At 42.5% G+C, this 144179-nt stretch overlaps 5 protein-coding genes and 1 long non-coding RNA gene across 9 annotated transcripts; 1 reads left to right on the top strand and 5 right to left on the bottom strand.

Annotated features, from left to right (window-relative positions):
- Positions 1-1003: 1003 nt before the first annotated feature.
- LOC146492571 (uncharacterized) lies at positions 1004-3737 on the bottom strand. The gene is made up of 4 exons (XM_085148498.1): positions 3605-3737; positions 3488-3531; positions 1214-3405; positions 1004-1115 (listed from the first exon to the last, which is right to left on the bottom strand). The coding sequence occupies exons 1-3, from the start codon at positions 3625-3627 to the stop codon at positions 1220-1222; spliced, it is 2253 nt and encodes a 750-aa protein (XP_085004624.1). The 5' UTR covers positions 3628-3737; the 3' UTR covers positions 1004-1115; positions 1214-1219.
- Positions 3738-3832: 95 nt separating this feature from the next.
- Positions 3833-11598, bottom strand: LOC146492570 (secretagogin-like). The gene is made up of 11 exons (XM_085148499.1): positions 11457-11598; positions 10771-10841; positions 10458-10553; positions 10251-10340; positions 8527-8583; positions 8248-8325; positions 8111-8166; positions 7634-7679; positions 7445-7504; positions 7164-7232; positions 3833-6470 (listed from the first exon to the last, which is right to left on the bottom strand). Exons 1-11 carry the CDS (start codon positions 11524-11526, stop codon positions 6345-6347), a joined length of 819 nt encoding a protein of 272 aa, XP_085004625.1. The 5' UTR covers positions 11527-11598; the 3' UTR covers positions 3833-6344.
- Positions 11599-12440: 842 nt separating this feature from the next.
- LOC146492569 (uncharacterized) lies at positions 12441-14333 on the top strand. Its single transcript, XR_014871924.1, has 2 exons — positions 12441-12480; positions 12545-14333. It is a non-coding gene; the product is annotated as an uncharacterized LOC146492569 (long non-coding RNA).
- A 167-nt stretch (positions 14334-14500) lies between these two features.
- On the bottom strand, positions 14501-54299 carry carmil1 (capping protein regulator and myosin 1 linker 1). 3 transcript variants are annotated; one of them, XM_085148496.1, is made up of 38 exons: positions 53859-54299; positions 44155-44252; positions 39614-39664; positions 34394-34453; positions 33947-34068; positions 32601-32698; positions 32440-32510; positions 32078-32151; positions 30777-30852; positions 30524-30612; positions 30263-30357; positions 29657-29743; positions 29464-29567; positions 29290-29367; positions 29126-29202; positions 28903-29007; positions 27418-27487; positions 27215-27296; positions 27029-27128; positions 26889-26943; positions 26620-26792; positions 26349-26417; positions 26162-26255; positions 25991-26089; positions 23927-24055; positions 23699-23821; positions 23432-23607; positions 23220-23307; positions 22975-23127; positions 22421-22487; positions 21705-21949; positions 21480-21595; positions 18947-19466; positions 18692-18734; positions 18150-18335; positions 17881-18018; positions 15270-15425; positions 14501-14894 (listed from the first exon to the last, which is right to left on the bottom strand). In XM_085148496.1, the coding sequence occupies exons 1-38, from the start codon at positions 54097-54099 to the stop codon at positions 14791-14793; spliced, it is 4512 nt and encodes a 1503-aa protein (XP_085004622.1). In that variant the 5' UTR covers positions 54100-54299; the 3' UTR covers positions 14501-14790. The 3 variants fall into 3 exon arrangements, with proteins under 3 accessions (XP_085004622.1, XP_085004620.1, XP_085004623.1); XM_085148494.1 differs by having other exon boundaries at positions 15270-15428; positions 53859-54298; XM_085148497.1 differs by lacking the exons at positions 34394-34453; positions 39614-39664; positions 44155-44252; positions 53859-54299 and having other exon boundaries at positions 15270-15428; positions 32601-32702; positions 33947-34062.
- Positions 54300-73624: 19325 nt separating this feature from the next.
- Positions 73625-78196, bottom strand: tnfrsf11b (tumor necrosis factor receptor superfamily, member 11b). 2 transcript variants are annotated; one of them, XM_085149226.1, is made up of 4 exons: positions 78083-78196; positions 77374-77758; positions 76501-76677; positions 73625-76125 (listed from the first exon to the last, which is right to left on the bottom strand). In XM_085149226.1, exons 1-4 carry the CDS (start codon positions 78083-78085, stop codon positions 75791-75793), a joined length of 900 nt encoding a protein of 299 aa, XP_085005352.1. In that variant the 5' UTR covers positions 78086-78196; the 3' UTR covers positions 73625-75790. The 2 variants fall into 2 exon arrangements, with proteins under 2 accessions (XP_085005352.1, XP_085005353.1); XM_085149227.1 differs by lacking the exon at positions 78083-78196 and adding an exon at positions 77888-78062.
- Positions 78197-83703: 5507 nt separating this feature from the next.
- LOC146492566 (venom phosphodiesterase CdcPDE) lies at positions 83704-142081 on the bottom strand. The gene is made up of 25 exons (XM_085149195.1): positions 139000-142081; positions 138050-138137; positions 133147-133281; positions 132934-133059; positions 132352-132412; positions 131017-131111; positions 130558-130637; positions 128081-128200; positions 127451-127560; positions 122899-122964; positions 122734-122806; positions 120691-120799; positions 120178-120300; positions 119424-119455; positions 115915-116042; positions 115497-115566; positions 115312-115399; positions 112510-112682; positions 110906-110951; positions 110335-110489; positions 107468-107603; positions 100260-100337; positions 98453-98585; positions 90969-91125; positions 83704-88411 (listed from the first exon to the last, which is right to left on the bottom strand). Exons 1-25 carry the CDS (start codon positions 139042-139044, stop codon positions 88238-88240), a joined length of 2601 nt encoding a protein of 866 aa, XP_085005321.1. The 5' UTR covers positions 139045-142081; the 3' UTR covers positions 83704-88237.
- Positions 142082-144179: the final 2098 nt, after the last annotated feature.

Here is a 144179-nt window from a genome sequence, read left to right as displayed (position 1 = left end):
TACTGTAAACGGTGTGCTACAAAATATCTATAAAAAGTTTTACAATAAATGATATATGTATATATATATATAAGTAAAGGAAAGGATGGTAAAACCCCCAAACAAGCGACAGACACTACGAAAGCTGGAAATGGAAAACCAACAGTGAGTTTATTGGAGCTGGGATCGGATGGTGAAGCGTCTCCTGCAGTCAAAGCTGTGTCATTTTGGCCACACAGACTCGCTGCTTAATGACAGGGAGAAACACCACACACAGGAAGTCAGTGTCCAAAAAAACAGCACTGTCATTATCTCCCCAAACTGGAGATGACTAAGCTAATAACAGCTATCAGAGAGGAGGAGGGTGGGACGGTGTTTGGGCAAGAAGCAGCAGAAAAGTGAAAAGACAAGAAAGTAGCATTTGATGATACATCGATGAGATTAATACTCAAGACCTTTTGTCCAAAGACAAAGCAATAGTGAATATTCTTTAAAGAATAAAAACACTTTAATCTGAGCCTGTTAAGACAGTTTACTTTTAAGGCACAAAAAGAGAACACCTGATACCGATGGTCAAGGAATGACATCCACACCTTTCAAAGCTTTAATCGCTGCTTGTGCTTTGAACTGTCTTAGTTTATGCTAATCCCCAATAGTGACCACCTGCTTGGCAGACTACCACCATTTTCCGTTTAGCATCTGGTTGGTTGTAGTCCTGAGTGGACTGTAATTTTTGCCATTGATAGAAGGCATTAAACTGCCATGTTTCCACCCCTTGTTCCTGAAGTGAAAATTGTGGTTGTGAACCCTGAACACTTGAAACATTAAAGCTAAGCAGGTTTGCTTTGCTAAGCTACACAACTGTAAGATAATTACAGTCTTTGGGGCTTGAGAGGAATTTTAGGTTTAACTATTTCAGGGAAAAAGAAACAAAGAGTGCCTTTTGTGCATCAGTTTGTATACTGCAACATTATGGTAGCAACAGTACAAACCTAGATCTACTGAGCAGCTCAGTTTATCATGAGTGCATGCATAAAACTGAACAAACAACAGCCAGGGACTGCAGCTCTGTGCACTTTATTAATTTTAGAAAATCTGATGCCATGCCAGAACGAGCTGCAGGTGAGGCCAGAAACCTGAGGAGAGGAAAAAAAAAAACAAAACAAATAATGGAGTTTTTATAGCTTCTTAGAAACAAAACAAATACAAATAAAAGACAACCATTCAGAAATACCTATCGCTAATATCTGTTGTAGATGGGTGCCTGTTGCTGTGGCCACCTGTAGAGATTTCTTGATGAAACTGGAATGGGTCTAAAACTTCTTGGATCAGCCAAGTCCCACATGCCAGATTTGGTTTGCAGCACACCTCCACTTGGAGAGTTGGCTTCACTGCCCTGAGGCCTGCTGACTTCGTAGTGGGGCTGCTGGGGGAAAGGCCGAGGCTGAAACTTACTGGACCCGTCGCCCAACTGTTCACGCTCGGGTTGTGCCTGGGCATGGGGCTCGCGGGCCTCGTAGCGTGGCTGCTGGGGGAAAGGCTGGGCCTGGGCATGGAGCTTGCGGGCCTCGTAGCGTGGCTGCTGGGGGAAAGGCTGGGCCTGGGGCTTGCTGGCCTCGTAGAGTGGCTGCTGGGGGAAAGGCTGAGGCTTGCTGGCTTCGTAGCGTGGCTGCTGTGGGAAAGGCTGAGGCTGGGGCTTGCTGGCTTCGTAGCGTGGCTGCTGGGGGAAAGGCTGAGGCTGGGCCTGGAGCTTGCTGGCCTCGTAGCGTGGCTGCTGTGGGAAAGGCTGAGGCTGGGCCTGGAGCTTGCTGGCCTCATAGCGTGGCTGCTGGGGGAAAGGCTGGGCCTGGGGCTTGCTGGCCTCATAGCGTGGCTGCTGGGGGAAAGGCTGGGCCTGGGGCTTGCTGGCCTCGTAGCGTGGCTGCTGGGGGAAAGGCTGGGCCTGGGGCTTGCTGGCCTCGTAGCGTGGCTGCTGGGGGAAAGGCTGGGCCTGGGGCTTGCTGGCCTCGTAGCGTGGCTGCTGGGGGAAAGGCTGGGCCTGGGGCTTGCTGGCCTCGTAGCGTGGCTGCTGGGGGAAAGGCTGGGCCTGGGCCTGGGGCTTGCTGGCCTCGTAGCGTGGCTGCTGGGGGAAAGGCTGGGCCTGGGCCTGGGGCTTGCTGGCCTCGTAGCGTGGCTGCTGGGGGAAAGGCTGGGCCTGGGCCTGGGGCTTGCTGGCCTCGTAGCGTGGCTGCTGGGGGAAAGGCTGGGCCTGGGGCTTGCTGGCCTCGTAGCGTGGCTGCTGGGGGAAAGGCTGGGCCTGGGGCTTGCTGGCCTCGTAGCGTGGCTGCTGGGGGAAAGGCTGGGCCTGGGGCTTGCTGGCCTCGTAGCGTGGCTGCTGGGGGAAAGGCTGGGCCTGGGGCTTGCTGGCCTCGTAGCGCGGCTGCTGGGGGAAAGGCTGGGCCTGGGGCTTGCTGGCCTCGTAGCGCGGCTGCTGGGGGAAAGGCTGGGCCTGGGGCTTGCTGGCCTCGTAGCGCGGCTGCTGGGGGAAAGGCTGGGCCTGGGGCTTGCTGGCCTCGTAGCGCGGCTGCTGGGGGAAAGGCTGGGCCTGGGGCTTGCTGGCCTCGTAGCGCGGCTGCTGGGGGAAAGGCTGGGCCTGGGGCTTGCTGGCCTCGTAGCGTGGCTGCTGGGGGAAAGGCTGGGCCTGGGGCTTGCTGGCCTCGTAGCGTGGCTGCTGGGGGAAAGGCTGGGCCTGGGGCTTGCTGGCCTCGTAGCGTGGCTGCTGGGGGAAAGGCTGGGCCTGGGGCTTGCTGGCCTCGTAGCGTGGCTGCTGGGGGAAAGGCTGGGCCTGGGGCTTGCTGGCCTCGTAGCGTGGCTGCTGGGGGAAAGGCTGGGCCTGGGGCTTGCTGGCCTCGTAGCGTGGCTGCTGGGGCAGCGGGCGAGGCTGGGGCCGAGACTGAAACATACTGGACTCATCGCTAAACTGTTCTTGCTTGTCGTGTGGCTGGGTCTGGTTCTCATTACTTGGCCGCTGGGGCACAGAATGCATCTCAATTGCATAACTTGAGACGATTCCTGCGTCAATCCGGTTTCTTTTCTGGGATGGTGCCAAACCCCACGTGGCATCCTTGGACTGGAGGACACCATCAGTATCACCCTGGTAATATGATGGTTTGTGGGGTTGTGATGAGCCAGATCTGTAGCTAGACATGCTTTCTTGTTGAAGGTAACCATTTAATGGCCTACCAGAGGAAGCACCACCACCACCACCACCAGGCAAACCTGCAGCAGTGGGGTAAGAACTCTCAGGTGACCCATAAACACCCAGAGAACTTCGGGGCTGTGCATAGCTATTATGTCTGGAGACAGGAGTCTGATTGTGTGGAAAATCCTCAGCCATCCCAAAATAAGGCTTAATGACACTGGAGTAGCTACTCCTGTAAGTAAGAGCTAGAAAGAGAAAATTAAACCGACAGTGCTCTAACAGGTTAGTGATTGCATAATGTAGTGTGTAGCACACATCAATACTTACCCTCAGCATGCTTGCTGAAGGCCAACAGTGACACCAACAACAACCTGGAAATACAATGTGTGTTAAACAAAGTCAGTATATCAACAGATTTGCCAAAATGGAACAAAACAATTTTACCTCACACAAGGTCCAGAGGCCATCTTTCACAAAGCACAACCCAACAGCCTGCAGAGCATGCACAACAGGTTGAGAACCAATCATATAGCACTAATTTGAATCAGGTGGGCGAGATTAGCAGATGCTCTTCCATCCACCTCAGCAGCTGTTTGGAATTAAACTAATTAGCCAGCGTAGTTTGTAGACTACTTACAGGATCAGCTGACCAAAGTGATGACAGAACTTTAACCCCTGTCTCTAATTGTTGAAGCACCCAACCATGAGTTTTTGGATGCCACCTACATACAGTAGAGTTGACATTCAAATTTGTGGTGGACAAGACATGTCTTCACACCAAGGTACCCCATTCCTTATTGGTCTATTATCTTAAAATGGGTGTTAAATGATGAAATATACTAAAATAAACCTAGTGATGAAAATTCAAGACTTTGGTTTCTAGAGGCTTTATGATATTTTAACATAAAAAACACATGCTGTCCTTTTTTCCACTATATGGTTGTAGAAATGCTTTTAGCATTTTATTTTTGTTTGGTCTTACCGATAAAATGTAGATAGGAAGGAGTTTTCTGCAGGTTCACATTTGAAAGGAGACTCCACTCAGGCAAGTCTCCTGGACCAGACGGAGTGAGTCCCCACGTCCACAAGGCCTCTGCCCCCCAGCTTTGTGGAGTCGTCCATAAAGTGCTCATGCTGAGTCTGAGTCTGCAGAGGGTCCCGGTGCTGTGGAAGACATCATGCCTCATCCCTGCACCAAAGACGCCACGTCCCAGTGGCCCCCAGGATAACAGACCTGTCGCACTGACCTCCCACATCATGACGACCCTGGAAAGGCCCATCCTGGACCAGCCGGCAAGCGCTGTGAGGGTCATGTTTTTTGACTTTTCCACTGCTTTCAACACCATCAGGCCGACCCTCCTTGGTGATAAGTTAGCAGCGATGCAGGTGGATGCTTCTCTGGTGTCCTGGATTGTCGATTACCTGACAGGAAGACCACAATATGTGCATCTTCCACAGTGTGTGTCTGACAAGGTAATCAGCAACACAGGGGCACCACAGGGGACTGTCCTCTCCCCCTTCCTCTTCACCCTCTACACCACAGACTTGTGGACCACTGCACAGAGACCTCCATCTTCAGAAGTTTCCTGATGACTGGGTGGTTGGATGCATCAGCAGGGATGATGAGACAGAGTACGGGCTGTGGTCGACTCCTTTGTCACGTGGTGTGAGCAGAATCATCTGCAGCTCAACGTGGCAAAGACCAAGGAAATGATCGTGGACTTCAGGAAGACCAGGAAACACTTGACCCCTGTTTCAGGGGGTCAGTGTTGACATTGATGAGGACTATAAATACCTCGGAGTTCACATTGACAATAAACTGGACTGGGCTACAAACACATCTGCACTTTACAGGAAGGGCCAGAGGCAACGCTATTTTTTGAGGCGACTGAGGTCCTTCAACACCTGCTGGACAATGCTGAGGATTTTCTACGAGTCTGTTGTGGTCAGTGTGACCCTCTATGCTGCTGCATGCTGGGGGACTCAAAAAACTGATCCGCAAGGCCAGTAATGTTGTGGGGATGGAGCAGGACTCTCCTAAGGTGGTGTCAGAGAGGCGGATGTTGTCCAAAATAAAGACGATGTTGGATAATTCTTCCTACCAACTCCATGACATGCTGGTCAGTCACAGGAGCACGTTCAGTGAGAGACTGAGATTACCCATAATGCACCACTGAACGACACAGGAAGTCATTCCTGCCTGTGGCTCCCTGTGCAACTCCTCCACTTAACACACTGTTTACTGCAACAGCTACACCCTTCTTGCACATGCTCTTCTTTCTTATTCAGTTTCTGATGGGTGCAGAGGGATTTATTATAAATAAATAAACCTTAAACCTGTCTGGGGTAAAGCAGACACAACACGGCATCATGGTTCACTGAGCTCATTTTATGTGAACAAGTTCTGGTAGATTTAGAGATTTGTTAGGGCAAATCAAGCCAAATATAACAGGAGAAAAGATGTCCTGGGTATGTAGAGGTTTTTTAAATTTAAAAGACTTTATAGTAACTCAGCGTAAGAGGCACATCCTCTGATTAGTTTCAGGATAAAAGGCTTTAATATAAACTTAAATCTTGTTCTAGAGCATCCGTTTGGAGGGACAGCATATGAACGGTATATTTTCAAAGTAATAAACTGTTTCCTGTTACATGATATTTAATAATCTAAGGTGGTCCTTGTTGCCAGATTGATGTTTTTCAGTAAAAAGACTTCAGGAGTCCTGCCGGGCGTCTGTGACTCCTGTGGTTTATGTTCAGAAAGACACTGCTGACAAAACGTAAATCATTTTTATTAAATCTCTTCTATCTTTGCTACTTTCACAGTAATGTCATGCAAACAGTGATTTAGTCACATTACGCAGAATCAGCATGCGTTGGAAAAAGCAACATTATAACAATTCAAAGCAGATAGAGATGTTTTACTATCTACAGAGTAATGCCATTATGGCACGATCCACATTTAATGCAAAATATTTTCAAATAAAGATATTTACAGTTATGGAAATATGACCCAGTTAATAGGAACACAACACCATTAATCAACATGCCTGCAAAACTGGGATAAGACGAGAAACCACAGGTGAAGAAAGAAAAGGGACGAGTTAAGACAATCAGCAGACGGCAAGTAAAAGAGATCAGCAGAGGAAGGAAGAATATACACGTCTTTGAAGGTTTCCAGGGTCAGTTAGCTGAGCTTAAGGCCGAGGCAGAGAGCCAGCTCATTCTTTTGGATCTTTCCGTCTCCGTTGATGTCGCAGTGACCCATCAGGGCTTTCCTGAACTTATCCAGGTCTGTCCCACTGATGCTGGGCTGCAGAGAGAATTTATAGCTGTGAAAGTCTTAGTGGATTTAAATGCTTCAAATAAAAGTCTCTACAGGTTATTAAAACAAAGAAAGGTTTATTTATCTGGACATTGTTTTCACTTCATCACTTAAATCACTTTAAGCATATTTGCACTGCACAAGACACTAAATAATGTGGATTGCACAACACTGGACATTATATTCCTCATTTCCAGTTAATACTTGTACAGCTGCTGTTATTGTGTATATATATATTTATATTTCTTCATACATTCTTATATATTTCTGTACTGTGTATTGTGTATTTTGTTGTACAGTTATTTTATTTTCAACTTTAATTTATATATTTTTATCTTATTCTTTCCCAGTTAAATTTACCCTTCATTCTAATTTGTGTTGTACAGTTATTTCATTTTTAACTTTAATTTTTATATTTTATTTTTATTTTATTCCTTCCAAGTTAAATTTACCCTTTTTAATTTTCATATTTATTTCCTATCTTATTCATAGCCTTTTCTTTTTTTCTTTAGGTCACGAGCAGTTGTCTAAGCATTTCACTGCATATCGTACTGTGTATGACTGTGTATGTGACAAATAAAATTTGAATTTGATTTGATTTAAAGAAAGTACCAACCCTTCTCTGTAAGGTTTGTTTTTGTTACAGAATAACTGCATTTTTGTGAGTTGTAAGAGTTATACCTTCACCAGCTCCATCATATCTTTGACAAATCCATCCACCTCAGGGCCCTCCAGTGCACCCGTCTTACTCTACACACACACACACATGTGGCATTAATGTTATTTTATCATCAAGAATAACTGCGTGTCAGAACTTCAAAGGTTTTCTTTCTCTGTTCACATGAAAAATGTGCTTTGCGTGAACCAGTCCTGCTCTCTGGTTGCACTATTAACAAAACAACAAAAGAATTCAAGCCCACTGAGAAAGAGATGATTATTAAAGTGGGTAAAATTCCACTTACAACATCATAGTGAGCGAATATCTTCTCAAAGTCCCTCTTTCTGTCTTCCTGACTGCAAGCCTGAGAGCAGAATGAATATGAATAAATGAATATCCAAACTGAGTATGAAAGGATAAATGTGATTCAGTCACAGTGGCTTTGTTGTTAGGTGCAGTTTATCCACTTTACACTACAAGTCTTCACACTTACATCCATCTTAAACTTCAGCAGGAAATTTTCTTTTAAGGCCAAAATTCTGGTGAAAAAAAACAGATTTTTGTCAAATAGAAATATGATGGAATCCAATAAATATTTTCAATCCCTCAAAGGGTTTTGTGAGTGATTCTATCAGGATGCACGGACAAAAAAGAAAATATTTTAAAGCAGAACAATAGAAAATAAAAACAAAATAGAAAAACATCATAAAGAGACTCAAAAACAAAAGAACACAGAGAGGCTGATCGATCAAAACAAAGAAAATGACCAATAAAGTGACAGGGGTGCCCCCCCAAAATGTGCTGGCCCCCTCAGTGCTGCTTATACAATTTTTGTCATTTAGTGTGTCCCTCATCGTCACCCCCTCCCCTGTGTCACCCCCATGAAAAAGTACTGCAGGCGTTGCTGCAAAAAGGTGTAAAAACACTCGTAGGTGCCAGACAGCGATGGATGAAACCATTCGAACAGTACCTGGCCAGGTCATTGAGATCCAGTCTGCCATCTTTGTTTTTGTCAAACATTTTCATCTAGAGGGGAAAAAAAAACATGTCAGAGTGAAGATGAGCCAAACTTGTTGCCCCCCCCAATCCCAACCTCACTGCCGTTACCATGGTGTCAGTGTACTCCTCCAACTTTTTGGGGGTGATGGTCTTCCCATGTTGGAGGAACAAGTCTTGAAGAAACCCCTGAAGAAAGACAGAAGAAAGACGAGTCTGCCACAGAGAAACTCAACAAATGTGCTTTTTCATTTTAATTAAGCCCCAATAACGATCTAATCTGGGTTGACACAATAAACAAAACGATGATTTTTGGGGATCTGAAATCATTTCACCACCTCCGAAAGCTGTGTCTGTTTTTCAGATACTTTCTCAGATTTGAACAGTCACCTTGAGTTCAATAGCTGAGATGTAGCCACTGCTGTCTGTGTCATAGTTTCTCCAAATCTGCAAAAAGAAAAAAAGTACAAATCCTAAAAACAAACCATTAACATGAAATTACAGTTCGTCTTTGTGCCGAAGGTTGAGCCACACCAGCAACAGTCTAAAACCTACAGGTCTCCCCTTCAAGGTCCTTTCCTTGTTCACCTTTGGACCTCTTCCAGCATGTTGCACTTTTTATTGTTTCAAATATCTTTTATTATTAGGAGCAAGTATCATGGTTGTTACAAATTGATAGATCTTATGCCCCTTTTTTTCTCTAAGCTAACAAAACAAACAAATAAACAACATCAAAAGAAAGAAAGAAAAAAACAAAACAAAACAAAACAAAAAAAACACCCACTATGGGCCCCAATCCCCCGACTGCCAGAAAAAAAGAAAGTTTATATTTTCCCAAGGTATGTAGGTAAAGGATGCCAGATTAATTCAAAGTCTTTTACATTATCATTCATGGTATATCTTGTTTTTTCAAGATGAAGAGTATTTGTAAGTTCTGTAAGCCACGTCTTTAATACAGGAGTCTCTTTGCCTTTCCAAAGCTGCAGGATCAGTTTCTTTGCAATAATCAATGCATATGACATAAACCTTTTTTGAGAGTGTTGTAAATTTTGTGTTTCTTTGGAGATCCCAAAGATAATTACTATCAGATTTGGCTCAATCTTACTCTTAAAAATATTAGACAAGTAGGTAAAAATGTCAAAAACCCTGAAGCCTTGGACAAAGTGCAAAACAATGTAACAGATTTCCATAATGTATCATACATGTTGCACTTTTTAGATCACTCAGTGGACGCACAGTGGATCTCTACTAGTGTGTGAAGCTTCACGTAAATGTGGAAGATTGCAAAGTCAAATGTGAACAGTAGGGCAGATGGTGAGCAAACGTCATGCTGGTTTGCCCAGAACTTTCGCACGATGTGGTTCACGTGGTTTCCAACTCTCTTGGTGAGGAAGTTTCCTCATTTTCCTCATTAAGGAAAGATGGTTAGCTGGAGGTGAAGCAGAGAATGGGGTGAGGATGGTGTCAGCGAGAAGCCTGCTGAAACTAAGTTTAAAGTAACTGAAGTGTCCAAGGAGGAAACCAGAGAAGGTGGAGCTTCCCGACGTGTTTTTACCAAAGTAAAATAAAGAAAGAAATCCAGGTTCTCCTCTGTTACGACTCAAAAGCTGCAACATAAATATGGAGACTAATACCAGAATTTCACAAAGAAGAGGTTTTAATTTAAATTACATAATAACTTAGCTGAAAAAAAGCTGGGGCGCCTCCCCGAAATAAAGGTGTGCCTTTATCCACACCTCACCAGGTGTGATCAGCTGCCAACAGCTGAACACTTTCGCCCTGCAAAGAGATTAGGGTCTGCAGAGCGGTGTCATTCGTAATGATTGATAAGACAGGGAATATTGATTATCTATTAAATTAAAAGGTTAACGCCTTTACAGTTTCATATATTTTGTTTTATTTGCATGCATTATTTATGTAATTATAATTCTGAGCATTTTGTGACTCATGGTGTTTCAGAAATGTGCACATAAATACCAAAAGGAAACAAAACTGTCGATATTGATTAATCTCTGATTTGTGAAATGTTCTTCCACACTGTTACTCATTAAATACCCATCCTCCTCCTCCTCCATTCCTCATCGCTCCATTATTTGTTGACCTTTGACCCTCACCCTCATAAACTCCACACTGTTGTCCAGCGGCGTCTCTCTGCGGAACAGAAGTAGGAAGTTCTCCTCCTCTGGCAGCATCAGTGTGGCCAGCTGAAAACATACAGAAGAATCTGTTGTTGAGTTTATTTCTTCTTCTTTTTTGTAATGTGTGTTTTATTTGTACAGGAGTTGGTTGCTGACAGAACGCATCTAAGGCTGACCTCGTACCTCTTGGATCTGCAGACGTCCGTCAGCCCCGATGTCACACGCAGGCATGAACTTCTCTTTCAGCCTCCTGATTTTGTCCTCAGTTATCTCCTCCTTCTGAAAACAGCATGGACATCAGTCTGCAGCTAATGAGGTTTGGGCATTTCTGGGTCCTGTTTACTTATTATTTTTTAACCTCTGGGAGTTACAGTGAAGTTTTCGAGGCCTTTAAATGTGACAGCTGAACCAGAAAAATACAAACTGTAGTTCAGAACCTCGTTTGGCCAACAGGAAACGATTCACTCATCGTTAACTGTTCTCACACATCTCTTACCTTCATCCCGAGTTTGTGCAACGTGTGTTTAAAGAAGGCCTCCAGCTCACGGGCTTCGATGTAGCCGTCGTCTAAGACAGAAACAAAATGGTTTTTTCTGTCACTTACTCTCGAGTAGAACTGCTTATGTGTCACTGATACAGTTTCACTTCTTTCTTCCAGCTAAATTGGTTCAGTTCTTCTGCACGAGCCGTTTCCAGAGAGCTGAATCATAACAGGATTTACTGCGACGGTTACAATCTTTCCAAACAATGTAGTTTGTTTAAAATTTATTTTTATAATTCAGATAAATACTGAGTTTCCTCTTAAAGTCACAAAGTTTATTTTTGTATTTGATTATAGTTTAGCTTTACTTTGATTTGAATTCCATCATTATTTTCTGCTTAAGGACTTTTACATTTCTTCCGTGTCCTGCTCCATTTTATTGATTACTCTACATTATTAAGCTATTATTTTATTTAATTATTGGTCTGTTTGTTAAGCTGCTGTAACATGATCGTCCCAAAAATCTTTTTAAATCTCACTGGTTTCATATCACGTCAAGTTTTGCACTTTGTATTTAGAAGTAGTAGCAAATTCAAATCAATTTATAGTTTGTATGCCAGATATCTTTTTAATACATTCATATATCTATATATCTATATAAATTAGTAATTTAAGGTCCATTAAAAAGCTCGCCTTCTTACCATTTATGTCAAAATGTTGCCAGATCTGTAAGAATCCTGCAGCGTCCAGTCTGTCCAGTGCGCTGTCCATGGTGCTTTAGACCAGTCTACAGGCAGAGACTGGGGCAAGAAAAGAAAAGGCAGGAAACAAACGTGCCTGACGTCCTCACAGAGAGACAAAGACGGTCTGTCCCCCTGAAATAAAATCTGCTCAGGCGTCCCCTGAAATCAGCCAAATGAGCATGAAGACTTGGTGGTCTGTATATACGAAGGGAGGGGTGAGCGAGAGTGCCCAACAGACATGCGTGTAAAGAGAGCGAGAGAGAGACACAAGTAAAATAATATTTATTGGTATGAACATTCAAATACAGAAATATCTGACCGTGCGCTGTCACATTTACAGCAAATCTATAAAAACAGATAAAAAAGAAAAGAAACCCATCACCAAGGATTTTAAATGAAAATCAAAAATCACGTTTCTGCTCAGAGTTAAATCACATGACGCAAACCCCTCTTAGTCTGTAATCAGTGTCGGCTCATATTTACAGGATACGTCGGCGAGGGCAGCAGGACACGATGAACAGAAATCACTTTGTTTGTTTAAACACTGAACTTTATGGACTCGTGATAGCGGAAGAGTAACAGATGGTGACATTTACCAAAGGCAGTTTGATGTTTCGGATACACGCACTGCTTATTTTCATTTAGATATAACCAATTAAATATTACAGGACAGTTCACCTCCAAATCAAATGTACTATTTTTTCCTCTGACCTGTGGTTCTGCTTTTTTTCCCACTTGACTCCCTACTGTTTCCTGTGGTGGTAGCTTAGCATTGGGCTAGCTTAGCATTAGAATTTTTCCTAACTTTTCTGATGTGCTTCCTGAAGTAAAGGGAAGTGACTCCCTACTGTTTCCTGTGGTGGTAGCTTAGCATTGGGCTAGCTTAGCATTAGAATTTTTGCTAACTTTTCTGACATGTTTTGTGAAGTCAAAGGAAGTGACTTCCACTTGTTTTCCCTAGTGTTTAGTTATGTTTTCTTAGGTTTTCCCACTCGTTTCCCCTAGTGTTATGGTTAGGGCTTGCCACTTGTTTCCCCTAGTGTCAGGGTTTGCCACTTGTTTCCCCTAGTGTTTCCCACTTGACTCCCTACTGTTTCCTGTGGTGGTAGCTTAGCATTGGGCTAGCTTAGCATTAGCATTTTTGCTAACTTTTCTGACATGTTTTGTGAAGTCAAAGGAAGTGACTTCCACTTGTTTTCCCTAGTGTTTCCCACTTGTTTTCCCTAGTGTTTGGTGATGTTTTCTTAGGTTTTCCCACTCGTTTCCCCTATTTTTATGGTTAGGGCTTGCCACTTGTTTCCCCTAGTGTTTCCCACTTGACTCCCTACTGTTTCCTGTGGTGGTAGCTTAGCATTGGGCTAGCTTAGCATTAGCAGGGTTAGGATTAGGGGTTAGGGGTGTTAGGGAGTGCTTTTACAACTATATTATTTCTTTTTAGAGAGATCAGCTGCAGAGATGTGAACTCACCTCGGGGTGCTCTAAAGGCCAAACAGTACAATTGAATAGCGCAGCAGTGATGCGTCTTTCCAGACATCATGACCGGCTCGTTATAAAAAACCCTCCACGAGCCGCGGAAAGAGCAGCTTCACATGGGAACTGTTATTCCTACCATAGCTCTACCAGCCCAGAGAAGCATGCAGACAGGCAACATTACAGCTCTGCTCAAGAGGACTCGTCAGTGTTTACATCCTGTAACAGGAATCAGGTCCCAACATGGGTACGTGCTCGTTTGCCCGAGCAGACGGTTGGATGGTTGTAGTTTGGTAGAAAGAAAATAGTTTCCACATGAAACTGCTCACAGCAAAGTTTGTGGACTTCATGAGAAACAGGGTCGTGACTTCAGCAAAGATGTTTTCAGGTGTATTTTCAGGTGCTTCAAGAACTACTGTGCACTTCATGATCAAGAGAAACAAAATAACTAAAAGCGGGGAACCCACACCAACACAATCCAGAAATACAGGGTGGGGGAAAACATGCAAACGTGAGTTTGGGGTGAACTGTTCCTTTAAATTTTGGATCTCAAATCTTAATATTACCATCCTCCGTGTTAGCTTACTTTTGCCTGACTTTGAGCAAATACATAAAAGGAGCATGAGCTGCTCTCTGTCTCCACCTGCTGAGGTTTTTTTGCTGTGTTCATATCACGTAAAACGAGCGTAGCAGCTGTTTTTTCTGGGTTCAAACCCACTGTTCAACTGGGCTGAAGGCCAAGCTGTGGATGAAATGAGGCGTCTGTATCATTTCCCGCGGTGACTGGAAGGCTCTAATTGGAGGTTTGCAGTCGGAAGTGAACGTGGATGAAAGCAGCATTTACAGTCCACTCGACATAAACGCAGCATCGTCTCACTGTTCCTCTGACGCTCTGTTTATGTCGCTAAAATTTTACATCTCGAGCTTGATTAAAAAATAAAAATAAATAATGATAATCTGATGGTGCTCTAATTAAATACACCGCATTGTTTCTGGTTTAACAATCGTTCCCTTAGTCTGTGTTTTGTCCTGGGAACAGTCGGAATCATCTCGTGGACATTAACCCTTATTTTTAATTCTGTTTTACGACATTAGAGCTGGAGTCTAGGACTTTACACATAAATCAATATCTGTTACATTTGGCACAAGCTAATACGTTGCTTCTATAAAGCATCCCCAACCTCCAGTCACTGCTTTTAATGTTCCCGGCCGGAGTCCAGTTTGTTCCTGCTGCCTGTCTTACTCCAACATCCCAAAGTCCATGGAGTGGACTCGCTCTCAAACACACGTGTCTTTGAGGAAACATCACTGTCACAATGTGCAGATTGATTTATGATTTATCTCGCTGTCAGAACGGAGCAACAGTTTGTTGATCTTCTAATGAGTTTGAGAATTTTCCAGCTGCTTTGAATTTGCTGATTTAAAGATAATAAAGAAAGATTTGGAGGAAAAAATTATTATTTTTTTGTCTTTTTAGACTTTGACCTTCTTACAGTCGCACAAAAACAACAAGTCAGACTCATTTTCCTCAGTGCTTTGGACTAAGTGAGCTTTTTATTGCTGAGTATGTTTATCTAAGCAGCCACAGATAAAACCCATCCTCCTGCTCTTTATGGTCCTATTAGAGCTTCGGACAGAAACAGTGGTGGGGTTGTTTTGATGTGCACGTTGTTTTGATACTGATAACAGCATGACAAAGTGCAGCATCCACTGCACGCACAAAGAAAAGTATTTACATGTGTGTCTTTGTCCGTATGAATGAGATCGGCCTCCTTAAAGGTGGCCGAGCAGGATTTAGGTGACTGCAAACACCTTACAGGTGTCAGACTGACGTAGTGTCATCACTGGACTCGTCCTCTGATTTGCTGTTGGACTTGAGATCGGCCTCTTCATCAGCTGGTGCGTCAGACAGAGATGGAGGCCTCACTGCAGAGAGTGATAAAGATAATGATTACTTAAATTAAGCCTGTGGAATACAGTCTGTACACTTTACTATGAGGTTTGTTTGTTTTTCTACAAAGAGGATGTGATTATTATTCATACAGTACTAGACCCAATCAGCAGGGAGGACGCCACGAGCTGCTGTGACCTAAAGTTTTGCAGATTACTCGTGATGCTCTGGGCATTCAAAACATCTTTGCACTCTGAACTAAAAGCATAAATGTTTCAGCTCATCTCTGATTGGTAATCTCTGTTTTAAGGTTCCTCTGTCTGATGGGAGAGACAGAACACAGCAGATCATCCTCCCGACTGATCCATCGAGCACCAACATACAGAGATTGTAAGCGTGACTGGTTGTACCGTAGGCAGGGAGGGATTTGGTGCGCTCTCGGTTGTCCTCGCTTGCAGCTGAAAGGTTGACCGTCCTCTTCAGAGATGACGACCGCTGGCTGCCCGCGCCAGACGCCGCGCCTACGACGGATCCATCAAACACATCGCCGTCTGTGGGACTCTCACCTGCTGGAAGAGAAGGACGCACTGTCCGTAAAGACCGACACTGAAGCTGAAAACTCTCAGCGGCTTCATTTAATTTCCCAGCGTGGACTTGGACAGCAGATATGAACTACCGATGACCAGGGCTGGAGTGGGACAAAAAAATCGGCCCGGGCATTTTGACTAGAGACCGGCCCACCAAAAATGTGACGTCATTCAGGAACAAAACCGCAAAGGATTCTGGGAACTTGTGGCAAGAGGTACTAGCGCACGCAGGCTTTCAATTGAACTCAGTTACACAGCGATAAAAAGAAACACAAAAAATGGCAAGAAGCTGTTGTATTATTAACTGCAATAGCCTCCTCTTGCCTCCCCTTTCCCTTATCCACCTGCTGGCCTCCACCACTTGCTGATGTTGCTAAATCTGTGGAAGCTATGCCATAGCTACCACCAAACAATTCAGTTATTTTTACACATTTGGCAGCGTCTGTCTGAAGGACTTGTTTCTTTTTGGCCCTAACTTTTTCTGCACCTCCTTTCCTTTTTTTGTTCTCCATTTTCTTTAGTTCGTCTATAAGATTGCTAAACAAGGGGGCGGGTGCATCCGACCTCCTCGGCTGTAATTGGTCCAGCCCAGAGTCGATCATGACCAATCCAACACCTTTCATTATTTATACCCTTCCAAAAAAAACAAAAAAACAAAATCGATCGGCCCATAAAAACAAAAAATCGCCATCGGGCAAATGCCCGGTATGCTCGATGGCCAGTCCAGCTATGCCGATGACTGATTAGGAAGCGGTTTGAATGCAAAGGTAAGTGTTGGAAGTCAGAAAGGTACTATCCTACAGGATGAAGACGGAATCAAAGAAAGGAAATAAATAAACTGCAGTTCCTCTAATGGCCACTTGAAGGTGCCCACTAAAGCCTCTTATGTTAAAATGCAAAGTTTGTTTACAGCTTGAAGCAAAAAGTGTCTCAATAATCTTTCCAATATAACTTCATAGTGGATAATTTAAAAAAAAGCTTTTTTTATTATTGAGTAAATTTTAAAGCAGTTTAGCATAACTGACGCAGGCCGTTTGATTGACAGGTGTCCCGACCTCCACTGGACCTCTGCTCTGTGTTTGCTGGTGTCGCTGCCTTTTAAGACATCTTCTGAGAATAATATTGGACAAATTACGTCTTATTGTACGAACAGATCAGTCTTTCCTTAAGTTTTGGTGAATATATAATTGGTATAATATTTGTCTGCTAATGTGCAGGCTTGCATGCATCTACACCCATTAAACACGTGGATGCAAACTGATGATCAAACTTTTTAGCATTAGCTGATGAGCTCTGATAGTTTAGCTTCCAAAGAAGAGGATGGTGGTGATCCTAAAGCTAGTGGGTGTAACCATGACGATGACACTGACTTTTTATATACAGTTTGCTTTAAAAATAAAATATTGAACGAGGTTAAAACAACAACTCTGCGGTTCACACTGAGATATTCTCAAACACACTCACTCTGAAGACTGCAATAAACTGTCCTCGAAACGTGCAAATTACCTTCTCTTCTCGTCTCTTTGACTTTAAAATCACATCTTTTTACACAACAATTAAAAAAAGAGAAAAGAGAAGTCGTCTTTTTTTCTTATCGCGCAGCTGAGTCGCTGTTTTAAGGAAAAACACCGAGTCCCTGTGAGCGTTAATTACACAACTAAAGCATTAAACTACCAAATCCCCCGCACAGTGACATTTGGACGTGTCAAGTACAGGCTGGGATTGAACGCATCTGCGACAAGTGTGACAGACCATCGCTTCAGACGTAACGTGTGTGTGGCGTGTGGAGGCGTCAAATACGGCCCTGGAAGCCTCCATTAAATTAAGTGTTGTGCGTTTAGCTTTGCCAGAGCGGCGAGTCGTGCAGCCTTCATCGCATCTCAGCAGCCGTGGCTGTCTGACATCGTCTGAGTGACCATCTGTGCCGAATTTAAACCACCTTATCAATAAAAAACAAGTAATAAATAAATAATACCTGAACTATAATGTTTATAGACTGAGATTGATGCCTTTTAATAAAGAATTAGATGATCTTAAATTGTTTATTGAAAGTTTTTACATGAGTCTTGTGTCACGCCTCATTTCTTTACATTTTACCAGGATAATGAAAAATAAGTGCTGCGATTTATTGAAACATCTGAAAACATGCAAAGGAAACCAAGATCATGCTCTGGGGAGGCCGATCCATGACCCGTAGTGTTTTTACTGAACTGGTATCGTATGTGGGATCATTGTTCTGCTGAAAAATGTACGGTACTGCACGGTGGACCAAAGTGACAAGATCATCCAGGACTGGACCGAAAATGAGTGAAAAAGCAGACGGTGTCCAATGACAAACAATGAAAACAAGTATAAGGAGGTCCGGTCGCTTGAAAGCAAAATATAAAGAAATCAGAGTGACTCAAGACTTTTGCACAGTGCTGTAGATACTAACCCTTCTGAGGAGAGAGAGCTTCTGCAGGGTTGCTGCTGCTACTCGCTCGCTCCTGTTCTGATGGTGCCCTCTTCAGGCGAGGAGCAGGAAGTGGCGCTTTGGGAGACAAGCTGCCCGTTGGAGCACTGCCGCTTTCATCTGACACACAGAGAAATCAACCAGTCAGACTCTTGGTTTGAAATGGGAACTGCAAATATTTTCATCTTTGATGCCCAACAGAGAGAGAGAGCTTCAAAGTGGTGGCCTTGCTTCGCCCTCTCCCTGCTTACCAGAGACGTAGGTGCTGCTTGGTCGGCGGCTAGTTGGGCTGAGGGGCCCAGAGCTGCAGGCTACCAGGGGTGCTTTGGTAGCCTGGGGTGGTTTTGGGGTGACACCGGATGGCTTAGCCCTGGGTGAAGGCTCTGGTTTAGATTCATCAGTGTCTGCTGGCACGGCGGGATGGACTTCTGACTTGGCTGCAGGAAGACAATTCAATGCAATTTATTTATATAGCGCCAAATCACAACAAAAGTCGCCTCAAGGCGCTTCATAGATACAGAGAAAAACCCAACAATCATATGACCCCCTATGAGCAGCACTTTGGCGACAGTGGGAAGGAAAAACTCCCTTTTAACAGGAAGAAACCTCCAGCAGAACCAGGCTCAGGGAGGGGCGGGGCCATCTGCTGTGATTGGTTGGGGTGAGAGAAGGAAGACAGGATAAAGAATGGTTGACAGCGCCGTCAGCACAGAGCGAGCACGCTTGAAACATCACAGCCCCGCCTTTGATATTCAGCCTCATCTGAAGGTAAGATGATGTTAAAGACACAAACCTTTGTCACCGTCCACCTTGTCCTGTGCGTGAGCCGACTCCGTCTGAAACCAGAGAAAGACATCTTTATATTCAGCCACTGAGTGCGCTCCTACTGCATCGTTCTGATGAGTTCTGACGATAAATCTACTTCACTCCTGTAGCTGCACTCTGCAGTAACATGGTACTGGTCTGTTCCTATTATTTTGTCCACCCCATGAACATTCATGTCTTATATTTTGGCTGATGATGCATCCAAACCTTAAACTCCACCTACTTTCTTCCCAGCCCTTCTCTCCTGCCTGGCCTTCATCTCAGCCATCAGGTCCATTCCCATCATGGGAACTCCGATGTGACGGGGTTTATGAGGGTTTCCCTTCTTCTCCACTTTCTCCACATGCTCCGTCTTCTCCAGGTTCTCCTTACTCTCCAGGTTCTTCTTTTCTTTCTCCTCCTCTGCAGGTTCGGTGGCAGCTGGAGACGCCTCAATCTCCGAATCTGTGTGGTTTGAAGAGTGAGGCCTGTGGGGTTCCTGCTCGGGCTCCGGCACAACAGGACAGATTTTCACAGGTGATGTGGGAGATGCCGGTGTCGTCTCCCAAGTCACCGGACACGGGGAAAGGGGCGCAGCTGTGGCAGAAGAGGCAGGTTGAGGTGGGGTGATGGCGGCAGATCCGTGGCTCTTCTCTGTACGGGACGTTCGTTTGATGAGATTAAAGAAACCACTCTTCCTGGATTCACGTTTTTTATCTGCTCCTTCCTGAGTGCTGGTGGACGAACCTTTCCCAGAGGGAATTCTGGAGATGATCAAAATGAGAAAAGTGAATTTGATGCCAAACATGTTCAAATTATAGGAAAACTTTAACCAACATGACCAACTGAATTTGGGAAATAATCACTTTAATGTCACTAAAAACAGTGAAAACCATGTTTACGTCTCTTTGACTTCTCGGCATGGAGCTGAAAAGCTGTAGGACTGGAAAATATCCAATCCTACAGCTGTTTAGCACCAGATAAGGACGAGGTGGAGGAAATCCAACCAATACATGCATCTGCCACTATCCAAAACTCAAGAGGACAAAACCCAGCTGGTCACATGCAGGTCTCTAACATCCCCAAATCGTCCTCCAGCATGTATTTAGCCTACAGTCAAAGGTAAATGCACGCAGTGTTGCCAACTCCTCAGTAAGGAAAATCGCTATTGGCTGTCCTAAAAGTTGCTAGAAGTCGCTAAATGACATCATCACCTAATTTGCATAATTGGTCATGCTAATGTAATTGTAACCTACGTTGTTGGAGAGAGAAATAACATCGTGGAAGAGATATAAAGTGAGTAAAAAACGTCCTAAATGCATTTGGAGTTTATTTAGAACTACAAATTAAATTTATTTTAGCAATTATTGTTTTTTTAATGTCACAATTCCAACCCTGCTCCTTTACCCGGGCTGGGACCGGCAAAAGTGACCCGAAATAGGCACTCTGGTGGAGTTACTTTGTGTGTGTGTGTGTGTGTGTGTGTAAGTAGTTTTAAACCTTGTGATCCACAAAACAGCATAAGAGTAAAAGAGTAAAAGAAGAACTGACTGCGTTACAGCACCCGCTGCTTGTTGAGAGTCTTTTTTTAACGACTTTTTTTAGAAAAAAAGTCGCTAGGGGGTCTGAAAACTCGCTAAATATAGCGACAGAGTCGCTAAGTTGGCAACACTGAATGCACGGTAGGCTTTACACCATCTCACTAATAATAATAATAATAATAATAATAATAATTAGGGATGCACCGATACCAATACTGGTATTGGGTATCGGGGCTGATACTGTAAAATGTGTGTGTACTCATACTCGTAAAAGTTAACCGATACCAACTTATTTCATTAATCAGAGGGTGGCTTGTCATTTCTGTTGTAGTTTTTTAGATTGGCCACTAGGGGGCCAATTATTATTTTATTTATTATTTATTTAATAATAATTATTTTGTGTGTTTGTTTACAATATGGACACTCTGCAATAATTCAAAAGTTTATTTTATTCCAAACAGAAGTGTTTATTTATTAACTGAAAGCTCGAGACAGTGCCAATAGTTCAGTGATATTTTGTTAAATTACAATGTGGAGATTCTGCAATAATTTAACAGAAGTGCTTATTTTTCACTTGAAATTTTTTTGTGGTCATTTTTATTAAGATTTTATTTTTTATCGACAGAGAATAAAATAAAATCTGTCTTCTAATTCATTGTATTTGTGTGTGTGTGTGTGTGTGGTAGAAGTATCGTTTTTTGTACTCTGTATCGGCAAGTACTCAGATCCAAGTATCGGTATCGTATCGGTTTGAAAAAATTGGTATCGTTGCATCCCTAATAATAATAATAATAATAATAATAATAATAATAATGGATTGCATTTATATAGCGCTTTTTAAGGCCCTCAAAACGCTTTACAATTCAACTATTCATTCACTCTCAAATCCACTGGTGGAGGCAGCTGCAGTTGTAGCCACAGCTGCCCTGGAGCAGACTGACAGAAGCGAGGCTGCTAAATCGCGCCATCAACCAGTGAAGTGTCTTGCTCAAGGACACAACGACCAGGACAGACAGAGCTGGGGATCGAACCGGCAACCTTCTGGTTACAAGACGAGCTTCCCAACCCCCTGAACCACGGTCGCCAAGCTAAATACAAAGATGTGCATATTTGTACTTTAGCAAACTGCTGTTTTCAGGTAACGTGATGAACTGTTACTATTGTAACAAGTTACTTTTAAAAGTAAGATTACTTAAAGACTGAAAATATGTAAAACAGTTTTGGCACGATGCTCACTTGAAGCCGAGTTTAATGACTTTCTTGGAGAAGAAGTCATCCAAGCCCTCGTCCAGCTTTCCCATGATGCTGTTCGGCTCCGCTTCCTGTGGCGCTGAGCCGCCCGTGGACTCCCGCTGAAAGAGACAAACAGATCAATTATTTGATGAGGAGTTTACACTAAAAGCACAAAACAAATCCCAAACATCCATCCCGGCGGTGGATTTGGGGATGTTAGAGACCTACGTGTGGCCGAGCGGGTTTTGTCCTCTTGGGTTTTGGCCGGGATTTGGTGTGATGTTCCAGAGTTTTGTGCTCCATGGGCGGCAGCTCGGCCAGCGGGGCAGATTTTGCGTCCTGTGGAGTCGGGGGAGGGGGGAGGTCTTCATAGTACGCTGACGTTCTGTCCAGCTGTGAAGGAGAAGGAAGAGGAGGGTCCTCGACGTGGATCGGTACCTCTTCCAGAGCTTTGTCGAGGTCAAACTCCAACTCTGACAGACAAAGACAGAAGGAAGCAAAGCCTCATGGGAATTTCAAAAAGACAAGTCAAGATCGAACAAGTCAAATACCACCGCTGCAGGTCCTCACGCTAAGATGTTGTGTTATATTTTATGATAATGGATACACAAGGAAACAACTAGAAAACAGATTGTAAACGTAGGAAAATACAGTTAAAATCTGTGTCCTTCTTCTCTTCTGTCAGGCTGATTCTGGTCCCCGAGCCTGATGTTTGACACCCCTGGTCTAAAGCCTTATAAGGAGCTGTATTATATTTTATTTTGAAGAGTTTCCACATGCTTAGACGTCAGTGTCATCAGTGACTAATAGTAACGAGTAGATTTGTTTATCTAGTTCACTTTTCCCCGTCTGGATGAAATGCTTCCAACTGTCTCCGTACTGTTTATTTTCCACCTCCTTCAGGGTCAAAGGGTCACCGGCGCCTGACTCAACATGTTACTTACCGAACGCCACAGACACGGGCCTCAGCATCCTGACCAGAATGCTCTTCCTCTTGGACTTGGGTATCATCTAAACAGCAAAGCATTTTTGTTAATCATTATTTGTTTTTATTGTCACACAAATACGTGAAACTCTCATGAGTACAGCTATAAAAACAAACACAGCAGATTTGGGCTGTTAACCCATCAAGGTGACCTCCTAGCGCAGCGCTAACACACAGATCTGTGGAAGTCTCACTCTTCGAGGTGAATTCTCCTCCTCCGTGTTGTTTGTACGTTTGAAATTCAATTCAGTTTTATTTATAAAGCTCCAAATCACAACAACAGTTGCTTCAAGGTGCTTTATATTGTAAGGTAGACCTTAAAATAATGGATACAGAGAAAAGACCCCCTGTGAACAAGCACTTTGGCGACAGTGGGAAGGAAAAACTCCCTTTTAACAGGAAGAAGCCCAAGGAGATCACTTTGAACGTCCTGCTTCATGTGGCAAGCTTGTGCTCTGTTACTGATGACTTTGAAACATTCGTAGCGCGTCATTCATACTAGTATTTTCCTACCATGGAGTCCATATCGTCCAGGTCATTTCCCCGATCTTGGTTCTGATCCTGGTCGTAGCTCTCCGGCTGCAGAACTGTCTCATCTAAGACTTCCATCTCCAAATGGGGCTTGTGATGCACCAGAGGTTGGTTCTTTCTGATCAGATGGTCGGCCTGAAAACAGCCAGAGAAAGATAACGAGGGATAACCAGGAAGACCTCGACGAGGAGAAAAGGAAAGATGGTGAAGGTGGAGAGGACACCAACCAGAGTGTGCTGTGATCTGGACAGAGACTCCAGGATCTCATCCACGATGCGATCAGAGAGAAACGAAGCAACGGCGAGTTTCACTTCACTGTCACACACGGGCGACATAAGACACGTGTCACACATGTGTCCAGGATATTAAGATCAAGTGTGTGTGCTGAGGATCAGAAGCTCTTCAAGTATTTTTAAGGAGCTTCGTTTGCATTTCAGACCTGATCTTATTGATGATGTCGACCCCGGACTGCTCCAGCAGCGTGGTGGTGACGAAGCTGCGAGGAATGGTCATCCTCCCCGCGCTGGCCTTCAGCAGCTCCTGGCGAAGGCTGCTCTTCTTCATCACATTAGGACACAGGGCCTCTGCAGCATCCACCATGGACCTCAGCATCGTCTGAGGCGAGTTAGTGAGTTTAAGGCTCGAAGTGCTTTCCCCTCAGCCGAGATCAGAGCCACGTTTCAGGGGTAAAAATGGCCGTTCTTACCTGCAGCTGGTCGTCCATCACTGCAGATATCTCTCCAGCCATCGACTGCAGTTTATCCTGAATAGCTCCGACACACGTACCCGTGGAGCCTGCGCTCTTCAGGTGGTACAGGTTGGGAAGCAGCTGCGATAAAAAGTAAAGGATATGAGTGAGGAGCACCTGGGTTGGTCTCCACGCCGCACACAGGCTGTGCTGTCAGTGTTGGTGGGTTTGAGGCGAGCTTCTTACGGTTTTGGAGTTTCTGGCATCCCTCATCAGGTTCTCGGCCACCTTCATGTCCTCCTGAACGGCGCTGGTCTCTGTGAACCTCAGAGAGTTCAGATGATCCTGCACCCTCACACACATCATGTCCATCATCTGCATCACAGAGGTCAAAGGTCAGACGATATTTTGAATACTTTGATTAATTATTTAAAGTCCCTTTGATCTGTAACCTACAATTAAATAAAAGTCAGTACAGAGTAGAGATGGCACGATACACATAGTGCCTTCTCTTAGAGCCATTGGGGGGTTTTTTACGGTGGGAGGTGCTTGTGTTGTGTATTGTAACTATCATGGGAATAAATAGCTGCGAGGATTTGGTCTAGAGACAGGTGCTGAGCATTAAGCTCCACCCCCTGGTTCTGACCAAAGCTTCCCTCGTTAGCGAGTTAAAGATGTTCTGTTATGTCTCGTGTTCTTCATGAGGAATAAGTCTCTAAACTAGCGGGGCCTGTGGGAACACAGAGTCAACAAAAACTGTTTTGATAAATATCTTGCTGCATTTTGTGTAAGTTCATACTCAAGTTTTAAAAAGCAAGCTACTGAAGCTATTCTGTTAAACCTGTATGCAAGAAATACACCCAAAACATTTCATAGTTCAGCAACACTGATCAATCTAATAAATTTAAACCAACACCATCCTTCCTATTCTGTATTTTAAAGAGTACTTGCCTACCTCACTAATAGTGTTGCCAACTCCCAGCAAAAATATTAGGGAACCCCCCCCACCCTTAATCGATATAATCAACTTTAATTTAATGCAAGTGTAAAACAAAGGCACAGAAATCAATTATTTTTCTACAATAATTAAATAGATTCAACATCTTTCTTCAACAGAACTGCAGACTGCACAGATAGAAGTACTGTAGCTTACTAGGGTATATCAGACTTATTAGTTACTATATAACTAATAAGGCCATTTATATGGATACACTGTAACAACATGGGAATGGTTGGTGATATTAAAGTCCTGTTTGTGGCACATTAGTATATGTGAGGGGGCAAACTCCCCAAGATGGGTGGTGACCATGGTGGCCATTTAGAAGTCGGCCATCTTGGATACAACTTTTGTTTTTTCAATAGGAAGAGGGTCATGTGACACATCAAACTTATTGGTAATGTCACAAGAAAAACAACAATCAACTCATCCATGTCACCTAAAAGGTAAACCTGTTTCTCCATCAGCTGTTCAGCTCTGATGATTCAGTAAGGACATCTCATGGTTTCATCTTCATGTTTCCCTCTCACCACATATCCAAACCCACATCATGACCAGCAGCTCTACAGCTGTGGCTCCAGCAAACATCAGCTGATACTAGAAATTAATATTAAATAAATTCTAACAGCAGCTGATCAAGCTTAAACGTGCTGCTGTTGTTTATCCGCTGGATTCCTCTTTCTAGCGCAAAGTGGGCGATAAACAAACAAGAAAGGAAAGCCAATCAGCTGATCATTGATCAGTTTCATGTTTGAAGTAATAACAGGAGAGGGAGGGGGAGAGAATGAGAGAAGTAGATGCAACTGTGCAGCAAAGACAGAATAACTCCAGCTTTGTGTCTATTTTTAATTCTAGCTGAAGTCAAGACAAGTCACTTCCTTTTCACCTCAACATGGCGCCCCGATGGCCAGTCCAGCTGTGGCTCCAGTATCAGTTGTTAAGCTTAACGTGGAAACACTCTGCAAACATTCAGGGATGAACTCACACACTTGCTTTACTTCTCTGGGAGAGTTTTCCCCGAGATGAAACGCTGCGGTTAGGAAGCATGTAGCGAGGCTCCAAACGCTCCAACAGACGCCGACAAGTCTCGCAGACAACAGCCGCTCTGTCACGTGACACATACTGCTCCGATGAGCCGGGTTACGCCAAGTAGCGCATTTTGTGATACTTTTGATCGGATTACACTTTTTATTTCTCTCCGATATCCGATCCAGTAATTTAGGTCAGTATGGGACCGATACCGATACGTAATATCAGACCGGTCCAGCTCTAGCACAGATCTCAATAAACACACAACAGTTGTTGCAAAAGACCTGCTGTGTGGTGGTGGTGACGATTCCCTGCTGCAGCCTGTACGCCTGCTCCTGCAGGTATTTACGTGTCTCGTGGTTCCTCAGCAGGTACTGCTCCATCTGCACGAGAAAACACGATGTGAGATCACACAGAAATTATCTTTATAAGACCAAAAAAGAGGAAAACAAAACCTTGAGCAAGGCGTCCTCCGTCTTCTCTGGATTCGCCTTCAGCGCCTGAGCAGCATCCATGATGGGAACAGGCATGAAACGGATGGTGTAGTTCCTGATGGGGAAAAACCACATTTGATTCACTCACACAACAGCAAAGCCGGCGCTGGGCTTTAAAGCTGGCAGCTGCGCCTTCCTGGAAACTCACTTCTCCAAAGCGGCAGCGACATCCTGCAGCCCCTGCGGGCTCAGGTTGTTCCTGTCCCACACCAACGTCCTGCAGATACAAACAAATATAAAAACGAATCAGCTAAAAAAGCAAAATAACTCTGCTTCCTTTTAGTATCCTCGACGAGAAACTTTTAGAAATGAAAAGATTTCCAGGATGTTTTTGAGATTCCCACGCTCATCGCTGTAGGACATTAAAATCCTCTCCAGCTTCTTGACTTTTACCACAACACGAGTTAAAGATGAAACACCTGAGCTTAGTGTTGATCTGCAGGGCTTTGGCCAGAATCTTAGCCCCCATGTCCCCCATGGAGTTTCCGCTGATGTCCAGTTTGGTCAGCGAGGTGTTGCTGCCCAGAGCGTTGAGGACGATGGAGAGGTCGGCCTTGAGTTTGGAATCAGCCAGGGACAGCGAGGTCAGCGGCTGCAAACGGGGACGTAACGGACACATTTGAGTGTTTAAAATCAAAACAGGATGAATTTAAATATGATGTTTCATGAATCCTGAAAACGTTCTTACGGATTCCTCTTCTTGAATCATATGAACCAGATTGTCCAGGACCTGAGCCACATTCCTGTGGGAAACGTTACCAGGTGAGTAATTGTGCCGCAGTGAAACAAAGAGTGCAAACCCACGTTTGTGGCTTGTCTGTCACCCACTTGGACTTGATGTTGTTAAAGTTTTTGCCCAGTGAAAGATGTCTGATGGAGCGGTTCTTGGCCAGCCACACGAGCAGGGTGGTCAGATCCGTATCCAGGCCTGCGTGACGCAAACACGAATGAACCAAGATCACACTCAAAGCAAGCACAGGAGCAGCTTTAATACTAAAAGTTAAATTTCCACACCATTGTCAGAAATATCCAGACTGGTAATGTTGGGAATCTCAGCAATACAACCCTCCAGGATCTGGGAGCCTCCAGAACGCAGCTGGAGCAGAAGACAGTCGCTGGTGAACACTTTTCCAAAACTTCCAGTTTACTTTTATCTGTGTGGAACAAATCACAACAACATATAGTCTCCACGCTCGCACAGCGCGCTGCAGTCTTACCTCACAGCAGCTGAGGTCCAGAGACACGTCGCTGAGGTTCGGGTTGCAGCCGAGTCCCAACAGCAAAGATCTGCAGAGACACAAACGAGTGTGACTTACAGACATCAGCGTCACTTTTTCCAGGTTATCCTTCCTTTTATTAACATCCGTCTCTGTGTGAACCAGGGTTTTAATAGTTTTGCAATTTTCATTAGTTTTTATTTTTATCTAGTTTTGACTTCAGATTTTCAATTTTATATCACTTTTAATTAGTTTTTACCAATTGTTTGCTAGTTTAGTTTAGTTTTTATTTTTTTGAAAATCCTTAGTTTCAGTTTAGTTTTGATTAGTTTCAGTTATAGTTTTAGTTGTGTTTGCAATAATTAAGTGTAACAAAATCCCAGTTTCATCATATCAGTCATTCTGCTCATCCTTGGGTATGTTGCTATTCCAGCTACCATACTGCACCCTGGACAAGTCGCCTGTCTGTCGCAGGGCTAACACGCAGAGACAGACAACTCACATTCCCACCTATGGGTTCTTTAAATAAATAAATAAAGGCAGATGAACAACCATTGATACCAGGCAACTATAAAATGTATATCTTGGCCCCAATGAGACTATTAACTCTCGCAGCACCGGGTGTTCGTAATTTTGGTTCAAGTGAATTGATAAACTTTTTGAAGGTAATTGACTCACAGTTGTGTAGATATCCCCGTCCTGTTGTATCGGGATGCATCACGCTGCCTTGCCTGGGGTTAGCTTCTGTTTCTGGGGATGAGGGTTGAGTGTGCTCCCTTACCTTCTCAAGCTAAGCTAGGTTAGCCTTCTTGTGTGAGCTTTTCAAGTGCACTTTAAGGTTTGTGGGATTTTTTCCCTTTAGAAATGTCCCTCATAATTTGTCTGTTTCCACTACAAGACACTTGCTTTATCCAAAACACAGTCATATTCAAAGTAATCCCAAATTGGACTCTGGCTCCCGACTTTTCCTGACATGATTCTGCGCGTGGTCGGAGCAGCGACACAGACGACTCGACTAACGTGCTGCCACCTGCTGGCATAATGAGACACAGCAAGAAAAAAATCTGGAAACTAAACTTCATTTTCACCCTTGACTCTTGTATGACACGCACACATCAATGAAAACTAAACACATTTTTGCTTTAAATTCAGTTAATTTGAGTTAGTTTTGTGAACACTCATTATAGTTTTAGTTAGTTTTCCTTTTTGTGTTTTTATTTTTATTTCCGTTAACGAAAATGTTTTTTCACTTCTAGTTTTCGTTAGTTTTCGTTAATGATAATAACCTTGGTGTGAACAGCAACACACCTCTGAGGTTTCCAGAAATCAGCTAAACGTGATATTGAAAACACTAACAGGGGACCTGTCACGCTCAAACACGACCAAAGCGACTGAAGCACTTACTTCAGCGTCAAACCGCGTCAGAGACGAATTTCCTTTCATGTGAAACGTGTACAGAAAATGTTGTTTAAATGACAGTCTTACTTCAGAGCCTCCAGAGGCAGCTTGGTTCCTGACAGACTGACGGACGTCAGAGCCTGAGCAGAGCTGAAGAACTGCTTAAAGGACGGAGGGATGTCTTTACACTTCCTGTGAGGACACGTGCATCAACACATCGATAAATGTCACGTGACAAAACAACTGTTGGATAAGATTTGCTGAAGAAGAAATCAAAAGAGAAACGAATGCATCATTATTAACCTCTGACCTGTGAGAAAAGACTGTTTTTGACATGTTGAGGACAGAAAGGTGCTTCACAGATCCTCTGAGCAGGGACGAACACACCTAATCACGATAACAAACGATGAAGAAAAACAGAATAAACACGATGGAACCACAGAGCTCGACTTTTAGCTTTAAAGTTGTTCCGACCTGCTCCAGACAGCAGTCGCTATTGGACAGATCGAGGGTTTCCAGGACGTTTGAGTGACTCAGGAAGCTGTGAAGGTTCTGTGAAGAAAAAAGACACGCAAACCGTGACTGTAGCTCGAGTGTTGCCCAGCCTGGCGTTTGATACGAGATACGGTGGCGAGGGCGACTGCATACCGGGAGGTCGTCCCCTCGGAGGGAGTTTCCCGACAGATCGAGGTGTGTGAGGGTGGAGGCCACAATCGGGTTGGCGCAGAGAGCCTGACAGAGGCTGTTTACGCCTGAAAATGACGACAACAACGCACACTTAAAAAAAAAAGTAAGAATTCACAAAATAGGACGTCTTCTCAGTGTCCCCGTGTTTGTTCACCTTTAGGAGACATGGACGTCCTGGAGAGGTTCACGTGCTTCAGACCCATGGGCAGTTTGGCAAACTGAGCGCTCAGAGCTGCAACACCTGCAGGAAACAAACATCAGTATTTGAAGTCGTTAGACCAGGGGTGTCGAACTCCAGGCCTCGAGGGCCGGTGTCCTGCAGGTATTAGATCTCACCCTGGGTCAACACACCTGGATCACATGATCAGTTCATTACAGGCTTCTGGAGAACTTTAAGACATGTTGAAGAGGTCATTTAGTCACTAAAATCAGCTGTGTTGGATCAAGGACACATCTAACACCTGCAGGACACCGGCCCTCGAGGCCTGGAGTTCGACACCTGTGCTTTAGACTTTAAAGTGCTAAAGAAATGGCCACCAGAGGGCGCCTGACTGCAGCTGGAAGCCTCGTAGGGAGACGGATAACAGAACAAATGATTAACAGATGAAAAATAAATAAAGAGAAGTTCTCATCCAGGACAATAATAAATGAAGTAATGCTCTACGAGAACTTTCTTTTGTATTCCTGGGACGTTTAAGGCCGTGCTGATACGTCATGGCCTGTAGTGTGTGTGTGTGTGTGTCTGTGCACATTTTTTAACCTTTGTCCTCCAGCGAGTTGTTGCTCAGATTGAGTGTTTGAAGTGTGGAGGCGGGGTTGTGTGCCAGAGCGCCGGCCAGTTTCTGAGCGAAATCACTGCAGGAGAAGAAGACCAAGCGGGCTTAGCAAAGTCTCAACACGAGCAACAACAATGCAGATCGGTCAGTCGGCGTCTCCTTTTTACTGACAAATGTGGAGAATATGGAAGTACAGAAAACGAGCACAAATCACATGTGCCTGGCTCTCTTATTTGACCTCTGACCTTTTGAGCCCAGCATTGTCCAGCACCAGCTCCTCCAGCCGGCTCGATCGAGCCACCACTCTCAGAATCTGGTCGCACACATCTGTGGGCTGAAACAGACAAAACAGACTCGGCTCTTAAACTGAATCCCAGTCACATAAAAACAAATAAAGAATTTTTATTATAAAGCGAATGATTTTTAACATTATGATAAAAACACAGGAGGATGTGTGGATGTTTTATGTCACAGGTAAAGATTTGTGCAGGATGTTACCAGTTTGTAGTCTTTGGTGGAGAGCTTAGTGAACCACTGGTTGTACTCCAGAACTGTAATGATTGGAATCAAATCCCTGAAAGGACAAAATAAATGTGCCTTTATTACCTTCACTTATTCCACACAGTGACACAGAAAAAAGGACAAGAGGTCCTTTTGAAGCGTCAACAACAAAACAGCTGAATCTGTAACTAAAAGCGTTGATGCTGCACATAAAAAATGAAGATCAAACTGGTCCCCCCATATTCAAAGTCACTCTCGATCAGAGATTGGCAGTAACGCGTTACTGTAATCCGATTACTTTTTTCAAGTTACGAGTAAAGTAAGGGATTACTATTGCAAAAACGGTAATTAGATTACCGTTACTTTCCCGTAGGAACGCTGCGTTACTGCGTTACTAAAACCGTGATTTTTTTGCGAGAATGTCTCATGACAGTGACGTAAGCGAGTGCGACGTTCGTGACAACAGCTGTGTGCAGATCAACAATGGATCATATATCGAGTGCAGAGAGAGTATGAGCGTGCAGCGTTTAAAGCGTGGAAGTACTGACCTTACTTTGAGTTTGATTCCATAAAAAGTGACAAAAACATTAGTGTCCGTTGTGCGTGGGAAGAAAACTTCTTTTTACAGCGAAAAAAACCCTAAACTTCCGAGCAAGCACCGAGTAGCTACGACGTAATGGGAAACTCACAGAGAAACTCGCGGATTCTTCCACTGACCGCTGCACACCTGCACCAGGGTAAACCTCCGCCTACCCCACTCCTGCTTTACAGGTGAAAATAGAGCAACAGGACCGCTAGTCTTTGACTTTATTTATTTTCTGCTGTGTTTTACTTGCATCTATTTGAAAGACTGAGTGTAAACACACAAAAATATTTTATTTTATGTGCTGGAATGTGCAGAAAATAGGTTTAAATGTTAAACTAATTTCTTCCAGTCAGAGAATGTTGCAGATAATTAAATTTTTGCTTGATGCATAAAGTTAAAAGATTAAAACTAATAAAACAAGTTTTAAAAAGAGACTTTTCCATTTGATTACATTTTGTATGATGATTATGTAGAAAAAGTAGAATTGGGCTGAAAGATCTATCACTTTATCACCTATTCAGGTTGTAAATCGTGTTTTTAAAAAGTAACTAAGTAACTAAGTAATTAATTACTTTTGAAAATAAATAATCAGTAAAGTAACAGGATTACTTTTTTGGGGAAGTAATCAGTAATTAGTTACTGATTACTTTTTTCAAGTAACTTGACCAACACTGCTCTCGATACATAATGAGGTGTTGAGTGGTTTCAGTACTTGTTGTCCAGATGAACAAAGTCCTGCAGGTTGAGCTCTTTGGTGTCCTGAGTGAGATAGATGGTGTCCACATCCTGGTGACAGCAAGAAAACACGTGAGGCTGAGAGGAAAGAAACCAAACACTTAAAAAAGAGCAGAAATACGCAGCTCCAGCAGATGTGACAAGAATCTGACTTATTGCTTCAACATGGCTGTGACATCACAGTAAAAACATCTGGAGAGAAGCAGGCGAAGAAAAAAAGATGGAAAAGGTATCAGAGATAAACAGAAAGAAGCTGATGACTACAGACGAAAGAAGGAAAGAGAGGAGACAAAGTTCATCGGATTAAAAAGAGTGATGATTCCAGCGAGCAGCACCGACCCACTGGACTTCCTCTCTGTGCGGCTGGCGGAGGTAATCGCACACACACCAGTACTGATGGGAGAAGCCGCCTGCAAAGAGTCACATGACAGCAACGAATAAGCACAGACACTTTAAACATGTGACTTGGCGTGTCTGGGAAGTGAGTGATGATGACGTACCGCACGGTCCCAGGTCAGCTGACGCCTGCTCGTCCCAGATGGCCTGCAGGGCTGCCAGCCTGTCCGGGGGCTTCAAGTTTAACTTCCTCATCATCTTCCTTCCTTACAGAGAGAGGGAGGGACAAGAGGAGAGAGGAGGACGACAAAACAATCATTTCAGATTCATTTCCACACTTTTTAAAATTATTTCAAAAGCTTCACAAAAAGCAACAAGTGAAACTAAAGACAGGAAACAAGAAACCAAAATACAAGCTCGACTTTATTAGCTAATAAAACGAAACGAGGACTAAACTCACATTTTCATAACTAATGACGAGATTTTAGTTTGTTTAGCAGTCGGCTAGACTGATTGTCTGATTTCTATGAACTGCTGAATGACTGTGAACATGAACTGGTCACCATGGACGAGACCATCATCACAGAGACTTTCTGCAACATCCTGAAAATGAAACCACGTTGAAGGATTGTTGTAGAGCAGCGGTCCCCAACCCCCGGGCCTCGGACCGGTACCGGGCCGCGAGCGTTGAGGCTCAGGTGTGAAATGTATAGTTTTCAGGGTTTTTATCATTTTTCAGCGTTATTTTGTTATCGTTTTTATCGTTTACTCGGTTTTCCTGGTCTTTTCACGTGTGTTATGAATAAATCTTCTTTTTTTCGGTACTGTTACTAGTTTTATTTTGTTGTATTTATCCGCGACACCTTAAAGGCCGGTCCGTGAAAATATTGTCGGGCATAAACCGGTCCGTGGCGCAAAAAAGGTTGGAGACCGCTGCTGTAGAGGATTTGCACACACTGCAAAGATCCACGGGAAACACGGCGGGAATTCCACTGTGGGATCTAAAACTAACAGCTGTGCTAAAAATGCTTCAGAAGTGCACAAGAAGATGACCTTAAACTTAAGATCTGCACAATTTGGATCTGCTAAGGCTCTTGATTCTCACACACGTTCAGATTAAACATTCATCAGTCATGACAGTGATCTGAAAGCGTCAGACTGCGTCAAACGTGCAGCCGATTACAGCAACGACACTCTAGCAGAGTCCAGAAAAGTCTCCTGAAGATTTGTTTTATACTTATATTTTAATTCCTCTGCATCAGCAAACACAATGACATCCAACAGACGTCAAACCCTTAAAGGTGCCGTGCTGTTAAAGCTCCTGTTAAATGAGCTTTTTCCTATCTTAAGTATCACATGGAAACTAATTGTTCATCATCGTTCTAAACTTTACTGAATAAACTGAACACTGAAAACTTTATTTCACACTTAAAGGGTTTCTCCAACCCTCTGTCAGGTTCTGTGTTATCAGCCTAACAGTGCCAGCGGCTGCTGGCTGTGTGGTACCTACACCGGTACGCCTGCCGGGCAGATCCGCTGCAGACAGCTGCCGATGTGAGCGATCACCTTGTCCACTTCCTCTGCAGAGCCCAGCCGGAGGCTCCACGAGCCGTGCTCATGCTCCAACACCAGCTGCAGGGGGCGACACACACAAAGGAATCGGACATGAAGGAAACACGGATGTGAAGAAACGCAGACACCCCGTGATGATGATGGTTGGTTTTCCCCTGAAAGCCTGAGGAGGCTGATTCAGGTGAGTTAATGCAGAGCTGGAGTCCTTTCTCACTTCTCCAGTTTAAAAGACCAACGTGATGCAGAAGGACACACGGTGGAAAAGACGAGTCAAACCTGCTTTAGCTTCATGAGGAAAAGCTGTTTTACATGAGACACATGTGCATGTGGATGTAGTCCAGATGTTGTCATGTGTGCTGCGATGTAATGAATAAAAAGTTTGTACCTGTGTGGGCTTGTTGCTCTGGATTCCCTGGATTTCCAGATAGCTGAAGGACTGTTCAACCTGAAAGGGTTCAGAAGACACGCGTGTTGAAATCCACGCTAAACACATCAACTTAACCTTGTGTTTCCACATCTGATCAAAGAGCCACTGAAAGGGCAGCAGGCAGAGAAAAAACAGCCAGAAGTGTTTTTCTACTTTTCATCAATCCCAAAGGAGCTTTTTCTTCCCACAATGTGAACGTTTACAACGGAAAACAAAGTGAAGTGATTACAGTTACTCCTCCTTCAGCATGAGGAACTCTGGCTCTTCCCAGGAAACGTTTACTCCTCACACAGTGAAAACACAATCTGCCATTAGCTGGATGAAGGATTTCAGGTGCTGCACACGGACGTACACACAACATTCGATCTACATTTTTGAGCCAACATCTGTATGTCTGAACAACTGAACTGGGCAGATGTGAAGGTAACAGGATGTACAGAGAGGTTTGGTTTGAGCTGCCCAGTTTTTTCCTTTGGATATTTGCTGCAGGGATCCTTGAACTCGCCTCAAAGCATCAAAACATACTGAAAAACTCAGCAGCAAAGTTTCATCCAGAAATCATGACCTTTATACTTTTATTTTTTACCTTATGTCTAAATGTTATTTATTTATTTATTCATATTTTTATTGAGAGACAAGTGTACATTAGTTTACAATGACAATACAATCGGTTCCCCTCACATATTTTTTAGTTTTTCTTACATGAACAGATACGATAATACCCACACACACACACGCTAAAATAAAATTGAAAAAACAAACAAACAAACAAACAAAACAAAACCTAAGAAGAAACTCAAAACAAACACAAAAAAAAAGAAAAAAAAGGGGGGGGGATATGATATCAATCAGCTGGTAGAGCGTTTAATGACTTGCAATAGTCTACGAAGGGGCCCCAGATACGATAAAATTCTCTGTATTTGCCCTTCGCCACAAATATCTTTTGCAATTTAAGAAATGACATCACATCTCTAAACCAAAAAGAAACTGAAGGTGGCTTTGAAGATTTCCAAAGGAGTAAAAGATGCGACGTCTAGCCAAAAGTGATGTAAAGGCTAATATTTTGAAGTGTGTAGGCTAAATTTTATTTTGCCATGTTTATTATATTTTATTGCTGCTATTGTTCTCGTGTTATTGTAATGAGACCTTGAGGGTCTGAAAGGCGCCTATAAATAAAATGTGTTATTATTACCTAACAAATTCAGACAGAAAACTATTTTCTTTCTCCTGAACTGCACCAGGAAACAGGAGGCGTGCATCGACTGGTGATGAGAGGCTCACTCTCACGGCAGGATGTGGACATGACGGCAGCCAGAGGTGGACATCTCTACAGCTCTAAGACTTGTGCTCAGTGTTTGAACCTGAGCTTCACATTTAGGACTGAAGGCCGACTGTGAGGCAGATCTTATCAGCCGACTTCACTGTTAGCAACGCTGATGTGAGCCAAGCGAGGCAACATCTGGTGGAAAGAATGAAACCTGGCTGTTAGAGCAGCTGATCATCGTTAAACTATCACACGTGGCTGAAATCTTGAGGGTCCACGTGCTTCCAGTCGTGGAGCAGAACAAGTGTTACCTCGATGAGTGCATATCTGTTTTTAGATGGACTGAGAATAACTTCTCAAGCGCCGACTTGTTTCGTGGTTGAGCAACAGAGAGTTCGCTGTGCCGCAAGAACGTTCAAGGAGGCTTTCCCAATCGTCTGGACGATATTTAATTTACACTATCAACTATTCTCCAGTGAGGAATTTCTTAAATGCTTTTCCATGATGGACAGAGCGTGCAGTGAACAAACCCTGAAGAGAGGAGCAAGAAGAAGAACAATCAGCGAGACTACAGGAATGTAAAAAACACAGGCTACAAATAGTCTGCAGAACAAATGTCTGGAGCAGAGCCTCGCACTCGTTTCCCTTTGAATCCAGAGAGAGAGTAAAAATAATGTGCGGTTGCTGCCAAAAAGAACAAGTGTGACTGAGGAAAAGAGGGAGAAGCACAACAACGATGGCGGGAGCGAAGGGGGGAGGCGGAAAAAGAAAGCGAAAGAGATGGAGAGACCGGAGAGCTGTCGGACGATGAAGAGGCGCGATGAAGAGCGAGAGGGGGAGGGTGGAAAATGAAAGGAGGATGGACGAGAGGACGAGTAGAAGAAATCAATAAGAAACGAAGTGAAAAGCAGAGCGAGAGGGCGAGCCGTGCCCCCTCCCTGCCCTCCTCACCAGCTGTTAAATTCCTCCATTGTCTCCCCCCCCTCCCCGCTGCCTCTCTGGGCTGGGACAGTACACACCGAGGAACAAACCGCCCTCTGTTCCACTCTCTTCACACACAGTTAGAAAAACCGCTGGCCCACTGTGGAACAACAGATCAGGGGTCAGCTGGCGGAGCTGAAACACGTTGCAGCCTCTAAGGTTCACTCGTGCCCGCTGGTGTTTTTCAACATCGCAACTCATCATCCTAACGTTTTTAAAACAAGAGGAGAAATTCGCTTCTATGGAAGGTTTTAAATGTCTCGCGAAAAGACGACAACTTTGATCTGAGGATCTCCGTTCAGTCTAGGGCTGCCACAAACGATTAATTTTGATAGTCGACTAATCAGATCATCATCCACTGGACGTAAAACTACAGCTTATAGCACCAGCAGCATCTGCTCTTATATAACTATCATTAGCTTACAGCTTTAAGTGTTTAAGGTCTGTGCTAACTAAAAATAAAGACAAGATGATAGTTTATTAAATTTTAATGAAATTTGCAGATTGTTTCAGTGAAGTTTAATAAACTCCTTGCTATCTAAAATATAACAGGACACCGGAGTAAATTCTCCAGCATCTCACACTTCTGATAATCAGCTGTCTGCTTGATGTTTATTCAGCTGTGTAAAAACTATAACTTTAATCTCAGCCAAACCGATTTACTCAGGAACAAATAAAACACTGAAAAAAGCCAAACAATAACATTTTAAAGTTATCTAAGTGACTTATATATCATGTTTAACCTGAGTAGCGAAAGACGGCGGTGGGATTGAAAACGATTTGCCTCACGGCTCTAGTTAGCCTAGCCCCCGGCTAGCTATCGAGCTAGTGGCTAACAAACATCTCCGAAAACGTCGGAGCGCTTTTGAAAATATGTGGTGTCTTGATAAACTGAGCAGACATTTGAGGTTTACACAGCTACATTCTCGCCTGAAAATATGTTAAACGTTTATTTTGTGACCCAGAAAGAATAATAAGAGTAATATTAAAACTAACTAGCTGCCGCCATTGTTGTAAACTGAGCTGGGCTGCGCTATGAATTCTGGGACACAGCTTCTTCTTCTTCGGGGTTTAACGGCAGCTGGCATCCTTGTACATGCAGTGCTGCCATCTTCTGTTTCAGTCCGTTATTACACTCTTAAATCCTACTACTTATTCCTGCGTCCTTTGGGATCTTACAAAGCTTCAAACGACGCGTCGACTATTAAATCAGTCGTCCGTGATTTTAATAGTCGACGTAATCGCGACTAGTCGACTAATCGTGGCAGCTCTAGTTCAGTCGGGTAACTGGATTAACCCGGACAAACAAAAGTACAGTCGGTTCTCCACAGGTCCAAACTTTGATTAAAGAAACTTCAAATAAGTTAAACTCTGCTCTGCTTTTCACATTTTATGGATTTTTACAGGCGTGATACGTAATTTCAGTCATAATTTACTCATTAAGTGCCAACATGGGGCCTCTACTGTGGCTTTCAATAAAGTCGCTCGGCTAACAAAGTGCCTGCTTTAAACTCATTGAACTACAAAGTCTTATTTCAGTCATTTGATAATCAAAGACAACATTTGCTTAGACAAAACAATTATCCCGTCATAAGGGAATCCCTGACCGCAACGATTAGCAGGGCTCTGTTTCTCTGTGGTGTCTGTGTTCATCGGCTCTATACACCGTATATGACTGAGATTTCCATGATTATGTGCCATATTTCCAACATATACATCGTTTCTGGGGTCACGATTCTGTGTTTGACATTTTGGAGTCAAACAGACATTTAGTTTTAGTTTGAGCAAAGTCCCAGGACTCAGTTTCACTTTGAATCAGACTTTATGTCTCTGTCTGGCCTGATTCACACACTCATTGCTAAGAAGCCCCCAAAAAAGAAAAAAAAAACCCCTCGAGAGTCACCAGGGAGCAATGAAAATAGATGCTACCAAAAAGGAAGCATCGTGGAAACTGTGTTTAACCGCAGAGCTACTTCTCTTTTTTAATTATACAGAACTGTGATGAGCTGCAAGTTCTAAAAGCAGTTTATTAAACTTAAAACGAGGAAACAAAGAATCAGGATTCAGCTGAAAATGGGTTTTGGGATCATGTACGGGGTTTTCCTTTCCGTATTGTGCCCAAGCACCCTAAAAATAAAGCAGCATAAACTTTTCACGATCCCTCGTATCTTTCTCAGTCTGAAGACTTCAAGAAAATAGTTCATCTTTACTTTTCTGCTCTTTCCAGAATGTTTTTCCCTCTCCTATTCCTGCCTCTCGCCCTCTAGGTCGAACTTTTCTTCCTGTCACTGTTTTTCTTTCCCACAGGCTGATTTCTCACAGCTGCATTGTGGGTAAAACTATCAAATGTCTCCATATGGTGCTGAGACCTGCTCAACTGTGTAGAGGCACATGCAGGAAACAGCGAGAGAGAAGAGACGCGACAATTCAGATGTACGGAGAAATCAAGCAAAAATGTGGGTTTGTAACGTTCAATATGACCAATAAAAACCACGAGCACATGCATGAAAGGTAATGTGTTTTATCAGGGAACCATACTGTTTATGCAGGGGAATTTTCTGAATGTTAACCTCAACCTGTGCTGGAGCTGTCCGGGATGAAAAGGCAAATCATGTGATCAAAACACCCCAGAGTATAATAGTTAAACAGATCCTGTTAATACACAGCCAAGTGCCCAAAAGCAAAGGTGTGTTTGGAGGTAATGTGTGACTAATAAGAAACATAGCTGTACTTTGTGATGAAATACAGATTAATACAGTCTATAGTCACGCTCGGGGCGAGGCTGCCCTCCAGTCAAAACGCTCTCTGTGACAGCGGCCGATCGAACGGGCTGATATTCAGCTGGTAGAAGCGTGTTAAAGACTGCGACTTAGCACAAAACACAAAGACAAAGATTGAAATAAATAAGTGTGGAGATGAACGGGGTCACTAACCTTAGAGGGGACTCGTGCTGTGAGCAGAAAGGCTCGATGTGAAGCCAAAGCCTGAGGACAAAGACAGACAACGGTCAACAGATGAGGATGAAGAAACTGAGTTTTTGCTTTCTGACATGAATGAAAACATGTGGAAGTACTTAGTCAGTACTTATCTTTACAACTTCCTTTAAGACTTTTCTTTTTAAATTAATGAACACTAGGGCTGCCACAAACGATTATTTTGATAGTCGACTAGTCACTGATTATTTTTGTGATTAGTCGACTAATCAGATCATCATCCATTGGACGTAAAACGTACAGCTTATTGCACCAGCAGCATCTGCTCTTATATAACTATCATTAGCTTACAGCTTTAAGTGTTTAAGGTATGTGCTAACTAAAAATAAAGACATGATAGTTTATTAAATTTTAATGAAATTTGCAGATTGTTTCAGTGAAGTTTAATAAACTCCTTGCTATCTAAAATATAACAGGACACCGGAGTAAATTCTCGATCATCTCACACTTCTGATAATCAGTTGTCTGCTTGATGTTTATTCAGCTGTGTAAAAACTATAACTTTAATCTCAGCCAAACCGATTTACTCAGGAACAAATAAAATACTAAAAAAAGCCAAACAATAACATTTTTAAGTTATCTAAGTGACTTATATATCATGTTTAACCTGAGTAGCGAAAGACGGCGGTGGGTTTGAAAACGATTTGCCGGGAGTCCGGTGTTCTCACGGCTCTAGTTAGCCTAGCCCCCGGCTAGCTATCGAGCTAGCGGGTAACAGACGTCTCCGAAAACGTCGGAGCGCTTTTGAAAATATGTGGTGTCTTGATAAACTGAGCAGATATTTGAGGTTTACACAGCTACATTCTCGCCTGAAAATATGTTAAACGTTTATTTTGTGACCCAGAAAGAATAATAAGAGTAATATTAAAACTAACTAGCTGCCGCCATTGTTGGAAACTGAGCAGGGCTGCGCTATGAATTCTGGGACAGAGCTTCTTCTTCTTCTTCGGGGTTTAACGGCAGCTGGCATCCTTGTACATGCAGTGCTGCCATCTTCTGTTTCAGTCCGTTATTACACTCTTAAATCCTGCTACTGATTCCTGCGTCTTTTGTGATCTTACAAAGCTTCAAACAACGCGTCGACTATTAAATCAGTCGTCGACGATTTTGATAGTCGACGTAATCGTGGCAGATCTAATGAACACTCAGTGCTTTGGACTACACACATTTAACCACACATCCATACGGTTATTCTACACGCTCTACGTTCATCTGCCACACAGCCAGCAACTGTTCAACCTAAATCCTCGGGTCTGACTGTGGACAGCGAGGACATCTGTGTGCCCGCCTGCTTCAGTGACCACGTGGACTCATCTGCACTACAGTGTAGCATCCACCCAAAGAACAGCTTGGCCACTGAGCTTCCAGCTTTCTGTAACTGAGTACAATCAGTGCCCAACAAGAAATCACCCTTAAACAAAACAGGCAAAAAAGTGGTTTTATGTATCAATGATGATAATAATAACAATGATAATAATGACAAGAAGGAAAAATGAAAAAGAATTCAAATTGGTTGGAAGAGCAATTTAGAAACTGTAATTGTGGCGTTGATGATGTTACACATGAAAAACTAAATAAACAGAATAAAGGAAATTTTGTCATTTTCAGTGTAAATGTGAGCAGCCATCCCTCTGGGCCTTTTTTCCCTCGCAGAGAAGCTGGCAGCAGTGCCGGCTTCTGCAGAGGGTTTTTAGCCGAGTGGGATAATAACACACATTATCTTTCACCACGTGTTGAACCTCAATCCTGGCGGGGAGCAAGTGCGCATTATGGCTGCTCGCTCGGCCTTAACCAGACTCCTACAGACAAAATTAGTGACTTATTTTTGAGACGTTTGATGAATTATGGTGTGAAATGGTGGGAATGTAAATGGTCCTTGTAATCACACTTTCACTGCAATGATTTTATAGGAAACAAAATGGGGCAGCGAAAGCGAGCTGCACGCCACGGGAGGCCGAGCCAGCTGTGGCGCCTACAGTAACCCAGTTTAGTGAGGTCACTCCAGGTCACATCTGCTAATGCCAGAGGCGAGCCAAGAAGATACGACTGTCTCAGACAATGGACCGAGGGGCGGGGCTGCAGGAAAGTCAGAACGACCTGACTTTCCCCGTTCAGGTGTTCTGCAGACGAGCTGCAGCGAGCAGGCGAGTAAGTCCACGTAAGCAGACTAGGAAGAGAAATCAGATGCAAAGCGTCTGAACCAGAGTGCATCAAAGTGCTGCAGAAGCCTGCAGGTTCATCCTGAGCTCGCTTTTATCTTTAATCGTCTTTAAGATATTCATGTTCAAACGCTGCCTTTTGTGCGAAAGGCACAAAAAACATTTTAAAAATCGATTAATTGAGATGAAATGATCAATTTCTAGTTGTAACAAATAAAATAATCTGCACACAAACTGGCAGATAGATAATATTATAATCTGTAGCTTCTGTGTGTCGGCTCAGACACGTTTACTTCATAGTTCGGAGTCGGTGACGATTGAAGTGGGTGCAAACAGTGTGAACGTTCAGCTGTAGTGGTTTCACAAAGGTAAACTGGTGTTGAATGTGTGTCTGTGTGCTGCATGTCATGTTCACTGGGTTGGAGTTCAGCAGAAAAATGTGTTTTTTACTTTAATTTCCACAAATGAAAAGAAACCCAGCCGGACGCTTTATCGTGAAACGCTGAGCACGCCGGCTCATTTCAAGAAGTTATAGCTATAGGGCAGAGCTGCTGATATACAGCTGTGGAATGTGGTGTGTGTGTCCCAACACCCTGTGGCTGTGAGTGGGCTGCTTCAGTCAAGTCCTGACAGGAGCTGCAGAGCTGTGGTATGTGGCCGAAGGAAAACACAAGTGTGTTAAAGACGTAAAAAAACGAGCTTGAATGCACTTCCTGAGCTGAGTGGTGATACTCATTTGTCTGTTCTTATTCCCACACTCACACAAACCTGCAGTTAGGTGAAACCAGACACCCGGTAACACCCACCTCTCCCTGCGCTGCGTCTTCGAACACTTCATAAGAGTTTTACTTTTGCTGCATCATATTTGCAGCAACATCACCAAACAAAAAATTCCAACAATCACTCCTCATTTCTGCACCACTTCCTCATTTCAGGACTTCCCCAGCATGTGTGGAAATTCTTCCATGATTCCTACACAAAAGAACACAAAGAAAAGGAAAAAGCACTCGTACAAATGAGGCTTGCAGTTAAAAACCCCTGAGTGGTTAAACTGTAGATATCAGCAGCTTGTTCAATCAAAACAAAGTTAATCATAACGAGATTTTGCTTTCAACTTGGTGCCAAACGTTTGAGGTATTTCCTTTCCCGTTTCAGCCGCGTCCATAAGGAGGTGCTTTCCAGCCTGGCATGAAACAGCAGCCACAGAGCTCTGATATCAAGCTCTACCAACACCTCTTCAACTTCGACCATGAGGCCCATTTCACAACACGTCCACCCTGCAATTAAGCAAATTAAGCAACAATCCTTCTTTTGTTTGCTCCGACATCACTAATCAAAACAAACGTTTCAGAATGGCTGCTCATTTTGAAAACAGTGCATCGTTTTTTACACTTTTTAAAGATTGCAGAGCTGCAGAGAAGCCGAACCCAAACAAGGAAGCACTCCCAACGTGACTCAGAGCAGCAGCAGCTCCCGTCGGACGAAAATATTTAACAACCACACACGAGCTGACGAGAAAACTCACAATATCAGAACCAAGACTGCTGATAGAAGTTTTATTTTAAAGGTGTGGATCGCTCTGTGGTATATAAACACTCAAACATTCAAAAAATGGCACCGATCATAAGACATCCTTCCTCGCTGGTCTTCATCAGTCACTGCTAATCTACGCTCGTGTCGAGGCAACTAAAAAACCAAAACGACCACAAAAACAGTGCCTGTGCAGCGCTCCTCGCACGACATCTGGAGTATTTGAGACCCTTTTGTATTTTGCTTATTCAAATAAACGCTGAGTCATTGAGAAGAAGAAGAATTCCTACAGACATACAAACTGCTGCGTGTGGTGATATCTGTTATTAACCTCTGTCTCTCTTCCACAGCATGTCTTTATCCTGTCTTCCTTCTCTCACCCCAACCAATCACAGCAGATGGCCCCGCCCCTCCCTGAGCCTGGTTCTGCTGGAGGTTTCTTCCTGTTAAAAGGGAGTTTTTCCTTCCCACTGTCGCCAAAGTGCTGCTCATAGGGGGTCATATGATTGTTGGGTTTTTCTCTGTATCTATGAAGCGCCTTGAGGCGACTTTTGTTGTGATTTGGCGCTATATAAATAAAATTGAATTGAATTGAATTGAATTGAATTGATAAACCTTCAGCCTGCACTTCCTGCTCCAGCAACATGCCCCCACACACTCAGGGTTAAGAGCAGTGACACTTCCAGCTTCCCACCTATCATATGTAACATCCCTGATGCCAAAAAGTTCACAAAAACAAAAGTTTAACAACAACTGTGAGACACATGGTTACAGTAAACAGCCGTCACTTACCAGCACTCGGTTTTCCACCTTGTCACCTTTGACCTCCAGCTGGACTTTCTGCCTCAGGGTCAGTTTCACCCCGCGCCCCACCGCCTCCCGCACACTCTCTACAAACACACAAAAACTCATGACAATCGACACCAGAACAGCTGGAGGCATCACATTACAGCGTGTTACACAACAATAGGAGCAGGACGGGAGATTTGTTGGCCTGCAGATGCTTTCAGATTAACTCGTTTACTAATGAAGAATTGTGTTCTGAGACGGTCTTAAAACACAAATAAATAATTAAAAGGAAAAAACGTATAAAGTAAAATAAATAAATAAAAATAAAACAAAACAACAACAGAAACAACATAATAATAGAAACAAAAACAAAGCAAACCATAACAGAAGGGAAGGACAGATATACAAATCGAGTTAGAGTTTCAGGTCCACAGTGTGCACGCTGCAGTTCTCCAGAAAGTTGCAGAATTTTGACCATAGAGCCCAAAACGTGTCCAGTTTATTTCTTAATGTATAAGTTATTTTCTCCATAGATCGTATAGATGTCAGTCCACATATTCTTTGATTTTTCTAACACATAGCACATATAGCGCTTGGCTTCCAAAAGTCCAGTCGTTAACAGAGCTCTATTGTTTGCAGCAGGTACAAAATTATTCGGGTATATATTTAAAATATTTTAGGATGAAGTGGAATCACATCACCAATAATTTGACTCAACAGATTTATTACCTTTTCCCAAAAGATTTGCACACGTGGACACTCCCATATACAGTGAAATAAAGTGTCCACTCCACACTTAACACAGGAGTCTGGGATGTTTGAGTTAAAATGATGCATTTTAGTAAGATATTGTCTTGTTAACCATTTATATTGAAGTAGTCGAGATTGCACATTAATTGTCTGACTCTGGGCCACGTAGCATGATTTATACCCCTCATCATCAGGTAGATCCATTTGCCTCTAAAATAAATGTGTTGATTCTTTGGAATTTTCCATAAATAATTTGTACAATGCAGAAACTTGGCCTCTACATTTAGATGCTTTATACCTGTGCTCTCTAGAGAGGAGTAGGCGGGGTTTCTAAGCTGTTGTGTGGTTAAGATAAAATTTCTTAATTGAAGAAATTTAAAAAAAAATGTTTGACAGGAATAGAAAAAGTACTTCTAAGTTGTTCAAAAGACATAAGAGTATTACTCCTAAATATATCAGACACTTTTCTTATATCGAACCAAAATTTAAAACCTGCATCCGCCCCACTAGGAGGAAAGCTGTTATTTCCAAATATCGGAGTAAACCTAGACAGTTGTATAGTTTCTCCCAAGTAGTTATGTGTCTCAAACCAGATCATTATAGTGTTTTTTTTAAAAAGGGGTCTTAGTTTGTTTATTTTGTTTTTTGTTTTTTTGCTCACGGTGCACCATGTAAAACCGGTTAAAACCAATAAATAAATGTTTTTAAAAAAACGTCCTTCTGCTACAAACTGAGTTGTGGTTTGCAATCATTAAAACACAAATTATGTGTCAACCTGCATCTTGTTGTCTCTACAGCAGAGAGCAGACAAAAGTTAACGAGCTGCAGAGGGAAACATGAGTGATGGAGGGCTGCACCGCGAACACAACACCAAACATTTAACAGCCTGTAGCTGTAATTTTTTTATGCACGCAGAAAAAATAATCAATCATTCAGAACATGTTTTTATTTACGAGGGTTTAGTGTCGACAGGCTGAGTGTAAATGCAGAGTGTCCGTTTCTTTAAGAGAAACTCATCTTTCACTGAACTGGAATCACGTCCAGATTATCATGCAAATGATTTCATTTGTTTAAGAAGCTGCGTGATGCTCGTGATGAACATCGAGTTTCTCCACAGTACAAAGAGTGAGAATAGAAACGTTAGAAATGAACAGTGTTAGGAAGGTTACTTTTAAAATGTATTCCATTACTACAGAACACATGCCCCAAAATGTATTCTGTAACGTATTCCGTTACGTTACTCAATGAGAGTAACGTATTCTGAATACTTTGGATTACTTAATATATTATCATGCTGTTTGTCTGTGAAGGTTCTCAGTCATCCAGGTCATCGTAGTCAAAGGAGCTTGCAAAGAAAAGCGTCTGGACTTCTTTAAGTTACTTGAAGACGTTTCACCTTCATCCGAGAAGCTTCTTCAGTTCTAAGGTCAAATGGTGGAGAGTCCCAGATATAACCCTAGTGGGAGTTTCCCCCACAGAGGGACAAAAGGACCCCCTGATGATCCTCTAATCGCCTGAGCCAAGGTGTGGAACTGGGTGTGGGTCCCAATCAGCCAGAGTTTCGGGTGAGTTCATTGTGAAACCTGGCCCCACCTTATCATGCGAATTCCTGAGGTCAGATGGCTCAGGATGTGAGTGGGCGTTAAGGCGTCTGGGAAGGGATCTCAAAACTGGATTATAGATGGCAGAGAGTTGGTGTCGTAAACCACCGCCTCTGTTCAAAGATGGTCGCTCACAGTGGACATAGATGCTTCTTTCACTCCTCTTTCAAACCATCTGTCCTCTCTGTCAAAATGTGAACATTGGCATCCTCGAAAGAGTGACCTTTGACCTTAAGATGCAGATGAACTGCTGAGTCTTCTCCTGTGGAGGTGGCTCTTCTGTGTTGTGCCATGCGCTTGTGAAGTGGCTGTTTGGTCTCTCCAATGTAGAGGTCTGGGCATTCCTCGCTGCACTGTACGGCATACACCACATTGTTAAGTCTGTGTTTTGGTGTTTTGTCTTTCGGGTGAACCAGTTTTTGTCTGAGTGTGTTGCTGGGTCTGAAGTACACCGGGATGTCATGCTTGGAGAAAACCCTCCTGAGTTTCTCTGATACACCGGCTACATAGGGGATGACAGTGTTGTTGCGTCTGTCCTTCTTATCCTCCCTCGCTGGTGTCTGATCTTCTTTTCTGTGCCTCTTTGCTGACTTTAAGAACGCCCATTTAGGATAGCCGCACGTTTTGAGTGCTTCCTTTACATGTGTGTGTTCCTTCTTTTCCCTTCAGGCTTAGAGGGAACATGTTCTGCCCGGTGGTGTAGGGTCCTAATTACTCCAAGTTTGTGTTCCAGAGGGTGATGGGAGTCAAACAGGAGGTACTGGTCCGTGTGTGGGGGCTTCCGGTAAACTTCGATGTTGAGGTTGCCATTCTCTTCAATGTGCACAGCGCAGTCCAGGAAAGGCAAACAGTCGTCCTTTGTGTCTTCCCTGGTGAACTTGATGTTTTTATCCACAGCGTTGATGTGCGCAGTGAAGGATTCCACTTATAACATTGCAAAACACCTTGCTACCATCCTTGCTCCTCTCGTGGGGAACACCCCACACCACATCAAGAACTCCACCGACTTCACTGACAAGGTCCAGAAACTTACCCTGGATCCAGATGAAACCATGGTGTCCTTTGATGTAGTCTCTCTCTTCACGTGCATACCCACCACGGAGGCAGTGGAGACGGTCAGAAAACGACTACAAGAAGACAACTCCTTGGAGGACAGGACCAACTTCACCCCGATCAGATTTGCACACTGTTAGACCTCTGCCTCACCACTACATATTTCAAATACAACGAAGGCTATTACAGACAAAAACATGGCTGTGCCATGGGCTCCCCTGTGTCACCTATTGTAGCCAACCTTTACATGGAGGAAGTGGAAAGGAAGGCTCTTGGCTCTTTCAAAGGAAGAGTACCCAGCCACTGGTACAGATATGTAGACGACACCTGGGTCAAAATCAAGACACAAGAAGTGGAATCCTTCACTGCGCACATCAACGCTGTGGATAAAAACATCAAGTTCACCAGGGAAGACACGAAGGACGACTGTTTGCCTTTCCTGGACTGCGCTGTGCACATTGAAGAGAATGGCAACCTCAACATCGAAGTTTACAGGAAGCCCACACACACGGACCAGTACCTCCTGTTTGACTCCCATCACCCTCTGGAACACAAACTTGGAGTGATCAGGACCCTACACCACCGGGCAGAACATGTTCCCTCTAAGCCTGAAGGGAAAAAGAAGGAACACACACATGTAAAGGAAGCACTCAAAACGTGCGGCTATCCTAAATGGGCGTTCTTAAAGTCAGCAAAGAGGCACAGAAAAGAAGATCAGACACCAGCGAGGGAGGATAAGAAGGACAGGCGCAACAACATTGTCATCCCCTATGTAGCCGGTGTATCAGAGAAACTCAGGAGGGTTTTCTCCAAGCATGACATCCCGGTGTACTTCAGACCCAGCAACACGCTCAGACAAAAACTGGTTCACCCGAAAGACAAAACACCAAAACACAGACTTAACAATGTGGTGTATGCTGTACAGCAGCGAGGAATGCCCAGACCTCTACATCGGAGAGACCAAACAGCCACTTCACAAGCGCATGGCACAACACAGAAGAGCCACCTCCACAGGACAAGATTCAGCTGTCCATCTGCATCTAAAGGTCAAAGGTCACTCTTTCGAGGACGCCAATGTTCACATTTTGACAGAGAGGACAGATGGTTTGAAAGAGGAGTGAAAGAAGCATCTATGTCCACTGTGAGCGACCATCTTTGAACAGAGGCGGTGGTTTACGACACCAACTCTCTGCCATCTATAATCCAGTTTTGAGATCCCTTCCCAGACGCCTTAACGCCCACTCACACCCTGGGCCATCTGACCTCAGGAATTCACATGATAAGGTGAGGCCAGGTTTCACAATGAGCTCACCCAAAACTCTGGCTGATTGGGACCCACACCCAGTTCCACACCTTGGCTCAGGCGATTAGAGGATCATCAGGGGGTCCTTTTGTCCCTCTGTGGGGGGGAAACTCCCACTAGGGTTATATCTGGGACTCTCCACCATTTGACCTTAGAACTGAAGAAGCCTCTCGGATGAGAGGTGAAACGTCTTCAAGTAACTTAAAGAAGTCCAGACGCTTTTCTTTGCAAGCTCCTTTGAGTATCATGCTGTTTACAACTACATGAATGTACTATTGCTGTGATTTATTACTGTTACTGAAGGCCCACGGCTCCGAACCGTAGTAAAGGGACCTCTGGCTAATACGGTGGGTTCTGTGTCGGCTGGTAGCTGAAAACTAGCTTTACTTTGTTGTCTGGGTCAACTTTGCTAGCAGAGACAGAGAGAGGCGTTGAAAGGTTGCTCCAACGGAACTTATTGTTTTTGGAGGAAAACACGAACACGGTGTACAGTCGAGTCTTAATAGCTTACTTACAACTGGGCTCGTCAGGCTCTCTTCTTGGCTGCAGTGGTTATTATTATATTTACATGCTTCCAGCTCCCGTTTCTGCTCGATGACAGCTCGTACTTTTTCTCCTCCCTCGCTCACAGACACATAACGTGTATGGCAGTCCATTCTCCCTGCAGCACGGACTACACTGCCCATGATGCTACATTCTTTAGAGCTATACCTGTAGCATTCTGCCTGTTAGCTTAGCACAACAACAACAACAGGCGCTCTCTCACCCAGGAAACACGCAGAGAGAGAGCGTCACCCTGTAACCATGGCAACCGTAACGCTGCCACCTGGAACAACAGAACGTAGCTGTCAAACAAAACCCAAACAGTCCTGACCCGCCACAATATGAAACAGGGAAGTACCGCCGTGTAATCCATTTATTTCAACAAAGTAACTGTATTCTAAATACCACCTTTTTAAACGGTAACTGTAACGGAATACAGTTACTCATATTTTGTATTTTAAATACGTAACGGCGGTACATGTATTCCGTTACTCCCCAACACTGGAAATGAAGCTCTCTGTTAAACAACTATACGTCTACATAAAGGAATCACATAGGAAGCTTTCACCTTTGCTTCCTATTATGAACACTGAACGACGAGGTCGCCAGCGCAGCTGTGCTGGAGCAGGACGGCTCCCTGAGCATCTCTTGCTTTGTCAGCATCGACAGAGACGGACGGGCCATGCGCACCAAGAGAAGGACAAATCACACCAAATGATATTTTGTATGGCCGGCTCAAACCAGGTCACTAATACATATGTAAGACCGATGAATGCCTTCTATAATTTAGACCGGCATTACAAGATGTATTCTAGAGGTTTGTGTTGAGAAAGGATGGATTTAAGTCAGGCGAGCGTGGGGGCCAGTCAGCAGGTCCTGTCTGCATACACATGAGGCCGGGCACTGTCGAGGACCAGGAGGAACCCAGGACCCAGTGTGCCAGTGTAGGGTCTGACATCCCAGTACTGAAGGCAATCAGGCTGCTGTTGGCTAGCCTGAAAGGGGCTATGTGTCCCTGTGAGAAGCACAGAGCACCACTGGTGGACCTGCCAAATCTGGTCTTGTATTCTAAATGCCAACTGCGCTCTATGGTGCCAGATAGTGAGCATAGGGTCCCCAATAGGCCCTCAGGCCACCCCGATTGTTTGGTGAGAAACATTCACACCAGCAGCCTGATGGAGGTCAGTTTGTAGCTCTGGCAGCGCTCAGACTGTCCCTGCATGCTCACTCATAAGTCCTCCTGATGGGCTGAGGATCTTCTACAGCCTTGTTCAGCTCTCTGGAGTAACTGCATGTCTCCTGGAATTTCCTCCAGGCTCTTGAGATGTGCCGAGAGAAACAGCAAAACTTCTCCTTCAGGATGGAGCATCGGGACTGCAACATTGTAGGGTCCAGGTATCGGCTCATGCTACCTGTAGTGACACTGACTAACCAAATGCAACACTACAGGAAAAACAGTCTGAAAAAATAAGTAGGGAAAACCGTCAGTGGCATCCAGCTGTGATAATATGAATGTGTTTGGGGATGTCTCATCTGTTGTTCATTTCATTAACAACCTCCTCTGCTCTTTAACTGAGCAGATCCATCTCCGAGAAGTTTGACTGACTAATGCTGATCAAAAACATTTATGTGCATGTTGGTTGGTGGCACTTCTGTGGAGAAAAATCCAGTCAAAGCTTTTCCACATTTCCATTATAACTTGGAGCTTCCTGTAATCAGAACATACAAGAAATTGAAGGACTTGCTTTTCAGTTATTCCCTCTCAGCGCTGTTTTACTGAGTGTGACTGCCGTACATCTTATCTGCTCACAGCATGTACCACATCTGATCTCCCTGATGGAACCAGTAGTGGTTTGTTAATGGTTTAAGTCTGCATGTTGTTTTAGTACTGGTGGGGAAATCCAGGGACACGAAGAAAGAACGAGGGTGAAGAAGCTGGAACGCAGAGAGAGTGAAGCATCGGGTAAAAGACGAAGGTGAGACGAGGAGAAAAGAGCGACGCTGTGCTGCGTGCAGGAGTCTTAATAAGTAAAAAAGTGCGGGTCCGCCTTCATGCCGTCCTCCACCCAGACGCGCAATGAGGTCATGAGGAGGATCAAAACATTAGAGCATGAAGCAGCGTGGAGGCTGATCAGAAACACATGTCCAACCCGCTCCTATAAAAACACGTTCCACTTCCCAGCAGACTGATTAGTACAGAGTAACAACCTGCGACATGCTGGATCTAAACAAACGTCTCCAGTTACAGTTCACACGGGCAGAAATTCAGCCTTTACTATTTTCTGAAAGTCCATTAATTACTGTGCAGACGGCTTCATCCTTTATGCAATTAATTCTTCCAGATTCTCATTTATGATTTGAGAGGCTTGAGACTCGTTTTGACTTAAATCACAGTTCCTGCTTTGAACCTGAACTGTTGGTTGTGACTTCTTTACACAGCCAGAAGTTAAAAGACAGCACAAGCTCACATTTACAGACATCGAAGCTATGGACACAGGTGGCGGCTCTGCACGTCACACCTACAGGAGGCTGGGCTATAGAAGCTCCCAGTGCACAGTTTTTGTGCTGATGTTAATGCTGATGAGTCCTGGTGACGTCTATGCACCTCAGCGACCTCGCTCTGTAACTTTACATGACCTTTGTGGCTCCTAAACCCTTCTATTTTGCAATAATGCCAGCTGATTATAGAATATCCAGCAGTGAAGAGATTCCACAAGCTGACTTGTTGCCACTTTAACAGGACTTGTACTGTAACGTGTCCTAGTACAGCTCTTTAAAATAACCCACATGGAAAAGATATATATAAATCTTATAAAGTTTGTATCTGTCTTGTGTGAAACTTGTATGAAAAGCATACAAGAGTGAAAACAGATATAAGATCAGATAAAGTAATGAGAAAGTGGCCACTTTCATGAGTAAATCATGTAAGTTTTTACTATTTCTTTTCCATGTGGGAACCTGTGGAAATGGGATTAAACAACACCTGAATATAAAGATAAAGCTGCCTAACCTGATACTTTTTGGTGTATTTCTGTCCACTTCTTAAGTCTGGCCGTCTCTCTTTGTCAGCAATGCTTTTAATCTCTACCAACTTCTGAGGGAAATCTGTGGCTCTGAAATGCTGAACTACTGGTATTTTGGGGTATTAGATGGACTGTGTCTACTTTCAGGGTTCTAGTTATTTATTTTTAAAATTGACTGCTTAAAAATTAGACGAGAAATGAATGGGTGTCCGTATATTTGCTGAACTTTCTCACACAGCTTTCGGCCTGTAATCACCCAGCATCTGACCCTCCTCACTTTTCATTAGTCCGGTCTCTGTGCACACAGAGGTCAGGCCTAACGAGCTCTGCTAATAAGCTTTTTTCCCTCCTAGTTTTAAATGACGACGAGCAGCATCAGGTCAGCCCGTCCCGTTAAAACCAACAGCAGGGCTGCCAACAAAAAGTCCCATTCATCAGTCTGCAGAGACATACAGTGTGAGACTGGTCTGCAGACGCCGTAACAGAGAGCACGGGGTCGTGAGTCAGCTCCATCACGCAGTACACGAGTCTGCTAATGGTGAGCTAATAACTAGAAAGACCTCATGGGTTTTCAAGCTTCTCCTTAATCAGCCCACTGCTGTCTGTAAAACTGACAGGAAGTAAGACACTGGTTCTAAAATAGGTTGCAGGTGGCGTCAGTCCAACATCAGCCTGTAGAAGTCAACGTAGGTCAAACACATGGACCTGCAGCTGTATCAGCAAGGTGTTTTATTCCAGTTCAGGCTCCTCTCTCCAGCTAAATGCAGTGATTTACACTTCTTCTTTGACACTCAGTCATCCAGGCAGTCTGTTGATAATATCCCACAATCCAAAGGAATTTCACAGACACACCCCTCTCCCACAGCTCTCCCCCACTTCAGATAAGGAAGTGGCAGCAGAGGAGAGACTCTCAGGTAGCCAGCCAAAGCCTCAGGGCATGAAAATTACTGTTTTATTTTTACAGAAATGGACAAACGGAAACCAGAGATTATTTCACCTGTTAATAAAAGAGCCAATCAGCATTGATCCTGTATAGCAGGACAGTGTAGCTGTTGTTTACTGAAGTTAGTGTTTTAATATGAGCAGCGTGTTGCCTTCAGTTGAATCACATTATTATTTCCAAAACACTGACCCAGAGTTGCAGTAAACACTCGCATATTTAGAAAACTTCAACTTCTATGTAACTTCTGAGAGTCTCAAAGTGACCGCAGTGATTTTAAAAGCGAGTAAAAACAACGTCACCGCTATGAGATCAATGCGTTAAGTTTGGAAGAGTTTTACATGGTTCCCTTTAAATCAGTGCAGCTAAAAGACGTCTGAGCCCCGTTAAAACAGTTTGACGAACTCCAAACTTTTTATTTATTTTTATTTTGAGGGCAATAACAGCGCAGTGCATGCGTCAGCTGGCGTAAATCCCCGCTATCGTAACCTTACCGAACAGTTCGTTGTGAAAGTCCGCCGTTTCCTCAGACATGATTGTGCCGGAGTAAACACCCAAGAGGAATCCGCTGGAGAGTTCAGGAGAAGCGGGCAGACCCGAGAAGAAAGGCGGCTGCTGTGCGGAACTTCTACCGATGGAAGCGGCGAGTACTGCGGTAAAGGTGTAGTCCCGTTGTCTTCCCTTATCTTTGGCTACCTGTCGCCACCCTGCTTTCCTAATTGCAACTGTCTTCATCCATTCCTACATGCCTACACACTCTGACTTCACGTCTGCATTACTGCGGCTGAAGGAAACCCGGAGTAGTTTAAAAATGGATTAAAAGTAGTTTCAGTTTGAAAAGTAGCCGAAAGTGGCGCGTGTGTGAAAACAACTCACGGACGCACTTCTTCACACTCAGCCCTTCTTTCCTTCACTTTTCCAGCAGGATTCCTCTTGCTGCGAAAAATGGGAGACTGGTGACACCTGGTGTCCAGTTGCTGCTGCACAGTCGCTTTCTTTAACTTCACCAGTCTAAACGGTACTGGTGTACCAGTATATGCACTGACTGGTACACCAGTTCCAGTCTGAGCAGTGAAGAGGCACCAGTCCATACTAAGATGTTAAATGGACTGATGTTATAAAACACTTGCCTCATTCACCTGTGCACACAAATAGTTTTTCAGAGCTTTTTCGACACAGGTGCTTTCTACCTTCACAGTCATTCATACGCCGATGATACCGAGCAGCTCTGCAGGGTTAGTATCAGGCTGGACACCTGCTCTACCTCCTGAGATACAACCACCCTAAGAGAAGATTGTGTTGAAGGCCTTCAATCCTTCAAGGCAACACGCACACGCACACACAAAACAAATTTTCTGCAAAAAATAGCAGGGCTTCAAAATCCCAAGAGCAGCAGTCGGATCATTTTAGACGGTTTTAATTCAGACAGAGATTTTGCAAATGCCTTGAATATGTTCTTCTGATTTTAGCAAGAATCTTTTGGAACAGAAACAGAAAGATACTCAGCACTTTATCATTAAACTCAGAGATATCCAAAAGGCCTTTCATGCATTTAACGTGAAGACGAGCCAGGGTCCTGATAACACGAGTGGCTGATTAAATCTTGTTCTAAAGAACTCAGTCGAATATTTCAGGTTATTTTTAATCAATCCGTTCCTCACTTTGGAAAGAACTGTCATATACTGATGCTTCACAGAGGTTTTATTGGAAAGGTTTTTATTGAAACATTCAGTGAAGACACCGTAAGAGCTAGGAGCAAATCAAAACCAGCAATATTAATACCATAACATCAAAGGAAACACATTTCTCCTGCTCACATATAGCATATACATCAAATTTACATCACTCAATTCATTATATCACCTCACTAACTTACAACTACACATAAAGGTCAAGGTTAACAACATAAACTCTATTAAACGACATTTTGATTGCACGTAACTTATTCCGTTAAAGGAAACATTAACAAACTTTGTGCCACTGTCAGCCAGGTACTAATTGGCAAAGGAAACGTACATATTTTTCACTTTAAGGCACACTATTTACCATATCCTAAAAGAAACGTTACTAACAAGCGCCAGTTTCCTGTTTCAAAATAAAAGCATGGATTCCAAAATAAAAACGAAGTACCTTTCAAACAAATGTAAAAATATTTACCAAATTTAAAGATCATTTACAGTTTGTTAGGTTTATATGGTTGATTGTCATTTATGCTTAGAAATATTTACTCATATATGCTTAGTTTTATAATCAATTGCATATTGATAGAGGTTTGATCCAGTCTGTAAAGACTCTGTGTGCCTCCCAGAGTGTTCTGGCATTCACACTCAGACTCTGGGGTCACGAGAAGAGGTCGTACCTGCTCTTATTGCTTCATGGTAGGAGAAACATCTATATCTGCTTTAGTCTAAGTGCCTTTTGTTTAGATGAACTGCTGGACTTCCAGCAGGTTTAGGGAAGTCTTTACGGGGTCGTCATACGTTAATGACCCTATGTATATTCATGTAACCTCAATAAAGAGCAGTGTTACGAGGGAGAGGATGAGAGCGACTGGGGTCGAGCGAAGGGACGGCGTTTGTCCAGTTCTGTCCCGTGCACGAGAAACATGAAGAACTTTGCCTGCTTGGTGCTTTTTGCTGTGTGGTTGATTGTCTTGAATGTTCCAGCGAATAGGTTTATGCTACAAACCCATCATGGTTTGTAGCATGTAGCATTTTTAGTTTGTTGCTAAATCTAAAAATAAAAAATCATCAGAAATGTGATTATGAAACAGATCGAACATGAGCTGGATACAATGTAATTTGCATATCGGCCCAATAGAGGAGTGGACGCACTTTTGACTCTACTGAACCTGATTCATGTAGAGAGTGAAGGGACTTCTGCTCATCGATTTTCCTTCTGTCTGTCAGCTGTAAATAGATGTGTGTGTTTCGTGAAGGGAAGCTGAATGCTATCATTGTGTAAAGCAAATTTACACGGGGCGATCGTGGCTCAAGAGTTGGCAGTTTGCCTTGTAATTGGAAGGTTGCTGGTTTGATTCCCGGCTTGGACAGTCTCAGTCGTTGTGTCCTTGGGCAAGACACTTCACCCGTTACCTACTGGTGGTGGTCAGAGGGCCCGGTGGCGCCAGTGTCCGGCAGCCTCCCTAAGGACGCTGGACTAGTAAAGTCCCTAAGTAAACGCTTTACTAGTCCTTAGGGACTAGTAAAGCGCTATATGTTATTCTCTGTATAAAAAAAAAAAAATGGCCATTTACCATTTACCTACAGGTATAAATAAACTAACCTTAACCTTGAACCTTAACCCTAACTATTACCCTGACACTAAAACCACATTTCAGTCTCAAAAATGCTCATGAGGACAGCCACTTTAGTCCTCACCAGTGAGCAGTATAATAACGTTCCTAATTCTTTTCCCCGCAAAGATGTCTAAACACACACACACACACACACACACACACACACACACACACACACACACACACACACACACACACACACACTCTGCTCCTCACACTGACTTTGTCCCCTGATTCCCTGAACTAAAGGCAAAGTTCTCCCACTTTGTCACAGACATGTGGCAATAATTAAGACGTTGCAGCAACAACACACCCATCATAATGCTAGCAAAAAAAGACGAGTATCAGTGGTTAAATGGATGCAGACGTTGGAACAAGAACAAAATAAAGTACAATATAATTTAATCTAAGGTCTAAATATCAAAATCTCTGAAGCAGGAAAAGCATCATTCTGTTTGTAACACTGATCAGACATCAGGCTGCTGCAGTTGAGGTGAACGAGACTGATTATCTCTTCACAGCTTTTGTTAGTGGGTGGGACGTATTACAGGAATTGTATTATACAAACAACAACAAAAATAAGGAGAAAAATGACACTTTTGAAAAAAAAGTTAAACTAACTGAAATAATTCTGTGAACTTTGTAATCTAAAGTTTGTTAAAACTTTTCTTACAGCTGCGTGATGAGGCACTGATGGATGCCTGCGAGTGAGTGCTTTTAAAAACCATCTGTTTATTTTCTAAACTAAGTTGTAATCTTTGCATTTATTATACTTTCTGCAGCGGCGTCTCATATCGTTGTCAAGCCGTCGTCGCTGTGTCAGGAGTATCTTTGTTACGTTGTTTCCTGTTTATTTCAGTCGTTCATCTCGTAGCTTGTGCTTAATTTGACTTCTCTTGTCTCCTTTGTGTCAGCTGTTCCTCATCACCCGAGCTGGGCCTCAGTGTGAGTATTTAAGTCCTGCTTTTCTTTATTCAGGTGTCCGTTAAGAGAACAATGAGAGAAGAATTGTGATACAGCTTTCACTTTATTTCTCTGCCTAACAGAGGTTGTTTTTTGTTGTTTACTTTGTTTCCTAACTTGGGATTTGGGTTGCTTTTGTCCTTATGAACTCATTTTATCATCTGTTTGCACATAAGTATGGTTTCCAGTGTTTTATGGCCTCTGGAGTCGTAGCAGACAGCCCCCACCTCCTGCTTTGGAGTGATTATATTCAACCTAAATTCAACAAAATGATTTGTTAATTTGTTGTGTGCATTTGAATCAGCCACTAGATGGCAGCAAACAGCCATTAAACTGTTCTTCTTGCTATATCATAAGTGCATTAAATCAAGTCCTGACCAAAAAGCGCCTGGTCAAGTCTGAGCTGTGATTCAGTCATTTTAAAAATAAGATCTGACCCAGTTGATCCACTGTGAGTTATCACATATCAGAGCTGTCGTTATTGGCAGTGACCTCTGGTAGTGCTGCTGTTATTAACTGTAAAACAGTTAGCACTGTGTGTTAGCGAGATTAACTAAACTAAACAAAACTGCTTCATTTTAGTAGGTTTTGAAATATGCCAGTAAAACTATTGTTTTGTTAAATATCTAGACATTGCAGTGCAGAAAAGATGAAAAGAAGATGACAATACAGACATTTATTGAAACGGTTTAAAATGCTGAATCACCAGGAGGCCACATCCTGTCCTGTGTAACTGCGTTGGTTGGTTTGTAAGAATAAATGACGTGAATCAGTGATGAGATCAAATGTTTTTAAGGTGACTAAACAAAAGATGATTTCAGGGGCGAAAACTGGGCTTGATCTGTCCAAGGTCCTGAAACAAAGAAAGTAAGTATGACTTCTCATGACTGAGACGTGTGTGGGATCCACATCATTTCCTCAAAACGTCGTTTGTTGGGGCATTAATGACACATAAACCCCACAGATATTTACTTGACCTTGTGTGAACATTTTCTTTCCTTGATGGTCTGATTCATGTGGAAACAGAAACGTCACACAGACACAATGAAGAGAGGCTGACATATCTTTTCCAACGCAAGCTACTTGTAAGGTAAGGGATTAGGTTAAATGAAGCCAAAGCAGCCTTCCCTGTGACACACGAGGACTGCACACAATAGATTCACACAATTATTTTCTTCTTGCAGCTGCAAGAAACCACAAACTAATTGGGATGAGGTTTACACAACATTCAGAGGAAAGATGTCTCTACAAATTCTACAAAAACATCCCAGACACTCTGGGAAGTTTTTTCATTTTGCTTAAAGTTGATTTATGTTCTATGTCAGTGTAAAAAGCACCAGAGCTCCTGGTGCTCTGCTTCTAGTCAAAACAATGCTTACGTTTTCTTTTTCTTCTTTATGTGGTTAGGTTGCAATGTTTTTGTTTCGTTGGCTACGTCAGCCGAGATGTACTCAGGTCACAAGTATTTGAACGATGGTTTTCTGCACTCTGTGTTTGGCACAGGTTTCGGGATCATAGTAAAACTGCAGATGCACATTTTTAGGGTAGCTATGGGAGAGTTGGTGGGAAGGATACTGAACCTCGAGTTGCCCCTGAGATGCATCCATCAGCATTTGAGTGTGTGAATGTAAAAGAAAGAAAAAAGGTGTGTGTATGACTTAGCCTTATTTGGAGATTATGTATCGGAATTTCAGGAGCGGGACCGCGCCTCCAAACAGGCTCCTTCCGACTGTCATCTATATAGGTTCCCCCAGTTCTGCAAGCTGATCATTCTCGTTTACGTGCCCCTCCCTCCCTACTTGTTTTCCATTGTTCAACTTCTTCGCTTCTATTTAGTACACGGGGATCTACCAGGCCCGGGAGCCATCACCAGTCCCCTTCGAGGCCTTTCCTAAGCCGCAGCTCAGTTCATGTCAAAGCATCACCTTTACCTACTAAAACGCTGTCAAACCTAAAATGAGGACGTGGGCCCAGCGAGTGAAAGTAAGAAAGGCCCAAACTGAGTAGAAAAGCTATTCAAAGCACCAGAGTCTGTCACCATTTACATGTGCAAATGGTGAGAAAGAGACTTCCTGGGAACAGCCTGAAAATAGCAGCTGCAGATAACCAGGTGAAGCGGAAGCTGGCATTCAAATTAGGAGTTCACAATAGGTGAGAACATTATTATTTATTACCTCGTATAAGAACAGTGGACTTCTGTGCATTTTCAGGTCAGCCGTTAACTGCATTTATTTACTGTTTATTTTTTTCATTTGGTTTTTGGTCATTGTTGCTGAAAACCAGCAGAGAACTGTTTCTTGAACTTCTGTAGTGGTGGCCCAGTATAAAAGACCAGTATAGCTACCATGCTGTCATCCACTGCTTTGCGTAGTCCCACTATGTTGCCATGTTGGAATTTTTTTTTTAGTTGGGTGGTCTTCAACTCTCAAGGTGACTTGAAAAGGGTCCCAAATAAGGCAGAATCATTGCTAATGCATAAAACACTTGCTTCACCCATCATGGATCCTGCCTTCAGCATCTGACAAGGATGTCAGTTGGATGACTTCAAGGTCAACTTGGAGGTCAGGCCGAATTATATTATTCTAATCTAATCTAATCTAATCTAATCTAATCTAATGTTAGACTTTATTGATCCCTCTGCATTAAACCCATTCACTCAGTGAAGCACTGGGCAGTCACTGGGGAGCACTGCGTAGGGAAGGTACCTTGCTCAGGGGCACCTCAGGGTAGCCGTTTAGTGGATTCGGACCTCCAACCTTCCGATCATGGGGCCCCCACTCTACATACTGGGCTATCCCCTGCCCCTATGCTCAGGATAAAATCATAATTTCTTTGTATATGTCATAGTAAGTCATCGCCTGGAAATTAATTGTAAAACACTGTAAAAGGAAGGGACAAATAAACCTGATAAACTAAACTCAGATTTCCCACGATCATCCAAAAAGTCATTAGACAATCCAGAGAAAGGATTATGGTTACTGAAGATGAGCTCATACACATGGGGACAAATGTATCCTTATTATTCAATTTCAGAGAAAGAATTGTGGTTTAACTTCAAAGATTTTCCCGATAGGCACAATGAGTCGTGCAAAAGGTAACATTTTAGCTTAGATGATGAAAGCACACTTGTGGTTAGAACACACACTCGTCATGGGCATGAAGGTTATGGGAATCTTAACAATTAACCTTTCAACTGAGCTTTAGTTTACATCAGTATTCCCTCCATAATACCATAACAGTCATTCAAGTTTATGTAAATGTTTGACCACAACTATATTAGTAATCATGCCAAAAATTCTGGTATTTCTAAAGAATTCACAGACTTTAACCAAATATTTGTATTTGAGCGTTTGTTGTCTGATTCAACCCTCTATCAGGAGCAAAGCTGCTCATTATTTTAGTGAAATTATCTTCTGTAGTCAACGGAGAGTCATCTCATCAGACAGCACCTGAATAAATTGAGTCATCCTGCATCATCCTGAGTTGCCTTCACACGAGAGGCATAGATGTGCTTACTGATTACGCAACGGAAGATACAAATTTACATTCCTCACCAGCAAGAAAATCTGTGCTTCAAATTGGATTGCAAACTAACCGAAGGTCTGAGTGTTTAATTTGTGGTTTCTCTATGAGTCTTTCCACCATTTGCGTCAGAGAGCAACATGGGGTTCAGTATGTCAACTAACAATATTTTGGCAAGTAGCCGGGGGTCGAATTACCAACCGTCCAATTAGTAGATGACCTGCTCTACCTCCTTTGCTACAGCTACCCTGATATGTTCCAATATACTGAACTCTGTGTTAAGTACAACAGTAAAAGTGCAGGTCATCCATTCCTCCACCATGCATTCATTTTTCCTGATATTCATATTTATGGAATGCTAGAGCCCATCCCAGCTGGAGGTTCTGGGACACACATAGAGACAAACAACCCAGTGTACGTGTTTTGCACTGTATAAGGTAACCAGAGCTGTAGAGAACCCACACACTGGGAGCCTTGGTAACAGGCGGATTCAAGCGCAGGACCACCACGCTATCCTAGCGAGCCAGCTCACAAAGCTCCCCTTGATTCATTTTAAATTGTGGTTGCGTTGGTAAATGCTCGCATTGGTAAATGTGGCCACTGGCTGTTCGGTAAGCTTCTTCCCTGCTAATCTGAATGTCTCCAGTTTGTTTGCAGTGGAGCACTTTTAATATCTCTGTCTGACACATAGCAGGGCTTACTGTGCTTCAGCTTTAATGAGTGAGATTTTATCCTTGTTACTTGGCATCTGTGTCTGAGAGTATCCATCCAGCTTGCTGACCAAGTTTGTGACAAATAAGTTAATAAGTTAAAAATTCCAACAGTTGTGGGGGTAGTGCGGGCTTGGGCATCTGGAGATTCCCTAGAGACGTTTTCCCTGGAGGGCACCGCCCGGGGCTTGTGGTCATATCCTGGTTGGGCCTCTTGGGCAGCATTTTCCTGGTGTAGGCGTGCAGCAGGGCTGGGGGAGGGTTTGTGCTGACGTGGGTCACTGGCATGGTAACCTAGCTGCTCCTGGGTGGTCTGGGGCAGGCTTTGGGTTCTGGGGGCACTCTGCCCTCGGGCTGGGGTTCTGGCTGGGCCCCGGGGGCTTGGGTCCTGGTTGGTGTGTCACCGGGGTTGTGGGTGGGTGGGTGCGTGCACGAGTGCCCAGCCCTGGCGCAGGGGGCCTCTGGTGCACCGGTGGTAATGGAGGCCTCTTCAACTGGCTGGGAGGTTGTCACATCCTTGCAGGAGGTCTCTGCTCTCCAGGAGTCCACCCTGCAGCTGAGGGAGAGGTACAGGACAGGTGGAGAATAAACTCAACCTGGGTGTCTGGTCTTATGTAGTCTGGTAGCTGACTGGATGATGGGGTGGGTATAGTTTCTTCTGTGGCAGCGTTAGGTGGGTTTCCTCGGGTTCTTCAGGGCTGCTGCTGTAGGCCCTGGTCCGGATGGGCCTGAGCCCCCTGGCCTTGGTGGATTCCGGGCAGCGGAGGTGCGCACTCCGCCCTCTAATTTCTGCAACTCCCCTGATTATCACAGAGGTGGTCGTTAGTAACATGCGAAACTGTGGCAAACTCAAACACTCTAACATATGGTATGCTGGTAATCTCCCAGTGATCTAATGTCTCAGCCACTCTTTTAAGTAGCTCCCCAGACGCAGATGTCGCTGGCCTCACGGCGGGAAACACTCTCCGGTCCTGGCATTCCAGGTAAACCAGAACATCGCCACACACAAGTAACAAGGAACCTGGCAGGTCCACCTGCTAGGACTGCCAGCCCAATATACACAAAATATAAACAACTCCAGAAAAACAGCCCTGGGCCCATGAGAAAAGATCCCAGTGTGTCTCCCTCCTGGAGTCATAAGACGTAAATGAATATGGCACTGGGTTAACTGGTTCAAAGGTGACTGTAGGTGTGAATGTGTGCATCCGTGGTTGTCTTTCACCCCATGACAGCTGACGATAAATGGAAAGATGAATGACTGATACATCCTGTATTGTTACCTCGTTCTACCAGGTTGCATTTAATGAAAGGCTGTCAGTATGAAACTGGGCCACCTTTGGTCTGCATGTGAGTGTCACACAGTGAATCACTCAGTGCCCGTCATGTGTCTAGTGTATCTGGCTCTGTCATTTAGGTCAGCGTTGACTTTTACTTTTGAGTCATACTTGTTTGGACTGCTTGCCAGACCTGCTGCTCTGGTAATGTTCTCACATATCTAAATAAAATGGAAACAAAAAGATGTGTGCAGAGAGGCAAATGAGAGCTTGCTCTGCTGGAAAGATTTAAATGAGCTGTAAACAAGCTCAGGCTATAAATTCCCAGATTTGTATATTTTCTCAGTAAGAGTACACAGTGATAAGCCACTTATTATAAAAGCTGTTAAACTTTAATTATGTTCTGTTTGAGTCAAATGAAACTGACTTTGCTTATGTGGAAATTTCACATTCATATTGACTGTGCAGCAGAAACCCATTTGGATATCTAATCATGGAGATAATGCCGGCACAGCAGAAGCTCTTCAACCAAACACTGTCAGTATTAAAATATACTTCCTGGTTTTATCTCGAGAGGCTTTTTTTTTTCCATATTTGCAGCAAGTTGAAAAGTTTAGGCTGTGGTCAGGACACGAGCACGAAGCCCGTCTCTGCCCTTCACAGACGGAGCTAATCATGAAAAATCTTTAGTTGTGCCAGTTGGCTATTATTATTATTATTATTATTATTAATAATATTATTGAATGACATCATTTCCATCATTATCGTCACTTGATTTTGATATTGAGGTCTAAAAACAGCCCAGCAGCTGAAATAAAGGCAGTTTACGCTTAAGTAAATGTAGCCAGCCGGCCCGTGTTGTTGGAGAACCTCTCTGGAGAACTGCAGAACAAGAGAATTGGCACTTTTTATAAAGCAACGATTGGGTTTCTGCTTGTTTAGTATGAAGCTCTGTGTGGCCTTTCTCTGATTTATACTGCTGACCTGCTTCAGCCCTACGAGCTAGAATGTAACCTCGGGCCCTCAGACTCAAGTTAAAGGTTACTGGGCTCCCAAAGTTTTGCATCTTTTGATGAATATTTGAATCTTTTTAAATATATTATATACTATAAACAAATATAAACTAAGTGTTTACGGTCATCCATTTTTTAAAAATGCTGCTGCAAATTGAAATGTTTTGAAACGAGTGTTCTGTGGAAGAGAGGAAACCCTTAAGAATGGAGCTGGACAAGCTGCAGCTAAATGTGTGCGTCACAAACACTATTAGATTAGATTCCACTCATTACTGACAGAGCACAATCACAGACTGTGGGATTAGTAAGTGCATAGGCTGCGTCACTCATGCTCAGCTACGACTGACTTACTTATTCATGGCTGTTGGGAATCATTTACTGCTAATTACAATGGAATCAGTGCGAGCACCGCCAAAGCATTCCAGTTACTACAAAACCCTGCTCGTACATACAAGGTCTGATTTAAAAGCTCTGGCACTGGGCCTATGAAAATGAGATGTCATATCTGATTTCAATTTCATATCAGGACGGTCCAATCAGGTGTGCCCATGTGAATTCCGGCTTTTACTTCACTCTCTAAAACGTCCGTTTCGAGCACTTGCAGTGCGTGCTCCGCCGTTTTGTGATTTCGCTCAGAGAGCAAACATCTGCTGAGGGATGAACCAAATCAAAACATGCTCTCCTGGTTTCTTTTTGAAATTTGACTCTTTTATACAGCAAAATAATTTAAGCAAGGGGAATCTGTCTTTGTGGAGTTCGATTTGTCCCGTGGCGTCTGAGAGAGGATATTGAAAAAACTGTGGCGCATACCTGCATGTCAGCGTGGGCACTTTGAAAGAAGGGGAGGTTTTTGGCCACACAAACACATTTTTCACTTACCACCGGGACAACTACCTACCACCAACCTTGCCTTACTGCAACTGTTCACCTGATTAGGAAAAAAATGACACACTAGAGGAGAACTGGAGGGTGATGGCGCCAGTTCAAAATACCATCGTGAGGTGATCTTGAATACAAAATGGACCATATTCAAATCAGGTAGAAGTTCGTTTGTTTTTTTTTCTTGAACAGTTTCTGGATTGTTTTGCTCACCTCTCATGCATTAGTGTAAAAGTCATACTTTGCTTCTAAGGCGCTCGCCTTTGTTTTAATGTTTTAAATTGGTTTTCCAGGCAGGCCTTTCAAAGTCTTTCTTTTGCCTTTCACTCATTTTCAGTCCAGTCCTTCAACATTTCGGTGGTTAGCACTGTTGCTGCACAGCAAGAAGGTCCTGAGTTCAATTCCACCATCAGGTCTTTCTGTGTGGAGTTTGCATGTTCTCCCCGTGTTTGCGTGGGTTCCCTCCGGGTACTCCGGCTTCCTCCCACCGTCCAAAGACATGCATCTTGTGGGGATAGGTTAATTGGATAATCCAAATTGTCACTAGGTGTGAATGTGAGTGCGAATGGTTGTCTGTCCCTGTGTGTTGGCCCTGCGACAGACTGGCGACCTGTCCAGGGTGTACCCCGCCTCTCGCCCTATGACAGCTGGGATAGGCTCCAGCGCCCCCCGCGACCCTGAAAAGGATAAGAGGAAGTGAATGAATGGAAAAAAATAAAATTAAATAAATGGTCTGTGTTTGTATAGCGCTTTACTTTTGCTTAGTGTTAAGTAATTTTATTAAAAGGTGATTTCCAAAGAGCGATGAGCTGAAAACATGATCTGCAAGCTATCTTCAAAAACTGAGAGGAAACTGGACAAATGGAGGATAATTCAAATTTGAAATGAAGGTGGAGGTAACTGGAGTAAGAGTCTACAGCCATCTGAAAACCACGGTGGTTAGGGGGGTCTGCATTTCAGCCAACGGGGTTAGAAATCTGGTCAAAACTGATGGTATTTGATTGTCAGTGGTTTCATTTTACAGCAGAGCGATCGTCCCACTTTCAGTTCAGTAGAAACATACCTGGACACTATCACTATCACTTTCCCCGAGCTGACAGAACATGGAAGGAAAGGCATTGAAAGAAGGGCTTTATGACAGCTTCAGCAGTGTTGGTGAGGACTACGCAAAGAAATGACGATGACAGTTCAGTTGAAGAATAAAGCTGGTTGTACCAACTTGTCAGAACTGTTGAAGCTCTGTTTCTGTTTTGTGTATTAGATGTCCATGTGTGTTTGCACGTTTCAGTAAATTGCTTCTCCTATTTCCCATTTTTCTAACAATATACAGATGTAACATCACCATTTTGGGTTTTTCTTTCTTTCCACTCTCAGTCTGAATCTAGGTATAAAAATCTGGGATTCCCAAGTCCTCTGGGAAATAACTGCATGTTCATCTGGAGGAAAATAAGGAAACTAACTGTTCATGTGGCCTGTTGCTGTTTTGTTGTTTCAGAATGTCTTGTGATAAACATCCAGGGTATATTCCACCTCTCGGTATATTCCCATGTTATGTGTCTCAAAACAAAAGCATTACATTGGACTATAAAGAGGTATAATTATAAACATGCCAGGTATTGTTTCAGAAGCAGCTACTGTATTTACAAGAAGTCATCACTCAACATTTTCAGCTTGTGGTTATTTAATGAGTGGACTGAGGTATCCCTGAGTAGGAAGATGAAGGAAACAGCCAGACCCAACATGCATTGGATTTAATATGGAGAGCAAGTGTGAGCAAGCGTAAACTAGCCAGGATGAGAGGATTTCTTCAGCTTAGAGGTTGAGCTGCTGGATTAAATAAATATTTTGGGTTAAATGAAGTGTGAAATACTTGGATGGACTGATGGGCATCAGCCTTCACATGGGAAAGATAAAGCTTAGCTGAAAGGCAAATCAGCTACGATCTCCAACCTTCAGCTATCTTGATGAGATTTGGATCCACAAACCAAAATGAATTAAATTTGCATAAGTTTCATCCGCAGTGTTGCTGATCTTAAATCAGACTGGAGACACTGACTCTTTATGTCACAGGTGTCGAACTCCAGGCCTCGAGAGCCGGTATCCTGCAGGTTTTAGATGTGTCCTTGATCCAACGCAGCTGATTTAAATGAATAAATTACCTCCTCAACATGTCTTGAAGGGTCGTGTCCAAATTCATGGGCTGCTTCCTCCTGAGGACGCATTTGTAGACCGATTACGTCACAGCGACGCGCCGAAGGCTGTCCAAATTCGTAGACTCCTCCGAATGCAGCCGACAAATGCGTCCTCCTTTTCCCCGAATTTGAAGGATGGGTTGGGTGTGTCCTTCTTGGCCCACCATATCCCAGAATTCATAGCGCGGCCCAGCCAAACTCCAGTTTCCAACAATGGCGGCCGCTACTAAGTTTTAAAATTACTCTTACTAATCTTTCTGGGTCACAAAATAAACTTTAAACATATTTTCAGGCGAGAATGTGGGTTAGCTCGTTGATAATTACAAATGAACACAAAAACGGAGAAAGATTTCGGGTCCATTTTCGATTTTCGTGCCGTGGCGCTGACAACCGGAAATACTCTGAATTAAGGGTGGGAGTAGATCGAGAAGGCTGGACCGTCCAATTCCACAGCCGTTTACTTCCGGCCTACCTGACCTCCTGAGGACCCGGCCCACGTAGACCGCGAAGGCCGGGTCCTCAGGAGGATGCAGCCCATGAATTTGGACACGACCAAGTTCTCCAGAAGCCTGGTAATGAACTGATCATGTGATTCAGGAGTGTTGACCCAGGGTTAGATCTAAAACCTGCAGGACACCGGCCCTCGAGGCCTGGAGTTCGACACCCCTGCGTTATGTGGATCAGGATGCCTCCAGGGAGCTTTTCCTTTGGAGGTTTTCAGGGTACATCTAGCTGAGTGATGGACGGTCATTCTCTCAGAACTTGCTGGGGAGATGATATGTCTCATGTGGGCTGGTAGTCCATGAAGCTTCAGGAAGAACTGGAGATTTAGTCTATCCTGCTGGTCTTTGTGCTGTACAGACCAAACATCTGCCATCACACAGGCTCATCCACACCGACACACTTTACTAGAATAGTTAACAATTGATTCATTTTGACACATTAAGAGTGTATCTTGTGTTATTAGACAGTTTTAAGTGAAGATGAGACAGGAAAGCAAGGGATCATGGGTCAGAACCAAACCAAGGCTGCTGCACTTTGTGGCGCGTCGGCACCATCGCCCATTTTGTTGGAGATAACCAAACACGCTGCTTGGTAATGAGACGTGTTTAAACCACTGACTGTAGCTTTGAATTCCCCTGTCGGAGTTTTATTAAAACTTTTCCCGCTGCCAACCATAGCTTGAAGTTTTGATTCTGTACGTTTTACTGTAAATGCTTCTGTTTTCTGCTAAATAAAAAATGTGTATTTTTATCATGGACATAGTGCTGCTTTCATGCAGTCTGAAGAAGGCTGTCATCTGACGATGTACCATAACCAACGCCTTTTTTAAGGATGGTTGGAGATGTATCGTGTAACCTCTCACCCAGCTACGAGAGGTTCAGTAAAAGATCTCCACCCACACTTCAAATTAAGGTTGGAATGTTCATCCGGTTTCCCCACATAGGTGGAGCTCTTAAGCTCATGTCAAGAATAGCTGGTAAAGCAGCTCATTTAAAACAATTCCAGTAACAGTGACATTTTCCTTCATACCAAAAAACAGCTCATGTGTAGATTTACAAGAATAACCTGCAGCAGCACTTTGTTTACAAGGCAACATCGGAAATGTCATTCACAATTTGGAAGTAGGAAACGACTCTTAATGGTTACTGTTAGCCAGCTAAACGTTGATTTATACATCTATACATATACACCACAATTAGGCTTATGGGCCATGCTGCTGAATGCTTAGCATCGTAGCATCATCTGCTGCCTCTTCAGCACTGAACTGAGCAGCAGGTAGAAACCAAGGCAGAGACGCTCTCGACGTCTAGAATAAATCCAAATAGAGGTGTTGCTCTGCCTTTTTGCTAAATAAATAAAATAATAAGACAGAGCCACTTTTGCAGTTTCAGACAAAAACAATCAGACGACACTAATGACCTGTTAATAACAGCTTTAGGAGCCTTGCTCTCATGCAATGATAAATCACACACAGTCGAGAGCGGAAACACTCAGTAAGCTTCTGTTTCTACAAGCTGGCCCGAGTCCGTCGTTCCAGTTAAAGACGTGAGGCTGTTTTTCTGAAGAAAGGCTGGTCGCCGCGAACGCTGATAACAGCAGCATTCACAGGAACTTTTCTAAAAACCAGGATGTTCTTCTTTCCGCAGGGACACAAAGCATTCACAAGTGGCGGGAAGACGGGGCTGTTGCTTATGTCCCCGTGCTGGAAAGATCATAACAAGAGCGCAGCGTGCAGCGTGAATATGAATGGCTTTAACGGGGAGAACGCCATAAAGGAAGTCATACTGCTGCATGCCTCGAGTTGTGTGAGCCCATTCTCTGGACACAGCAGGCTTTACAAGAGGATTTCAGGTCAGGGGCCAAGAAGAGTCAACTAAGAGTCAGCTGAGGCAACAAGACAACGTCAGAAAGCACACAACTAACAACAGTGTTTAAAAAATAGTCAACTGACATCCAGGAGAAATTCTTGTGATTTCTTGTGCCCCATCGACAGCTTCAGCTCTCGTCTAAATGACAAGTTACTCAATTCAGGAGGTTTTTTTATCAATATGTAAATAAAGACCAAATAAAATCCATAAATAAATTCAAAGATCCTGGATAAATTTGCAACCACATGTCAGTGTTTCCTCAGGCTTTACAGTAAAGTCGTGGTTAGTGATATTCATTTGCTGGTTTCATGATTAGATTTTGTGTTCACAGTTTATTATTAAAGGCGGATGAACTGAAGGAATTCGGGTGATTCAGTTTGTTTGGGTTGTTGATTATTGTAAGGCTTCAGTCTGAAGTTCCTGACTGGAAGCGTAAAATAAACTGATTATTAAAACAGCAGAAGGTGCTTTGTCATTATGAAACCGGCCAATGACTGAGCTCCTTTGTTGGAAGTGTCACAGTGCAGAGGCAGTTCTTCTCATCAGGAAGCAGCTGTGATGCTGTCCCTGGTTTCCCCCGTGGATTTCCTTATACAAGCAAGCAGACCCTTTCCCATGAAAGAAGCAGTTGTCTGTCTGTTTTTAACAGACCTTGTGAAATGCAAAACATTTCCAATGACCACACAGTGTCTACGAAAACAGGTGTTTCTAAGAGTTGTCCACACTTTCTTTATTTGCACTGTTCGTGTGTGTCATGAACTGGCTGTGTGGAGGCGGATGAACCCAAACGCAAAACTCACGGAGACAAAAAGCTGAACTCAAAATCACTGCGTTATCACAGGCTTCACAAAGAAACAGAACTGAACTGGGAATGCTAACTGAGGACCGAGGGACACAGAAAAGCACACAGGTTCAGGGAGGAGACGTTGACGCAGTGGGACGGAAATGGGACGGTCTAGCCTCCGTTGCGCTGCCCAGGTTGCCTAGCAACCATGATACTAACAGCTGGAAACGTTTCATACAGCTTTGTTTGACAGAAATGAAGGAGAAAATCTTTTGTTCATTTGTTTGTTTCTACATGAGCTTTGATCATTCTCTGATTAAGCTCAGCTATTGAACGGCGTATATTTTAAAGTAAAGGCTTTAAAACCAAGTTAGTACAAACGTCACTAATGTCACATGACTTTGCCGACATGTGGCCAACAGGAATGTTTTAATGTTCTTCGTTATTAAACATTTGCACATAAATAAGTGACATAATATTCAGGACTTACTTAAAGTTTACTCTTCGGGCGCCCCTCATCCGCTGTTTTTTTCGGCAAAATTATCCACACCCACCGCCGCGCTGTGCATTCTGGGATATGTTGGGCCACGAAGTCTACACCGCCACGTCCTTAAAATTCAGGGAAATGAAGGACGCATTTGAGGGCCACATTTTGAGCAGCCTTCGAATTGGGACAGCCTTCGTCGCGTCGCTGTGACGTAATCGGCCTTAAAATGCGGCCTTTAAGGCTGCAGACCCTGAGTTGGGATACAGCCGTGCACATAAACACACAGAGGGTTAACGAGGGAAGTGGGAGCACACGGGGAACACAGCTGACACAGGTAATCGTAACGAGACACGGCAGGAGAAACATGACACTGACGGGAGACTGTCAAAGTAAAACAGGAAGTACAGAGGTGCAGACAGGAGGAGAGAGAGCACGGGCATAGCGGGCTGGGGAAACGTGGAATAAAACACAAGGAGGGGAGACGAGGGCTCACAGATACACAGAGGGGCACACAGGGGGTAAAAGTCACAAGGGGGAATCAAATAAGGAACAAAATACAAACATGCATGAATACTAAGACTGCTGGGCCAACATGGTCCAGGATCGTGCTGTTGTGACTGTCGAGAACGTTTCTTCTTCATACTGTGTTATTATATTATATTAGTGACACGGCGGTTAGGTGGCTGGGATCGGCCCTGAACTGGAAGCATGAATAAGAAAATGGGTGGAGTGGGTGGAATTTTCTTTATGTAAAAAATGAAAACCTTGTAATTATATGCTGTGTGCGCTGACGGAAAATCATAAATGGAATAAGGAAATGGAAATTTCTGTCAGCTAGTTCCAAGCTAACCTTTGTTACCCATCTTGCACCATCGAATACCTTTTAAAGAAAAAACATCACTGTGGCTGATTACAACATGATCTTCTCCAGGATGTGAATCCTGATCTCAGCGCGTTCTTTCAACCAGTGGAAATCTCATTAACCAGAGTTTGTAGTCACGCTGCCTTTTGGAGTCGACTGAATACGACAAATATGTTGTTTGTTTGATTTGAGTGGTTACTTTCACTGAAAGCATGTCCACTAATTTGTGTTGTTACCAAAGGAAACACAAAGCGAAACAAATGTGGCCACAGCGGTAAAAGGTGAGATTCTAGAGATTATTTCAACAACTATGCAAACTTAACCCGGACTGTATTTGTTTTGGTAAAAGAAAAGTATATTAAAAACAAGATAAAGTGACAAATGTTCCCATTTTGTTGCTCGTTGTGTTTCACGACTGATGTGAGATTTTATCATATGTGTGTGCGTCTGTTTTGTTTTTTAATGACTTGAACGTATGAGGAACTTAAGTGTCAGTTTTTTCTCTCCAATGGAATAAAAATGACATTTATAATGTCATTACACAGTGAAAGGTTTCCAGGAAGTAATAACAAGGAATAACTCAGCAGTAAATGTTTCCTAGAAGCTCGCATGAACTGTAAACTTTGATCTTTAAAAGTTGGAAGTACATGTTTGCTTTGGAAACATGTCATGACATGTAGGAGAGCACCAACTTTATTCCACATCATTTGACCTGGAAGAAGACGTCAGAATCCTAAAGTAACGTTATATTTAAAATCCCTATATATCATTCCTAATATGCTTATATCAATGCAAACAATAGCGCTTCTATTGGCCTTGAGGGAGAGGTGCCTTTGGGGCATGTCAGCCACACTCGAATGGATTGTTACCATGACCCCACTCTGCACCCCTACAACGATTTTATCAGCATCCCCTCGAAACTTTTCGAGCTACATGTTTACAGACAGAATGAGCGCAAAAATGGACCCTCCTCGGCAAAGGTAAAAACATTCTTGGCTTTATATATCTCTGTCTCCAAAGTTACGCCAACACCGATTCAACACTGACGCTATAATCAGTTTGTCTGTCAGTCAAGTGTCCGTTCAGAAGAATTTCCCTCGAGGCTCATTACTGTAACCAATAACCTTTCAATGGGACGAGGAAAAAAAAACATTTATGGGAATCTTCTTGTCTCGATTACTCACAGGGTTGAGCACCACATTCTGCTGTTTTGCTCATGCATCACAGAGTCAAGGTTAGTGAACGTGATGCACCTGGAACAGAATTGCAAACGTGCTTTCCTGGAATTTGCAAGGTCACGACACAAAGTAACTGAGGACATCAAAGAAAAACAAGAGTGCTATTAAAGCCTCTGCAGTCGTATTGTAGATAATAAATAGAAGTCTCAGATAAGTCTTGAAACACATGGATGATTATGAGAAGATAAATTACAATGTTGGTCTTCCTGCCAGGAACATATTTGAATTTTTTACTGGCACAATTATTATTCACCCAAAAGGACTTCCTTTATTACGTTTCTTTGACGGGGAATTCAACCGAGGAGTTTTGGCTCCGGTTCGCGGTGCAATATAAGCTAATAACAGTAAGGAGAAAAGAAATGACTAGAAATCACACTTACTGGAAGAATAAAGCATGTTGGTTCAACCAGTTTTATAGTTGCAGTTCTCCAGTGTGTGTCGAACTCCAGGCCTCGAGGGCCGGTGTCCTGCAGGTTTTAGATGTGTCCTTGATCCAACACAGCTGATTTAAATGACTAAATTACCTCCTCAACATGTCCTGAAGTTCTCCAGAAGCCTGTTAATGAACTGATCATGTGATTCAGGTGTGTTGACCCAGGGTTAGATCTAAAACCTGCAGGACGCCGGCCCTCGAGGCCTGGAGTTCCCCACCCCTGCACACCAACCACCTCCTTTGGCACTACTTACACTCCTTTGCTCCTTCACACAGGGCTCTGTCATAATCTGAACCTTTTAGCCATCGTAGCTTTTATCTCAGCAAACGAGTCCATGCACAGACAGACACAGGCTATGGAGCTCACCAGCATTCATGCTCACTTGCTAATGGAGAGCCCATTCTGCAGTGACCCACATAAAAAAGAAAGACAGAACAAAATAAACCTTTCCTTTCAAAATAATCTGAACAGCAGAACACACAGTCACTGTGGCTGACCGAACGTAAGCATGTTAGTTAACCACACTGTGTGTGTTTGGATTAGTGGAGAAATCTCCTCAGTGGAACTTAAGCTTCAGTTGTGATCCATGACTAAAAAAAACCCCAGTGAGCATGAGTGGACTCTTATGATGGACATGCTGTGGCACACTGGGTGGCAGTTTTAGTGTGTGTTTAGTTAAACTGCTGTAAAGCTGTCAGAAAAAAGGAAGCTGGAAGCAGAAATGGGAAGTACGTTTAAAGGTCACAAGAGAATAATGTTACTGGCTGACAAACATGTGACACTGGCTGACCATTAATGCATGTGTATCCCTCTGTGGGTTGCTCAGACCATCTGACAACATCCCGTCTTTGCTGTGGTTTGGAGACTTGGAGGGCTTTCCCAGTCATTTATCTTCTTAATTGTAATAAGGTCGTGTGCAGCAACGCTCCGTGGCCCTCTGTGAAGACGTGATAAACCCTAATAACTGCTTGTGCCACACTGGGCAGCAGGAGTTGCAATCAAGTGTCTTGTAATAACTGTCAGGGAGTCTTTATTCTATTTGGGGGGATTTTTGCAGACTGAATATCCCATTCAAGGTTATTCCAAAGGAGCCCGATCGGATTAACATCTAAAACCTCTTTTGCTTTTGAAAGCTTTCACAGGCAGGCTTGCTGGTGTGTTTTGACTCACACATAACACAACTGTGTTTGAGCTTCAGGCCACAAACTGATGGACGGACAGTCTGCTTCACTTTTCCCGGCCTTTTGTTTGAATCATGAATTCTAACCTAAACTGAGACGAGTGAGGGCTCCAGTTCTCCAGCCTTCTCCCAACTTTAGATAAACAAAGTGTGGAGCAGACAGGAAAGTGGGGGCAGAGAGAGATGTGACAAAGGGCCGTGGGGCCGGCCGCGAGCTGTATGACATGTGGTCGCCCATGCAACGCACCGAGCTAAACTGGCACCCACCTCGGTTACATTTTTAAGTGACACTTTCACTTATTTTTTTGCATAACTGGCACTGCAGATGGATCTGTAAATGTTGAAGCGATGGGCTCAGTTTTTCTTCTTACAGTCTCTGAAGCCAGGCTTGCAACAAAAATGACTCTCGGTACTGGAGAGACCTTAAAAACTAACTAAAAAAACAAATTGCCACTTTTTATGTTTGATATATTAATTTTATTTCGCATTACACAAAGCTTCAGGTAGACTAGCATAGCCAAAACAGCTCAAAATAAACTGAACTCATTCTTTACATATAAAAATAAAGATGGCTAACAGGCTATACCATCTTCTCTTTCTACTCGTCTCAGGCTTATAAATAGCAAAATAAATTACAAAGTTCACATTTCAAGCTGTTACACATTGTTAAAACTTTAAAACCCTTGAAATGATCAGAACCGTTGCAACAAAGAAAGAGGTAGGTCCATTTTTTTCTCCTGTGAAGGTTAATACCAGCATCTCTTTATTAAGTCTGGAGCAGATTTCTGTTTTCACTTCCAGAAATAAAAATGGGAGTTTTTAAATTCAGCGCTTGTTAATTTAGACACACAGGTGAAACATCGTCACTTTGCTGGGAACCTATAAAGTGATAACAAGTAGATCCTAGAAGTAACAAATAAGTCATAAATGTACTATTAGTAGCACATCATCGACAAAGGATTTAAAAAATGTAACATTTTGTAACTAAAGTGAGGTTACTGTTTTTAATTGGTCCAAAAAAAAAAAAAGACAAAACAATCTTAATGTTCAAATGAAACCAATGTTTATGGTAACAAAAAGTGCCAAAGCCTGTCTTCAGTGCATTTAAACTAACGAAGCAACTTTCTAATACAAAAAGATTTTAATACGAACAATACACAAGGAAGATTCTTTGGTGCCTGTGCATGAGATATTTATTTATTTTCTCTTAATCTCAACCTACTTTGGCACATCAACCATCTCCACCTCATTCCCTCTACACTCAGTTTTCAGCTGACTGTCGACTCTTTGCAGCTTTTGGTCTAACCTCTCACCAGCGCCGCTCGCTCCAGCGTTCGTCAGTACTGACGGAAGCTTCCGAATCTCCTCTGCTGTCGCAGATGCGATCCAGGCGTTGAGCTGTTGGTGAAGCTCTGAGTTCAGCTCTGTGTTTCTTCCCGGTCTCTTCCCATCCTGAGACGGGAGCTTGTGCACAATTCGACGCAGCCGCTTGATATTTATGTTGTGGTGCACAAAAAAAGCTGGGAGGATTTCTCTGAGGTAGTCGGCGCCATCTGCAAAAAGTACAGACAGTCAGTAGCTGATAAAGAAGTGGAGCAATGCTCTGACAGCAAGATGGTAACAAGGCATTCAGCCATTCTTATTATTATAGAGACTGATAATAAGCCATCAGATATTCTTAGACTTATAGGTGATTTCCACACCTTGAGATATGAAAATGAAACTGTTTATTGTATTTACTGGAACTGTTCCAGGTGGAAGGAAGAAGCTATTTGAACACACTTGTTTTAAGTCTGTGATCACTCGCTGAGAGCTGACATAAACACCTGTAAAATCATCGTCATTTTCAGATTTTCTTCCTTTCTGTTTCTTTTCAGATTGAATAAATTCGTTTGCCTCCTTTTGCCTTTTTAAACCGCTCATCTCACCTTTGAGATCTCTGTAGTTTGCACAGACATTATCGTGCCAGGAGGAGCCCCTCAGTGCCAACCCCAGCCCTGCACCACTGCAGCTCTTGTGCTCTGTGCAGTTGTGATGAGCAGAGGAAACCTCGGAGAAGGTGCCGTCAGAGCAAATCTGGCACACGGTGTCCTCGTCAGGTGTACCTGGAAAAGGTAACGAGTACTTTGATGGAGACACCTGAGATCAGTCATGATAGGTTAACAATTAACATGCTAATCGAAAGGAATAAAACCAAACCCCTTTGCAGTAGGTGTAACAGTGGTCCTGCACCCTGAATGAATACATGTAGTTGCCGTCTTTGCCCCTGTGTGGCAGCAAACTACAGTCTTGAAACTCAAACTGAGACTGTGCACTTGCTTCAGTTCGATGCTGACAAAAAAGCAGCACCTACAGCTTCCTAAAGCAATCCTGCTCTTTGTTGGCTTTTCAGTATAAAAACCAAAAGCTGTAAGATGGCCAAGACAACCGACTGGTAGCTGTTGCAGGCAAAATTCAAATTCCACAGAATGTTTGCAGTGTGGGGAGAATGACAGTGTCATAAAGACTGTTTGTATTTGCTTAGTTCAAATGAGTAGAAACTTTATGTTTAGTATCTGAAGATGTCATCTGTGTCAAAGAAACAGTGTCATTGTTGTAACATGCCGGTCTATAAATAGGCACATAATTCAGGAAGCAGGTTATTTTGAGTTGTTGCCCTTTTACACAGCAGAGCGGCAATTTCGATGCGTCATAGGAGGAAACTTAACTGCTGCTATGACACCTCAAAATATGCGCTGCAGAAAACACATTTCCCTGTGATGGAAAGCTCTGAGCTCATGCAGGTGCACCGCGCGCTCTACCTTTGGCCCGCACTCCTTGTCCGGGTGGACACGCGCTGTGTGGGAGGCACATATCGTACTGCGGCTTGTAGTAGTACCCCGGTTTGCACTGGCACTGGCAGTCTCTGTCCGCTGTGCACGGGGTCTTCACCACCTGATTGTGACTGCAGACCCCACAGCGCAGGCACCTCCCGATGTGGTTCCACACCTCAGTGAAGGAGCCGTGCGGACACATTGCGCAGTCGCTCTTCCTCTCGGACGAGCACTGAGATCGCAGGTATGTCCCAGGGGGGCAGCGGTCACAGCTCACCGGCGACCCGGTGATGGGGTCTCTGCTTTCAAAGGTCATGGCCACGCTGTCGACTCCAACGGAGAGCAGCACCACCGAGAGCACCGATAACATCATCTGGAAAGAAACGAGAAAAGTACCAACGGTGAGTGCAAGGAAACATCAAAGTGCGGCAAAATCCAAGAAGGAAAAAAGCAAATAAAGGAAAACAGAAGCGTCCGACAGACACGTGGAACAGATGCATACATCTCTTATTGGCTACTCTTAGAAGTAGTCAAAATAAATAAAAACTGCAGGTCTCCATGCTAAAAATGTCTGCCTCACATTTTTATCAAACTCAAACAAAAATCTTCACTAAATGAATAAATGCGTCCACGCGAGCTTGTTCTACAACGATCAGCGCGAGGAGGGAATCCCTCCGACGCTGACGACGTCACCTACCATTGCAAACAGCTGGGATGTGCAGCAGGATCCAGCTCTGTCAGGAGGATGGACTTCGGCTTCCTCTCCTCTCTATTTAAGCCACATGACGCCCCCGTATCAATACACAACTTTAAGATGCGTCATCATCAAGATTCCAGGTAATTTGTATTTTAAAAAAGGCTTTTATTTGACCCCAGTTTAATTACTTCTTACAGCCTGCATTTAAATTTTTTTATATCATCATACAGGTGTGGGGTGATGTCTGTATTAACACTACCTATCCATCATGCGGATGCTGCATTGACCAGAACGAAGAACCTTTAAATAAAATAAAGCTGCTGCTCGGATTTTCTTTATTTCTTCTTTTTTTTTTTTTACTGTTCAGTTGTTTCTCTCTCTCTTTCCGGTTGGTGTTGTGTAATACTGCGCCCACGCGTTTTATAGGTGCGTTGATGATATATATATATATACACACACTGTGGTGCGATGAATTAACCCCACCTGATGTTTTGGTTTTGCTACCTAATGATGAACTAAATCATGCGTTGAAACGATACTAGGGAAGCAGTCCAAACTGCCGGGTATAAAAGTGGGTATAAAATAAAAATTACAAGCTGGGTGGTCGGAACACTCAGGGTGGTGTCTGTGGGGGGGCTGAACCCTGTCCCAGCTGCTGTAGGGCGGGGAGCACCTTGGATACGCTAACACAGAAAGCCAATAACTATCCAAACCCACATGAACACCTATGGATAATTTAGAATTACCAATTAAGCTAACCCCACTAATTGCTTGTCTTGGACTGAGAACCCACAGACACAGGGAATACATGCAGACATCCTGTTCTCCCGCAGTATTTGAAACTATTCCAACTCACAGTAGTCGTTAACAAGGCCACAAATTCTTTCCTTGAAAATGTTCAAAGTGTCTTTGAAATCTAATCCAAGAGTGGGGCTGCTGCTGAGACTACTTATCAGACTGCACGGGGGGAAAAGAGGCACATTTACACCTTCACATCACTCTTTTTACTTTGATCTCATCTCCAGCAGTAAGTCTGACTTTCACCACAGAACACTGGTCCTGTTGCTGTTCGTTTTTCTTGTGAGTGATGACACCTTGTGGACAAAAGATGCTCTGTTTTCCATTTTGCTCCTAAAGATATGAATCGTTTGATCTTTAATTAAAACCGCGAATAAATAGAGACTTTTTCAGATGTCTCATTCACTGGAATGTGAGAGACTAGACCTGAGATCATGGTGATACTTACATATCACCACAGACAGAACATTCCAGTGTGTGTCTATAAACGTGACTTAATGAAACTAGAGATAGCACAGACAGGTTTTTAATTGTTTATTAACTAAGCTAAGAGCTAAGAGAGGCTGGCAGGTTTAGTTTCAGCTGCACACCTGTCTAAACTTGTCAAAGTAAAACTGAAACACGCACACTCACTCTGAGTCAGTATGCCCAATAAAACATGCTGATGCTAACACTGACCAGGAAGCACTCCTGTGCTCACGTGCACACCTGAATCTAATTATTTGAAGCAAACATGAATGAGAGCAGATGAACATTAAGTTACAGCAGGTCAAATTAAACAACAAACACACCACAAATAGCTCAATTAAACCTTCCTGTTGTGTCAAATCTGAGCGATTTACAAATAAAAAAACCTCAAATATTGAGTTTTACATCCTCCACACTATGTGCTTGAACATATAAAAGTGATGAGCGCGTCTTTCTTTGAATTTTGAGTGTTTTAATCAACTTTGTTACATCTGTGGTGTTCCCAGTCAAACGTGAATGAACGGGAGTCCACCTCCCCACGACCTCTGACCCCCTGGAGGCCTACTGAATGACCAACTGAATGACCTACTGAGCTGAATTTGGTGGTGAAAAATGTTTCTTGTGATCATTTAAGAGCTGTTAAAACTGTTTAATTGTGACCAGAATACTAAAGTAAGGCAGGTGAGGGTGAACACAACAGGAGGGTAAATATAGTCGTACGTAGGTCAATAATAAATTAAACACATGACAATAAATCTCTTAATAAGGAAAAACATGAAATCAAAATGAATAATATGAATTCTATGTTTAAATATTCTTGCATGTGCCACACTCATTTCTGAATAATCGCACCAACAGTTGTCACCTTCTCACCAAGCTTCGTGCAGATGGTCTTGTTGGCCCTTCCAGCTGTGTGCAGCTGTATAATGTCCCTGATGTAACTGATGACTGTAGTATGTGAGCCACATGGACACGCAGCCATTCTGGAGGGGATCGAATAAATCTTTCAATCACTGACATGCAAATCAGTTTATAACGTTCATGTAATGTGTTTCTTTTCTCTGAAATAAAGAGCTTGGGGCTGTTTTTCACTCTGAGGGGCCGCTGGATGGGGCCATGCACTGTAAAACCCTGGATGAGACCCTCATTCCCTCAGTCACAACAATGAACAGAGTTTTATTTATTTTTTGGTTGATATTCTTTCTCCATTTAAAAAAAAAAACAAACAAAACTTGTCCTCCAGCTAAACCGGGTGAACATCGAGACGTTCCCATTATTTCAGTTCTTATGGTACGTGGCTTCAAATCTCCCAGTTGGTGACAGTGAAAGCATTAATCACTAGTCTCTGTAACAAGACTTCAGAAACCAGTGGATGATGTCACAGGAGCTCCATTCATCTTTTATACTATGTAAGTGTCAGACCTGCCTAAATGAACCACAAATCCCACATGAGTCTTGTTTTTCTTCAGTAGCCTCCTCACCAACAATTAATAATCCTGTGAAAACAGATACTTCCCCACTGAATGTTGATTTAGAAACAAATCTGTCTTCTCCTCCATGGTTTAGCAATCCACTCCGTACAGCTGCATGCCCTCTTCTCTCCGTCACCGTCTTTGGAAAAATAAACAAATGAATTTATTCTGTGTTTTTGACTACGGCTTGTTCCTAAGGATATCCATCATAGTCACTGTTTTGCGTTCACTCACTGAAGATGATTTCTTGCATTACCATAGTAACATAGAATCATTTCAATCAACTCACCCTGTTGAAACAACCAGCAGTGGCAGTTTCATCCTAGGATTCATGATGGCAACGGATAAATAATGAAGAGTGATTGTTTTTGGTCATCTTATATTTAGTAATCCATAATTATCTCTACTTTTAAGATTAGGCTTCAAACTTTCCTTTTTGCTAAAGCATATAGTTAGGGCTGGACCAGGTGACCCTTAGTTATGCTGCAATAGACGTAGGCTGCTGGGGATTCCCATGATGCATTGGGTTTTTCCTTTCCAGTCACCTTTCTCACTCACTATGTGTTAACAGACCTCTCTGCATTGAATCATATCTGTTATTACAACACGTTCTCACTCCCAAAGCGTAACATTTTACACTAGGTGACAAATCGTCAACATATTACGTTTTCGGCTACCCACCACATTCCTAAATGACGACCTCGGAAAAATGAGGAAATATGAGAACCGTATGGATTCAATCTACACATGTTCGCTCTTTTTCTTCAAATCGCTTAGAAACACGCTACTTAACATAATTAAAGTCATGGTTGAGGTCAGGAAAAAGGTTATGGTTAGGGCTAGGGATAAGGTTAGGTTTAGGGCTGGAATACAGGGCTGGAACGTCTATTACCGCGGGAGCGTCATTTCACTGGATTTCGCCCATAACCCGCCGCGTACCATAAGAACGCCGAAGGTCTCCTTTCGCGTTCCTCAGGAACGCCGCGGGACGTGACAAAACGTCGGCATGTTACGCCTCGGGAGTGAGAACGGGCTGGTTATTAACCTCTGTCTCTCTTCCACAGCATGTCTTTATCCTGTCTTCCTTCTCTCACCCCAACCAATCACAGCAGATGGCCCCGCCCCTCCCTGAGCCTGGTTCTGCTGGAGGTTTCTTCCTGTTAAAAGGGAGTTTTTCCTTCCCGCTGTCGCCAAAGTGCTGCTCATAGGGGGTCATATGATTGTTGGGTTTTTCTCTGTATCTATGAAGCGCCTTGAGGCGACTTTTGTTGTGATTTGGCGCTATATAAATAAAATTGAATTGAATTGAATTAATTTAATGAATGAATTGATTTACATTTGAGCTCCAAACCAAACCTGACAGGGTCAATGCAGGTTGTAGCAGGTGAAAACAAAGAGATGAGACAGCGATGACTTAACAACATGTGGTATTTAAACCTGCTAAAGGTGAGTTGTGTTATTTTGCAGGAGAAATACATTTTCAGAGGATTCAGATGCAGAAATAAACCTAAAACTAACCTAAATTAAAGCAGGAAGCCAAAGTCTACAGTGAGCAAAAAAAAAGACGGGAATATTTGAAAATTGTAGATATATTAGATAACAGACATTGAAAACATGTAGTGAGATACACAAATAAACCAAATCCTAAGTAGGAAGGTGACATACAGGAAGGGAAAATGCTAACAAAGACTGAAGAGAGCAAAAATGGAGTAATCAGGGAGAAAGGAAACACCTGGAAGACAAGGCGCAGCTGAAACAGCTAATTAAGCTGGTGACAAAGGAAATAAAGTAGAACACAGAAGACAAGAGGTTATCAAAATAAAATGATTCTGCTGGAGGTTTCTTCCTGTTGAAAAGAAGTTTCTCCTTTCTGCTGTCCCATGAGCAATGAGGCAACTCATGGGAGGATGAGTGGTTGCTGGAGTTTTTCTCTATCATTACAGGATCCTTACCCCATAACCTAAGGCAAACTGACGTGACTGTTGCTGTGATAACGCCAAAAAAGGAGCTTTGGACCTGTTTCTGAATATCCCTGTAATTACTGAGGGTGTGATGTTGTTTTTTGACTTTGTATAGACTCTTCGTAAGGACACTTGCATGTTGTCATGGTGTATTTAGCTAAACACTATACTTAAAGTCTAAACTGTATGAGTGGCTTAAAGGTAATGAGATAGAAAACAATCCTTCCCAGAAAGAAACCTAAGAAACACTACTTAAGAAAAATGATTGCAAATGTGAGACGTTGTTTATAGGCTACTGAGTCAAAAGGATTCAGTTTGAGCATTCGGTAAAAACTAATGCCTCAAGAATTAGAATAGAATAGAAGACAATGTGATAAGCATTTTTCTCCTATATTAAATCCAGAATTAAAATTTAAATCCTGCTCCTCGCACACAAGGTCTTAAATAGTCAGGTCCCATCTTATGACCTTATACTACCATATCACCCAAAAAGAGCCTGTCGTCTCTGGAACCAGCTCCCAGTTTGAACTTGTGAGACAGACACCCAATCTACTTACAAGATTGGGCTTAAAATGTTCTTTTTTAACAAAGCTAATATTTAGAGATGGATCGAGTGACCCTGAATTCTCCCTAAGTTATGCTGCAATACACTTAGGCTGCTAATGCTTGAGCTCACCACCTTTCACCCACCATGTGTTTATAGCACGATCTGATATCGTCGTGTTGGTGTTGTTCCCAGATCAACATAGTAAATGTTGTTCCAGGATCAACATTGCAAGTGACCAATCAGAATGTTGTGAAGTCATACTTTTGCGACTTCAGGAAAAACCGCCGTAAAACAAAAAACTGTACTTAAGCTGCGAGAAACCGCCTCTGTCCGCCGATCAACGGACCCTGACCCTTTAATAAACGCTAAGCAGAATTGTGTAAATGTGTATGCGTTAGTCCCCGTAGGGAAATTACTCCTCTGCATTTAACCCATTCACCCAGTGAAGCAGTGGGCAGCCACCACTGCAGCGCCCGGGGAGCAGTGTGTAGGGACGGTACCTTGCTCAGGGGTACCTCAGGGTAGCTGTTCAGTGGAGTCGAACCCCCGACCTTCCGACCATGGGGCAACCACTCTACCTACTGAGCTATCCCTGCCCTATTTGATATTGATATTATTCTTGCAACATTGGAATTTCATAAATGGACGAATGGCTTGGCGCCAAAGAATAACGTCACAACAATGTGATTGGTCACTTGCAATGTTGTTCCTGGAACAACATTTACTATGTTGGATCAACACCAACATGACGATATCAGATCATCCGTGTTTATACACCACTCTGGCTTTAATTATTAGTTATTATTAATCTCTGGCTCTCTTCCACAGCATGTCTTTTGCTTCAAAGGAAGTTTTAATACGAAGGGATTTTTCTTTCCCGCTGTCGTCTCACTCATAGTGCTTGCTCATAGTAAGTCATCTGATTGTTGGAGTTTCTCAACATTATATTGTTTACCTTACAATATAGAGCGCCTTGACATAACTGTTGTTGTGATTTGACACTATATACCATATTTTCTTAGTACGACTTTGCTAAGCTACGGAGCCGCACCGCTTGAGGGATTGTTGGAGCATTACGGCGGCCGTAGTCAGGAGCCTTGTGGAGTAATCTGGGTCCTAAAGTCCGTCCACCTCAGATCCCAAAGTCACACAAACACTGCGGCATCACTGAGAGTTTAAACTGACTAAACAATTAGGTTTAACATCCAGGCATCCATGAAAACAGAATTTATTAAATTCAACGGAGTTAGCAGTTAGCAGTTAGCAGGAAGTTAGCTCGCTAGTTTCCAGCTAAACATGATATAGCATGTTCTGACAGAGAGATTTCTAGAAAAATTCAAACATACAGCTCTGCTATCACTTCCAACATAAATGAAGACAGGAAACTAAACAGCAGTGACGTTTGTAGGGTTACTGAAGTTGGGCTAGCTGGTGTATAATGATGTGCTACGTGATAGCTAGCGACACAGCCTTGGCTTCTAGAAATCGGGCAGCGATTATCTACAAAAAAATTCCATCCAAATATTAAAGACAATCAATTTTGAGCCTCAGTGGAACTGTTAAACCTTAGCACATAGGTGTCAAACTCTGGCCAGCCTAATTACATTTGGCCCGCGAAGCCAAATTACTATTAGAGCTGGCCTACTGGTATTATACAGCTAATATATATATCGTTTAGTATTAAGCTTTGCTTGTTCCATATTCAGCTTTTCAGCAAAACTTGTTTGAGTCCATAAGAAAAGATTCATTCTTATATTTGGAGGAAGATTTTTTTCAATAAATATTAATGTTAGGCTGCGACTTTGTTCCAGTTTTGAATTTTGGCCCACTGTGTATTTGAGTTTGACACCCCTGCCTTAACAGTTAATTCAAAAGAACCTATTTGTGAGAGCTACTTTTAGCAAAAGCAACATGTTAAAGGTCAAATCATTGCAGCTTTCTTTGAAATGACATTGAATTCATGGTACTCTGCACTATTCTCACCAGATCTCAGTTCACTACAGCAGCCTTGGTTTGTATCCTGAACGAGCTGCCCACAAATCTGCAGTAACTCGGTGATGCCACAATGTTAGCCTCAACCAAACTCTCTAAGGGAAACCTCCTTTTTCATCTTGTTGAACTTATTTAACCAAAAATAAATCAGGTCATTTGAGCTCTTCGAATCCTAGCTAAACATCTAAATCATAGAATCAGAGGTGATGAAAGAAGAGGTGCAAGTTAGGATCTGAGGTTACTGATCCCATGGTTTTTAGATCCACCTATGGAGACGGTATAGTTTTGCTCCAAAATCTTTCCTCTCGTCTTACTTTTTAGACAAACTTTGTTTAATCTTGCAAAAATCACAAATTTTAAATATAAATAACATTATAAGAATAATCCATAAATATTATGTGTACAGTATTCGATCACTCACATTGGGATTGTAAACGAATACATTCATTTAAAATGTTACACAACATTTTACTGTTTTCGAAGCATGCTTGCATAACGATATGGCTTTTTTACTGGCAAAAGGCTCTCGGGATTCGGTGTCACCGCGACATCCTTTTACCTCAACCACTGTAATTTTCTTTCAAAGGTGCTTGTGCTTTTGTAAATTGCTATTTTACAGCACGAGTCATTCAGTGACTACTTTCATGTTTACTTGCAGTCTTATTCACACATTCAGAGAGCTGTGGAGTAATCCATGTTCCAGAGAAATCCCCTGTGATGACAGTAGCACTTCTTCAAAGGCAATAATAATAGTGACCACCACACTGGTGACTGTTGATGTATACCAGTAAAGGTTATTTCAAGTCACGCCTCCACCCATTACTGTCCTTCACTAGAAGACTGTCCTTGTACTTTTGAGAACAGAGAACAGCTTAGAAGTCTGAGCAGGAAATTACCCTGTGTCAGTACCGATGAAGAGTGGAATTTGGATGACCCACTTTCCCAGGTAGGCAGGAATACCCCTTCATTTTGATGTAGCAGGAGTACTTTTCTATGCTGTGGTGTGCTGGGAAGAAGAAAGAAAGAAAGAAGGACTCATCCAGGCTGGAAAAACTGATCAGGCTGGCTGGCTCTGTGGTCGGCATGAAGCTGGACACTCTGGTGTCAGTGGCAGAGAAAAGGACACTAAAGAAACTGCTGGACATTATGGACAATGCTGGGCATCCTCTGCACACGGCCATAAACAACCAGAAGAGTCTGTTCAGCGACAGGTTGTTTCTCCCAAAGACAAGAACCAACAGACTTAAAAACTCCTTTGTCCCACACGCCATCAGACTGTTTAACTCCTCTCTGGAGGGGAGACAGGAGGACAAAGGAGGGGGGAACAACTAAGCTGTAGTGCCTCTTCACTTCACTGTGCAATACTTTTGTTAATAATCAGCGGTGCAATAGACTCCATACTTGAAATGTGCAATTCACTTGTATTTTTATTTTTATTCCTATTTATTCTATTTATCCCCTTTGTATATTTTATCTATATATGTCTTTGTATTTATATATGTGTGTATATATATATAATATTCTGTAACTCTGTAACTTCTGTCGGTGCTGTGCTTTTTTGGAAACCAAATTTCCCAGAGGAACCCACCTGAGGGATTAATAAAGTTTTATCTTATCCAGTGTTGGTCAAGTTACTTGAAAAAAGTAACCAGTAACTAATTACTGATTACTTCCCCCAAAAAGTAATCCTGTTACTTTACTGATTACTTATTTTCAAAAGTAATTAATTACTTAGTTACTTAGTTACTTTTTAAAAACACGATTTACAACCTGAATAGGTGATAAAGTGATAGATCTTTCAGCCCAATTCTACTTTTTCTACATAATCATCATACAAAATGTAATCAAATGGAAAAGTCTCTTTTTAAAACTTGTTTTATTAGTTTTAATCTTTTAACTTTATGCATCAAGCAAAAATTTAATTATCTGCAACATTCTCTGACTGGAAGAAATTAGTTTAATATTTAAACTTATTTTCTGCACATTCCAGCACATAAAATAAAATATTTTTTTGTGTTTACACTCAGTCTTTCAAATAGATGCAAGTAAAACACAGCAGAAAATAAATAAAGTCAAAGACTAGCGGTCCTGTTGCTCTATTTTCACCTGTAAAGCAGGAGTGGGGTAGGCGGAGGGTTACCCTGGTGCAGGTGTGCCGCGGTCAGTGGAAGAATCCGCGAGTTTCTCTGTGAGTTTCCCATTACGTCGTAGCTACTCGGTGCTTGTTTGGAAGTTTAGGGGTTTTTTCGCTGTAAAAAGAAGTTTTCTTCCCACGCACAACGGACACTAATGTTTTTGTCACTTTTTATGGAATGAAACTCAAAGTAAGGTCAGTACTTCCACGCTTTAAACGCTGCACGCTCATACTCTCTCTGCACTCGATATATGATCCATTGTTGATCTGCACACAGCTGTTGTCACGAACGTCGCACTCGCTTACGTCACTGTCATGAGACATTCTCGCAAAAAATCACGGTTTTAGTAACACAGTAACGCAGCGTTCCTACGGGAAAGTAACGGTAATCTAATTACCGTTTTTGCAATAGTAATCCCTTACTTTACTCGTTACTTGAAAAAAGTAATCAGATTACAGTAACGCGTTACTTGTAACGCGTTACTGCCCATCTCTGCGATAGGAGAGAATATAATACTGTATATTATAAATAACTTCTTTTAGGATCAGTATGGATGTTTTTTTTCTGTTTTGAGAAGACCAAACGACAACGTTAATTCATTCAACTTCTACTTTATTCATTTACAAACTGATGAATTTGGGAAATAATGATTCACAATAGCAACTGGAATAAACAACAACTAAATTAAGAGCTGACAAATAAAAGTAAATAAATAACGTTGCTTGGAATGTATCCCCTCAGACCAGTGCTACCAGTGTCATGACATAATTAAAGGAGTGCTTTTATTGTTTTCTGTAAATGGCTGCTGTGGGGCGGGTCTTCACCCTCAGCAGCTCTGGGACTGGTCGGTTGCTACCCTGGTAAAAGTCCAGCCCTGTGAGCCACTCAACATCCCTGACTCGTGCCTGGTGGAACCACATGTGATCTTCAACCCACTGAGATTCTGCTTCTGTACTCTGTGGAAGTAAAAAGGCAAAACAATTAAAAATCATAACTTTGTATGGATACCATTCACCATGTTTATGAACAGTGGAACTGTTTTGAAAATTGTTTGCGGTAGCTGTGTACCAGCTGTACCAACAGAGTGTTGTGAGTCATGTGAGTCATGATGACGATGGACATCTTTGGCAACAATGTCTTATATCTTCATTCATTTATTGCCTAAGAAGGAAGACGCTGTAGCCACAGCACTCCATGCTGCAGTAACACACCTGGAAGAGCATGGTAGCTATGTGCGGATGCTCTTCGTGGATTACTGCTCAGCTTTTAACACCATCCTTGCACACAAACTGGTGGCCGAGCTACAAGACCTGGGGCTTCCATACAGCACCTGTTGGCCATCACACATCCTCAGCCCTGAGTCTCAGTACTTGCTCACCCCAGGGCTGTGTGCTCAGTCCACTGCTCTACTCTCTCTACACACACGACTGCACTCCTCGCCACCACAGCAACATTTTTGTGAAATTCGCAGACGACACCACAGTGGTGGGGCTCATTTCCAAGGGAGATGAGGTGGAGCAGCTGACATCATGGTGTAAGGCCAATAACCTCCTCCTCAACACTTCAAAAACCAAAGAACTCATAATAGACTTCAGAAGGAAAAAGGCAGAGATTCAACCACTATTCATTAATGGGGACTGTGTAGAAAGGGTGGCAAGCTTCCGCTTCCTGGGAGTCAATATAGAGGAGAAGCTTTCCTGGAGTGTGAACACCTCCGAGCTGCTGAAAAAGGCCCAACAGAGACTTCCTGAGAAATCACACAGAGACAGCTGGTGTCCTTCTACAGAGCCACCATTGAGAGCATTCTAACCTACTGCATATGTATTTGGTACTCTAGCTGCACAGGGGCTCAGAGGAAAGCACTCCAAGGGATCGTTAACACCGCCCAAAAGATCACTGGCTGCCCTCTCCCCACACTGGAAGATCTACACAACATCCACTGTTTTAAAAAGGCCCAAAACATCATAAAAGACACCTCACATCCTGGTTTGAACTGTTGCCCTCAGGCAGACGATGCAGGGCAATCAGAGCAAGGACTAATAGACTCAAACACAGCTGTTATCCAACTGCAATAACATAACATCACGCCACTCTTGTGTTAATCTATGCACGGTCTGAAGCATGTATGTGGATGTATGTGAATGTTTTACTGTTACGTCTTATTAGTATTTTAAGTATTCTATTTTATTTATTGAATTTTATTGTTTTATTTATATTTTGATATTGCTACGGACGATGCAATGATCGGGGACCATTCTTAATTTCGTTGTACCTGTGACAATGACAATAAAGTTTCTGATTCTGATTATTTTAATTGATCAACACTATTTTACTGTATTGAATTAAAAGAAAGGACTTCGTACTTTCAAGCTATTTAGAGGGTTGAGTGTTGGACACTTCTGGGTTCTTTCATTCATCATTCAGTCATTCTTTTCTGACAACAATCTTAAAGTAGGTTTCTGTGTTCATGGTCCAGAGCTTGTGGGTTTTCAAAATAATTCAACATAAATCAAATGAATATGACTTGTCAGTAAAAAGTACATCCACACAACTTGGGAGCATTTCTGCCAATACAACAAACAAATAGTTTCTATTATCTTTGGGAGATAAAAGCTTGTAACACATTATGTTATTCCATCACAAAGTCCCTCACTGCTCCGAGGTGCAAGACCTGCTTGAACTTAAATTAGCCAGCTAATTAGCATAAAGGAATATTTAAGCCAGTTCTTGATATTTAGCTAATTTTGGACTCAGCTGGAATCAAACATCTGTCTGATGTTTGTTCTTGTTTGTTTTTTCAGTACATCTGATTAACGTGAGCTACTTCCTGCTTCTCTTTCTCATCAAGGGGTCGTCTCAAAAGGTAGAGCTGCATATTTCACTAGGCAGATTTTTAAGTCGAGGCATTTTAGATCTTTTGCCCGTTAGGCAAATATGTAAACCACTACATTACAGTATGTCTGACTTATGTAATCCAGTTTACCCTCTTATTCTTCTACCTTTCCTGCACCACGGTACGTTATTTGAAACACTGTATATGTCATACATTATATAACAAATCCATGTACACAACAGAAACACACATTGAGTGTTATATAAAGGTTATTTCATGGCAAACAATGTGATACTTTGTCCTGCAGCAGGAAACGTGGGAGCGAACAACAGTTTCCTGGTATCTTGGCCAAGACTGGTAAATGTTTATAAATGGAAACAATTGAAGAAGAAAAAACGAGGTGGAAAAGGAAACTAAAAAAACCAAAAAGTCAATAAGTTTCAACCTGCTGCAACCATTGCTCAGTCTACAAATAAACATGAATTGTATTGCCATAGCAAAGTGTTATTGCTATACGGGAACAGAAGACAATGGAGCCTTGTGAATGGGGTGAGTGAGGAATAGTAGACTATTCAGTTTCACATTGAGCAATAAAAACGGTTTCAGTCATTTTTCAGGCTGTGGTCACTCTAAGTGGGTACTGTTTTTTCTTTGAAAAACTATGACATCAGGACACTTACTTTGCAACTTTCCAGGTTGTCAGCTCTGTGAGGCAGGAGGAAGGATACAGTCTGCAGCTCGCCGTCACAGGAAGTCACGCTTTGAGCAGAGTCCCTGCAGCTGGCCAACACAATAAAGTAGTGTGTGGGGATGGAGATGTTTGTATCAGGAAGAAACCTAGAGTCCCACAGAAATGCACACAGTCATTAGCAAGCTGACAACAGTCACTGTTGACCTCTGCAGTGTGACACAGAAGAGCTCTGTTGTTCAGATGTGGTGGTCACACACATTTAAATTACAGTTGAACTCCTGGTGTCAGATACAAGCCTGATCTATGAACAACAAACACACAATCCTACTGCAGAACGAGTAGATGATGTCACTTCAAGAAAACCTATTAGGCCGTCAGGTGCTTACTGTATGTAGTCCACTGCAACATACGCTATGTTTGCAGTTTTATCCTAAGTTACATATAATGTAACTTTAAGTTACATGGTTTAAGTCATGGTTATGCTATTTATAAGTTACTGATGCTGTTGGAAATTAATATCTGAGTTATTGACATGTATATTTAGGGATGGGTACCGGTATCTGGTGCCATGATGGCACCGGTTCTGACATAAACGGTAGTAACCAGACCGAAAAGCAGCGCGCATTTCGGTGCTTTATTTCAGTGTTTTTTTTTCCTGAGCTGTGATACACTTTGGATTCTAGCCAATCACTTTACGTTTCCGAGGATAGTAGGCGGGTCCAGGTACGTACGTTCTTTTAGAGCAGAGCTACAGATTAAAAATGCCCAAGGCCAAGCGGTCAAAAGTCTGGCTGTACTTCACAGCAAAAGATGCAAACTCAGCAGCTGCAACAAGTGCTTTAAGCTGATACTGTGATACTGTCAAAGGAGGTAACACCTCAAATCTGATGAAACACCTGGCGATGCATAGCGTTTTTTTTAAAAGCCGAGAAATGCACCGTACCTACTACAGGTGTGGTGCCTGTTATCGGACCCGGAGTTAGCAACATCCCCCAAAAACCCGAAGAGGAGAGTCCTGGCCCCTAGCCCTGCCAGTGTAGCAGAAATGATGAGGATGATGATGCAGCAGCAGCCGTTCTTCTCTGCGTGAGTAGCTTAATGTTGTTCGTGTGTAATTTACGTTGAGTAGGCTAACCACGTTATTACATTAATGCATGTAAGGTGAACTAGCAAACACCATCATAGCTACATGCGGCTGTCTTCTTGTTTGATGGCAGATACTCCCTTCACCCTGGACAAAAAGGCTAAAATGACCGAAGAAAAAGTGGAAAACAGTTAAACATGAGAGGTTTTTGGACAAAGTTTGTGTTTTTTCCATTGTTTAAGCACTGCTTCCAGCCAAGAGTGATACCATATATGCCCAATAGCTGCAGAAAAGGCTAACATTGTTATCTTTTTACCAAAAAAAACCAGCTTTATGGCTCCGCCCCTCCAACCTTCTGTTGGAGGTTTCTTCCTGTTAAAAGGGAGTTTTTCCTTCCCACTGTTGCCAAAGTGCTTGCTCATAGGTTGACATATGATTGTTGGGTTTTTCTCTGTATGTATTATTGTAGCGTCTACCTTACAATATAAAGCACCTTGAGGCGACTGTTGTTGTGATTTGGCGCTGTGTAAATAAAATTGAATTGAATTGATTTATTTACACCTAAACTATAACTAAACGTGGTTGTAGCTTTAGTTGCCATGACAACACCCATTAGTTTGTGAAGTCGTTTTGAAGCCTCGTTAGCATTCAGGGTGCTGTCATGTCAGTTTGGAATGCTAAGCTATCAACTTATCACCATTTCTTAGATAACTGCCTGAAAATGCTCTGAAAGCCAGCTACACCAGAAACACGTCTTTAACAAATTCCAGTAGGCACAGCCATGCACATGTGGGGGGCAGGTGCTCAAGCATCATTAAAAAATGCACAAATTAAAATAAATAAATACATAAGTTGAACATAGCAGCACTTGCATAGACTCACTGGTCTTCCTCATCCTCTTTACTGATAGGTGGCTGCAGTTGGCAAAGGCAAAATCAGTATTATAAAAAATGATAAGGGCAACTATATGACAGTCACTTTCAGAAGACTTTATGAGCATTCCTAGGTTTTAGACTTGGATTTTTGCAGTTATACTCTATGAATGTGTAATATGGTGTACAATTATCCAAACTAGTCTGATCCTCATGGACAAACTGACTCCATTCATCTGGCTGTCTCAGTTGTTTTTTTCCTTTGCAGGAAGTCAGTGTAGAGTATCCACAGTGCCTGAACACCAGAACTATGGACGGATGATGGATGGAAAAACAAATACTTCACTGTTATGATCTATCAGGGTGGGTTTTATCTCATTTATCCTATTACCCAAGGAAAGAAACATTGTTTGAAGAAACATTTTCCCAGCTTCTGAGTTACCACCAGCACGTTATCAATGCCGAGGATCAGTCTGTGGTTTCCTTATCAAGCCGTCTCTGTTATATCCATCCCATATGGTGTCTCAGTCAAGTCTGTATTTTGTGGTGTCACACTCCCCTACAAGATCACATCACCACATGGTGATTGTCAGACCTCCTTTGTTACATGCTTGTATTAGTGCTCTTCGGTCTTTGATATTGTCTCTGTCCTCTCCAGTTATGAGTGTGGATTTCATCTTGGAACCCTGCTTGTGAGGAACTCATCTAACCTGAGGACCGTGGGATCATCTGGCTGCTCTCACCAGCTCCGGTGTGTCTTCCTTGAAAGGAAAGGACTTATTTGTTCTTATTTGCAGATTCTCCGTCTGGATTCCCATTTGGAAATTCACATTCCACCAAAGTTTTTCTGTGTGCCTCCAACAAATGAGACGGTTGCAGTCAAGAACAACAATCACGGATTCTTCTCACCTGGACCTCAGTTAACAGTATCGGTCTGATTGAGCTGATGTGTATCCCTCTATTGAAACCACTCATCCCTGTCAGTTACTATTTGCTTTTGCCTGCCTTTCAATGAACCCTTCAAAATAGCTAAAAGTGGCTGGAGTCTATTTTTGAGTCTGCAAGGGACATTACGGTGTTACGGCATCAGCAGTGTAAAATACAGTTGGTTCACTACAAGGTTTATCAGGTAAGATCCACACCGAGAGCATTTAAAAGATTTTATTCAAGTATCTTTGATTCCAGCTGTTCAGCTATTTGGCAACAAAGAAGAAAAGCGAACATGGCAGCAGCCAAACTGCGAACATTGAGCCTTGATTTCATTGTTATGTGACTTTAGTTTTACTGCATTTGAAACATTTTGATAATTTTCTAGATGCTCATTTTTTGTTCTTGTTTTTTTGTTTAAGTCCTATGTTACGGAGCCCCGCAGGGGACATGGGAGAAAAAAAATTAAGACGGACTTTTGCGAGATCTTGCAAAACTAACTCGGGATCTCGCAAAAGTTGAATTCCAACAATGGCGGCAGCTACTTAGTTGTAATATTACTCTTTGTGGGTCACAAAATACACTTTTAAGATATTTTGAGGCGTGAATGTAGTTGTGTAAACGTCAGATACCTGCTCGGTTTACAAGACATCACATATTTGCAAAAGTGCTCCGACGTTTTCGGAGATCTGACACCCACTAGCTCGAAGCTAACGGGAGGTCAAGACCTACTACAGCCGGGAGGAACACCGCTTTCCCGGCACATCGTGCCTCGACCTCCCGGTCGGCTTCGAGCTGGCGGCCTCTGAAGAATGCGGCTAAAAATTTTGCAAGATCTCGCAAAACTTTTGCGAGATCCCGAGTTTGTTTTGCGAGATCTCGCAAAAATCCGTCGTAATTTTTTTTCTTCTCCCATGTCCCCTGCGGGGCTCCGTACTATGTTTCATCCTTTATTGATATAACTGTATATTTGCCTAACCCTTCTGTTGTGCTGCAGGTTAAATTGACCCATTTTAAATGTGAAAAATCTAAAAAAAGTGGCAAAACTTTCTGCAGAAAACATAAGAACAGTGCCAGGGCCGACCAGGATGGTAGTGACCCGCGTGACAGACATCAAACAGCTTTTGAGCTTGTGATGCCCAACTCAATACAGAAAATCATTATTGAAATTACAAATTTAGAAGGAAAGCGTGTTTTGGGGGAGAAGTGGAAAGAGCTAGATGAAATGCATTTACATGCATATTTGGAAGTCCTCATCCTGGCCGTGGTCTATAAATCAAAGGATGAATCAACAGCCAGTCTGTGGGATGCAGAGACAGGCAGGGCTATATTTGATAATCGAGAGACGAGGGCTGTCAGACGGGAGCGAGACAAGTTGGCGGCTGTTAGGACAGTGTGGGACCAGTGGATAGAGCAACTTCCTCTACTCTATAACCCAGGCCTCAATGTCACAGTGGATGAAAGGCTAGTAGCGTTCAGAGGTTGGTGCCCATTTAGGCAATATGGCTTCCAAACCAGCCAAATATGGCATAAAAATCTGGGCAGCAGGTGATGCAGACACCAGTGGAAATGCAAGTTTCCACTGGAAAGCTGGTTGGAGGAGCCCCAGAGAAGAATCAGGGCTCAAGGGTTGTGCTTGATATGGTACAAAGTCTCACAACATAACCTGTGTTTTCACAAGCTACAGCTTCGGTCAGGAGCTGCTAAAGAGAAAACTCACGAGGGTTGGAAAGAACAGGCTGAACTTCCTGCTGAGCTGAGCTGGTAACCAGGAACAGGTCCCTCAGTCCTCCATATTTGCCTTCACAGACACTACAGCGCTGGTGTCCTATTGGCCCAGAAAGGGGAAAAATGTTGTGCTCATGAGCACTTTGCACAAAAAAGCTGAAATCAGCACACGAGAGGACCAAAAGCCAACTATGATCCTGGACTACAATGCCACCAAAGGGGGGATGGACAACTTGGACAAAGTCACAGGGTCCTACAGCACCAAGCGAATGACTGCACGCTGGCCACACGATCGATGTATCTGCCTACAACGCATTTGTCATTTGGACGGAGAGCTTTCCTGTGGGTGTCAAAGCTGTACAAGAGGCGCATCTTCCTTGAGGAGCTGGGGAAGGCGCTTGTGGTACCGCAGCACATGCTAAAGACCCCAGCTGCTGCAGCTCCAGTGAGGGAGATCCAGGAGAGGACTTCATCTAGTACACCAGTGTGTGAGGTAAGTGTTTCGTATGTCTTGGGATCAGAAAAAAACATAGTAATCACCGCCCTCTTCTTTCTAAGTTGCTGCTGGGGAGGAAGAGGTGCCAGGTCTGCAAGCCATCTGATGTCAAGTCAAGCATGACCTGTGTAAAATGGGCAAAATTCATTTGCGCCAAACATCCTGTGACGACATGTCCCTCATATGTTGTGTAGACATACACACAAATGAACAGGTGGAAATGAACCAGGGGCATTTCTGGTTCTAAACATTGCATAGTCTTTACTCTCACAACGTGTGACGACAAGTCACTTGTGTGCTGTGGAGACACACAGACACACACACTGTGATCATATTGCTAATCTCTTATTTTGTTCATTTCTGGATCAAAAACAGCGCTTCAATAAAGTTTAGTTTCAATACAAACGGTCATGTTTGTGCTGTGGCAGAATGTAGGACACAAACACACGACTGTGAACACAGAGGGATGAACTGAAAGAGGCAGCTTTTATCGAGCTGTGAAAACTCGGGTGCCAAAATACAGGAAACAGAACTAGTAACAAAGAAGCTAGAGCATAAAAGTTTAACAAGCTCCAATATAATCCTGAGACACACAGCAAAGAGCGAGTACAACACAGGACCTACAAACACAAGCAGGACAACGAGAGGATGGGGAACAGGTGGTAACACAGCTGGGCCAAATCAGAGCTAACGAGACACGGGGAAGCAAAACCAGACACACTGCGCACAGGACATGGACTATCAAAATAAAACAGGAAACACACAGACCGAAACTCAGGACACACAAGCTTAACACAGTAAGTGGGAGCTGTGTCCCAACACGTCGGCTGCATCCTTCGTAGGACCCGCCTTCGCGGTCTACGTGGGCCGCGTCCTTCAAAGACCGAGAAGGCCGGAAGTGCGAGGCTGTGAAATGTGACGGTCTAGCCTTCAGATTAGCGTCACCGCTGTGTGGGTGGAGTTTAATAAACTCGCCGTCTGCTCCTTGCTATCTAAAATATAACAGGACACTGACGTAAATTCTCGACCGTCTCACACTTCTGTTTAATCAGTTTTCTGTTTGACGTTTATTCAGCTGTGTGAAAATCCCGGGGGATTAATAAAGTTTTATTTTATCTAATAACTTTGATCTCAGCCAAACCGATTTACTCCAGAACAAATAAAACAACGAAAAAAGGCAAACAATTACATTTTGAAGTTATCTGAGTGACTTATATCATGATTAACCTGAGTAGCGAAAGAGCGGGGGTCTGAAAACGATGAAGCCGGGAGTCCGCTGCTCTCGCCGGCTGGAGTGACCATTGAACGCCCCGGCTTGCTATTGAGCTGGTGGGTAACAGACGTCTCCGAAAACGTCGGCAAATATGCGATGTCTTGATAACCAGGCAGATATTTGATGTTTACACAGCTACTTTCTCGCCTTAAAATATGTTAAAGTTTATTTTGTGGCCCAGAAAGTTTAAAACTTAGTAGCGGCCGCCATTGTTGGCAGCTGAAATTTGGCTGGGCCACGCTATGAATTCTGGGATATGGTGGGCCACGAAGGACACACCCGACCCATCCTTCAAATTCAGGGAAATGAAGGACGCATTTGAAGGAGTCGACGAATTGGGACAGCCTTCGTCGCCTGGCTGTGACGTAATCGGCCTTCAAATGCGGCATCAGGAGGATGCAGCCGACGTTTTGGGACACAGCTATAGGGAACATAGCGACATGGGTGACTAGACATGAAAGGTGGGATACAGGGAACTGAGACTAAACACAGGCTAAGATAACTACTAAGGGAGGAAGGACTACAATCAGGAAGAACTAAAGAAAACCAAAACTACCAAAAACAATAACCTAATAATATAATTACAACATACATCAAAATTAAAATGCATTTTTTATGAAAAACAAGCGAATTATCCTGATTGAACCTCGATCTGTGTGAAGTAAAGACCATCACACCAAATGTTGATTGTAATGGTGAGTAATGGAGTTAATGACGAGATAAACCGTGTTTAATGGGATTCTTTTGGTTTCGGACACTTTTAGATAAGTAAACATGCCCCGGGTCAAACTGGTGTTCCTGAGAAGCGAACACGACACGAGGGTTAAAACCTTTCAGCATCTTTGTTCAGAAACACCGTTTTTACTGTCCTCCCTCAGATTCTCTCTCATTTCTAATTTTGTGAAAAAGGGTAAAAAAGACAGAGTTCCCATCTTTACTTCTTTGGGATGGATGGTGTGGGTGAGCACAAGGCCAGTTGGTTTTGGTCTTTTTGTTAAAAAGCATTAAGCTATTTGCACAATATCACAACTCAGTCTATATTGATGGAACTTTCAAAATAAAATATTATCATTGGACTAGAAATAAAACTTACTGCTGCATCTGCTCTGGAGTGTCAAACTGTCCGTCATAGTTGTAATCAAACACTGGACCCAATACCACATTCATGCCATTGTAAATGGAGGCATATTTCTTAAGCAGTGTGTTGTGGAAATAGTCCCAGATCCCTGAAAAAGAAAAGAAGAGAGAAGTGACGGCACAAAAGGAGGAAATGTAGTTTTTTCTTAGTCGTTGTGAGATTCTTTTGTTTCTTTGTTTATTGATTTGTTTTTGAATGACTTTTGTCTTTGTTTGGGGGTTTTTTGGAAATATTTTAAGATTACTATTTTCCTTTTGTCACGGCTGGGGCAGCAGTCGTGTGGTGAGAAAGGGATTCAAAATGCAGGTGCTGGCTGGGGTGCGAGCGTTTATTTGTAGTGAAAGCTACAGTACAAAACCTAAACTGGGGAAAACTAAAGAACCTGAAACCACACACACGGCATGAGGAGCAATAATGGCAGAGAGACGCAGAAATTACACCAGGTTACACAGACGACGCGACAAGCAACACAGGCAGGCACACACTATAAATACACAGAAGGTAATGAGGGAACAACACACCAGAGGGGAACACAGCTGAACCTAATTAAACACGACGGGACACAGACCTTCAAAGTAAAACAGGAAACTCAAACTGTTTTACAAACACAAACTCAGGGACGCAAAGTCCACAAGAGGGACTCATCGACGCTGGACCATGACACCTTGTCATTATCACTTCCTCCAGCAGTCGTATTCTAAGTTAATTTACTCTGTTTATATTCTGGATGTATCCAAGGCTCTTGGTTTTATGTGTAATTATCCCAGTTTGTTACCTCAGCCGTATGTCCGTGTCTGCAGTGTTGGGAAGGTTACTTTAAAAATTACAGATTACAGAATATATGGCCAAAAATGTATTTTGTAACGTATTACTTCATATATGATCATGCTTTTTACGAGCACATGAATGTACTATTGCTGTGTGATTTATTACTATTACTGAAGGCTGCTCGCCGTACCACTAACAACTAGATTTTTCGTGTTTTGTTTGGGTTTCCACCAGCGTGGAATTACCAAAAATAGAGAGGGCATAGCCGAACATATGAATATGGTAACTGTAACGGTTTCAGTTACTCATGTATTCCGTCTGTCTGTTGTCGCTGCGCGCTATCTTCATGTCTTTGTGTCATGTTTGTGTTTCGTGTTCTCCTCTTCCTTGTAACTTGTGCGTAGTTCTGTTCCTTTGTCTTATCATCTGTAACGATCCCCAGCTGTGAACCCATGCACTCTACACTCTGTTTGTCCTCTTAGAAGATTTTTATTGATTTCCAGGACTTCACGTGCAGCTACACGAGATCTCGTTAAAGGCTGAATGAAAATAATTGTTTCTCTCGTGCTCTCTACGAGGCAGAAGAGATTAAAGCCTTTGGTTTCCAACTCCAAAGACTTCAAAGACTGTGTTTTTGTTCCTGAGATAACATTTTTGGAGAATGAGCTGAACAATAATAAAAGTAACAGAGTGCTTTGTCTCGCAGACCACAAATCAAACATTGTCCGGTGTTTTACAGATGGCTCATGTTAAAGTGCTTTCTGACTGCAGCTGTGGCCCCCTGGGGAGTCCTGAGTCCGAACAGCTGCACTCTGCCTTCCACGCTGTCACCTCAACCTGAGTCAGAGGTTCCCTTCCATGTCTTTTTGATCTGTATTCTTTTGCAATAATTTTATGTTCAGCAATAAAGTTGTTTTGTTGTTGTTTTTTCACAGCCACGTGTTTTCTTTACAAGCATCACAGCTTTTTCAGTAACATTTAATGTTGCACTTACTCTTAAACTCGGGGTACATTGGTACCACATTACTCATCAGTAAAGCATCATACTGCTGGTCCACCGTTGTATTAAGATCTGCAAAAACACAAAAGGAAATAAGGGTAACAGAAGGTGAGAGGCAGACATCAGACATTATTCAGTAATGATGATGTTGTCCTACCGCTGCATGTAAAACAACGTGAGGTTCACTAGTTTCACACAACTACCAAATTTCAGAAGATGTAGGTAAGTGTTCTTTATATTTTACTTTCTGTAATAACATGAATTATCATGTTTACCAAACAGTGAAATCGTGATCATCTTAATCTTTCCTGTGTACATTAGAAGGAAAATATGACATTTTGGGGAGAAAACAATGTTTTTAAAGTGATTTTAACAGATTTGAGTGGCAAGCCTACACATGCAGGCACTGCCCACTCACAGCTCAGTAGAATAAAGGAGGCTTACAGCTGGAACCAGGCTGCATTTTGGTATTTTGCTGAATTGCACTTCACTATGTTGTTGCAAAGCAGCCACATCTGCTAATGCACGTTTATGGAGGCGTTATTATTTTTCATTGATTTTCTGACTTCTTTTGCTCTGAGTTTGCAAATATTCTTTGTTCAAAGGAAGTTTCAAACGAAGTCACTAAATCTGACCGAAAACAAAAAACAGTTTACCCTGCAAATGTTTCTATGATTCACCCAATGCATTTTCTCTGCCAGCATTTATTGATATTTTACAGCAGTGGTTTTTCAAACTGTGGTACGTGTACCACTGGTGGTGCGTGGGCTCCCTCTAGTGGTTTGCAGGAAGTCTCCAATTTTTTTTAAAGATTAAATAATACACCATGTTCTGATTGAGGGATTTAACGTACAGCTCTGTTATCACTTCCAACATAAATGAAGACAGAAAACCAAACAGCAGTGACGTTTGTAGGGTTACTGAAGTTGGGCTAGCTGGTATATAATGATATGCTACATGGTGGCTAGCTACACAGCTATGTTAGCATAATATAAACACAGTGAAGCTGGAGGATGAACGCTAACTTATTTCCACTCGATAAAAGTTAACGTGAAGGTTCTTGATGGTTAGAGACAAATACAGTTGCATGGCAGGATGCTGTAAACGGACCAAACTTCAGTCAGGAGAACAACTGAGATAATCCATCCACAACACGAGGTTAGTCATTCATATACTGCTGCATGGGCTGCAGTTACAGCGTAAGGGTTTCAAACTGGGTTTTAAAATGAACGGTGGTAATAAAAACCGAGAGGCCGACAGTCATCACTGACTGTTTTAGGTACTTGTTCAGATTAAATAGAGCAAGATACAAAGTATTAAAACATGTTAAAAAGACAACAGCCTTAATAAATGCAGATTAGTTTGGACCCAGAAGCAGGGTTCATCAGGTCATCACTTAAAGACCGGATATCCCAGCTGCTGTGAATGTTTTAATGCAGTAACGGTGTTATCATTATCACATGTCACAACCTGTTTATGACAGTTAAAATAAATAACATTTATGTAAGAAAATTGTCTTGTGTAAACAGTATATGGTGTTAAATAGGCCTATACTACTGTACTTTAATGTCCGTCATAAGGGTGGTGCTTCGAGAGCCATATATTTTATGAGGTGGTAGTCCTTGTGAAAGGTTTGAGAACCACCGTTTTATATTTTATGAGGTGGTGTTTATTGTGAAAGGTTTTACAGAAGTCAATGCATCTGGCTCAGTAAATGGATGACTCATGTAGTTTCCACTGAAGCCAGTGTCTGGTTGTTGTTCTGTCTATTTGTGAAGGCCACATAATGACCTAACTAACGTTTGTGGACTGTGTTCTTGGGCCAATTAGAACAAAACAAGAAAGCTAAAGCACTTCAATAGTTCCATTTCATTGTTTCGGCTCTTTTTGTTATCGTTTCTAATAAAGTTTGTTGGCCAGTCATCAGCTTCTTTCTGTTTATCTCTGATACCTTTTCCATCTTTTTTTCTTCGCCTGCTTCTCTCCAGATGTTTTTACTGTGATGTCACAGCCATGTTGAAGCAATAAGTCAGATTTTTGTCACATCTGCTGGAGCTTTGTGGTTTCTTTCCTCTCAGCCTCACGTTTTCTTGCTGTCACCAGGATGTGGACACCATCTATCTCACTCAGGACACCAAAGAGCTCAACCTGCAGGACTTTGTTCATCTGGACAACAAGTACTGAAACCACTCAACACCTCATTATGTATCGAGAGCAGTGTTGGTCAAGTTACTTGAAAAAAGTAATCAGTAACTAATTACTTCCCCAAAAAAGTAATCCAGTTACTTTACTGATTACTTATTTTCAAAAGTAATTAATTTCTTAGTTACTTTTTAAAAACACGATTTACAACCTGAATAGGTGATAAAGTGATAGATCTTTCAGCCCAATTCTATTTTCTGCATAATCATCATACAAAATGTAATCAAATGGAAAAGTCTCTTTTTAAAACTTGTTTTATTAGTTTTCATCTTTTAACTTTATGCATCAAGCAAACATTTAATTATCTGCAACATTCTCTGACTGGAAGAAATTTGTTTAATATTTAAACCTATTTTCTGCACATTCCAGCACATAAAATAAAATATTTTTGTGTGTTTACACTCAGTCTTTCAAATAGATGCAAGTAAAACACAGCAGAAAATAAATAAAGTCAAAGACTAGCGGTCCTGTTGCTCTATTTTCACCTGTAAAGCAGGAGTGGGGTAGGCGGAGGGTTACCCTGGTGCAGGTGTGCAGCGGTCAGTGGAAGAATCCGCGAGTTTCTCTCTGAGTTTCCCATTACGTCGTAGCTACTCGGTGCTTGTTTGGAAGTTTAGGGTTTTTTTCGCTGTAAAAAGAAGTTTTCTTCCCACGCACAACGGACACTAATGTTTTTGTCACTTTTTATGGAATCAAACTCAAAGTAAGGTCAGTACTTCCACGCTTTAAACGCTGCACGCTCATACTCTCTCCCGCACTCGATATATGATCCATTGTTGATCTGCACACAGCTGTTGTCACGAACGTCGCACTCGCTTACGTCACTGTCATGAGACATTCTCGCAAAAAAATCACGGTTTTAGTAACGCAGTAACGCAGCGTTCCTACGGGAAAGTAACGGTAATCTAATTACCGTTTTTGCAATAGTAATCCCTTTACTCGTTATTCGAAAAAAGTAATCAGATTACAGTAACGCGTTACTGCCCATCTCTGTTGTTAGCATTTTGAGTTTTTGCTGTACTGTAAACAGTTCAGTATCCTGACAGCTCTGCATTCACTTTGACTGCTTACCTGCATGCAACCAAACTCTGGGCAAAGGAGAAGAAAATGAGTCTAAACATATTGGAAACTCTAAATGTAAAGTAAATATATTGGTGCATATGTTTCTGATGCCAGTGATGCAGATCTTTTGTGCAAACATTAAGAACAAAACACCTGATTCAGATCTGCATCTTTCATCACTCGACTAAAACACTTTGAGCTAATCCCCCGGCCTGCAGAGAATGATGATAAGGATGGACGAGTGACAGTCTCTGCCATTGTCGGAGCAGTTAAACAATTATTAATTCACTGCAGCTGTACCAAGTTCTCACACATCGTATCAGATACTGTTTGCCTGAAATTCATGAGATAAACAATGACCTCTTCCTGCTACACTCAGCTGGACAGAGAAGTACATCTGGTTGGTATGTGGAAGTAAGACCAGACAAAAAATTATTTCTCTAAATGTCTCCTTCTTGCTTCATCAGCCAGTTTTCCTCCAGTTCGTGCTGGGTTTGCATGCTTTACTCGCTTCCTGTTTTGGAGCCTATCCTACCTGTCATATCCTCCTGAGAAGCAGCCTATTCATTTATGTCCTGTGTATTGGACATTTGTTTTTGGTCTACGTCTTTTGACTTATTTGGGCCACCCTTCCAAGTCCCAATGTACTAAATAGAGGATATCCTGGGCTCTCCATTGATATCTCATGTGTTTGGGTGTTGTCTTTAATCTCCAAAGAGGAAGGAAATCACAAAAAAGTTCAATGGAAAGATTATTTTTTCCTTGATTCTCAGGAGGATCTGGTGAGAGGCAGCAGACAGTGACCCTGAGTCTGCTGCAGGGCCAACAGAGAGAATCAAACAACCATTCAGTTTTACTGTTACCCTACATTAGAGCCCCTTCAACTGTCTTTGAACAGACTCTCACAGGATGTGAGAATGTAATCAGAGTGTTTATCAGAGCGAACGTGTGGGTTGTAGAACATAGCATTAGCTGGCATAATGTTGGCTTTTAACCAGCTGTTGTTGTCAAACCAGCTTATTTCAACCGTCTGGAAGTGGGAGGGTCACATGTCTAACCTCGTGACAATAAGTAATTCTGACAATATTGTGAATAAACAAGCATGTTTATACACGTTTTCACGTGTTAGCAGGTGAGTGCTGTCTCTATCCTCTGGCTTTTCCTTCCCCGATGATAAAACGTAGGTCTGATGCCTCCTTGAGAATGAAGGTGCATCAAGTTGTTGGAAGATGTGACTACAATATTCAGTCTACATTTATGAGTACAGTGTCCTCTTTTTCTATTAAATAATAAGTAATAAAAATTACTGGGAACAACTTCACTATCTTGGCCAATGATACTTTGATACGGACGCTGGAACCACCAACCATCTCATTCGTATTTAGCTTGTTAGGGCTCCGCCTCCTGAGCCGTGGCTACATTGTATCAAGAACTATTCTAAAGTATACGTTGGTTACTTTGGTAAGAGAGTCTGTTAAACAGGTTTTCTTAAAATGTTGAGTTCCTCTCTGTCCACCCACAAACTGATTCAATCTTTCTTTCATTTCCTCATTCGTATGGTCTTTGCAGCATTATAGCAGATGTGCAGTCACACTAATTTGCAGAATTTTGTGTCTTTCTCTTAATTTTTACATTTAAATCGACCACTTGTATGATCAATGTTACTGGTGTAACAGCAGAGTAAACTATCATTGGACACTGCACTTCCAAAATTTGGAAAATTGTGTTTTTCACTCCCATCTCCTCCCATACTTGTGGTCATTACATCAAAACTGTGGTAAGTTGATGAAACCCTGAATTATATTCAATTCAATACACAGCACCAAATCACAACAACAGTCGCCTCAAGGTGCTTTATATTGTAAGGTAGACCCTACAATAATACATACAAAGAAAAACCCAACAATCATATGACTCCCTATGAGCAGCACTTTGGAGACAGTGGGAAGGAAAAACTCCCTGTAACACCTACAGCATGTTCTAATCGCTCTAATAGGATATTATGGTCGACAGTATCGAATGCTGCACTAAGGTCAAGAAGGACAAGCACAGAGATGAGTCCACTGTCAGAGGCCATAAGAAGATCATTTGTAACCTTCACTAAAGCTGTTTCTGTGCTGTGATGAACTCTGAAACCTGACTGAAACTCTTCAAATAAACCATTCCTCTGCAAATGATCTGTTAGCTGTTTGACAACTACTCTTTCAAGGATTTTTGATATGAAAGGAAGGTTGGAGATTGGCCTATAATTAGCTAAGACTGCTGGGTCTAGAGATGCTTTTTGAGTAAAGGTTTAAAGCATTTATAGACATTTTCAGACTAGAAATTGTAAAATATGTAGATTTGTTTGTTTTATGACTATAAAGCAGTTTTACTATTGTAAATCTCTCAGCCTCAGAAAGCCTCTGTCTCATTCTTGCTCTCTAAAGCCTAAAGAGGAATTATGGATTTGATCAACTGGGCCCTTAATGCAACTGACACTCTCTTTTCAAGGAGGAGCCTGGGTTCGGGAGAGCCCCAGTGTCCTGGAGGGACAGCGTCTGCAGATCGGGGCTGTATGAAGTCACTTTCATCTTTACAGGACTGTAAGCTGTCGTCTGTGAGGCGTGAGCGTGTTTGTTTTAACATAGTTCACACTGGAGAACAGCTGCTGACATAATGTGGATCCAAAGATCCATAACTGACCTACCTGGGGTTGAAAGTCTCGATAAATGCACGCCGTACACCAGCTTCCGTGAGTGTGACGCTTATTTTGAGCGATGAAAACTAATAAAATATAATTTTATTTTTATATTTCAATATCACAATAATCTAATAATAAAGTTAAAAAGAACTACCATAAATAAAATACACTTCAGCTAAATACTTCTAATTTATTTTCCCACACTATAAGGACTAAAGAGCCGCAGGTCGCCGACCCCTGGAACAGGCCTATGTTCGGTTTTTGCTTCCTGTTTGTCAGATTCAGCCGTGCTCCCTGGCGTTTCCTGTCTCTGCAATCACCTGGTGTGTACATATTGTCCGAGTCTCTGTGTTCTTTGTCGTGTTGGCTGTCTTTCCTTGTGAGTTTTACTTTTGGATTATTTGTTCCTGACCTGCTGTTTGTGAGTTCAAGCGAAGTCGTTTTAGAGTTTTACTCCTCGTCTCGAGATTTCTGCAGTTTTGGTCTTAGTGGACATTATCAAAATGTTACACACAATGTATTATATTTGTAACAGTGTCAGTAACAAGTTTGTGTTTTTCCTATTTTTTAAAATATACTTCTAATATGTACACACTTACAAAAACATAAACCCTAAATGGGCGAGGAACCAAATACGGTGCCTAAATCAAATGAAACATGTAGAAAAAGGTCACACGGGTAAAGTGCTGCTCCCACAATAATTTAGAATTTGCATGTATTTTAATGAGAGTCCTATAAACGCTTAACTTGTATATTCCACAGTTGCTTTCGTCTGCACGTCGCAGCACGGTGACACATTTCTCAGTCCAGCGCTAAAATGGTTTGTAGACCTCATTGTTGTTGGTTTCAGTCATCACTCATGGTGAGCACTGTGTCAGCCTTTCCAGTAACCCCCCCACCCCCGAATTCTTAAACCTTGAGCTGAGTTAATCAGCTCAAGGTTTATGGTTAGACTCAGACTTTGTTGAACCTGGTTCAAGTATTGTATTGAGTATCTGTAGTGTCAGTGTGTGCTTGATCATCGTGTCCAAGTTTAGACGAGTTTGAAACCTGGTTTAGACACATTTGTGGGGAATGATGTGTGGGGGAGTCTGGAAAGAGTGTAACTGCTTATTATAATCTATAAGAAAATGTTTAGACAGAACATCACTGCGGTAGTGACTCTGTGAGTACTCATGTGGTCACTCAACGCTGACTCCAGGTTGGCTGGAGGTCAATTAGCGTGGTTGTTGTGTCAGTTTGGATGGATACGTACTGGGTGGATACAAAAAGGCTGAGTGCAGCTTTCCAGCAGCAGTATACTGATCACATCTGGGACTCTGAGACGCTGAAATTCTCACATCAGCCCGAAAACAATCTGGTGTGACTGGAGGCAACGGGTCCAGGTTATTCTACAAGAACATGAAACATGCTTTAGTCATTTTCAAATATTTCTGCCAAAGGAAAAATAGAAATCACGTCTAAAAACTGGTTACCACAAACACTTTGCTGCTTCAGTCTTTTATAGCAAACCAAGCTCAGGGAGTACAACCACAAAGTGACCCACAGCTCTATTTGAGGAACATGTATTTTACATTTATGTAAATTGTGAGGGTTTTACTTTGCCAGTTTTTCGACTTGTGCATGCTAGGTTTCACACAGAAGGAGCAGCGCCTCTTCAAGACATGTCGAGGAGCTAATTTAGCCGTTTAAATCTGCTGTGTTGGCTCAAGGACACGTCTAAGACCTGCAGGACACCGGCTCTCGAGGCCTGGAGTTCCCCACTGTCACGGCGGGGTGCGCCGGTGTGAAGAAGAGGTAGACACAGATGCAGACACGGTGGAGACAGAACTAGGTTTCCAAAAATAAAGCGAGCCTTTATTGTGGCTGATGGCGTGACAAAAACACTAGAGAACACTGAAACTGGGAAACTAAGGAGACTAAGAACTCTGTGTAACCTAAAAAGACTCTGTGAAAGAACTATGAAGAAACTATGAACACAGAGTAACCAGGCAGGCTATGAAACAGTGACGCAATAACGGAAACTATGAAAAGATGAGGATAACAGACGATCTGAGCCCGACTGAGCAGAAACACATGGATTAAGTACACATAAGGAATAATCAGGGGAAGCGGAATCACATGGGGAAAACAGCTGACAACAATTAACATAATGACAGGACAGGACGTGAAGCTAAATACAATAAACAAAAAACACAAGGATCCTTCAAAATAAAACGGGAAACATAACGAGACCCAGACATGACTCGAACTAGACAAACAAAGAAAACTTGGACATGAAACATGACAGATAAACACACGAAGACTTCACACAGGGATGAGACCAATGGGGAGCTCGAAAAATCATGAATTAAAACTGTAACCTCGGCATGACAGAATGTAACCAGATAAACTGAAATGAAACTAGACTGAAAGGAACAAAAACATCAAGAAACTCAGAATACTGGGTTACATGACCCAGGACCATGACACCCACCCCTGAACTAGGGAAAGCATTGTGTGAATTAGATGTCTCCACAAAGATACGAAAACACAGTGTGTGTGTGTGTGTGTGTGTGTGTGTGTGTGTGTGTGTGTGTGGTAGGAAGAAATCCAACGCTTCATGTTTGAACAGTCCGAGTGGAAGCTCATTAGCCAAACTTCACCCACGCTGCATTTCTACTGTCGTTTAAATCATCACTTTTAAGGTGACAAAATCTGTGCATCCTTATCATTAAAATAAGGAAATATTTCTGTTATTAGATCACTTTTTAATTTTCTGTTTACATCATACATCATGTATCGTTTATATCGTGTATAATGTTGTAGCAGTCTGTATTTCTAAGAGATGCCAAAAAGGCACCTCTGCATCTGTTATTGGTTACGATTATGTAACTGCAGTGATGTCATGTTTCTTGAATATTGCATTACTTCATATTTTAAATCTTTATACATGTGTCTTTGCCCTTTTTGGTTTAAGGTCAGAAATATGCCCAAACAAAATAAGCAGTAACACTTAACAACGTAACCTGATAGGTCAAGACTGTGATGATTATCGGCTTCTCAATATAATTTGTCATTGAGTAACAACTAATAAATAACTACCCGCCAAATTATGTGTTGAGATGGTAAATACATAATTAAATTTGGATGTCTTTAGAGGACTACTAGTGTGCACTTAGCACTTGTTCATAACTATTCAATAGTTCACACATTAAAATATTAAATATTTAGTTTAGGGCGGTTTCACATTTTAGAAACATCAGCTAAAATCTCATCCTAATGGTAAATGGCCTGTATTTATATAGCGCTTTACTAGTCCCTAAGGACCCCAAAGCGCTTTACACAACCAGTCACACACACATTCACACACTGGTGAATGTAGCCACAGGGTGGCTGTGGCTACATTGTAGCTACAATGTAGCCACAGCCACCCTGTGGCTACATTGTAGCTACAATGTAGCCACACATTCACACACTGGTGAATGTGTGGCTACATTGTAGCTACAATGTAGCCACAGGGTGGCTGTGGCTACATTGTAGCTACAATGTAGCCACAGGGTGGCTGTGGCTACATTGTGGCTACAATGTAGCCACAATGTAGCTACAATGTAGCCACAGGGTGGCTGTGGCTACATTGTAGCTACAATGTAGCCACAGCTACATTGTAGCTACAATGTAGCCACAATGTAGCTACAATGTAGCCACAGGGTGGCTGTGGCTACATTGTAGCCACAGCCACCCTGTGGCGCACTGACAGAGGCTAATCCTAAAATAATCACAATTATAAAATGGTAAGTGTATCCAGATTTTCATTCTACAAGAGTGAATCGAGTTTTTCCTCTAAAACCCCCCTTGGAATGAATCGGAAATTTTAAATGCTGCAAGTTTCTCCAACGTTCACACCATCCATGATTCATGATTCATGTGGAAACTGCAGAAATCTTATTCACTGTGGGTCAGTAATTCTTTTTTGTCATATAAGATTTTTCAAATGGAGTTTTATAGAGCTACTGATTAACTATGTGTCTTCACATTGAACTTTTATATCAATCTGAAGCCAAAACTTGTAATTAGATAACTACCCTCCTCCCCAAAAAACAACCCAAAACATTACATCTTATCACCAGTCAATGGACTTACAGGCTTGTCGATGGTGAAAGAGCTCCACAGGGGCATCAGGGCTTTGTGGCTATAGCCGCTGATGAATCCCTCCTGGTGGAGGATGCAATAACTCTGGTCAGGTTGCATCATCCGGGGTCGACCAAAAAGCGCGTGCTTCTTTTCTGCAGCGGATGCTGAAAAAGAAATGAAGAATAATCGTCTTCATGATGTCCCCACCAGTAAGAGCATTTTCATTAAGATTGTGTTTTTATGCTTTTCCAGTCAGTCAGGGGTCAAATCAGAATAAATTAAGGAGCTTGGTAAGAAAAGCTCCTGGACTTCTTTAAGTCCAGGAGCTTTTCTTACCAAGCTCCTTAGACTATGATGACCCGGGTGACCGAGAACCTGCAGGCAGCATTGAGATGCATGGAAATTTAACAAGGCAGAAAATGTGGAGGCATTTTTGAAAGAGCATGCGAGCAAAACATGCCAATGTGATTAGTTTGATCAGATCTCCCTTTAAAAACATTGTAATATAAATCAAAAATCCAGAAAAAAGATGTTTAAAGTAGAGAAGAGAATCGTGGAGTCGGGAGCGAGTATGTCTCACCCTCCTCTGCACTCAGATTCAGTCGTTTGTTCATATCAGGTTCATCCTGAGGGAAGACAACATTTTCCTTTAGTCTAACCTGTAATGCTGCTTCACTTTTTTCTACTTTGACATGATTGGAAGGTGAAACAAAGATAGTAGTGGTAAAGGGATTGGTTCTTATATAATGTGTTTCTGCTCTGACCACTCAAAGCACTTTTTTCTACCCTGTTTCTAAGTGTTTCCTATCTAAGAATATTTGCAGACTGGGCTCAAAGCACCAGCCTTCCAGTTGGTGACCTGCTCTACCATCTGAGCTACGGCTACCGCGAATATCAGTACACTGAGCCGTTGGCAGCTACAAATCGCAGCCCTTAGACATTGTTAATATCTTTGTGATGGACATGTCGATCTGTTGATAAGCCAGCTTCTTCCAGCTCAGGGCCCTTACTGTAATAGTCTTTATTTTGGTATCAGCCAGGCTGATCTTTGGTCTTCAGCTTGTTCAGAATGCTGCAGCCCGACTCTTGCCAGCCACATAAGTCTTTAAATGGATCAGCTCCTTCGTACCTCTCTGCTCTTTTAACAAACAATACTCCAAGTACAACTCCCAGCTCAGCTGATAAATTGCTTGTCTCTCTCCAACACTTGACATTTTTAAATCCTGTCTGAAAGCACATCTTTACTCGGTGACTAGAGCTGCCTTGCCACCCAAACTTGAAGAGCACGACTATGTTGTCACTGGTGGTTTCTTGTAAAACCCAAAGATGTTTCCACCATATGACTGCTGAGATTCCATTTCTTACTTTTTCCAAACATTTGTCATACTTCTTTCAAAAAAGTAGCAGCTTTTAGTTGTGATGCAGATGCTTAGTCAGCAGCATTGAGGTTTCAGCTGGTGGAGTCCAGCAAGACTTCTAGTTTGATCGCTGATCCAGAAATCCTCCCTTTAGTCACAGCTATGTTGGGCAGACGGTTATTTGAATCTCACCAACTAACTTGGTGGATGATTTGGCATTTGCACCTCAGAGGAAGTGAAACAGAATTTTACTTTCAGCGGTTCAAGGTTTGGTTGTGCAACTTTCACTATTTTCAACAAATCATGCAGACCACATCACCACTGGTGACTAGTTGGATATTGGTCATAGAAAACAACGTTTGAGGTCTTTTAAAAAAATAAATCACTTCCACCAAAACCACAATAACACATCAAAGATTGAATCGTCATGGTAACTTCATAGCATCTCAGAAACAAGACTTGTAGACTGACGACAGTAATCTAGACCTCGGACATGATTCAGTCGCATAATAGAAAAACACAGATTTCCATTCAGATTAAAGTATTTCTAAAAGTTGGCCATGGAGTATATATATCATACTTTAGGGGCTGTGGTGCAGCAAGTGTGACTCTAATAATTTGTGAATAACAGATTTGAAATACAAGGAAATTGTAGATGCATCACAGTAGCCCTAAAAGGCTGGTGGCTTCTACAACAGGATAATGGCTTTATATCCACAAAAGGTGAGAACCCTTTCAGAACGTTTCTCCAGAAGTCTGGATACTTTTCCCCTCTTGTGTTCCCCAACTGCATGAAAGTGCGTGACAGTGACAGTGATGTACCCACCACCTCACCACAGGAGCATCCCAGGTTGTCTTCAGGGTTTAGGCTGACCAGTGGGCACTGAGCGGGCTCACTTTGTTCAGCGGGGTGCACCGGTGTGTAGTAGGGCTGCTGCAATACGTGATTCATGCTGCCGTGAGTTCCATTGTTGCTGGAAGGAGAAACCTCGAGGACATCTGCATTAAACAAACTTGAATTTATTTTTGTGCCCCTGATGACGGCTGTTTGTCGAGTACCAGATGTGTGTATTTAGTCAGTCTGTTCTCCTTGTCAGGGCAACAAATATTCAAATCTCAACAAAGCTGCTCTCACGTCATATTTACAGACAAGGCCACATGTTTTATTCCCAGTGTGCACAACACACTGAGACTGATGTTATTACCACCTGTTCAACATCCAAACACAGACTTATTATCCTGTCTCTCAGAAGCCAATATGCCTGTGGCCAAAGGATCAGTGTCTGCTGTGTAACTGTTAAATTACAAGCATCAACATTTAGCTGTTGTGCTACTGGAAGTTAACTGGCACTAATTAACAACTCTTCACTTGATTGATGCTTTTAAAGATACGGGAGACTTTGAATATTACCAGAGCAGCAGACGTGTTGTCATTCAAATTCCTGTTGAATTACCATAATCATTATCTTTACTTATATCTTTAATTAGAGGATTAAAGATACGATTTTCTTACAATAACAAAAAAAAATTACCAAAGAAACGAATACACAGAAAACCATAATACTGTGCGTTAACTGCACTAAATCAGCTAAATTTAAGAATTCATAGCCCTGGATTTTGGAAGCATAAACTTCACATTCTTATGAGATGTACTGTAGTTCAAAATGAATGAATGAATAACAGCAAGCTGAACAAGGTCCCAATCTGCATGATCTTTTGTTCCCTGCACATTCAGGAGGGTGGATGACTGTCGTCTATGCTTATGAGCTGAATGACAATTTAGAGTAGCCCGCATTCTTGGAGTCCCTGGGTGGTGAGCTTGATGGTGCCCCACCTGGGGACCCTGTCCTCCTCCTGGGAGACTCAATGCTCATGTAGGCTCTGATAGTGAGACCTGCAGGGATGTGATTGGGAGCCTGCTAGATGTGAACCTGAGCAATGTCCTGTTACTGGACTTCTGTGCAAACCACAGTTTGTCCACAACAAACACCACGTTCAAACATAAGGGCGTCCATAAGCGCACGTGGCACCAGGACACCCTAGGCTGCAGGTCGATGATCGAGTTTGTAATTGTGTCAACAGATCTGTGACCACTGGTGATGCTCAGGTGAAGAGAGGGGCTGAGCTGTCAACTGATTACCACCTGGTGGTGGGGGATCTCGACAGATCTGGCACACCTAAAAGTATGGTGAGTAAAAGTGAGGGTGACTGGCAACACTGAGTCTGAATGGACCACGTTCAGCACCTCCATTGCCCAAGCTGCTGCACTGAACTGCAGTTGTAAGGTGATTGTTGCCTGTCATGGTGGTAACCCCAAAACCAAATGTGGACACCAGAGGTGAAGGGAGTCACGGGGCTGAAAAAGGAGTCCTCCTGGGCTTGGTTAGCCCTGGATATTGGAAGCTGTGAATAGGTACCGAAAGCCCAAGCGGAAGGCACCTCGGGCAGTAGCGAAAGCAAAAATTCAGGTGTGAAAGCAGTTCAGAGGTCATGGAAAAAGACTTTTGGACTCCTTCGAAGAGATTCTGGAAAACCATCAGGCAACTCAGGAGAGGAAAGCGGCGCTCTACGTTCACTGTGTATAGTGCGGGTGGAGCGCTGTTGACTTAAACATTGTTGGGCGGTTGAAGGAATACTCCATGGTGGAAGTAGAGTCTGGAAACAAGCAGGACAACTCATGAGGTCACTGAAGCAGGTAAACAACTCAACGGTGGCAGAGCCCCTGGGGTGGACGAGGTTAACCCTGAGTTCCTGAAGGCTCTGGATGTTGTTGGGCTGTCTACAATGTTGCATGGAGATCAGCAGCGGTACCTTTCGAGTGGCAGAGTGTGCTCCAACTACAGGGGGATCACACTCCTTTGCCTCCCCGAGAAAGTCTATCCCAGGGTGCTGGAAAGGAGAGTCATCCATTAGCTGAACTTCAGGAAGAACGATGCGGTTTTCATCCCAGTGACAGAACAGTAGACCAGCTACTATTATTTAGATCATTATATGTTACGTCCCTCTGCAGCCTCTAATCTGCTCAGTGTGTTCAGCTGGTGCTAATTGGCCACACCTAGTCAGGTGTGGATAAAAGCATACCTGAGGCAAGCTTCCCAGGGAGCTCACTAGTCTTTGCCTTGGTGGCACCAGCCATTTTAGCCAACCTGATATTCCATTTTAAGATAAAACCTCTTTTCACCTACTCTTTGGTATTCGTCTCCTTTTTTATGTTGCCGCTTTTGAGCCGGGTCGTAACATAAGTGGGGGCTTGTCCGGGATATTTGGACATTTTAGTGGAGACTGAATATCAGTTTGTTTGACTTTTATATATAATATATAAGGATCTATTATATCTTATATTATTATATAGAGAGTCCTATAACATTTTGTGGCACTGCAACAGCACTAAACGTTCTGTATACAAAAATGGTTTGTCTACAAATTTCAGCTGATTTTACTCTTTGTGAAATCAGCTGAAACTCTTTTCAACTATTTAGGGTTTTGCTGCAGCCCAGATTGCTCTAATTTATTTATTTTTATTATTATTTATATGCAGTTGTTATGAGTGTCTTATGTTCAGCAGATTTTGAATGGATACGGTCGAGTGGTGTACAGTGGTGGTAATTTGCGGGGGGAAAATACTCACCACACATTAGATTGTAAAGTTCAGTATTGGAGAAGGGGTCAATCTCTTTTTCGTTCTGAAACTTGGGGCCATAACTGATAAACATGGCCTACAATAGAGATTAAGAAAGTGAGTGTTGTTACTGGAAAAATTGCCAATGCTTTTCCAATTTAGAAACACAGACTAGAGTAATTGTCAGTGCTTACATGCATGCTCTCAAAGTCATTGTCATAGCCGTGGTTACCACCAGAGCAGAATGTGAGAGACCCTGGATCCCTATGAGGAAAGAAGAGTTTGCCAGTTGTAATTAATCATATAAGTTTCTGAATATAGACCTAAATGATTACTGAGCCCCATGAAGCAATAAAGGGGCAAAATTACACCCCACTAGAGTTTAGCTCAAGTGCCAGGACATGATTATGCCTTACAACAGTGTACCAGAAACCTTTACAGAGTATGACTTCATGTCCATTAAATGGGGAAAAGCATTTATACCCTTCTGGAAGAAATTAAACTGAGGTAAACTGTGTTTAACTTTGTGGCTAACATTATGAATCCCTGTACTCTAAAACACATGGCTACAACCGTAACAGAGAATGTCTAAGACTGTAGCACCATAAATACCTCTCAAACAGCCATTTAGTGTCAACCAGGACGCTGACATCTTCAATGCGACGACTGTTGGCAAAGTGAAGGCGCTTTGGTAGGTTCGCCTTCAGGTACGGCTTGATTTTTTGGTCTGGCTTCTTACACTGAAATCATGAGAGACACTCATTCGTAATCCAATCCTGGAACATTTTTGTTGCATACAGATGTGGACAAAATTGTTGGTACCCTTCGGTCAATGAAAGAAAAACTCACAATGGTCACAGAAATAACTTTAATCTGACAAAAGTAATAATAAAAAGAATTCTATAAATCTTAACCAATGAAAGTCAGACATTGCTTTTCAACCAAGCTTCAACTAAATTATTTAAAAAATAAATGCATGAAACAGGCCTGGACAAAAGTCAGCAGGTATTTTGGCCCACTCCTCATGTGCAAACTGCTCCAGCTGTTTGCGGTTTGAAGGGCGCCTTTCCCAGACTGCATGTTTCAGCTCCTTCCAAAGATGTTTAATAGTATTAAGGTCAGGGCTCAGAGAAGGCCACATTTAAATGGTCCAGTGTTTCCCTCTTAGCCATTCTTGGGTGTTTTAAGCTGTGTTTTGGGTCATTGTCCTATTGTCAGACCTGCGACTGAGACCAAGCTTTCTGACACTGGCCAGCACATTTCTCTCTAGAATCTCTTGATAGTCTTGAGATTTCATTGTACCTGCGCAGATCCAAGACACAATGTGCCAGATGCAGCAAAGCAGCCCCAGAACACAACCGAGCCTCCCCCATGTTTCACAGCTGGGACAGTGCTCTTTTCTTGATATGCTTCATTTTCTGTCTGTGAACATAGAGCTGATGTGCCTTTGCAAAAAATCCCATTTTTGTCTCATCTGTCCACAGGACATTCTTCCAAAAGCTTTGTGACATGCCAACATTTTTTATGATTTGTTTTCAACAATAGTGTCCTCCTTGGTCGTCTCCCATGTAGCCAACTTTGGCTCAAACAACGACGGATGGTGTGATCTGACACTGATGTTCCTTGAGCATGAAGGTCAGCTTGGATCTCTTTAGAAGTCTTTCTGGGCTCTTTTGTTACCCTTCGGATTATCCGTCTCATTGATTTGTCATCAATTTTCCTCCTGCGGTCACGTCCAGGGAGGTTGGCTACAGTCCCATGGATCTTAACTTTCTGAATAACATGTGCAGCTGTAGTCACAGGAACATTTAGCTGCTTGGAGATGGTCTTACAGCCTTTACCTTTAACATGCTTGTCTATGATTTTCTTTCTAATCTCCTGAGACGACTCTTTCCTTTGCTTCCTCTGGTCCATGTTGAGTGTGGTACTCACCATGTCACCAAACAACACAGTGACTACCTGGAGTCCCATATATATATATATATATATATATATATATATATAGGCCCACTGACTGATTACAAGATTGTAGACACCTGTGATGCTGATTAACATGTCCCTTTGGTCACATCATTTTCATTATTTTCTGGGGGCACCATCATTTTTGTCCAGGCCTGTTCCATGCATTTATTTTTTGTTTTATATTTCAGTTGAAGCATGGTTGAAAAGCAATGTCTGACTTTCATTGGTTAGGATTTATAGAATTTTTATTCATTGTTACTTTTGTCAGATTAAAGTTATTTCTATTTGACCATTGGGATTTTTTCTTTCATTGACCGAAGGGTACCAACAATTTTGTCCACATCTGTATCTTGTTGTTTTATACGTTGTAATTGCAAATATGTTACAATATTTTTCCTTTTAAATTCCTTTAAAAAATCTTAAAAATCTTTCTTGTAAAACTAAACTCTCAAGAATAAAGAATTTGATAACATACAGAGGGGGAAATCCCCTGATCCCCTGCTGAATTTGTAAGTTTTCTCACTTAAAAGAAAAGATTTTTCTTTCTGACAGAATATCAGAACAGTCCATTGTCTCTGCCCCGCCCTCCCCCCACAAAAAAACAAGAAAGAAATGACATAAAAATTATAACATGATTTGTTCACCCTTGAGTTAAATAAGTATTGGCTTGCCTATAACCCAGCCAGAATTCTGGCTTCCATTAATTAGCTGTGTCAATCACTTACAGGTACTTCAACTCTCGACTTTACTACAAATAACTACATTTAACTCTCGACTTGTTATATGTAACACATTTGTCCAGGGAATCAGTTTCTTCCTTTCCAACATCATGTTTCTTACATCCTTTGACCAAAGATATGTCAAAGGATGTAAGGGAGGAGATTGTAAGCCTGCACAAAAATGGAATGAATGGGCTCTAAGACCATTAACCCTTTAATACCTACCATAGAACCAAGTCCGCCAGAGCTTATATTATATTTTTACATGCTGTGGAGCCATTTTTGGGAGCATTTCAAGTTGCTATACATCAATACAACCATTATAGCCCAGATTTTAATAATATGTCTGCATTAAGTGCATAGTAATTACATAAGTTGCAAAAAAGTGCAATAAACTACAAAAAAATTGAAAATCGTTTTTGTTTTTTTAACATATATTTCTAGTTAGAGAAATTTAAGAGGCTTATCCCTCAAATCTGTAAATACAAAAAAGTTGCACAAAATAGTTTCCCACCACAGGAAATTTATTTTGAGTGTCTTCATAGTTTTATTTTTGAAATACACCAATTTCTATATACTGCAGGAAAAACGAAAATAAATATTATAATGCAAATTTGCAAAAAAGCAGCATATGCATCAAAATAAACTATTTCCAGCAGTGCAATATGAGTCCTAAGCATCCCAGAAACGATACAGAAAGTCATAAAGTCAAACATAACTTTTAAAATCACCAGTATAGGCTCATGAGGCCCTGATGGTAAAAAACTACATTTCTGCGAAAAAATGACGTCACTTCCGGTTTCGGGCAGGTCATGGCGGACATGCGATAGTTCCTGCTGATGGACGTAGGAAGTGTTATGAACAGCTGATCGGATCGGAAAAGTGTGTTTCTGGAATATTATGTTTGTGTTGCTGCAAGTGCTTTTTATGCAGTTTTTGCAAAACTATATGTGGAAGGAAACTGTGACCGAGGACAAGCTGATGGCATAAGATGTAAGTACAACTCCTCCGGTTTCATATGCAAAAAAAAATTATTGTGCTAGCTCACGTGGTTGCAGAGCTACCGGGATTTAAAAATAGTTACGCAAAACAGAGCGTGCCGCTCTGACCGGTTTTAAAGGGTTAAGAAAAAGTTTTGTGAGAGGGTAACAACACTTGGGTAACTTGGTGTTAAGTTTTAAGAAATGGAAGAAATATAAAATGACTATCAGCGGATGGTGTCATGTACTGTAAAACCTTGGCCACGAAGATGAATCGTAGATGGGTGTTCCAGCTCGACAGCGACCCAAAACATACCACCAAGGTAACAAAGAAGTGGGTAAGAAAAAACTACCATAAAAAGACAGTCCATTTCTTTGAAAGTGAAGAAACAAATTCAGCAGGGATCAATAAGTATTTTTCTCATTGTACATTTTGGTAAGAAATTTAAAAAATACTCACAGTCATATTAGCAACAAGTCCAGCAGAGTCCCCTGTTGAAAGGGAAACATTTATGTCATTGCAGAAAGTTCAAAGCCAAGGCACGGCAATTCAATCGTGTTTTAATTTAAATTCAAATTTAAACGGCAATTTGAAGGAATTTTCCTGTGCGATATGTTTGTTAGTGAGATATCACAAATAGCTTTGTAATGGACAGATTTGTTCTTTCTTCAGTCAGCATCGTGTCCCAACACAACTAAAGCGTCTTAGAGAGACACAACTCGTCTGTGCAGGAGTGGAAACATATCGTATGATTCTTTCTCCTTTTGGCATCGTTGCCTCTTTTTCAATGTCTGCCTTTTAGTAAAGCTCTGAGAGCATCTACATCTACAATGTTGTGTGATGCATTTTCAATAGAAACTAAAAATCAAGTCATCATAATCTTCCAAATTTAAGCACTAAAAACAAGCATTTTATCAAGAGTAAATCAGATATGTTGGGTCAGCCATGGACAGGTGAAACTAACTGATAGACATCCAAGCCTTTTCTGCTGGATGCATCAGGCATCAAGCCTTTTTACTGCCAACAGCCATGCCCTGATGTTGTACTGATATGGCTGCAACAGGTAGGTAATCTCGCAGATTTCACATGCTTTAGGAACCATATAGTTGCTCACAACTTCAAAAAGCTGGTGAAACCTATCATCACCCCACCTCCTCATTCTTTGTGTGATCAAAGACAAGCAGCAGAGCCCTTTGTTGTTGCATTTACTTACACGGTGCGTCTTTTCTCTTGGCTCTGATGCGTCCGATGGGACCCTCAGTTACCTCATACATGCTGGTATCGCCCACGAGTTCCTTCATTGTTTCCTTTCTTTCACAGCTTGTTTCCTCCATACCTGCAGCAACATTCAGCTGTTACGTTACAGCCTTATTTTCTTCAGTGGAACTAAAAACAAACAAAGACTCTGGAATGCTTTATTCCTTATGTGGAATACTCATGAACCATTATGATCCCGTTCTAGATGGTGGTAGAGAGGTAAAGATAAAGTAAGATCAAAGGGAATAAAGGCAGGTGAAGATGATGCCTTCTTATTTCCAGGTACTGTTTTAAATGCTCTGGTCTTTGTAGCCATGACTCTGAATCAAATAAAATTTGCTTAAATCATTCAAATTTTATGAGGCAAGCCAAGGATTGTTGTAAAGCTACACGCGTGGTAAACAAAGAGCACATGTAAACATTTCTTTGAACACATGTGACAGACGTGTGTTTTTACTCTGTTTGTTACCATGATCAGCCACAATAATGATGTTGAGACAGCGGTGTAGATTAATTTGCTTCAGTCCATTCATGAGCTGACCGATGATCTTATCCACACCCTGGAGTGATGTAATAACCTGCAGAAAGCAAATTAAATGTTCAAATAAATACGACACAAATAATGTTGTTGTACTTTAAACCTGTCATGCAGGAATTATGACAACCTCCATGAGAATTTTTATTCATCTTTAGGAATGAAAATATGAATAAAAACAAGGAAACCCTGATTGAGGTTGTCAAAATTCCTGCATGATAGGGTTAACATCATCATACACCTATAGTAACATTAAACAGCCAGTGGGTGGCATGGTATGGAGTGACACATCAGTGTCCAATGTAGTGGTTTATGTGCATCAACACTGACACAAATACAAGGAAACAGCCTTTGAATAGCTGTGACTGCAGTGACCAGTATACCTGAAAGGGTTAAATTACTGAAAACAAAGTAACACGAGAGCGGAAGAAAAGTGTCCATGACTGAGCAATGACAAACTTCATTAGGAAAACGTGATTCAAATCTTGGTCATTGATGTGTTTTCCTCTTTTCTATTTTAACCTTCCAAGAGGAACACTATAAACTGTCTGTGTTGTTCCTTTTTCACTCATCGTTAATGAGTGAAAGCATGAATCACTTCTCCACACGTGAGTCTCGTGCTTTTCAGGCATTTCCCCATCAGTGAGTCACTCAGCTGATTCTTTAATTATCCTGCAGACTGTGTTCAACATAAAGCTCACAGAGGTGTCCGTTGGTGCAGAGCAGATAGTTGTACCAATGTGGATGAGGCCGAGACTTCTGCCAAATATTGTCTGGTTACTTTTCAGTACTTTCAATGAATTTCAATGCAAATGTCTGGAAATGTATTTTTCTAAAATAACTGCTGTAAAATGATGAGTGAAGGTTATTAAGAGTCCTTTGATGTGAAATAACCATCAGCCAGTAAACAGCTGGTTGATTCCCTTTTAAAATCTGCATGTTGATTTTATTTTGTCATTGACACCAACCACGTCCACATCTAAAGATCACAACTATTTGAAATGAAATTCAGGAGAACTCTGCTGAGCGTTATCTCCAGACCCAACACACAGTCCCTAAAAAATATGCTTTTTTTGTCATAATTTGTCTGCACGGCCAAATCCTACGACTGATCCACTAAATCCATATTTTTGATGCTATTGTCATCAGTTGTCCAGCGCAGCGGTCCCCAACCCCCGGGCCTCGGACCGGTACCGATACCGCGAGAGTTGAGGCTCGGGTGTGAAATGTATAGTTTTCAGGGTTTTTATCAGTTTTCAGCGTTATTTTGTTATCGTTTTTATCGTTTACTCGGTTTTCCTGGGTCTTTTCACGTGTGTTATGAATAAATTTTCTTTTTTTCTGTACCTGTACTAGTTTTATTTTGTTGTATTTATCCGCGACACCTTAAAGGCCGGTCCGTGAAAATATTGTCGGGCATAAACCGGTCCGTGGCGCAAAAAAGGTTGGAGACCACTGCTCTAGCGCTTTCCCAAAAGTCACCACATGGATGTATACGCGATCCATTAAGGTCTCCCAAAAGCCTGACTTGACAGATGCAATTTGAATTGTTTAATTAGAAGTGTCATAAATATTTATGGAGATTTATGAGACTTGTCAGTGGACTTTAGAGTTTTGTTATTATGCTCACTTATCTGTGATCATTCACTGCGAGGTGTTTTACTGGTGTTGATAATGCACGAGTAGTTTCAACATGAGGATCTTGTTTCAGCACTGGGCCAGAGGGGCTCCTCTGCGCTACTTAAACATGTTACAATTATCCATTTAATCCTTGTCCCATGGGCTTTATCAGAACGTCAGCAGTATTTAACAATGACAAACGTCAGTCACCAATATGATGAGCTTTTGGCAAATCAAATCAAATCATCATGGACTTATCTTTGTTGGTTTGTTTTGTTTCATGAACCAAAAAAGCAGAGCATTTCTGGGAGCTCTCCCTTCGTCTCTTTCTTATCTAAACGAGTCGAGTGACCTTACCCCTCCACTCACAGGACCGTAGCTGTGTCCAGATTTATCCGGCTCCTCCAGATACAGTGTAAAGAAATCCGGCCTGGTGGGAAAGAGTTGTTTTACTTAGAATTGAGTCAAAGCAAACATAGTTCACATTTATCTTTTTTATCTTCCTTTTGTGAAAGAACCAACCTTTCATTAGCCGGCAGCTGCAGCCACTTCAGCACAGTGAACACTCTTTCTTCAAACGGCACGGTACTAAAAGAATAAAAACAAATAGAAAGCAGAAGGTCAGCGTAAAAATAGTGATATTGATATTTTTCTACAGAGAGAGCTAACAGTAGTGATCATCACAGCCGTGTATATTCCACCACTGTAAACACAGAACAGCCAGCCTGCTGATGCACAACTTTGAACAACATGCCCGTATCACTGTGAAGTTGACTATCCAAGTTTCCAAATATCTGAATTTCACGAACGTGCTTACAACATTACCAGTGAGCTTTAGCACTTTTGACACTAGTCGTGTGTATGTCTGCATCATCAGTGCGTTGACTGCACTGACGCCGGTGGCAGTAACACGTAAGAGGTTTCATTAGTCAGATACTGCAGGTCGCCTCCCATTTTATTAAGTTTTGTTTTTACTCACTGTTTTGGTTTAGTATGTGCTTAGTGAGGTCTTGGTTAAAATACACCTGTTTGCAATAGTAACTGAAAAATGATTTATTGGGAATGATGCATCTGTAATGCATTAGGGAGATGAAGCATAAGAGGCTTGAATCAAACGACTTACTAGTGGAAAATCACTTTGTTTGTCACTGCTGTGCTTTGATTATCACTGAAACCTGGCTTCACCTGGGAATACCCGATGCTAGCGTGCAGCTAACAGAACGCACTCTGCTCTGCTGGGACAGGACCAAGGACCCCAGTAAGAGCAGAGTGGGGGCTCTGTATTTACGTGCATGAAAGCTGGTGCAAAAATGGGACAATTATGGACAGGCACTGCTCCCCGAACCTCGAGTGCATGTCGGTAAGATGCCGGACTATTTTTCTACAGAGAGAGCTAACAGTAGTCGCCAATGTAAACACAGAACAGTCTGGATCATGTTTACTCCAACATTAAACATGCATATAGAGCCATACCCCTCCCCAACCTCAGCCAGTCCGACCACCTCTTACTCCTCCTCTCCCCATCCTACACCCCCCTTAGATGCAGTGCCTGTCCAGCAACAACATTCGGGAGTTGTGGCAGGAAATACAAGACATCATAAACTACAGAGGCTGTTCTGTGAAAACAGAAAACCTGACTGCACCACTGGTGGAGGACATAAACTGCCTCAAGGCCCACTTTGAAACACCACAACAGCAGCCCTCATCTCCTCCAGCCCTGCTCCCATCCTCATCTCCTCCAGCCCTGCTCCCATCCTCATCTCCTCCAGCCCTGCTCCCATCCTCATCTCCTCCAGCCCTGCTCCCATCCTCATCTCCTCCAGCCCTGCTCCCATCCTCATCTCCTCCAGCCCTGCTCCATCCTCATCTCCTCCAGCCCTGCTCCCATCCTCATCTCCTCCAGCCCTGCTCCCATCCTCATCTCCTCCAGCCCTGCTCCATCCTCATCTCCTCCAGCCCTGCTCCATCCTCATCTCCTCCAGCCCTGCTCCCATCCTCATCTCCTCCAGCCCTGCTCCATCCTCATCTCCTCCAGCCCTGCTCCCATCCTCATCTCCCCCAGCCCTGCTCCATCCTCATCTCCTCCAGCCCTACTCCCATCCTCATCTCCTCCAGCCCTGCTCCATCCTCATCTCCTCCAGCCCTGCTCCATCCTCATCTCCTCCAGCCCTGCTCCATCCTCATCTCCTCCAGCCCTGCTCCCATCCTCATCTCCTCCAGCCCTGCTCCCATCCTCATCTCCTCCAGCCCTGCTCCCATCCTCATCTCCTCCAGCCCTGCTCCCATCCTCATCTCCTCCAGCCCTGCTCCCATCCTCATCTCCTCCAGCCCTGCTCCCATCCTCATCTCCTCCAGCCCTGCTCCCATCCTCATCTCCTCCAGCCCTGCTCCCATCCTCATCCTCACCTGGTTCCTGCACCGCTCCATTCACTGTAACACGATGTCAGACGCTCCTAGCAGTGAACCCCAGGAAGGCTGCCGGTCCAGACGGAGTACCTGGCAAAGTGCTGAGAGCATGTGCCCACCAGTTCACCCTCATCTTCACCAGACTCTTCAACCTCTCACTGGATCAGGCAGCCATCCCATCCCAATCAGCCACAATCATCCCAGTGCCGAAGACGTCTCCCATCACAGCCTGAACGATTACCGCCCTGTGGCCCTCACGACGGTAATCATGAAATGCTTCGATGACTAGTCCTTCAGCACATCACGGATTACCTCCCACCCAGACGTTAACCCTCAACCGCGCAAACAGATCCACAGAAGACGCCGTCGCCCTCCACTCTGTGCTGAGCAACCTGTAGCAGCAGCAAAGCTACATCCAAATGCTCTTTGTGGACTACAGCTCAGCCTTAAATACAATCATACCGGACATCCTCATCACCAAACTGGTCACTCTTGACCTCCCTCCTCCCACATGTGCCTGGATAAAGGACTTTCTCACCCACCGACCCCCATCTCTCCTCCACTCGCACGTTGAGCACCAGCTCCCTACAGGGTTGTGTGCTGAGCCCTCTCCAGCATCGTCTCTACAACCATGACTGCAGTTCCACCCACAACAATCACATCATCGAGTTTGTGGATGACACCATGGTAGTTGGACTCGTCTCAAAGGGAGACGAGGAAGACTACAGAGAGGAAGTCCTGATGTTGGCAGCCTGGTGTTCAGAAAACAACCTGACACTGAACACTAAGAAAACCAAAGAGGTCATCGTCGACTCCGGGGGGCACAGCACTGACTGACACTAACCTGCTGCTGACCTTCTACCACTCGTCCACTGAGAGCCTGCTGACTGCATCACAGTACGGAACGGCAGCTGCACTAAGGCAGACAGGGTGAGGCTTCAGAGTGTAGTATAGAAGATCTTTGGCTGCCCTCCCGCCTCCCTGATGAGCATTTATTCCTTGCTCTGCCTCAGCAGAGTAGCACACATCATCAAGGACAGCTCCCACACTGGTTTTGACCTGTTAAACTTGCGCTACAGGTGCATCAGCACAGAGACTCAAATACTCAAGAACAGTTTCTTTCCAAAAGCCATAACCACCCTGAACCCACACATGCACTGATGACACAGTTTCACCCCCTAATCCAAGGACTTCCCTCTATACACAGACTACAAACTACCATCACCACTCTGCGATATTTAATTTACCTGCCATAACCCACGCTGTAAACATATAATACTGTTTTTCCCCTGACTGTTCATATGTATAAAGTACTGCAGAACTGTGCAGCCCGCCCCTTTTCTTCTCCCACGTGTCTGCACTGAGTAGAAGATGCTCTGAATCTCATTGTACATGTGTATAGTGACAATAAAAGACATTCTATTCTATTCTATTCTAATCATGGATTGATGTGAAAAAATGGGGGAATGGTGGTTGGTGTGTGAACCACCATTTCCCACCTGGTATGTGCAGAAACAAACTGTACAGTAGTGATGTAGACTAATGCACGTTTCCAAAATCACACAAAGATTTCTACAGAAGTACTGATAAAAGCAGGACATGGCACAGTTACGTCACCTACCTGTTCAACCTTTTGGAAACACAAAGGTACATGAAATGAGAAATATTGCTGAGAACGTGCAGTTTGTGAGGATAAAGTAGATGACTTAACTAGAAGCTGTGACAAAAAAGGCTTCAATGTGGCAACAATGTGTCAACAATGTGTCAACAATGTGGCAACAATGTGGCAACAATGTGGCAACAATGTGTCGACAGTCGTCATCCAGAGTGTTGAAAATAGCGGGAAAACATTTCACATGTGATGTTTAACTTAGAGCGTGGGCCAATCAGCTCTGACGCCATCTGTTCTCTGTAGCCAAAGTCTCCCAGCCAACCATCCCACGCAGTGATAAACTACATCGTCCTGCTCGAGTGTTTATGACAATAGTTACTTTGATAAGAGCTCGTGCAACATATCGGAATATTTCCAGCACACTGCACATTTACTGATGTTGCTTCATGGATGTGATTTGGCTCAAAGATCAACTCCCAGGTTAAATAATCAGACTACATAAAAGCACAATTATGAATTCACTGTTAAGTTACTGTAAAACACCGAGTGCAACCAGCATGGTGCTGCTGTTTTGATTGGCAGATTTTCCATGGCTTTTAAGTCAAACAGTGACCTGATGCGATATGATTTAGCTGATTTAGAGAGATGGGATCACAGTGTAAGACGAGTTACTGCTACTATATTTTTACACAGTTTAAATGCATTTTTTCAGTTGTTAATACTTAATTTGCCTAAGTCTTATATTCACTAACCTACTAAGGTATCATTTTGCATTGGCTTCTTATACTTAAGTTGCTCCACGGTCAAAAGGGGCACACTGATTTTCCATGAAATGATCCATTGGGAGTCACAATAGGCCCCTGAGGGAGGTTAAAGAGGAGGCAGAACAGCAAAGTGTTGGACATTCAGCTGCTGTAAAGTATACGGGGAATTTTTTACACAGCAAACTTTGAATATCTGTGTCTCAGGGATTTTGTAAACTCCTCTCCAGGGGGATGCGAGGCGCTCATGCATCAGTTCTAAAGTGATTTTTTTAACTAGAAATGATGGTCTCACCCGTCATAAGGTACGTAGATGTCAGGAAAACTGTTGGCGATTTTCACATCCGATCCAGGCCAGAAGAAAGTCCCAGACTTCAGTCCGTGGGACTTTGCTGTGTGCCAAATCTCCAGAAACAAAGAAGACGTATGAGCTTGACTGAAACGTGCTCAACGCTGATCCTGAAGTTTCTTTTTAACAACGTTTATAAGAGTTGATATTGTTGTTATTAAAGTTACTTGCAGTGCACTTAGTGTCTCTTTCTACAAGATGCAATCTTCGCTGCACTAACTGACATTAAATGAATGTGCTCTGTGTCCATTTTCAGAAGCAGCGTGTTAAGGTGGAATCTTTATTATCAAAACAATCTTAACCATCTTAAACCAACAGAGCCATACAAGCTTCTTCCATATTACACAACTGCTGCATGCAGCAATGCAGAGCAGCAATGTGCAAGTGCCCGGGGACTTTTCCTTAGGTGAAACTGTCGAAAGCAAAAAATCACAAAACAACTCAACCTGTAAGATGTTCTTTCTCATCTTATTTGCTTTAAAAGGTCACCTTCCCCTTAACGTTTCACTTTTAAATGTAATTTAAATGTAATTTGACCTGAGGTCGCTCAGTTTGTGTGTGTAAATCAAGACTCACAGGTTGTCCAAGGTACCAGTTGGGGTTATTTTTCTCTGGACTGGACAGGGAGAAGGTGGCATCAAACACTGGGTCATACATGGTATTGTCAATCAGACCATTTGACTCTGGGTAGAGACCCTGAGGGAGGAGGAAAATAATTAATAATTCAGTTTAACTGAATATATCAGTCTTGTCTGAAAGCATCCTGCAGGACACTTGAGCATTCTTTGTTTCGTAACAGAGAGGAGTAATCCTTACATCTGGGTCATGTGTCTTCATACCACAAGTATGTGCTCTGTGTGGGCCTTGAAAGGAAACTTCTAGTGCGTGGGAGTCGGGATTCCCTTACGTGATTTATAAGTAGATGAATGAGTTTGTTTTGAAAGGGAACTCCTTGTAAGAGTTTCAGCAAGAACTGGGTGTGTTTTATCATGTGAGATATGGATCAGGCACGATGAACTATCCGTGCTCTGTTTACTCTCCCGACTTGTTTACTGCATCACGAGCGCCTCAGCAGCACCAGTGACCTTTATCTGGAATCTGAGAGATGAAAACTCCAGGCTGATGGATATTCTCGAGATCTGGAAAATCTGGTCATGCCTGCTATCTCTTGTAACTTTCCTCTCCTTAATGTCAAGTATAATCGTAATAAATGCTTCTATATTTCAGAGAGAATATAGTTTTATGACTACGGTATATTCTAGTGATGAACTGGCACTTAAGAAACTTGAACTTGAACTTGAACATGTTTCTTAAACTACACACTATTCTGTAGTGAATGCTTTATTACCACAACAGATCACTGTGACTGTTTTATTCATTTATTAGGTTGAAGGTGTCACAAAGTTGTTTTTATTTTCCCAAGTCACCAAAATCTGCAACTGACCGAGAAGAATGACCCAAATTTGATCCAGAATTTTGTGGTTCTTCTTTGTTGATGCTCCAGAGCTTTCACAGAAATTGACCCAGTAAAGCTTTTGAGTAATATTGCATAAAAATGACACCAGAACAAGAAATATTGACACCAGAACAAGAAATATATACATAAGAAAGAGACTGAACAAAAAGCAGTTTTTTTGTGTTTAATTGAGGGGGGGATCCAAACCTACATGACCCTGTGAGAAAATGTGAGTGCACTTCTTTCCAAGAGCAAAGCAAAGACTCATCCAAGTGGTCCCAAAGACCCCAGAACAACATCCAAAGAACTAAAATAGCAAATGGACTCATTCACCCAATCACACCACACCACTATCTAACAGCCGTACACATTCACACTCCGATGGATGCATCAGAGAGCAACATGGGGTTAGTATTCAAAGGAGCTTGCAAAGAAAAGCGTCTGGACTTCTTTAAGTTGCTTGAAGACGTTTCACCTTCATCCAAGAAGCTTCTTCAGTTCTAAGGTCAGATGGTGGAGAGTCCCAGATATAAACCTGGTGGGAGTTTCCCCCCACAGAGGGACAAAAGGACCCCCTGATGATCCTCTAATCGCCTGAGCCAAGGTGTGGAACTGGGTGTGGGTCCCAATCAGCCAGAGTTTCGGGTGAGCTCATTGTGAAACCTGGCCCCACCTTATCAACTTAACTGAAGAAGCTTCTCGGATGAAGGTGAAACGTCTTCAAGTAACTTAAAGAAGTCCAGACGCTTTTCTTTGCAAGCTCCTTTGACTACGATGACCTGGATGACTGAGAACCTTCACAGACATGGGGTTAGCATCTTGCTTTGGCATGCAGACTGGGATCGAACCCCTGACCTTCTGGTTAGCGGCCTGCTCTACCACCTGAGATACAGCCGTCAATGTCTCTGTTAAGGTCAGTGAGGACCTCACCATAAGAAAGAGACTGAGCAAAAAGAGCCAGCATGGCCGACTTCTAAGACAAAAACCGCTGCTGAGCCAAAGGAACAAAGGCCCAAGATTTTTGTAAAAATGCTCTCTGGATGGACAAGATAAAAGTATAACTTTTGGAACCCTTCAATTTAGAAAAGGAACATCAAACCAACAGTAAAATGCGGTGGTGGCAAGGACCCAAATGCAGGACTTGGAGATGAGTCAAACTCAAACACAGCTTTTATTGTTGAAACTCCAGAGCTCAGGGAATACAAATGAACTGAAACTAAATATCACAGAGACCAGGAAACGCTAGAAAACACTCTGGGGGCAGACAGAAGACAGACAAACGGGTACATGACCAGAGACACAGCTGAATTGAATTACAACAATTCAGCCGACATTCCTCCGCAGCTGTAAGAGTCACTGCCAGGTATCGTAAACGCTTGATTGCAGTTGTTGCTGCTAAGCGTGGCCCAACCAGTTATTAGGTTTAGGGGACAAACTCTTTCCCACTCAGGGCCTTTAATAATAAACATCTTTATTTCAAATCTGCATTTTGTGTTTATTCGCGTTATCTATGTCTAACAAACACAACGATCGAGTTTGTTTACTGTAAAAAAGATGTACTAATGTATGCAGCGGTGTGAGTGCTGTGCGTCTGTACCGTAACAATGGAGTAGTGATTGGGAAAAGTCTTAGTGGGAAATGCGGACTGCATGAATGGAGCTGAAGTTCCACACCTTCCTGTGAATAAATAAGGAATGGTGACAAATTAATTCCTCCATGTGACTTCCTTTTAATATGACCGTGTGAGTCATCGCCCTGCCTGCAGGCTGAATAACTTCATTAAGCATAACATGCAACTCTGAACACACACTATTTATAATTAATAAGCAGGAAATACAGTGGAAGCTGCCTTTGTGTGAAAGCGTTTAAATATTTATCTGTTTTGATAAGATAACTGGGCATGTTTCATCTTGAAGCTTTGATTTCTTATGAACGATGATGTCAGCTTTCAATTTGTCGTCAAATAGCCCAAAGGCAGGCAATTTATAGACACACGTTTCTTACAATAAACAGACATGTAAGAGTCATTCTTTAAAAACAGAAGGTTGACACTGACTGAGTTTCTCCAGGACAGGGATGAGTGCACTCCACGTCTGCAGATACTCTGCCCTGAGGCCATCCAAAGACACGAGGAGCAGCGGCTGCTTGAAGCTGCGAGGAGAGAAAACAACCATCAAATGTAGCAGAAACTCTGAAACATTAAATACTGACATAAACATACCAAGCTGGATAAAAATTGGCTGATTTATGAGTAGGAATACGTTTGTGTGTCCACCACAGATCAGATGATATAACATATGCAGCTTTCTCTCATGTCTACACACCTTTATAGCTATGCTAGCTTGTGTTGGTTAGCTTGATACTCTCCCTATCATCCAAAGATGGTAGCTACTTTTACTTTTCTAAATGCAATCTGCGATTATAAGAAATATCAAGGCCTCATTTAATATAATAAGAATAAATATAATAGTTGAAAGTAGGGATGCACGGATACCGGTATCGGTACCAGTATCGGTATCAGTACCGATACCGATATCCGATACCGATACTGGTATCGGATATCGGGGCCTATACTGTAAAATGTGTGTGTACTCATACTCGTAAAAGTTAACCGATACCATGAACCGATACTAACTTATTTCATTAATCAGAGGGTGGCTTGTCATTTCTGTTGTAGTTTTTTAGATTGGCCACTAGGGGGACATCCCACACTAAACAGGCACAGGATTAGGCGAGTGAGACTGGTGGCTCCAGATAAAAAAGAGAAACTGGAGGCTGCTGTAGCTAGGCTAAACAAAATGTCAGCAGTGTGGAACAGCCAACTTTAACTCAGGTTTTGGAAAAGTGATGAAAAATGTCAAGAGAAAATCCACGGGCAGTTAAAATAACAGAGGCTCATTTTATTTCTCTGGATGACCAGCCAATGCCGGTCGTGGAAAACATAGGATTGAACCGTAGTTCAATAGTTCAGTGATATTTTGTTAAATTACAATGTGGATACTCCGCAATAATTTAACAGAAGTGCTTATTTTTCACTTGAAATTTTTTTTGTGGTCATTTTTATTACGATTTTATTTTTTATCGGCAGAGAATAAAATAAAACCTGTCTTCCAATTCATTGTATTTGTGTCTGTGTGTGTGTGGTAGAAGTATCGGTTTTTGTACTCTGTATCGGCAAGTACTCAGATCCAAGTATCGGTATCGTATCGGTTTGAAAAAATTGGTATCGTTGCATCCCTAGTTGAAAGGCTATGTTACAAATACAGCTGTTTGGTAGAAGAAAGCATGCACAGAAATAGAGTTGCTCTTTTGTGCATCAGAGATCATTTCAATCAGTTTTCAATCAATCTTCAGTTTATTGCATTATAATATATTTGGTATAAATTCTTACCCTGCGGGACACGTGGGGGTCGACAGGTCATCGCACATATCTTCAACCCACTGTTTCTCTCCTGCAGCGAGACCATAATGTTTATGTCACCAGTGACATCTGATGCTACGGGACTTTTGAATACACTTCCTAACGTCTGTTGTTTTTGCCATTTTTGCTGCCAGCTGTATGTATAAGCTGGCAGAATAAGTGCACGTAGGGTTTTAGAGATGCAATGAGAGTTTTAACTGGAAGAAAATTTCCTCTAAATGCTGCTAAAATGTTTTTCTTAGATAAATACCTGTGGGTTATGGTTTAAACTAGAAAGCAGTTATTTACAAGAACTACAAGCTACAGAACTGGGTCAGCTTTAATGTGCTGTATATACTCCTGCTTTCAAACTCTTACAGCACTCCAGTTAAGAGGTCCTTAAGATGAACCACGTATACAGGTTTACGCTGCAGGAGCCACTCGTACACTAAGAGGAAATTCTCTCATCAACCTTCTCTGTTTATTCAAAGTAAGTGTTTCTCATGGCTAAACAGGTCTCCTGAAACTGATTTCTTTTGTGTCTGCACCTCTGCGATGTCCCTGCAGCCTCACCGTGGCAGACATGTTTGTAGTTGGTGCAGCAGTCTCCAGCAGAAAGACAGTCATCTGAACAGTGGCACTTGCTCTGCGTCAGCCTCTTCTCACCACAGCGCATGTTTGTGCATTCCCACTGCTCAGCTGAAGGAAACGGTCATGGAGTTAAGTACAGAATCACACTCAGCTGGTGAGCAGTGAAGGACGTGTAAGTCACAAACAAAGTCTCACTAGGAGCAGTGCAGATGTCATAGTAGTCGAAGCAGCAGCTGTTAGCGGTGACGCAGTTTTCATCACATCTGCAGCCAGGTTTCTCATTGTCAAAAGGCTCGTAACATCTATTCCTGCAGGACGTGAGGGGCGTGACTGCAACAGAGACACAAAAGGAGCGGAGAGTTCGTCGATTAATGAAGATAAAAAGAGACATTTAAGGAAACAAAGAGAGCTGCAAAAACAAAAAAGCTGATAAGCTGAACTTTAACCTTGTAAAGGAGAAGATGTTATTTTCTTCTTCTTCATTCAAAACAAACGGAACATTTTCAGATCCTAAACGGGTGATTCATCATTACAAAAACAACCAGGGGAAGGCTTTCCCATCATGGCGTTCTTGTCATGGATTACTCAGACAGATAATGAGCTCAATGTACTGAAGATTTTCCAACACAGTAGGGGAAGAACATCTGTCTACATGTAAGTGATCTGTAATCTGTCCTGAGAGCAATGACACTGGATCTAATGAGCACTTTGAAGTGCCTCATCTATGCAGTCATGAAATAACTCCCACCTTAAATTAGCAGCTGAGACTGCATGTTGCGTGCCTGTGTTGGTGGGTTATCTGTTCCTTAATGTGTGCATGCAAATTCACCTGTGCAGGGGCCCGGCTGTGATTGGTGGACCTAAGGAACGGCCTGATGTAACTGGTTCCGACCGAAGAGCTGCGGTGTGGGGGGGTGTGGCAGACTTCCCGTGCACTTGCCTCAGGTCCAGAAGGAGCAGCCGTAGCAGCCGTAGCAATAGCTGTTTGGTTAAAAGGTCGGGCATGTGTGTGAAGTGCGGCGCAAGTAGGGGTGAGCTAGCCTAGGTTGAGTTTTGTTTGTTGTGTTGGCCTTAGCTCACCCCGAAATTATACACTCCCACTACCGTGAGTGCCATTGTTGTCAATAAACTATTGTTAAAAGTCCGATGCTGTGGCTGTGTCTGTTTGGGCGCGGGAAGTCACGGGACACCCCGCTCTTGTTACGGTCATAACACTGCATAACCATGGTGAAAATGGATGAGACGGGAGCCAGACAAACTCCACCAAAGCAAATGAAACGTGGTCTCTTCTCGGGTTAGTTAGAGTTTACACAAAATATGTGAAATAAACCAGCTCATCATGAAATGGAATCTGTTTTAGTTACATAATATTGTTATATTGTCACAGCTTCATTTCACAGACATAGTTGGAAATGTTGTGCATTTCTACCGAGCCTGAAAGTCAACATAGCCTGAACTCTTGTAGGTACGTTTTCTTGTAATTTCTTCAAGAATCTTCAGGAATCGTTCTCCAGGCTTCATGAGAAACATTTAAAGCTCTGCTTTGGATGCTGGCTGCCTTTGGTTGTGTTGTGTCAGGATGATCGGGAGGTTCACGACCCTCAGTGTTGCACTGTGTCTCTATTCTACTGAAGCATGCTTTTACTGTTTGAGATCATGGTGAAAAATAAAAACGATCAATCAGGCTCTTCCCAGATTGTACTGCATGGTGGATCACGGGTGTGGTATCCATTTATAATGTCATGAATTTTGACCCCAACATCGCTGCAGCCCTGTCAGAGCTTCCACCTGTTTTACAGATGGCTGTTCTCATCTGGTTTCCAACATATTAACAACACTTTGAACAACAAAGCAAACGAGTTTTTTCCCCTCATTGTTTGCTCAGATGTCTGAGAGTCTGTGTTTTGCATCTTTCTTAATGACTTGCTGACTGGAGGATGAGGCCTCATGAATCAGAGCGCACCTGGTTCTGATAACCACGTTGATTAATGGGAAGAAAAAAACATTTCATGTGAAATTCGATGTCGCTGCTATGTTTTCACAGCACAGTGACGCCTATAAGCTGGTAGACAGTTCTTTCTTTGCACACAGTTCTGACCTTTAAATCTGGGAATACACGGCAACACTTCTTCACATCCTCCAGGATTACGATAAGTAATGTTTGCAAATATAACAGCTTCTTTCTTGAGATTTGACGCCTTACATCAGGTGATTATAACCTCAATACCTAATTCTCTCACCCCAACCAATCACAGCAGATGGCCCCGCCCCTCCCTGAGCCTGGTTCTGCTGGAGGTTTCTTCCTGTTAAAAGGGAGTTTTTCCTTCCCACTGTCGCCAAAGTGCTGCTCATAGGGGGTCATATGATTGTTGGGTTTTTCTCTGTATCTATGAAGCGCCTTGAGGCGACTTTTGTTGTGATTTGGCGCTATATAAATAAAGTTGAATTGAATTGAATACATTGAGATGTTCGCATTAATAATCCCCACCGTGTCGTCCAATGGTCCATGGACGTGAGATCTCAATGTGACTCACATATTTTAACAGAGTGACTTATTCTTGCATAATTGGACCATTTTCCCTTCAGCTTCCAGATTGTCCTTCCAGTAAGTTAAGCTTTCCATCTCTTCTCATCTCTACTTGTTTCTCACAAGTCTTGCTGATTTTCACATGAGAAACTGTTGATCTCCTGATCGTTTGAGTCAGTTTATTCACATGCTGGTGAGTATTAAAGCTTGAAAAACAGTGAAACAGTCACATGCACCAGATCGGTCATGGACATCAGGTGAGATATGAGATATACTCATGTGTCACATTGTCAGCTGTACAGTTTACTTGTGACACTAAATGTGATTTCTATTAGACATCAAGACAAAAATTTCCCGCACAAGACAAATGGAAAAAGTGCTGCTCTCTGCAGGGGAAGCTTCCAGTGAAACTATTTGAGTATTTTGGCTGTGTTCATGGATTTTAGCCATGCTGGTATGCAGCAATGCACATATTCTGTTTTAAATTCCCACCTACTTTTCATAAAAATACAAGTACAGCTTTAATACAAAACAACCACAGTCCTATCAACCTGTGTGGTTCATTTAATACTCTTGTATTGTTTATTGTGAATTATGATCACTTTTAGAACACTAATGCTTCCTCCAGTGCTTCTAAAATGCTGTGTATGTGTTTCCAGGCCCGGATCTATGATGCTATCTGGTCGGCTGCTGCTGAGCTCCTAGAGACATTTCTGAGATGGTTTCTACAGGCTTAAAAACAGCAGTCCCCCTGCTTATTCTGGTATGTAACCAAAACTCTTTTTGTGTGGGTGAAAAACAATATTGACTGGATTCACCACTGGTGACATTTCCCAGCAGCTAAGTCATTCGGAAAAGAAGTGTTACAATGTACAGACTAAACCTGACCCCGAGGAAACAGCCTGTTTTTAAAGGACGAGCAGCTTCTCTGACAAAGACACAGAACGAGTGTAACATGACCAGTGTTGGGAAGGTTACTTTTAAAATGTATTCCATTACAGATTACAGATTACACGCCCCAAAATGTATTCTGTAACGTATTCCGTTACGTTACTCAATGAGAGTAACGTATTCTGAATACTTTGGATTACTTAATATATTATCATGCTGTTTACAACTACATGAATGTACTATTGCTGTGATTTATTACTGTTACTGAAGGTCCGCGGCTCCGAACCGTAGTAAAGGGACCTCTGGCTAATACGGTGGGTTCTGTGTCGGCTCGTAGCCGAAAACTAGCTTTACTTTGTTGTCTGGGTCAACTTTGCTAGCAGAGACAGAGAGAGGCGTTGAAAGGCTGCTCCAACAGAACTTATTGTTTCAGAGGAAAACACGAACACGGTGTACAGTCGAGTCTTAATAGCTTACTTACAGCTGGGCTCGTCAGGCTCTCTTCTTGGCTGCAGTGGTTATTATTATATTTACATGCTTCCAGCTCCCGTTTCTGCTCGATGACAGCTCGTACTTTTCCTTTTTCTCCCTCCCTCGCTCACAGACACATAACGTGTATGGCAGTCCATTCTCCCTGCAGCACGGACTACACTGCCCATGATGCTACATTCTTTAGAGCTATACCTGTAGCATTCTGCCTGTTAGCTTAGCACAACAACAACAACAGGCGCTCTCTCACCCAGGAAACACGCAGAGAGAGAGCGTCACCCTGTAACCATGACAACCGTAACGCTGCCGCCTGGAACAACAGAACGTAGCTGTCAAACAAAACCCAAACAGTCCTGACCCGCCACAATATGAAACAGGGAAGTACCGCCGTGTAATCCATTTATTTCAACAAAGTAACTGTATTCTAAATACCACCTTTTTAAACGGTAACTGTAACGGAATACAGTTACTCATATTTTGTATTTTAAATACGTAACGGCGGTACATGTATTCCGTTACTCCCCAACACTGAACATGACTGACATTAGTTATTAGGCTTCAACATTTCTGTCTGTAAAGCTTTCAGCATTTCAACATTCAGACCAGAATGTTTGTTGACAGGTGAACACTTCAGTTCATCTTTGTTTCTAAAGCTTATTCGACCGTTAGAAGTACAATCAGGTACTAAATGTCAAAGTTGCTCCACCTTGTAATAAATGTTCACTTGACCTTTAAGTAATTGAGATTTGTGGAAAAGACACAAAATAAGTCACCGCCAGGTTTTTAGTGGTAAAAATGAACTTTAAACGGGAAAATTGTGAATAAATTCTGGTAAAAGCAAAAACGTCTCTGCAACATAACAGCTTAATGAGTTGTGAGGAACAGAAATCCCTTTTTCATCCAAAGGAAAACATTTGCAGGAGGACATTCTCCTTTTTAAATGACATTTTTAAAATGAGTGGAGGAAGTTAATTCTCTCTGACATGAGATGCTGATTTGGTGCCTGACTCACTCTGATGTTTCTAAATAAACCTAAACCATCAGCATTACGCTGCCCTGAGTCATGACGATGAAGCCATATGGGAAAATAAAGTATTTATTAAGAAAGTATTTGTTGTATATAAGTGTTGGAAGCTTCTGAGCCTGCAGAGACATGTTTGCGTGTTCGTGCGTGGGCGTTTGTGAATGTACCTTGGTTTTGACATCTTTGCAAATCCAGTCCGAGACCGAGTCCAAGGCCAAGGATTAGAGTCACAATGGACACAGCCAAGACACCAATCTGTGCGACAGAAATGCAAACATGATGCGAACCTAGCAACAAATCCTTTCTTATGAAGTCAAACAAAACCAAAAGCACAGAAAGGTCAGGCTCTATCTGTGAGAGGAAGCACGTTCTCCAGTTTGTTGTTGCCAAACGAGTTGTAAAAGAAGCAACAAAGGCTTTAATGACAGAAATGAGGTTACGAGAGTGCAACAGTGTTTTTTTATTACCTTCTACTCACAACATGCCACTGCAGTTTCTTCTTTATGACGGAAAAGTACCAGTTTATCTTATCAGCTGCATTCATTCAGTGCCTTAGAGCGACCAGTTTATAACATTAAATTGAGGAGACGTGCAGTTTTACAGACTATGGCTTCTGGACTGATTGCTAGAATAATTACTATCAATCAGACTTGTATTTATTATTTCTCATATCAGTAGAACCACGCTGAGTTTACACAGGGGTGATTATCATCAGGTGAACAGCTGGATCTCATAATCGCCCATTCAACGCTTTCCCAGACGATACGTGTGCGCAAACTTAAATGTCTGGAATTTGCTGTAATCTTCTCGACAAACATGTGTGATAGGAACAACTGTTTGTTATTGTTCAGTTAGGCACGTATGACGTTGTGACAGGTTTTTGGGTAGATGCCTGTTTAATGTAAGCTTTGGAAATGTTCAAATGTTGACATAGAGCAGAGCACACGTTTAAAATCAGGCTGGTCGGAGGCCTGCTCACTGTTGTTACTCCATCCATTGGTAAGAATTCAGTGTCATAAACGTTCATTTACATTTTGAGTAAAAATGAAACAAAGACCTTCAATGTGTCTCGTTAAATTCTCCAGTTACCACTTAATAAACAAAAATCTGTACTCACTATGATCTTCTTCTTGTTTCTCTTTGCTTCGCTTATCCAATCCATAGCTACTCGACTGCAGACAGAGAGACGTCCGGCAGACGGACACAAAGAGACGTACGTTACTTTATGCGGATAAAATAAATATCTTCGCAGTGACCTTTGGACCAAGTACAACAACTGGGCAAGCAAATGATTATCAGAATGAAAAGATAACGTTGTGTTCGTGTGTTTTTCCTTTGTGGAGCCACAGCTGCTGCTCCTTTGCTCACATTTTAAAACTTATTGAAGTGCATGCGAGGTACGAAGATAAAGCCACGGAGTAAAGATCAGAATCTAGATGCAAACCTTCAGTGTCAAACCTTTTGATTTCTCTTGTTATCAATGATTTATTTATTACTACTTTTACAACTACAGCTGTTAATGGACTTTTACTCACATTTCGCCGCCAGTGTTATCAAAGCACGTAGCTGAGCGCACGCAAACCTTGACACTTTTATTTTTTGTAAAGTAATTTTCACAAAGTAAACATTTTCAATCCGAACATTTCTTCCCATTTCTAACTGTCACAGTCCGGCGAGGGCAGACTGTAGGGGTTGACAAAAGGACCCAAAACGCAGACTCCAAGGAACAGGGAACAGAACTTGAAATGTTAACAAAAAGCGAGCCGTTTAATATGGCTGGTAAAAAAGGTACAATCAAAGGGCAAACTGAAGCAAAATTAACACAAACCTAAACTGGGAAATCTAAACAAACAATAAGAAAAACGTAGACAAGAAACTTAGAAGCGAAGCATAGCGAAGCATAGCATAGCATAGCATAGCATAGCATAGCATAGCATAGCGAAGCATAGCATAGCATAGCATAGCATAGCATAGCATAGCATAGCATAGCATAGCATAGCATAGCATGGCCAACAGACGACCTGACCATGACACACTGAAAACAGAGGACTTAAATACACAGGAGGTGATTAGGGGAAGTGGGAACACATGGAGGAACAGCTGACAGACATGAGCCTAATGACAGGACAAGGGAAGTGAAACTAAATACGATGAACAAAGAACACATGACTCCTTCAAAATAAAACAGGAAACATGAGACAGACATGATAATACAAACTTGATAACATAAGACACGCAGCATGAAACACAAAGGGTGAGGGAAACTTAAATACAGGGGAAGAAAACACAAGGAGTCTAATAACCAAATGAACTTCGCTAATCTAATGAACTTAAACATAAACAACATCCAAATAAACTAAAACTTAAAACGCTGGGTCAACAAACCCAGGAACATGACACTAACAGTGCATAACCTTTGCCTTTTAAGGCCTTTAAAATAAAACCAAAGCTCTTTCATTGAAATCTAAAACCAGTTCAACTAGTGACAAAAGAACACACGAGGCTTCTGCAGAAAGGTCAAATACCATTACCATTAAAATGATCTCTAGTCAAAGGAAATTCTTTCACACAGTCTTGCTTCAACAATATTCTTCTTTTGTGGTGCCAAACGTCTCAGGTCATTATAATTCTCAGGGCAGGAATTTCATTTATATTTTTTAGATTTAATTTTCAGTGTGAAACAAAAGTGTTGGTGCCAACTTCTGACATCCATTAGAGCAGAATTTGAAAAAAAAAAAGCCCTATAAATGACAGTTTGATTTAACCTTTAGATGCACACGTGGGGTCAAAAATGACCCCATTTTCTTCAAAATCTTTAAAATGCAAAGTTGTAATATATTCATATTCCAGGTATTCCTCATAAAATATGTTTGTAACATGAGGCCATTTGCATTTTTATTTATTTTTTTCATTAATTTAAAGAAAATGCAGTTTTTGTATCACTACCCCACTCTTCCACAAGTGGGGTCAAAAATGACCCCGAGCAGTTCCTGTGGAATCGTCTATGAAACTTTCATTCTTAGCAACTCTGACTGACCCACTTACACTTCTAAAGGATCAGGAATTAATTTTTACACAGTAACGTATATGATTTATAGCCAGGGCTGCACATAAGTGGTCCGCAAGTGTGCATTCACTGTCAAAATAAAAGTATTCCCGGAAATTCAGAGAATACGCGCTTCTTTTGCGGTGGAGGAACACCAAAGTATCTTTAACCTTTAAGAGTTCTGAACAAATGTCCTCCTCCAGAACATCTAATGTACGCAAACGAGCGTTCCAACTTCTTATCTGGTATGCATCTTTTATTTTGACAGCAAATGCGCACCTGCGAACCATTTATGTGCAGCCCTGTTTATAGTTTCCTGTGCATTTCAAACATTGTCCTTTCTGATGTTTTTTTTTAATATTTAACATGGCTGCTATGAGGCCAGCTAGGATCCCTGTGGCCCTATAAATGATCCAGGACGGATGGGATGAAGAGCCCATTGGAGGCTTTGACTCAGAATCTGACATCTCAGATAAAGAGGATCCAGACTAGTGTCGACAATTTTGAAGAATAACAACCGAGTTTATAGCAAAATGCATTGTTTCTATTTGGGATCATTTTTGACCCCACTCGTGGAAGAGTGTAGGTATTGGTAGGTTGTGCATCCAAGGGTTAACTTAACTCTGTCCAAGGAGAGCCGGGATGTTACAGAAAAGGAGTCAAGCTAACTGAGAAGCATTTCTACATAAGCGCCCCTGATTATAAATCACTCATAAAACTATGATGCAGTGTGATAACTGATGTCCAGAGGGGGTTTTATGTGCGTCATCTGTCTGGTTTACAGTGTAGAGAAACATGAAGATCAGTAGAATAACCTTATCTGTAGCGAGAAATAAACAGACTGAAGCATGAAAATGGTCCCACCCATAGAAGAAGGTGAGATTTGTAATTTCCAACATATTACAAATAGCTCTAATATCAACCATAATATCAAGAATATTACAGATTAGATATGTATGACTCACATTTGACTCTAACTGTAATAGGTTATCAGCTCTTGATTGAGCAGAAGCTGTTGTAACTGTTTCAGTGTGTTCTGTGCTTTCGATGGAGGAGTACGGGGCAGCCGTCACGTCCTGTTTCGTTCTGTGGTGCATCATGAGGAATCTCAGTTTCTCACTAAACGTTCTCCTGTGACTGGCAAGCAGGTCGTGGAGTGTTATAAGATAAGAAGATAAGAACAATGCAGGTGTTATCCTGCATTGTTCTTATCTTGGATAACATCCTCCCAACACCACCTAAGGGAGTCCAGCTTCAACTTACTCACTTTTGTGAGATTTGCTATCGTATTCGCTTTAAGTAGCATATTAGCTCATATTTCATATTTAACTGGGACTGACTCGTGTTACCACTTAATTATTGTCATGGTCTGGGTTCATGTTATGTCTGGTTTCAGGCGTGCTGGTCATGTTCATGTTGCTCAATCATGTATTCGTTTTATAGTTATTTCATTTTCCAGCACAGACTCATCATAGTCACCTATTCATAGCCTTCCTGGTTGTCTTACTTAAGTCTCAGTTTCTAGTTTAGTTTTGCCTCTGTGCTTTCTGCTTTGTTTGCCACCTTTAATCCAGACAAAATAAAGGCTCGCTTTTTGTTTCAAGTTCAGTGCTGTCTCCAGTCTGTGTCTGCACCTGGGTCCTCACACTCCCACACAGTCTGCCCACACCCACACTACAAATGTATGGTAGTAGAAAACAGCTGACATGCGTCCTAATCAGAGATGTAACGCATTAAATGGTAAATGGCCTGTATTTATATAGCGCTTTACTAGTCCTTAAGGACCCCAAAGCGCTTTACATATCCAGTCATCCACACATCCACACACTGGTGATGGCAGCTACATTGTAGCCACAGCCACCCTGGGGCGCACTGACAGAGGTGAGGCTGCTGGACACTGGCGCCACCGGGCCCTCTGACCACCACCAGTAGGCAACGGGTGAAGTGTCTTGCCCAAGGACACAACAACCGAGACTGTCCGAGCCGGGGCTCGAACCGGCAACCTTCCGGTTACAAGGCGAACTCCCAACTCTTGAGCCACGATCGCCCTTTACTGTAATCCGATTGCTTTTTTTAAAGTAACAAGTAAAATAAGGGATTATTGCAAAAACGGTAATTAGATTACAGTTACTTTCCCGTAGGAACGCTGCGTTACTGCGTTACTAAAACCGTGATTTTTTGCGAGAATGTCTCATGACAGTGACGTAAGCGAGTGCGACGTTCGTGACAACAGCTGTGTGCAGATCAACAATGGATCATATATCGAGTGCAGAGAGAGTATGAGCGTGCAGCGTTTAAAGCGTGGAAGTACTGACCTTACTTTGAGTTTGATTCCATAAAAAGTGACAAAAACATTAGTGTCCGTTGTGCGTGGGAAGAAAACTTCTTTTTACAGCGAAAAAACCCCTAAACTTCCAAACAAGCACCGAGTAGCTACGACGTAATGGGAAACTCACAGAGAAACTCGCGGATTCTTCCACTGACCGCTGCACACCTGCACCAGGGTAACCCTCCGCCTACCCCACTCCTGCTTTACAGGTGAAAATAGAGCAACAGGACCGCTAGTCTTTGACTTTATTTATTTTCTGCTGTGTTTTACTTGCATCTATTTGAAAGACTGAGTGTAAACACACAAAAAAAAATTATTTTATTTTATGTGCTGGAATGTGCAGAAAATAGGTTTAAATGTTAAACTAATTTCTTCCAGTCAGAGAATGTTGCATATAATTTAATTTTTGCTTGATGCATAAAGTTAAAAGATTAAAACTAATAAAACAAGTTTTAAAAAGAGACTTTTCCATTTGATTACATTTTGTATGATGATTATGTAGAAAAAGTAGAATTGGGCTGAAAGATCTATCACTTTATCACCTATTCAGGTTGTAAATCGTGTTTTTAAAAAGTAACTAAGAAATTAATTACTTTTGAAAATAAGTAATCAGTAAAGTAATGGGATTACTTTTGGGGGAAAGTAATCAGTAATTAGTTACTGATTACTTTTTTCAAGTAATTTGACCAACACTGGTCCTAATTACATAGAACAATGCGGAATTTCCAGAAATGCTAGATGGGAAAAATGAAGAGACACTACATGTGCATTAAGGAGATGAAACATTATTGTGTGTATCCCCAAAAGTTTATCCTGTTCATCAGGATGTAGCGTCTCACTGTCGTTGCCCACGTGAGCATTGAAGTGTCCCAGTAGGACAACAGAGTCCCCAGGAGGAGCACCCTCCAGTGCCCCACTCAGG

This window comes from Neolamprologus multifasciatus, chromosome 22 (genome assembly GCF_963576455.1).
Source record: "Neolamprologus multifasciatus chromosome 22, fNeoMul1.2, whole genome shotgun sequence".
NCBI classification, from domain to species: Eukaryota; Metazoa; Chordata; class Actinopteri; order Cichliformes; family Cichlidae; genus Neolamprologus; species Neolamprologus multifasciatus.
This window is presented reverse-complemented; position numbering and strand designations above follow the sequence as displayed.

Excerpts from the sequence above, each read along its gene's own strand:
- LOC146492571 (XM_085148498.1), bottom strand. The coding sequence starts at position 3,627 with ATGGCCTCTGGACCTTGTGTGAG. Across the intron at positions 3,532-3,604 it reads GCCTCTGGACCTTGTGTGAG|GTTGTTGTTGGTGTCACTGT; the intron begins GTAAAATTGTTT and ends TTGTATTTCCAG. Across the intron at positions 3,406-3,487 it reads CTTCAGCAAGCATGCTGAGG|CTCTTACTTACAGGAGTAGC; the intron begins GTAAGTATTGAT and ends TTCTCTTTCTAG.
- tnfrsf11b (XM_085149226.1), bottom strand. Across the intron at positions 76,678-77,373 it reads ACAAGGAGTGCGGGCCAAAG|GTACACCTGACGAGGACACC; the intron begins GTAGAGCGCGCG and ends TACCTTTTCCAG. Across the intron at positions 76,126-76,500 it reads AAACTACAGAGATCTCAAAG|ATGGCGCCGACTACCTCAGA; the intron begins GTGAGATGAGCG and ends TACTTTTTGCAG.
- LOC146492570 (XM_085148499.1), bottom strand. The coding sequence starts at position 11,526 with ATGGACAGCGCACTGGACAGACTGGACGCTGCAGGATTCTTACAGATC. Across the intron at positions 10,842-11,456 it reads GCAACATTTTGACATAAATG|ACGACGGCTACATCGAAGCC; the intron begins GTAAGAAGGCGA and ends TTTCTGTCTTAG. Across the intron at positions 10,554-10,770 it reads TGCACAAACTCGGGATGAAG|AAGGAGGAGATAACTGAGGA; the intron begins GTAAGAGATGTG and ends TGCTGTTTTCAG.
- carmil1 (XM_085148494.1), bottom strand. The coding sequence starts at position 54,099 with ATGAAGACAGTTGCAATTAGGAAAGCAGGGTGGCGACAGGTAGCCAAA. Across the intron at positions 30,613-30,776 it reads CCACCAAAGACTACAAACTG|CCCACAGATGTGTGCGACCA; the intron begins GTAACATCCTGC and ends TGTCTGTTTCAG. Across the intron at positions 24,056-25,990 it reads TCACCACCACCACACAGCAG|ATGATGGACATGATGTGTGT; the intron begins GTCTTTTGCAAC and ends TCTGTGATGCAG.
- LOC146492566 (XM_085149195.1), bottom strand. The coding sequence starts at position 139,044 with ATGGATTGGATAAGCGAAGCAAAGAGAAACAAGAAGAAGATCATA. Across the intron at positions 120,800-122,733 it reads ACGGTCCTGTGAGTGGAGGG|GTTATTACATCACTCCAGGG; the intron begins GTAAGGTCACTC and ends TGCTTTCTGCAG. Across the intron at positions 120,301-120,690 it reads CATTATTGTGGCTGATCATG|GTATGGAGGAAACAAGCTGT; the intron begins GTAACAAACAGA and ends ATGTTGCTGCAG.